We start from the raw sequence: 138725 nt of genomic DNA, 5'->3' as shown, positions 1-138725 counted from the left end.
CAGGAATAAAAAATAAAATTTTGGAAGTTATTAAGAAATGCGATATATGTAAGAAGATAAAAGATAAAAGGCATCAGCCATATAGAATATTATAACTAACCTTAGTTCCAGAAAGAAATTAGAACACAGTTACATTTAACCACATTACTGACTTGCCTAAGTTAAAAGATTTACTAATTAGAAAATAATTTGACAGTATTTTCGTGGTTATGGACAAACTCTTAAAGCAAGTATATTTCTTACTATATAAGAAATTGCATACAGCAGAAAATTTAGCGCATCTCTATATAAGATATATATTTACTAAACACGGAATGCTAAAAGAAATTATATTAGATAAAGGAAGTACCTTTACATCCAAATTCTAGTAAGAACTAATGGCTAAACTTAGAACTTACTATAAGCTAAGCACCGCGTTCCATCCATAAATAGACAGACAGACAGAACAGATGAATTAAGTTATTAAAGCATACTTATAATGCTACATTAACCTCTAGCAAGACAACTGGGTTAAAATGCTATTAATCGCATAAATGTAATACAATAGCTCTACCACGGAAACTACGGGAGTTACACTGTTTTACGCTAACTACAGATTTACACTAGAAGCCTATAGACTACCTCGCGATAGCCTAAATGCGGACAATGCACGCATCCTTGCAGAAGATATGATCCAATTACAGGAAGAACTTAAAGTTTAACTTAAATTCTTTAGGCAGCGCATAAAGGAATATACTAACTAAATAAGGATTAAGGGACTAACCCTTTAGGAGGGAGACATAGTCTACCTACTACGACATTCACGCAATAAAAAATTGCTAAATATTAGAATAAATAGGCTAAGTAATAAATTGAATTTTAGAAAACTTAGACTATTTAAAATTCTGAAGAAAATTGGCGAAGTTAATTACGAATTAGACTTACCCGAAAACATGAGATTAAAAACAGCCGTCTTCCACGTATCACTACTTAAGAAAGCACTAGTGGACGAGGAAATAGGCGAACTAATTATAGACGAAATTATTGTCTAAGACATTAAAGAAGAATATAAAATTGAAAAACTACTTCGCATGCAAATAAACGAAGAAACAGAAGAACGAGAATACCTCGTTAGATGGAAAGGATACGATTCCAATGAAGACTCTTAGGTTCCAGAAAAAGAACTTAAGAGGAGTGCCTAGACAATCCTATGGGAATTTTATCGGTCTTTAGGGGTGGAAATAACAATGGGTCCAGTTCAAAGGCAGACCAATTAACGGCGTTAACGGACTAGGACGGGCCGACGGTAGAATTAGGCGCTAACAGGGTAACCTAATGAGCGGCCTCCGCTTCGCGTTCCTCGCGCTTAACCCGTTCCAATTCCTCTAAATTATCCAGCCCCCGCGCAATTGCACGTTCTATCCTCCTCAACCACTCTTATTTCTGGGTACGAAGACGTTTAACCTTCGCACTAAGCTCTAACTAAGCCTCTTTAGCTTCCTTAAGCTCCTTATTTAGTTTTAAATGATGAGACGCGACTTTTCGCATCTGTTAAGGGGTAAGACTAAAAGCCTTACAATAAGATTTCTGATTTTTCATATAAGATAAACAATAACGGGAATCCTCTTCCAAAGCAACGCATTTATGACCTTAAGACTCACAGTAGGTGCACGACTTTATAATAAGAACGGAATTCTTTAGTATAGTGTTAGTAAGACCTTTACGCTTCTCTTTCTTTTGCGTGGAAGTATTGTTATTATCTCGCTTGCGTTTAACCATAATAAAAATAAAGGAAGAAAACTAAGGAAGGAATAACTCACTTAGGAAGGAAGACAGGTGGGGATACTTATATGATAACGTGACTAGGTCTTGAGGATAAGACCAACAAGGAGGGAGTATTATGTCACAACCCAACACTTATGGTTATCACAACGGGCCTATAGGGTAAGACAGAACGGATTAACTATAATCCGTTAACCAATCAAAAGCCCACGCTCACTAAACAAGGAAAGCCAGGAAAGCTAGCTTTCCTTAACACCAAGGAAAGCTAGGAAAGACAGCTTTCCACTACGATCCAGAAACCTTAACTGGATATATAAGTTTACTTTATTACGCTTATTTAAATAACTTAGATAGCCAGTTGTTAACACAGAATTAAGATTGTAACACGCTCTGCACTGCTTACTATCTGGTAACATTTGTTATTACTATTTACATTGCCCGAAGATCTCCTAATTGCTCCGCCAATATAAACCCAGAACTGAACTCTAGGTTTGTCTCTTGGGAAGCCCTTGTATTACTAACTATCTAGTGTACGGTTCGTCACAATAGCTTAGTTATAGCTCTTAGGTAATATTTATTTCCTAGAGTATTTATTTAATTTTTTAGTTAATTAGTAAGTTACTTTATTTTAACTATAGGTATTTAAGTAAAATATTATAGGTATTAAGAGGTATAATATTAAACTTAATAGTTTTAGTATAATTAATAATTATAATTAAGAGATAATTAGTTTTATAATTAATTATTATTTTAGCATTAGGTATAGTAACACTAAATATATATATAAGTTATTTTTTCTTAGTATATAATAACCTAAGTAAGTTTATTATTTTAAAAGTAATAAGGTTATAATCCGCACTACTGTTTATATATATTTTTACTAGCTATTAGTTAATATACCCTTTAATTAATAATTTCTTATTACTGCGTTTAATTAAATTAATTTAAATGCTGTTTAAATAGTTTTATTCTTATATAATATTTTAGTATTTTATATACTATTAGCATTTAATATTATAGTTTTATTTTTAAATTAGGTAATAATATTTCTTAATAAGTCCTTCTTAGGTATTATAATGTTTTTTTAGGTTATAGCCTTTTATTTTTAGTTTTATTATTATTTATTAGTATTACTATTATTTTACTATATATATATTATAGTATTGCCTTTTATAATTTAAAAAATGTATTTTTTAATATTTAATTAGTTAATAATATACTTATAGGTTATTATATTATTCTTTAATTTTATTATATATATATAATTTATAGTATAGCTTATTATAGTATTTATAGTTTTTATTCTTATATTTTTTATTAAATTTATATTCCTTTATAAGTTTTATTTTTAATAGAGTATAGGATTATAATAATATAATATAATTATAAGCATTAAAGATATTAATTTTAATAAGTATAAGGAGGTTAATTTATATTAAAGGGAATTCCTTTAAGTATTATCTTTATTTTTCTTATCTTTAATATTCCTTAATTAATATATTTAAGACTTTATTATAGTTATATTAAGAGTTTTATAAGCTATAGGTATTATATCCCTAGCATTTATAATTTAAGTTTTTTAACTTATAGAGCTTATATTAGTATATATAGGATATCTTTTATATAAGTTTTTCTTTTTCTTTAAGGTCCTTAAAGTATTCTTTAATTACTTTATTTTATTTTTTAAAGAGTTTATATATTTTATTTATATTTTATTAGTGCTCTCCTTTATAGTTATAGTAATATCCTTTTATAAATTTATAGTTTAAGTATCTTATATATTTATAGTTATAGTTTTATAAGTAGCAGTTATTATATTTATAATTCTCCTTTTATATAGTAATTTATTTTCCTTTATATATGTGGTTAATATTCTATAAGCTATAAGATAAGTATTTATAAAGTGCATAGATAGAATAGGGTTTTATAGAGCTATAGTTTTTATATTTCTTTTTATAAAAGTTAAGGGTATTAATTTATATAGTTTTATAAGACTTCTTAGCTTATAGCCTTTTTAAATAATATTTAAATCTTTCCTTATTACTTTTATATATAAAATATAAATTATTATAGTAAGTTATTTAGCTAAGGTAATTATAAAGTACTTTTATAATTGCGTTTATTTAAACTTTATTTTTAATAGTCTTAGAATATCTTTTATTTTTCTTAGTATAGCAATAGGCTTTATTATAGCCTTTTTTACTATAAAATTTATAAGTTATTTTAAAATAGTAGTTTACTTCCTTATAGCCTTTCTTACTATAGGCATTATATATTTTAATAAACCTTCTTTTATTAATATTATTAATATTTATTTTTCTTAGTTATATGCTATTATCTTTAGCTATATAATTTAAGTGTTTTTTACTTTAGTTAGCTTAAGGTAAGAATTTAGGTATAGTTTTAGTTTTCTTAGCCTTATATTTTTATTTATATTTAAATTATTAATTATTAATTTTAATAGCTTTTTTTATAAATTTAGTAAAGCTTAATTTATCTTTATTAAGTTTAAAGAGCTTATCCTTAACTTTTAGTTTAATACTTATATAATAGTATTTTTTCTTAAATTCCTTAGTTTAATTAACTTTTTAAAGAAGTTAAATAAAGGTTACGGTATATTTAATTAAAGGTCCTTTTTAAATTAAGGATTAAAGCTATTTTTTAGCTTTTTATTATTTATTTATAATTCTAAAGGCCTTAATAAATTTATCCTTATAATTTTAGTATTTCTTAAAGATATATTATATTTCTGCCTTTAAGTCTTTTTAATTTAAGTTTATATTTTAGTCCTTTATATAGGGCCTAAATTATTCTTTAATTACTCCTATAAGGTAATTAGCTATAAAGTAAACTTTATTTTTATTATTTACTAAAGTAATAGTAAAGTATTTAAAGTAAGTTTTTACTTTATTAAAGTATTTCTTTTTATTACTAAGGTTTTTATTATAATTATTTAATTACTTAGGTTAAATAATTTCTCCTTTTTCTTTAGCGCAGCAGGTGTTTAATTATTCTTTTTATTCTTTAATAGTAGCTTTTTATTTAGTTATAAGATATTTTAGGGTCTTAATATATGTAAAGAGAGTGTTAATTACTTATTATTCTAAGGTAAGTACTAGTAGTAGTGCTTATTGTAGTTTAATAGGGGTATCTTAGTTTATTAGGTCCACTAGTAGCTAAATATTAGCTATTATTATAATATTACCTATAGGTTTAGTAACTATTTAAATAAGAGTTATTAATATATAATAACCTAAGTTATTAATATCTTAAATAGTTAATGGCTTATAAGATTCCTAAGGGATAAACTTAATTTATAGTTTATATTAGTAAATTAGTTAAGAGATTTATAAGTAATAGTAAATAGTAAATAATAATATTACTTAAAGAGTAAGCTATAGAGTGTATTATAATTTTAATTCTGTGTTAATAATTAGCTATTTAAGTTATTTAAAGGAGTGTAAAGAAGTAAACTTATATATTTAGTTAATTAAATAGGATTATTTATAAAATTTAATAATCTATTGTGGATTATTTTAAGATTTTAATAATTTATTCCTGGCTTATTAGATTATTAAGATAATTTAATAATCCGTCTGTAATTAGTAGGTTAGTCCTATGTTAATCCGGTTCTGCTTACCCGGTAGGCCTGTTGGTGTAACTATAAGAGATAGGTTATAATATAAGGTATATATTAAGGTAAGTAAAATTAAATAAAATATTATATATAAATTAATTTAATATTACTTTTATATTTAATAAAGTATTAAGTATATTAATTAATACCTTATATTATAATTAATATATTTTTTATAATTTTTCCTTATTTACTTATAATATAAAAATTTACTTAAGTTACTTAAAGTTTATAAGTTAAAAGAAAATTAAAATAATAAATCTAAGCTTTATATTTAAATTATATTACTTAGGCCTAATTAATATATAATTAATATTAAATTAATTTTAAAGTAAATAAAAAATACTTACTTAATTACTTTTTATAATAAAGTAAAAAAATAAAGCTTAATATATAAAGTTTTTAATTATTAAAGTATATCTTTATTAAAGGAGGTATTATTTTACTTAAAAAAAGAAATAAATTTATATATTTTACTACTAATATACTTATATATAATTTATATATATAGTATATTACTAAATAAAGTAATAAAGCTAGGTTTTAGAGGGAATTAATAATAAAGATTATATTAAATTTATTTTAAATTAAATTAAAAATACTTTAAAATTAAATTTAAATTAATTCTTTTTACTTATATTAGTTTAAGGGGTATATATTTCCTCCTTAAATAAAGTATTAATTAAAATAATATAAGTAATTTTAATTTAATTAATACTTAAGTACTTTAATATAAATAAAGAGTAAATAAATGCCTTTATTAATAAAGGTAAGTATAATTTTATAATATTAGTAAAAGTTAATTTTAATATTAAAAATTAATTATTTAAATCCTAAGTTAATTAATATATAATATTAAAATTAATTAAGAATTAATTTAAAGTTAACTTATATTAAGTTCCTCTTATCTTATATTAGGTATTATATTAAGCAGTTTCTTTTATTTTATATTAGGCGTTATATTAAGCGGTTCTTTTTATATTATAATATAAAGATTTATATATTTTACTATTTCTTTATAAAGCTAAAGGTTATTTTTAAAAAATAAGTAAAATTTATTTACCTTATTAAATATAAGTAAGGGACTTAAAAAAAAGAGCTTTTTATTTAACTTTAAAATTAATTCTAGATTGCTTTATAAAGATATTATAAAGTAATTAGTGTATTATAATTAGTGTATTATAGTTAATGCATTATGGTTAGTGCGTTATAGTTAATGTGTTATAGTAAGTATATTACAGTTAGTGCGCTATAGGTATATTACTATTAGTATATTCCCTTAGGTATGCTATAGGTATATTATAAATGCGTTATAATTATAATATAATTTATATTACAGTTAAAATTTAAATTAGTTTTAAATTAATTCTTAAGTAATATTATATATAATAGAAAATCTATTATTTACTACTTAACTAATAATTAGGCTATAATTTAAACTTTATTCCTAGTATATATATAATAGTAAAGGGGGTTAGTATAGTAAGTGTAGTAATTAGCTAACTATTGCATAGGTAATCTTTCCTTAGTGTAAAAGACAAGGTGACTATTACTTATAGTCAGGTTATAGGGGGGGCCGATGGTTAGCTTGTGTGTATACTCCTTCCTAGTTCACAATCATTATACTAATAGCTGAGCGAAACTCAAGTCTCGCTCGCCATTTGCGCAGAACCAGAAGAATACATGTACCCATCGAGTCCAAACTCCTGATGCATCACATATAGCATTGTGTCATGCTTGACTGAAGGTGGATATATTCATACCATATACACAAATATAGCTACATCTGAAGTATCAGGATGTCAACGTAGCCCTGCAAGTTACAGGGTAAGATTTTGCAGCATTTCGTTTAGGCGCGCCACTAGCTGTACTTGAGATCCAAGGAAATGATCGTGGCATCGGGAATAATGACTTTGAAGAAAGCGCTTGAATTATGCAATAACTACCCATTGGGTATAATCGCAGGTTAGGCATTTGCACAAGCCAAATGACAAGTGATTTTGCTGTTTTCGAATCCATGGCCGAGGCTCGAGCCAGGCGATCGGACATGATGCTGTTCAAGGAGGTGACGTACAGAATAGCCCGGCCTTGACACCACGCTTAGTTAGTGTATCCCACCCATTCGTTGACGGGTGGGTGGTGACGATGCGATGCTTCATCTCAAGCTTATGGCCGGTTGCCTAGAGCTAGCGATAGTCCGATAGCGTCTACTGCGTACCTGCTTCTCAGAATTTCCCGTCTGACACATAATACCCGTAATGACGTGTTGATCTGCCATTATACGCTGTAGATCCGTACATACTCGCGACCCATGGTGTAGCAAGAGAGCAGGGCCAAGAAGGCGTCAACGCATACCTACAATCGACGGACTCCGCACATCTCGGCAGACACAACTGGCATTTGCCCTATGGAGCCGGGGATGGCGGGTGACCCATTGCACTTGATCTAGCGCTCCCCGCACTTCTCAGCTCCACAGCCAACAGAGACGAAGCTTGATATGGGAAGAAATAACAGAGAGGGGCAGCAGCTACATACGCAGGCCGCGCAGCAAAACGGCCTCTTAACAAGATCTGCGATCAGGGCAGTCTCCCTCCTTTACGCTGCGCGATGTGACGGCAGTCGGCTACGCATGGCCCGTGAGCCACTGGAAGTTGGGCGCTGAAGACACCGCACGGCGCAACTGGATGCCCCGGTTTCGCGTGGATTCTTCAGCGGCTTCTCAACAACTGAGGTTGCGTTGCTTGACCACACTACCTGTGTAGCCTACAGTATACGAGGTGTGAGTGAGAGTCGTGCCGCGCGGAATGGGGTCGCATGAATGACGATGGCAATTAATACTACCTTGGCCGCACCGCTCAATGGCCGTCTCCACATTCTTTGTATGGCAGACAAGTAGGTAGGACAAGCAGATCAGGAGGACAGCTCGGTTTCGCAAATTGTGTTATGAGTCTTGTAAAAGACAGACAATTAGATGGGAATGGAAACGGGGGGTGAAAAATGAAATCTATGAAGAGATCAAATAAGTACTCAAGACGGAGAAATGGAGATGTAGGTGAAAGCAGAAGTGAAATTAGAATACAGTATACTCTAGATCTAGGATTTCACCTGCGATTGGCCAGCATCAAAGCCATCGTCGCAGCGAGTTGATGCTAAAGCTCCATACACGCATCGAATTAAAGCCATCCCCGCCATCTAGCCTGCGCAAAAACAGCACTCTTCAGCAGGAACATCCCAGCCATCGCTTCAGCTAGTCCGCCAAGGGCAGTAAATCAGGGCTGCATCAGGACTAGTGGCGCGAAGCTCACAAGATGGAGGGCAGCCGGGCGTGCCGCCCCTTCCTTGGACGCCATCACCATGTCTCAAACGGCAGGAGCATAACGATGCTGCTTCCCTTGTCGTCGAGTGGTCCGGTGCAGCTGTTTTTCCTGGCTCGCGAGATCGGGCATTAACAAACCAAGATACGACATACACAAGACATAAATACTGCATGGCAGACTCGTCGGCCGGGCTGGAGAAGGCCCCTCTCGGCATCAGTGCTGAAGAAGCCAAGCCGCCAGCTCGATCTCGATCGTTCAGCATGGCGTCGCTCACCCTCGGCAGGGCTCGATCGGCCCTCTCGGTCCTGAGCGTCTTCACTCTTCTGTCAGTGCTGCTTTTCAGCGCCATCAGTTCAGCCAAGCTGCACAAGTTCAACAAGTTCGCCAATGCGGATCGCCAGCAGTATCTCATCGGCGTTGGCAAGGCCGACATCACCGGCCCCGTCGTCGAAATCAACTTTGCTGGATACGCCAACCTTGACCAGACGGGCTCTGGCCTGCGCCAGCGTCTGTATAGCCGCGCCTTTATCATTGCCGACGCCAACAACCCCAATGACCGCTTCGTCTATCTGGTTCTCGACACCCAGTCCGGAGACACTGCCATGAGAAACGGGCTCTTGGATGGCCTGAAAGCCCTGGGCAGCGAATATAGCGTCTATGGCCAGAACAACATTGCGTTGACAGGAACTCACAGCCACTCTGGCCCCGGTGCCTGGTTCAACTATCTGCTGCCGCAAATCACATCTCTTGGTTGGGACAAGCAGAGTTACCAAGCCATTGTTAACGGTGCCGTTCTTTCAGTCCAGCGTGCTCACGAGAACCTCCAGGAAGGATACCTTGATGTTGGTTCGACTGACATTTCCGATGGTGCCATCAACCGCTCACTCTGGGCCTATCTTAATAACCCGGATGAGGAGCGTGCTCAGTACAACGCAGAAACCGATATCACCATGACTCTCCTCCGCTTCCAGCGTGCTTCGGATGGCAAGAACATTGGTGTTCTGTCGTGGTTCCCCGTCCACGGCACTTCTATGCTTGGGAACAACACTCATGCTTCTGGAGACAACAAGGGCGTTGCTGCGTGGCTCTTAGAGAGTGCCATGGCCGATGACCCCAATGCTGCCGAAGGCTTCGTGGCCGGATTCAGCCAAGCCAACGTTGGCGACACCACTCCGAATGTTCTTGGCGCGTGGTGTGATGATGGATCTGGCCAGCAGTGCAGTCTTGAAAACAGTACTTGCGCAGATGGCAAGTCACAGAGCTGCCATGGCCGAGGACCTGAGTTCCAGGCTTTGGATCTTGGCGTCAAGAGCTGCCACGAGATGGGACGCAGGCAATTCGCTGGAGCTCAGAGCATCTATGTAAGTGCAATATTAGCCATCGTGAACTGTTCTTTCCCCTTGATTATCTTTTCCTGCCTGTGATCTTCGCTACAGCAGTTTCAACTTACACTTTGATAGAATAGTATAGACTCATCGGGTACTCCGGTTACTGGATCTTCAGTCAAATCTTTCCACTTCTTCCAGGATATGCGGTACTTCAACTTCACATTGCCGGATGGTACCAAGGCCCAGACCTGCCCTGCTGCTCTCGGATACTCTTTTGCAGCCGGAACTTCTGACTGGCCTGGCGCTTTCGATTTCACTCAGGGGGAGTCTGGTAACCCAGATAACCCTTTCTGGGGAGTTGTGGGTGGTTTGCTAAAGGCACCGGGCCCTCAGCAGGTCGCATGCCAGCAGCCTAAGCCTATTCTTTTGGATGTTGGTGAAGTAAGCACGCCGTACGCGTGGACCCCTAATATCGTGGATGTTCAGATGCTTCGAGTGGGCCAGCTCGTCATCATTATCAGCCCCAGCGAAGCTACCACCATGTCTGGTCGCCGCTGGAAGGCCGCAGTCGCGAAAGAGGCGGCCACATTCCTCGATGAGAGTCCTATCGTTGTCCTGGGCGGCCCTGCCAACAGCTATGCTCACTACTGTGCCACCCCTGAAGAGTACGATATTCAACGCTATGAGGGAGCCTCCACCCTCTACGGCAGAAATGAGCTCAACGCCTATATCAATCTTACCGTCAGCAACATGCACTACCTCCTCCCTAACTCGACTGCCACTCCCTCTCAAGGTACACTTCCGCCAGACAACCGCAACAGCATGATTTCATTTATTACGGGTGTCGTACAAGATAGCTCACCGTTGGGTAAAAACTTTGGCAGCGTCCTGGTGCAGCCACATCCCACATATAGCATCGGTGATATTGTCAATGTCACCTTCCAGGCCGCTAACCCGCGTAACAATCTCCGTCAAGAACAAACTTTTGCGGCAATTGAACAACAAGGCAGCGACGGATCTTGGACGCAAGTGCGTGATGACTCGGACTGGTTCCTCGTTTACACATGGCGAAGAACCAATTTCATTTTGGGGCAGAGCGAAGTGGACATTACATGGGAGACATACGGCAACGCGCAGCCAGGGACATACCGGGTCAAATACTACGGCGATTCAAAGCCCCTGATTGGAAGCATATCGTCATTTACGGGAACGAGTAATAGTTTTAGGCTTTCCTGATAGCATAGCTGTGTTTAGATAACAATTTGCTGGCGCGTTACGAAGTACTTCTACCAAATGCCTTCATGTCGCGTTCCCCTGTGAAGTCAGTCATAAGTCAAATAAGCAAGCACCGACAGGTCTCGTACCTCACCACCACCGCCCCCGCATTATTGAGAGCAGTCTCCATGTCTCTAGACAAGACAAGACAAGTAACACAGAGCTACTCTACAGTTTCATTTTTTTTTTCTTGGCTTGCTTACTGCGCTCGGACCGGTAAACCTACACCCTTCATCTGTGAAAGTCACAATCATCCGGGTAGAGACTGCACTCCACAACGTTGTACAAGAAAAAAAATCAAGGCTGTACTCATATGCTTAATTACATGATGCTATGACGGGAGCGATAGTAGTAAATATTTCGCGATACAGAGAGGGCTTAGGAGCTTGAATCAGACATCTGGGATGGGGAAGATTTTCAAGTTCTGCCTTAGGTAACAAAAGAGCGGGATCTTAATTCTTGTTCTCTCTGTTCTGTAGTGCAGTTGATACAAACAATACCTATATAGGAACCGTGAATAGGGGCATCCCGTCTGGCTGTTACTTCTTCTCATGATTTTGAAAAAAATGCCAAGATGTTACTCACTGCCTCATCAACTTTCAAGGCTCGTTGGCTAAAAAGCAATAATACCTGTCGTCCAATCACATGAAATCCTGGTATAATCACATCAAGCTGTTATGCAAGCCAACTTTCCATCTCTTCCAGTCCCCCTGACCCTACCAACCCATTGGTTGTCAGAAAAAGCGGCTCAAAACCAAATCACATTGCATAGACGCCACATTCACGCCGTGATAGGGGAGAGTAAGAGACCAGTAAGGCGTGATAGAGAGAGAGAAGTCCAGCTTGACTACCAATTAGACTCACATTGATAGGTCAGATCCTGTATTGTTCGCAACAAGGGAGGAACGGGAACGTACGAGAAGGCAATTTTAACATGACGGCTTCTGGAAGACTCACGCTCCCGTTGGATTATTGATGGACCCCGTTGGACCTCAGCCTGTCCTATAAGATGGGAAAAGCGGCAGGAATACTACAAAGAAAAAAAAAAGGAAGCTTTCATAAGAGATGAACTTTTTCCAGACGGAAATTTCACTCGTTCGTTTCAGGGGCAGCCAAGGGGCGATGCGTGAAGGTCATCAACAGCCAATGGGCTCGAGTAGATAGCGTTGTGACATCGCTTCTCTGAATGTCTCGGCTTGCTGCCTCCTGAGTGCAGCTTGTACTCACTCGTGACATTTTCCTTCACAGCCCCTCAAATATCATCACCGACTCTTGAAGGAGGAGACACCATAGCGTGTCGGTTAATGTAAATGGGACCCGATACTCTGTCCAAGCCACTCTTTCATTCTCTTTTGTTCGCTGCCTGCAAGGAATACCAAGCGGCAGCAAACAGTCAGGCTCCAGCATCCATCCACATGACAGTACCACTTGCCATCGAAGTCGGAGTGAGAAGCCAAAGCAATTACCATGGCGAAGTACGTAGTATGCGTCAAGACGCACTGCCTCATCAAACTGGCTACTGTAAGGAGACAGCAGCCATGTCTATTCCGCTAGAGTATTTGCGCAAGTTGACCATCAATTCTGAATGACGAAGACGGAAAACCACAGCAGAGGGAGATTACATGGTCTCTTTGTAACCACTTTTGTAGCCAACAGAATGGATCCAACCTTAAATGAGAAAAGCAAAAAAGAAATGAAAAAAAGGAGAGCATGTAGCACTGAGGATTGTTAGTGTATAATTTGGCGCCCAACGAATGCCCAAATAGGTACTCAGACCCAAAGATACGCGGATGCTTGGAGAGCGCCGTATCAAGTCTCGAAATGAGAGTCTTGTGGGGGCCTCTGTAGAACGACATGGAAAACAAGAGAATAAGACATGAGAGAGATTAGGAGCGCATGAGTAAGGAAGCAGCTGGGAAAAGGGTCGCCATAAGCGGCCAGCCGCCGTCCGTGTGCTGGGGACCAACCAACTTTGTGCCACACGGTAGTGGTCGCAGGTAATCATCCCTCGGATGAGGCTTCCAATTCAGTCGTGACTTGAGTGTCTTGCATCGGGCGGCACGCAGATGATATAATGCGGATCGACCAATTTCGAGAGAAAATGCCGACTTAGAAGGCTGGATTCATGAAAGCGGCTCGAATTACGGCGATGGGGCGAGCGAGTCTTTTTTTTTTTTTTTTTTGTCAGGGACACCACGGATACGTTCTTCCATGGCTGCAAGGAGTGTATATGGTGCCATGTTCAAATTGAATTCTTATCGAAGGGTCGGGCGAAGCTGAGATTCAAATTCGATGCCGTAATTCCGAATTTAATCCCTGATTGCTTGCATCGACAGGTACCGCCGGATCTACATCTGCTTGGACGACTTTTTCTTGTTAGTGTGAAGCAAGCGAGCCTCAGCAGCAGCGCGCGCGTAGGTACAACATACTCGTTTCCATCATTACCAGACACAGGCACAAGTGGCCAGACTCTTGGGTAATGTCTCAATCTCCTCTTTTCTTCTCCGCTTCAGTCTAGAAGAGGAATCCAAAATGCATGTGCTCCTTGCCCGATTCCAGCACGCTCTTTCCCTGCTACCTACAGAGCTGCAAGGTAGCTGTATATTGAGCATGCACTTCGCCGCCTAGACGGCAAACTCATGTCGTGTGTCGTGCCGTGCCATGTTGTCGTGTGTCGTGTCAGTTCGTCTGGCGCATAAAGGCAGAGGGATGTTGTATGTGTACCATGCCTGCCTATCGACGCACCGATGTGCAAGACATGCTAAAACGTCGCACAGCATATGTGAAATTTTGTGCCTGGGGATGGCGCCAGCCATCATATAACTCCCTGTCCGTTGTCAGGTGTGCACGCTTCACTCGCGCACGTACCCATCTCTATCTTGGGCTACCTTCATGACATACTTGATGCGTGTCCTTGGAGAGTGAATATCCGGGCGCTTTGAGCTAATGAAGAGAAAAGTTGGAAGAGAAGGGGAATCATGGACCCGCTCTGGTGCCCAACTCACACCCCTTCTCAACGCTTTGCCAGCTTTCAGACGTGTGTGCTCGTTGTCATCGCGAGGAATGCCCCGCCGCTATCCCATGCTCATTTGAGCGGTTTGTCCCCCTCTTGGGCAGCTTTAGTATCCGATCCTGCAGTACAAGTCCTGCTTTAGACGTACATGTTCCAAGGACAGGGTTAGAAGCAATGCGTTGGCACTTTTTCTTCTCCCTGATCCTCGACCGGTGAAGGGCCAGAACTCGCGATGTTGCAATAATATGTAGGGCAGTATCCAGAGACTTCAGCCTTAACAGGCCGCTAATGCGGTTGGCATATGCTCTCCACCGACTTGCGCCACGAAAACTGTGGTGCCAGCTACAGCTGATACGGGGCACTTGGAAAAGATTGACCTTTTGAGGAAAAAAAGACCTTCGAACATGAAAGCGGCAAGAGATCGAAGGCGGCTTTTGCTAAAAGTGCAGAGTCCTGTTTAAGAAAATCTCATCAGCGGCAGCTCTCAACCCGAGTGGGAGGACGATCTTACCGTTGGGCATTCTCACACCTCTTGTTGGTATCTGCCGCTCGCATGCTTATGATGCAAGCTGATAGTACAATGTAAGCGGAAATAGTATAAGCCTAATTGTCAGCTGGATCTCTCTCGTCGTCCTCGTTGGTTCGTTGCCCAACATGTCCACACTGAAAGCATGATACGCGCATGCGCATGTATGCACATATTCATATAAGCAGCGATAGATCACAGTCCGCCTTACCACGAATCTTAATATTCCAAGGGGGACACCCTACTGGTCGACCCTCTGTGAAAAGCCATCAGCCCATCCAAGTGTGCTTTTGCAAACAGTCAACCGAAGTTATAGACAGCCTCCATGCCAGAGGCGCGTTAGTACATGCATGCATGCACCCATCATAGCTTGAGAGGTGGCTCCTCCAGGTAGTCTCGCAGGTCGAACAACAGTGCAGTTTCAATCTAAGTTTTTCTGTTTCCCCCAAATGTACGTAGCATCAGGTCGTACTGCTGCTATTCCGTATCCACTCAGCCCTGCTGCTAAGACGGGAGGGGCCATGTAATGTGTTTGCCAGCAACTGGCAAACTGGCGGCAAGGTGTCGAGACAACTCATCGGCAGCTCTCAATATGGTATCGGGGACTGGCATCCGGCGGACACGCCGGCATCATCAACCGTCCGAAACAGTTGAAAGCTGGTATGACTCTGCCTGTATATTCTGGCTTAGCTGACAACGTGGACGGGACCTACTCCGCACATGCATTAGCACCACGCTCTGGAGCAAAGTCAATGGGTAGCAAACTTCTATAAGAGCCGCGTCACACGGTCTGTTGACCGGGGAATCAGTGGTTCATTGCCGCACAGCCAAATTGAAGGCGCGGCACAGCGGTGGCTGGTTGCGCAACGACAGAGGAAACCTGGCTCTGGCGGCCGCATGCGCCCAAGTATCTTCGCCCAACCGCTAGTGCCACGGAGCCACAAACCAGGCATTCGGCCTCTCTCCAGCGCACGATAGCCAATATTCATGTAGTAGTCCGTAGGAAGAGGGAAGCAATGCCCTGTGGTCGTGAGGCCGTGAGAGGAGGAGCCTCTTCATCCGTCAGCTGCCGGCGTGGACGGGCCAATTGCATCAGCTGGGTAAGGGTATTGTCGATGAGGCAGAGCCCCTGCACTCTCCGGTAGACGTATCAAGGCACGGAGACACACAGCTCCCAAGAATGAAGTAATGCGGCTGGCCATGTCTTGCTCTGGTTGGCCTCTGCTGAGCGGCTATCCTGCTCTGAGGCCGAGGAGCAACTGATCACCCTTTGTGACGCCAATTGTGGCCCAAAAAATACTTTTTCCTGGCCATCCACGCATGCATGCAGCGTGTATGTGGGTATGCTTTTGAGGTAGGTGTGGGCGTTTATACATGGGATAGACGTGCATGACAGCAGCATATTCGTGTGTGAAGCTGGAAATATGCCATTCTTTCTTCGCTATGCTCCATGTTCCTAATTGTCAACACCTAAGGCATCTATTTCAGTCTTGATCTTCTTGCCTTACCATCACATCCGTAACTGAGGTCGTGGCGGAAGGCACGTCCGTGGCTGCGGCAAGGGCGAACAACAAGAGGTGCACAGACCTTAAATCTGGTCCGGTGTGGGGCTCACCGGCAGTAGTCCCGCCCGCGTTTGCTCGGTGGCTTGTGGCAACTGCAGTTGGTGCTAGCAGCTTGAGATACGGGGTAAAAGAGCAGCAGACTTGTATGGGGTACCGCGGGCAGCAGCAGCAGCACGGGTACTTTCAGCTTGGTATGTTGCGGCGAGCTCGTCACTGGTACTGCTACTGCGCCAATTCTACCTGTACCTGTCTCCAGGGGCAGGGGCAGGGGCTCTGAATAGCAGCCCAGGCGCTTTCTATTAGAGGCATGGCGGCTGAGATCCGACCTATAGCCGCTAACTACAGGCAGTAAAGACGTACCACCTATCATTATTTGCACCCCAGCTGTGATATCGCTCGGCAGTGCTGTGACGCTTTTTTCTTCCCTTTGCATCCATCAAGTCGTGTGACTCCGTCGCAGCCTCGGATTTTGCTGTACTCGTTCTGAGAATATGGATTCAGCATGTCTTTGCACGGGCCGTCGTCTGCGCGCCTGCGAGGGAGCAATCTGGGAGGCAGACTTCAGACGGCACCGCAGCCAGCTCAGCGCAATGGCGCCTTTCTTCAGGCCATCATCCACACACATGCACTGACAATACACGCCCCACCCTCCCGGATTCTTGACCCAAATCATGTCCAAGTACTCCAATCTATTGGTGTACTTTGTAGGACAAGCTGTTTACGCTAATGCTTCAGTCAAGGAGAGTAAAATCAGACCAGACCATGAAAAAGAAAAAGCAGGCAATCAACATCCACCGCCAGCCCTGGTCAAATTATCCCAGCCCCGTCACACCCTCTCGATGCTGCTACGTCTTGACCCATCCGTTCCATCGCCTTGTGTTCCCCATACTAGCCGTGGGTTTCTTTCTTTTTACAGGCAAAGAGAAGGATCCCCTGGTCTTTAGCCGCATGCCAGGAAAACAAAGAACAATATAATTCCTCGCCTTCAGCCGTTACTCGCCCTCTTACGCTGATCCATCGCCAATTCTTTGCAAGCTCCAAGAATAGCATCTGCTACATGCGGACGGATATTCTATAGAGATACACCACCTTGTACGCCTTGCCGGCCATTGTTGGATTATTCGTGCTCCCTTGTTGCCTCTGCCTCCATTTCGGATGTCTGCTGCCCGGTGTCTGGGCCCTCTTGCATGCAGTCTACCGCTCCGCGTTAAACACGCGCGCCAACACTGAAGCTGCAAGCATTGACAGCTCAACCACCACGTTTCTGCCACCAAGGCTTTCTTGGTATTTTTTTCCCCGGTTCGGCTGCATCTAATTCCTACCCTGACCCCAGTAGCGCTCTCCGAGTGCCACATCACACACGGCTTCTCATTCTGCTGGGGCCCCATCCCCCCCTTGTCCGTCGACCAGGTCGTAATTCTTCTCGTTTGCCTACAGACATCCTCCACCGAGCTCAAGACCCCCGGCAAGTCGAGCCCGCCGTGATATAAGATATCAGGCCTTCGCCGTCTGAATCGCAGACTCCAACTTTCTTTTGCTCTAAAGAGTCACCTCCAGACGAATGCTTCAGTTGTCTTAATCAACACAAAAAAGTGCTCAGATCCCCCCCACACGCCGCCTTTCCTGCTTGGGATACGAATACTACTGCTCCCTTGAGCCTCCATCCCTCGCTCCAGCTTCCTACCCACCGCTCTGTCGAGGGCACTACAGCATACTGCCTATAAATCCGTCACTCTCACCTCTCTTCTCCTCATTTCTATCAGAGCCATCTCGACTTTTGGTGCCGGTATATACACAATCCTCGACCGTCTTTCTCCGTTTCTCTCCAGCCGCGAATCTCTACAACCTAATTATCACCAACAATACCTTATTATCATAATGTCTACTTCTTCATCTTCTTCCTACAGCGGCTCAACATGGCAGGAACGCCTTGAGGGTATGGGATTCTCACACCAATTGCCACTTCTCGTCGTTTACTCAACTAATACCATGCAGAGGCTTGCCGTGACGCCCAGATCATGCCACCCACTTTCCAGATCGTGTCTGATCGACGAGGTATGAACACCATTTTGGGCCTTTGCCTTGATTTCTTCGCTAATACCATGTTCCAGGCGGTCGAACAGCTTGGTCAAGCCAGGTTACAATCCAGGGCCAAACCCTTGCCGCACGATACTGGTACGATGGAAAGAATCTCAACAACGCCAAGGAAGACGCTGCCGAATGTGCTTTGAACTGGCTAAGCACTTCGAGCAACGCCTCCCACGTACGAAACTGGAGCACTTGGTGAAATATAACCGCCACCGCTATTTCTACTGCTTACCGGCATCACTCATTATACTTCTTTTTGCAGCTATCCACTGCTAGCGACATCGAGCAGCGACACTCGTTGTTTGTTTTATTATACCGGTTATTTTTTTCTCTCGTCATTCTCTTGTTATTTTTTTCATTTGTTTGGTTTGTTTGCCATGTTTGGAGTTGAGGTAACGAGAACAAATACTTTTCCAACTTGAGAAAGCTGGAAAAAAAAAGAGGAAAACAGTAGGGGCGGCGCAATTTGCAATTATGTCACGTTCTGGGCAATTCTCTTTTCACTGTACAGAGAGTCTCTGCCCCGGACATCTGCTCTGAGTACGTTCCTAGAATCTTTGGTGGGCGAATTCTTTTCGGCCTCGATCAACAGCACTGCACATGGGAATTTCGAGGACAGGGGCGCATGATTACAATGTATGTGACTCGCTGCGTCCGCATCACTCTTGCAGAGATGGAGTTTGTTGTACTAGGATGATTATTTTGGGTTATTTGTTCTGTTTTGCCTTTGTGGTTCGATTTGATTTTTACTTGCTGGGAAGGTTATTTATTTTACAGTTCGACATTGAGTTCAGGAGCCAGACACACAAAGAAGGGGAACCGTGACGAGTTAAAGGCAGATGAAGATTGGACAGGCGCATAGCCCAATAAGACGTGTTGAAGCTGATACTACTAATTACTGTATAGTCGACTTTTTGTTAGAAAGAAAGAAACGATCAGATGCGAAATTGATAGCGTAGAGAGGCATGTGCATGGCTTTATGACTGGCAGGTCTGGTGATTTCCATGGCGTGAAAGCTCCGACTTGGTCGAGTGCTTCCTACGAGAATGAGGTCATGTGGTCAAGGAGGAAATGAGCGCCCCAACACGGACAGGCAGCTGCCGGCCAATGCTGTGGAACAAATCGTGCAAGGATGGCTCAGATTCATCCGCCAAACGAATCTGAGATGAGCATGCAGGGATATGGACCAGGATTATAGGCAAGATGAGGTTGAATGATGACATAAGCGGTGGTAGAATATGTGTACGAGATAGCTGGGGATAATGATGTTCGGGCCGTCATTTCTCCGATTCGAACGGCGCTTTGCGTAGTGTGGTGGGCGGCTCTAATTTTCGCTTGCTTGATGGAGAGGTGGTGAAATCGATCACGCGAAGAGTCTAGGAGGAAGAATTGCGCCTTGGGAGCACTCTTGGCTATCCGGTGCACCATCATGGCTTCAAGATTAAAGATCTGGGGTGCATGCAGGACTCTGGCGGTCCGACCGCAACCCGCCCGCCTGCCAACTCAGCCGTTCCGAGTTCAGATCTCGCCATCTCGATTCTACGCCGACGATGCGACCAACAAATCTTCCAAGCCTGCTGCCGGCGCAAAGGTAGAAACGCCCGGCTCAGCCACAAGATCAGAATTAGGGAGCGCTGGAGTTGCTCAATCGAACGAATTGGCTCAGAAGACACCCGAAAAGGTGGGATGATATTCCCCCCCTCCCCCTCCACTCGAGTACAATACAATGCTGATTTGCGGTGCGGTTATAGACAGCTTCAACATCACATATCGAAACGCTGGACGATGCGGCGTTAGAACAGATCCTCTATGGCGGCCGGCCAGCGACAAGCCAGCGGGAAGGCGGCTTGACGGAAGCGCAAGAGGACGCCTTATATCGTGAGGGGGTTATCCCCCCGCCAGAAGAAGCGGAAGCCGTTCTCGCCAAAGCAGAAACCGCCGCTGAATCGCGATCAATATTCCCTGTCGGCTCAGAATTGCAAACTACCGGCCACAAATTTGGACTTCCAAAGAAGCCCTACCCGGACGGATTCAACGTCAAGAAGCGATACCACCCGGTGCTGGAGCAGATTACCAGGCTTCTGATGCGCCATGGAGAGCTCAGCGTTGCGCAGAGAGTATGTTGGATACCGAGCCTCTCTTATCTCTATAAAGTTACCCACCATGGCGCAAGAATACTAACGGGGGCTTTGCTAATTAGAATATGGCCATGGTCATGAACTTCTTGCGAACGGCACCCGCCCCTATCTACAGTCCGAAATTCCCCCTATTACCGGGGACTCCTCCCGCCTCGCACCTCCCCCTTAACCCCGTTCTCTACATCACCATCGCCATTGACTCCGTTGCGCCGCTTCTCAAAGTAAGAAACATTGCCGGCGCTGGTGGAGGAGGCCGTGCGCTTGAGCTTCCGGTCCCCCTCGCAGTTCGGCAACGCCGAAGGATGGCCTTCCAATGGATCCTGGATGTCATCAACAAGAAGCCCTCAAAGGGCAGCGGACGAACTCAGTTTGCCCACCGGATAGCCGAGGAGATTATCGCCGTGGTGGAGGGCCGATCGAGCGTGTGGGAGAAGCGGAAGCTGGTGCACAAGCTTGGCACCGCGGCCAGAGCCAACGTGGGCTCCAACAAGCTCAAGACCAAGAAGAAGAAATAAGCAAATAAAGATGGGAAAATTCACGATGTGACGGCGAATATCGAATGTATATTAGATGTGTATTCTACGGCAAGGAACCAAAAAGGGGCAGATGGAAAAACAAAAGCTGTTGATAGGCCTTGGATAAGGCATGTATGTTTTTACATAGAGACGGCCAAGTGTAAATGGAGAGGCGCCAATTTCCGAGCGCGAGCACCTTTTACTCTATCAAATGCTCCCTTTTCAGTCAAAGATCAGCTGACGAGCTGATGAGCGCAAGTAATGTTGTATTGTATTCGAAGACGCCCCCTCCAACTCATTGCTCCGACTTGCTGGCCCCCAGTCTGGGCAGATCAGGGACTCTTTTTAAGGTTAAGCTGACCCAACGCCACAGCTACCACTAACACGAATCCAACAGACATTGACGTTGTACAAGCGGGCAAAAGCACCCAATGAGCGCCAGGATGGTTGGAGCAGTTTAGCGGAGTAGCACAGGGCAGTGCAAACTATCCCTGGGGGCCTTTTGAAGATGAAGAGGGGAGTTTTGGATTATGTATGGAGATTTGCTCCAATGTTCTTTAATGCTCACGGCATGAGTTGCGAATGAAGGAGCGATTTAGCTTACATGTGATCATTTGCTGTGAGATACAACTCGGACGAGGCCGGCTAGCAGACGAATCAAAATAATTACATGTAGCATTCCCGCTGGTGCGTCCAAGGACGCAAAAAAAAAAAAACCGCCTCCCCTTTTTTGGCCAAGGCATGCAGGCGGGCATGCAATGTGACTGTTCATCCCTTGCGTCTGGATTAAACTTAATCGCGATGGCTGCTGCTGTGCTGCCCTGCGAGCAAAAAGCCACAAGGTGCTAGACTGCCGTAGCTCTGGCCTAAGGGCCTAGCACCCGTAGGCGCGCGCCGTCGGGGCCTTGTTGAAGAGCTAATCCGTATAGCTTCAGGGCCACCCCCCTGTAAACCGCTCCGAGCGTCCAAGGCCTCCAGGGCACTGCCGGAGCGTCGCAAGCCGCTGAAATCTCCCGCTTAGTCCCTTGACTCGGGCGGCTCCTCCCCACGACGAGCCTCTCTTGCCCATCAAATCGCTTTAGGCTGCTCCCTAGGGCCTCTCTCCCCCAACTTTGCCCGACTCGGACAGGCTCCGGCATGTGCTCCTCCCGACGTGCGGCCACTGCATAAAACTCCAAACATACATACATACCTGACTCTGGGTACGCTTCCATCGACAATCCCGAACCAGCTTCCCGCTGTCGTCTCTTCGCCCTGCAGCCCTGTGCCCGCCATGATCTGAGAGGCGTCGGGCACAACGTCGCTTAACCGCCCTTCCGGTTCATGCACAATATGCTCCTCTGGTCTCCAACTCGGATCCAATCGACTCGACGTCGACTTCATCGAAAGCTGCCCCGCTAGAGACTGCGGCGGCCTCCCGCGGATCAATCGTCTGCCCAGATATCGAAGCTATAGCAGCGTCAATTATCGAGTGCTGCTGCGCGAGAGCACGTGTCTGCGAGATTGAAAGGATACTGGGACCCTGTGGACGGTTTTTCTCGTTCATCATTACATTGGGTGCTCGGCTCGCCAGACCTAAGCGGCTGGTCTCACAACATATTATACCGCCTACCGACTGTCCAGAGACGATACATTTGTTGCAACCTTTTTATCCCCCTAACTACATAAAAATACAACTTCAACCGTCAACATGGCGAACAACAACAGCAAGTATCGCCCTATGAGCATCGACGCCATGCTTGACATGGAGCGGCAGGAGGTCCTCGCTCTGCTAGAGGGCAACAAGGAAGCCCAATCTGCTAGAGGCGGGCGGTCAGATTCTCCCTACGCGTCGCGTTCTCCTGTTCGCAGTATGGTCGATATTGCAGAGGATGAGATTCCGCTGAGCAACGCCACGTCTTCTTCCAACAGACCTGCGCCGGCCTCTCAGGGCCCTGTGAGGAGCATGCTCGACGTTAAGGCGCCGCCTTCTCCGCAGTTGGTCCGCAGCATGCTCGATGTTAGTGGCTCTGTGCCGGACTCTCCCAGACGAGCTGGGCGCAATTCAACTCCAAGCTCTCCTCTACTGACGTCTAGTGACCCTACCTTGAGGCAGTCGCCAACTTCAGGCTTGACGCCCCGGAGTAGATCTGATGCTGGGCTGCTTTCCGATCCTGGACGGGGCCCACGAAGCAGCCTGATGTCCAACTATCAATTTTCTAGTATACTGTCGCATAGCTCAGGTCCTCAGCCATCAGTGAGGTGGTCGTCTTCGAGAAACAGCAAAGGTAACAAGCGAGATAGTGTAGGATCCCTAGGCCCTGAGGGCGCGCTTCCTACGGATAGGGGCCGGTCTCCGCTTGGAGCCTCTCGATTTTTCGGCGGGTCTAAATCTTCCCAAAATCGCCGCTGGAATAGTAGGTCTCAATCTCCGGCGACGTTTGCTCCATCAGCTCCATCACAACTGCCCCCCGGCAAGGCTCTTACGAAAGATGGCCAAGTGATGGATCTCAACAGTGCCTATAGAAAACTGTCAGATGCGAATCTCATGCATTCCAGCGGAAGCCTGGCGCAACTGCCGATGCGGAAGAAACACGGAGAGGCTGGAGAGGGCAGGCTGGTCAAGGATTATGTCGGACCGGATGGCGAACAACTCGATTCTAGTGAAGAAGAGGAAGAAGAGTCATCCGACGACGAAGACCGAGGGCGTAAGAAGTCACCTCGGTCGTTGATACACGATGCAGGGACCAATGGCGGGGAGACGCCGGCCAGTGGCTCGCAGCCTGGAGGGCGGCAGGCCTTGAGCTTGCTTGCGGCGGCGGAACAAGAACGTAAGCGAATTGAGACTTTGGCCTCGTGTGCGAGCAGCCAGGAAGAGAGAATCAGATGGGGGAAAATGCTGACTTTCTTGATTAGGCTCGCAGGTAGCTTCCCAACAGCCTCAGTATCAGTACCGGTCCCTGATTGCGGAGCCTGAGATCAAAGTAACAAGTGCAGCCGGAGAGACTGCAAAGCCGTCAAAGGCCAATAAGGGCGTCCATCCGGCCACCAGCTATGACCAGGGCCCGATGTCGCGGGCGCCGTCTATGAAGGACTCAGATGACGAAGCTGACATTGACGATATCAAGAGGGCCCAGAATTTATCGTTTACAATGACCAACATACTGGAAACGCCAGAGGCGCATCGTGCAATTCGTATCATCTACCGCGGAGATTACAATAGGATTATCCAAGCAGCTGAAGAAGAGAATCACAGGCTCCGGAAATATCTGGTGGCTACGGACCTCAGTGACGAATCAACTCATGCTCTCGAATGGGCAATCGGTACAGTCCTTCGAGATGGTGATACTCTGGTCGCGATTTATTGCATCGATGAAGAGACAGGCATAACGACGGGTGAGGGATCTGTGGTTCCTGATGAATCAAAGGCGATGAAAGAGCAAGCGGCCGCCATCAACATGATGGCAAATGCAAAAGCAGCACCGGCGCAGATGAACCTGGTATCAGAGTTTAAGCGGAGCTCGGCTTTCTATCTACGAGGCACTGGTTCCAATATAGGTACCCCCAGAGGCACCCCCAGAGGCACGCCAAGGGGCACACCAACCGGGTCGCCAGCGCCGCTGTATCGTGGCGATCGCTTCAAGGCCGAGCAGGAGCGTAACCGCGCTGTGCAGGAGATTACAGATAGGGTTCTCCGTCTCCTCAGGAAAACTAGGCTTCAGGTGAGGGTCATTGTGGAAGTCTTGCACTGCAAGAATCCACGACACCTCGTCACAGAGGTGATTGACCTCGTCAACCCCACACTGGTTGTGATTGGGAGCCGGGGCCGAAGTGCGCTCAAGGGGTATGTGTCCTGCTTGAGCTTTATTTCGAGAAGAGGAGGGTTCGCTAACCATAGACTTAGTGTCATTCTGGGATCATTCTCTAATTATCTGGTTACCAAAAGTTCGGTACCTGTGATGGTGGCACGCAAGAAGCTGCGGAAACAATCCAAGTATAAGCGAACGCCGGTGAAGCAGGTGAACAACATTAGCAACCCAACGGCCAGAAGCTTGGCCAACGCCAAAGTCGACTAGAAGCTAGTCAAGTTTTGAAAGGTTTCTTGGGACGTGCTACACAAACATTTTTTGGCTCCTGGCTATCCGGGCCCTGATGCAAGAGAATGCGGACATCGTGCGCAGCGGTTATCACTGCTTTATTATTATTTTCATTTATCCCACGCCCCCTCCCCCTCCCCTCCTCTTCGATATGTATGTACTGAGGATCTCTGACCAGGGGTGTGAGAGAGCCAACCACAAGTTCCGCTCAGTGACCACGGGGGACAAGCGCAAGCTACTATTGTATTGAACTAGATCAGTTGAAGCGATGATTTCAGCGGTAGCGGAGCCTAGGCGCGAGATGGAGTTGCTAGCTTTTCTTCTTTCGTTTATTTCATTCTTACTCGTTTTGGTCTTGTTTTGGGGGGGGGACGAGGAGAGAAGCTTGAGCTGCTCTTGTATCTTTCTCTTTCTGTACCCCACGGAGTAACGCGTTTCATAGGTATCTATATGTGGAATTGCTGGAAGATGACGAAAACAAGCAATGAAAACTACAAACTGAGAACGGGCGTCTTTTTTTAGTCTTTTGACGCTTCTTCTCTCACCTGGTATGCGTCATTATACGCACGTGTGTTGAATATCCGCTCCATCTCCCAACCAGCCTAGCGAGTATTCCCGTATTACTGCCCTGCTGCCCTTTGCCTCGCCTTGTAGAGCAGACCTTGTGAGCGGATTAGGGAACGGTGAGAGGTGAAGTGTTCGTTCATGTGACTGGATTTTTAGTCCATGAGGGTCCGGCCGTGTGGGGCGAAAAAGCGGCAGGACCAGGACGCTCTCTTCTTCTTGTCATGTCCGGATGGTGGTGCTATGTATGTACAAGTTAAGGTATCTGCGAAAGTATGGAGTACCTGCTAGGTAGATCGATGGAGCATCCCGTCCGACGTACTCCATACTTGTGCTGTATGTATGTACAAGGTTGCGAGAAGCGGGAGGCAATCTATGGCCATACCAGATGGGAAGAGGATTCAAAGGGTCCGCACCCAATTTGGGCTGACGGGACGGGGTGCTGAGGATCGTGGTGTTGGTGTCTTACAACGCCAAAAGCTTAGATTTCGGCACGAAGCCTTACCAGCAGTTTGTTGGTAGTATCAGCACCCAAAATAGATATACCTATGTTTGACCCTTTTCGTGTCTTATTCCGGACCCGTTGGTTTCTTGTTTTCTGAAGCAGAGACTGAATAAGAGGAATGTCATCGAAGGAGGGGGGGTGGCGTGTCTATTTTCTACAAGATAGAAGTGAAAAATAAGAAACGATACAAAAACGGGAGAGAGAGAGAAAACAATGGGGCGATGCGGCAAGCAAAAACCACACAGAATGCAAAGTGCATGCATAAGAAGGAAAAGAAAGGGCCAAAGACGGGTGCAGGGAGGGGTGGCGAAGCTGATGGGAGAGAAAGACAAGAGAGACAAGAGAAAGAGAAGCCCACTAATTGCGGGGTGATAAGATAACGGGAGCAGCCTAGTGGCTGGACGAAAAAAGGTCGCCGGCGGGAAGGGAGACGAGCCGCCACCAGCCGAGGGGCTTTTTTGACAAGATGCCTAGAAGCGATTATTGAGCAAAAGATGTTTACTGACTTCGACTGGCTTTTTCACAGAGTGTAGATAAAGAGAGTATACTGCGAATGCTGCTGCCGGCACTGCCATGCACGTACACAGACAGATACAACAACCTGGATAGACTGCGGGTTGCTGGTCTGGTCGAGGGGCGGATTGACAGCAAGGACAAGCATCCACCGACAGCGCCAAGTGGGGGTTCCACGTCTATCTACCAGCTAGCTGGACGATGAAGGGAGGATGAAGATGGAGGGAGGGGGAGGGGAAAGGGAAACGAGGGCAAGACAGATAGCCACAGGGATCCCCCAGAGATGGTGGCAGACAGCGACGAAGCAGCAGGACGGGACAAGAGGCGGCCAGAGGAGGGAGGGGGGGTGGCCTGTTCGGATGCTCTTTGGCTCTCTCTCGTCTGAAACGGCCGATGGAGATGTGAGCAGCACGTCTGATTGGCCACGAGGGCCGGTCCAGCCTCTCACGATGAAGCTCCCACCGCAGCACGGTCAGCGTCTGGCAAAGTGGGAAAAGAGAAAGTGGCCGCTTGCCGGGGCCGGCGCCAGTCTTCCAGTCACGGCTGCAGCTGGGGGAGAGGGAGGTCCGCAGCGTTGGGAGACAAAGACAGACAGGTCGGGAGTTGGGTATGAAGGTGTTGCAGTGCCGAGCGCTGGCAGATTGACATGAGGAGAGGGGAAAGAGAATGGATGAAGGATTTATAATTTCTTTTTCATTCTTCTATAAAACGACTGGAAGAGGAAGAAACAAAAGAAAACAAAAAGAATCTACAGCAGGATCGAGCAGGAAGCGAGGAACAAGAACCGAGTCCGATCGATACATCATCGCTCCCGCATTGATCGCTGCGCTGCCGCCAGGGTTCATCCTCGCCCGCCGCATTGACGCCTCGCTGTCTTCTCCATTCTCTCGCTCTCCCTGCCGAGCGGGCCTCTAACACTATTTAGCTCGAGCTTGCAAGAGCCCCGTCCGGGTCTTTCTGCTCGAGGTTCTGGGACCGTGGCTCGACCCTTTTTCCGCATCCTCCCTGGAAGTACGACTAGGTGGCAGCTAACCTGACCGACCAGCCAGCCAGGCCGCACCAAAGTACTGCATACTCCCAACATACATCCGTCCATCTGCTCCATACCACCCACTGCCGGGGTCTGGACAAGTTACATACAGGCCAAGGCAGGCCAGGGCCGACTACCGACCGACACACCTCTGCTTAGCCCCATCCCGCTGGACCTTGCCGTCCGCCTCCAAACTCTCCCATGTATTCGCTGGTAACGGTGAATCAGCAGGTCTCCCTGATCAGCGTCACTGTCACTCCCAGCACCTTTTTCGTTGCCCTGATTATTGTCCTCATCTTCGTCAGCCTCTACGTCCCCAAGCTGCCCAACTTGACCCTTCCACGAATTCCCATACCGCGCTTCCTCACCGCAATCTCAGGCGACGACAAGACGCTCCCTCCATTGCCGCCGTCGCCCGTTGCGCCCATCTCGCCCATCTCGCCCGACCGACAGCTTGTATTGCGCGACCAGTCGCTTACGCTCTTCCGCCGCGAAAAGAAGGATTCTCACCGGGACAGAGACAGAGACCACGACCGCCACAGGAAAGAACCAAGAGATCGCTACAGAGACAGAGACTACGCCTACCGAGAGAGGGATCACTACACCAACGACATCGACCATGGACGATCCCCAAGAAAGGCTCGACGCCTCTTTGCGGGATTTCGAGACTCCAGCAAGCCCGACATCTACGACGAGGAACTCATCTATTCTCCCCAGCGAACCGGCGATGGAGGACGATCTCCTGGCGGACCTGGACGTCGCGTCCGTCGGCTCTTATTCCCCTCCAGCGTGGCGGAGACTCGCCAACGGTAGTCGAAGCAACGGCTTCTGGAGGCCGCCGTCGCATGATGCGCTCAGCGCAATGTCGCCGATGCGCCTGGCCATGCGCAACACCCCCTACAGCGAGCGCGACGACGACGACGACACCGACGACGACCTAGACCTCGAGGACAACCAAAACGACATTTTGCAGCGGGCGATTCGCACAAGGCTTCCCACCGGCAGCATGAGCCCGGACAAGGTGAGGAGTCGCAGTCCCGACGGAAATCGCAGCAACACCTTGCGCTTCGAGGCACCAACCCCGCCCGTCCTGGAGAGGATACTGGAGTCGCCGCCACCGACAGATAACTGTGAGTTGCCTTAATTGCTGCCTGCTTCTGCCTGGGCGCGCTGCCATCCTCGTCGCTTCATTGGACATTGGCGACTGACATATCCCCTCTTTTTCCCTTGTTTAGATATCCGTTTCGCTGTGCGCGCCGAGGTTCAGCAGCGTACCGAACCAATTGAAACCGCCATTGCCTTCATCCGCAAACGCTACTCCGCTCTCACCGCATCATGGACGACCACCCTATGCAGCGTTCTGCTCGCCCTCTGTGGTGTCTCACTCTTCAAGACGCTCATCCAAGAGCCTGCGCCGCGGCCCGTCGGCGATCTCGTCAAAGTCGCGGGCATCGCGCGCTCGTTTGAGCCGCTCATATACTATTCGGAGCATGCCATCACGCAGGTGCATGACTTGCAAGCTACAAGCGTGGCTGTCTGGGACCTCGGAGAGACAGTGCGAACCAGCGGTATGCGAGACGCTTCGCTCATCGTCGCCGATCTGGATGCTCTAAGCGGCTCAATGAAGACGCTTGCAACCGAAATGACCAAGTTTTTCGCCGTTGTTGACGGCGACATTGACGGGTAAGTGATGAAATACACATGTTCCATCCAGCCTTCCATTTGTGACATCATCCGTTCTCCCATCTGTTCCATCTCTTGTGTCGATTGAGTCTTCCCTCTCTCCCGTCTTTTGTGTGTCTGTGTGTGTGACCCTGGTGTGTCGAGAGAAGCAAACAGCAAAGTTGACATGGGCGTTTGCGCCTTGTTGTACAACAGCATCCTCAATGTCATGGATTGGGCCAAGATGCATCTCAACCGCCTCCAGAGCGCTCCCTCTCCTTCCTCTCTCTCCTCCGCGTACGATAATATCCACAATATGCTTTCTGAGGCCCATGTCCTCGAAGACGCCTCTGGCGCTCCTACGCCGCTCGGCACGATTACTACGTACGTCTTTGGACTAAGCAACCCGCAGCGCGAGCAACGAATGGTCCAGCTACTGTTCAACGAATTCCTATCGATCCTCGAGGAAAGTGTTCGAGAGGAGCTTCGCTATAGCATGAACCTCTACGGTCTCTTCAACAGCATCGATCAGCACTTTCTCAACCTGGCGCGAACCGTCGCGCGCGAGACGTCCGCCCAAGAAGAACTCCACAGCGACATGCTGGCCAGCCTGTGGGTGCGCATCCTCGGGACGCGCGCCGCCGAGCTGCGCAAGTTTGAGCAGAACCGCATTCTGCTGCGCGACGTGCGGGAGAAGACGGTGCGCAACAAGGGCATCCTAGTTACGCATCACAGCAAGCTGCTGTCCTTGCAGACGTCGCTGGAGGGCTTGCGCACCAAGCTCATCTCCCCGCTCGTGCGTGGCACCAATGCCACCATCTTGACGCTCGAGGACCAGATTGACAGCTTGTCGGGCGTGAGGGACCATCTTGCCGAGATTCGACGCCAGCAGAAGGGCAAGGTTATGGAGACGCTTTACGCCAGCGTGCCAAGTAAGCAATTGCCGCAGAGAAATCTAGCGCTTGACGATGGCAGGAGTGATGTCTTCCGAGAGTCATGATCTTTGCCTTCGTTGCTCTCCATCTCTCTCCATAATTCTTTCTATTAGACAAAGGCGCGCTCCGCAATCTCTTACTCCCTTGTATTCTTTCTTCTCCTTTTTTCTTCCAAGAGGCGTCAAATCATTCTACTCGGGTATAAACAAAAAACTGTTAGTCCCGGTATTATTATCCTTTTCTCCCTGTTTTTTCCTCCTTTCATTATCAAGGCGCAAAACAAATGTCTTTTTTTTTTGTGGCTCACTGCCAAAGAGAAAAAACCAGCATGTGTTATTCAAACCGGATTTCGATTTGATCTTTCAACTTGAATTGCTTTTGTTCTTTTTTTAGTTATTGCTTCTTCTCTATCGGTTTAATGGCACAAATGCATGGTCAAAGGAGAGAAGGGGAAATGTCTTGAACCAAACTTGGAAAGAAGAAAAAAGGGGGCACTTATTCGGCGCTTGCGAAATTCCATCTTTGGAACGGTAAGGTACTGTGCTTCTTATTCTTTTCTATTTTTTCTCGTTGGGAATAAAGAGGGAGTGAGGATGCACGGCAACTAGTGAAAAGGCTTTGAGAAAACAAACACGGATTCCAAGTTTTTCACATGGATATTTTGTTCTCTCTCCCTCTTTTCTCTCCTTTTCTACCTATCTTGCTTTCTTTCATATCTTCAGCATTGTTCTTGCTCTCTTTTTCATACTTGTCCTCATATCTTCAGCATTGTTCTTGCTCTCTTTTTCATACTTGTCTTTCTTGGGCGTTGGATACAACGGGCTTATCTCTTTGGCGTCTTCTCTCTTGCGTTATGGTACTCAGGCCAGCGGACTCGTTACTATTTTTATTTTTTCACAACTCTCCTTTGACTTTCCACTTATATTTTCCTTCCTTTTCAAATCTCCTCTTCTCTCTCACATCTTGTAGTATATTTCTTAAAAATGTACTCGGCATGTGTGGTTATATCCTGTGTATCTTATCAATGTAACTGGGCAGCGTTCGGTCAACGGCGGTCTTTGTTTTTCTCATAAAGGAAAAGGGCGTTTTTGATCATCTTGTTTTGGGTGCAAAGGGAGGTAAACTTTCCTTCAAATGAGAAAGTGACAGCCTTGGTTGGGCGCTGGGCTTCGGTTGGGTATGTAATTACTACCTCCTAGGTTTGGCAGTGTCAATTTATAGCAGCTATTTCATTTACAGTCAGATTTATCTTGTATACTTCACGGTTTCCAATCAAATGTCTCTGTCAGTAAAGAGAAGACACAGTTCACTCACTCACTCATCGCACTATCATGTCACGTATTGTATGCACAAAAAGTTTTAAGAACATGTTATCTATTAGAAAATTCCCTAAAATCCTATCCGATTTCAAGCCTCTGCATCCGTACTTTTTGCCAGTGAAAGTGGACCATGTTCATGGGGGTATAGCCCAGAGGCAGCCTTCATAAAACCTGCAACCCGCAACGCCATCCCAGTGAGCCTGAATTTTTTCCGGTGACGATGTTTCTTTTTCGTCCCAGCCTAGGCGAGGCGACATCTCGCATCCGAAAATACCACCTCCCAAACCACTCAACTTTTGTTCATCCTTGAGAAAAATATAGCAAATAAGTCTATCCTTACATGATGCAATAGACGTAGGCAAACGTGGCATATCATATTGCATCTCACGTATCATCCAGTGTCATGCGAGTCCCATCTCTCGCCGTAGTCAAATATTTTTTAAACGACAAAGGAAAAAGATATTGCGTGTCAAAAAGGGGGGAATTAGGCTTTGTTTAAGCCTTGGTTTCCTCCTCCTTCTTCTCAGGGGCAGGACCCTGAGACTTGACGTACTCATCGTAGACGGCCAGCGCCTCGTCAACCTTGGCCTTCAAAGCAGCCTCGTCCTCAATACTAAGAAGAAGAAAAAAGGTTAGTCGCTATAAATGACAAGCAGGACATTAAGATAACTTAGATAACTTACAGGTTGACAAGCTCAGAGTTGTCCATCTCCAGCAGCATACCGGTGATCTTGCCAGCAAGCTCAGAGTTGATGGCCTGGATCTTGGGGAAGATCAGTTCACCAAGTATCTGCTTCTGCTGGGCAGGCTGAGCCGCAGCAAGCTGAGACTGGAGCATAGAGGGAGCATTGGCGGTGTTGGTGTTGGCAGCGTTGTCGCGAGGAGCTTGGTTGTTGAAGTTGCCGTTGCGGCCAGCGTTGTTGTTGCGTCCCATACCCTGGCGGTTGTTAGGGGGGTAGCCGGGCATTCCACCCTGAACGTTGGGGGGCATGCCGGCGATGTTGCCACGGCCGCCCTGAGGAGCGCCACCACGGCCGCCAGAAAGAGCAGCCTGCTGAGCCTGCTGCATAGCAGCCATGAACTGAGGAGTTCCAGGCTGGCCAAACTGAGGAGGGAACTGACCGGGGAGACCGTACATGTTGGGGGGCATTCCCTGGGGAACGTTACGGCCACCCTGCTGAGGGTATCCAGGGAACTGGCCAGGACGGCCACCCTGAGGAAGAGGCATTCCAGGCTGGGGGAAAGGCATACCACGGCCACCCTGGGGGATGAAGCCTGGCTGCTGGCCAGGAGCATAGAAAACGGGGGGCTGCATGAACTGCTGCGGCATACCAGCTGCCGCGGCGGCCTGCTGCATTCGCAATTGGTTGCGAGCCTGGATGCTAGCCTCAAGCTGGCTCTTGCGAACGTCCTTGCGCTGGGCAAGAGCAACGTAGAGAGGTTTGTTGTTGATCATTCGCTGGTTCATCTCGGCAACGGCCTTGGTGGCATCGTCGGGGTTGCTAAAGCAGACGAAGCCGAAACCCTTGCTCTTACCAAGCTTCTTGTCGCCCTTCTTCTCAGCCTTCTTCTCGGCGTTCTCAGCCGACTCGGCCTCGTTCTCGGGCTCCTTCTTGTTCTCCTTGTCCTTCTCCTGGTCCTTGACCTCCTCCTCGCCCTCCTGAAGACTGTCTCTCATGACCTTGGCAGAGGTGATGGGGCCGAATTCGGAGAACATCTGGCGGAGCTTCTCGTCATCAACATCGTCATCGAGGTTCTTGATGTAGAGGTTGACACCCTGGTACTTGCTGGCCTTCTCAAGGCGCGCAGCCTCATAAGACTTTCGCAGTTCCTCTTCACGCTCATGCTTCTTCTGGGCACGGCCAACGTAGAGCTCCTGGCCACGGAAATCATTTCCGTTCAGCTCGTCAACAGCCTTGTAAGCAGCTTCGTGAGTGGTGAAGTTAACAAATCCAAATCCACGAGATTTGCCCTCCTGGTCACGGGCCAGAGAAGAGGAGGTGACATCACCGTACTTCTCAAACAGCTCACGGAAGTCGTTGTCGGTGACGTCGGGGCTGATGTTCTTCACGTAAACGTTGGTGAAGTTGGCCTTCATTTCTTCGAACTTGCTCTGGCGGTCCTTCTTGGGGATGTGGTAGCCGACGTAAACCTTCTTCTCGTTGAGCAACATGCCGTTGACGTGCTTGATAGCCTGAGCAGCAGCCTCGTCAGTCTCGTAGTGAACGAAACCATAGCCCTTGGAGGCGCCGGTCTCATCCTGGGCAACCTTGCAGCTGAGAATGTTGCCAAAGGCAGCAAAGGTATCGTGGAGAGCCTTGTTATCAATAGCAACGTCCAAGTTCTTGATGAACACGTTGCCCTGGCCGGTCTTGCGCAGAGCAGGGTCACGCTGGGACCACATGATACGGCAAGGACGGCCCTTGATGGGAGTGTAGTTGAGCTCCTCCAGAGCCTTCTCACCATCAGGGGTAGAGTTGTAGTTGACGTAGGCGTAGCCCAGAGAGCGGCGGGTGACAGCGTCACGGCAGACACGGATGGAAGCCACGGCGCCAATCTGAGAGAAGAGCTCGAAGAGCATGGCCTCGGTGACGGAGGGGTCGAGCTCTCCGACGTAGAGCGAGGCAGAGTTCTGAGGGTGGGGGGCGGCAGTGGGGGTAGGAGCAGAGGCATCCTCAGCACCAGCGCTCACACCAGTGTCGACGGCAGGAGCCTTGACATCGCCGCTGCCATTGAGGGATGTGTTGTTGAGGTCGTTGGCGAGCTGGTCAACAGCGCCCGAGGTGGTGTTAGTGGCCATTGCGACGGTTGACTAAATCACGGGTATCGAACAAGACTGCAGAAAAACAACAAGGTCAGCAACCGAAAGACATGAAGGAGACATCATATCCGCGATGGATGGCGGCCATGATACTTGGCGTCGGCAGCACTCACTGATTCAGAAAAGGAGAATGAGAAGATGAGTAGTGCTCGGCGAGTCAGAATGAACAATCTGCAGGCAGAGACTTGGTAATAGAGGCAACTTGGGGTGAGTTGTCTCGGATTTGATTTTTTTGTTTTTTTGCGGTGACCGTTGTCGACGACGTCGCGCGGGACTTGAAGGTGGGTGGGTAGGGTTTTTTGGGGTTTTTCAATTTTTTTTGGTTTTCTTGATTGAAGAAAAGAGCAAGAACAGAGATCAAGTACGAAGACCGTACCTCTGAACTATCTCGGTTTTATGGGTTTTGGGTTGTTTGGATAAGGTTGGACGTTGTGTGGAGGAAGAAAAAAAAGAGAATTTTCAAAGCCGCTTCACATTTTTTTTTCCCTGGGCTGCTAAACCTGTCTAGCGGTGGAGTGACCTTCCGTGCCTCCTTAGCGGCGAGTTGTGACTTCCTACTGGATGTGTTAGGGTATCGCATGGCCGTACAGTGCAGGGCACTGCCAATCAAGGCACTAGAATCCGCTGGAGCAGAGAGAGGTACCTGCCGGTCTGCATGACAAAGTAGCTGATAACAAAATGTGCCGTTTCTTTGTGCCTTCTTTGTTAGCGATGCACTGCAAACCCCGCCTCAGCCAAGTCTTTGGACTAATAGCCAGCCTATCAAACAATGAGGGTGTGATGCAAAGTCTGCCTCTTTTGTTCAAAAATTTTACGGAGGCGCCAAAAGCCTGGTTACTTTACTTTGTGTCTAGTGGGAGTTACGTGCAGCCACCTGGAAGCCGCGTCAAGATTCCAGTAAGGAATTCGCCTTCCTGCGCCACGCAATGCCACCTCAAAGAACAAAAAGTCTATTCAAACAGACGCAAAGGAAACAAGGGTAACAGTGACTGCCCCGCGTCTGTACACTGTGTTGGTGGGATGTTCAAAGGCGGTGACTGACTGCTGAAACTTCTCTTATCTTATCAGCACGCGACACTAGCCCCCGAGCACTTTTGCCCCACCAGCGATGATGCTATCCGAAAGGCAGCCTGTTGATGACTGATGGCCGACGGACAGCTTCGGTGTTGAATCTTCTAGAATCGCCGCAGCAGCCGCAAAATACCACAATATCGTGCGCCGGTGCTGCGTAGCATGTTGGTCGATCCACCCTCTTGATGTCTGCGTGTAGCTACTAGCAAATCCAACGCCGCCGCCATGTTCTCAACCTTCACGGGCAGCTCCCGGCGGCCGAGAAACGTGAATCTGAGCGGGCAGGCCAGCAACCCGTTCTCCAACACATCATGGTCCCCTTCGGCCGCTTCGAATGCCACAAAGACCGTTTCGGATGCGCAGGCCGACCGAGAAAAGCGACAGGTGGAGAGACGGCGTTTGAAGGCTGCGTCACAGATACAGAAGACATGGAGAGGATACAGATCGAGGACTACCCTGAAGGAGCAGCGCAGGAATGACTTTGATCTTGTCTATCAATCTCTCTCCGATGCCGATGCTTTCCAGAGGCTCTACGTTTCTTTTCCTCTTCTATTGTCTTTTTTCTCTGCCGCTCATGCCGGCGATATGCAACGCCTGTTCTTATTCATCAACGACTGTAACAATATCTCTCTGCAGCAACTATGTGACGCCAGCCACCATACGTCTCGACTCGAAAAATTAATGATCGTTCTGGTGCAAGCTTTGGACGTTTTAGTTATTAAAGAGTATGTTTACAGTTGCTCACTCGCGGAGGACCAAGCTCTTGGAAGCTACTCCAAGCTCTTGGCGCCTCATAACGTTACACACAAGCTGACCCGGCTTCTTAGTGATGCGTCATTGGAACTTCAGCACATCCTTACACTTATCAATCATTTGGGCGCCAACTTTCCCCTTATCATATTAGCGTCTGTCAACGAGTACTATGCGGCATTGGCAAAGCTGTGCCAATCACAGCGTAGTCGAGAATGGCTAGAGCCAGTCTTTAGATCCATATCGGCACCATTGAATACAGGCGCGGAAAATGGTATGCAAAGCTGGCTTATAAGTTCATATCTCTTGAGTAAGAATAGTGTGATGCTAACTCGATACCTCTTATAGAGTCAGAAGCATATTCAGCCTTGGCAATACGATTTCTCACCACAGACAACCTTCATTTCTTTGAGCAAAACATTGATCATGTGGGCGAAATCATCAATATGGAGAAGCTTGCGACTGAAATATTGCGATTATACACTTATAATTCCGATAATTTGCCAGACAAGGATCATCTCCTCTGGCTCCTAGCCCATTATATCGACTTGAGCAAGGCACAGAAAACTTCAACCCAGAATTTGATCAATCTGAAAGCTATTTTCACACAGCTATCTGCTTTGTCGTCCGATATTAATATTCGTATAAGCACACAGCAGCCCCCTGAGCAACTCAACGACGCAGCTGCCGAGTCTCTCATCTTCCCGTCAACATCATACACTACTCAACAGCTGCTACGGCTAGTTGACAGCAATGGCATTTCCAGCTTGCTACGTGATTTCTCCATTAGTTTGGCACAGTCTTCGAATCAAGAGCTAGAAGGTAGCGAGCTCCTTGCTGGCTATATTCTCTCTTTACTGCAAAGTTTCCCCACAAGAGCCGACGACACGCGTATGAGGCTGTTCCTCGAAGAAATACCGACCGCAGGGGGCAACATCCCCATTGTCAAATACCTCTGGCAGATGATGACCAAAACCTCGATATTTCAAAAATTAAAGGCTGAGTCCGAGCGTCCAGCGAGAGTGCTCCACAGATACTTTTACGAAACTGCATCTCGGTCTTCTTCAGCTCACACGGAAGAACAAGAGTGGAGAATTATCCTCTTGTTTTTAGAGCTTTATACCTTTATCCTTAGACTCAGCGATGATGAAGATTTCCTGAGCGGCATTTACCCTCAAGTCTTCAGCAGCGATGTGCCACAATCACGAACCCGGTCATGCAGTTTAGCACTCAAAGACATTGAAGCGCTCATTATATTCCTCAAAAACACAGCATTCGCTCTGCATTACAATGTTCAAGAAATCACCCAAACTCGGGCAGCTGTTGAGGCTTCAGCTACAGCCCGACTAAACTCCTACTGGGGAGACTCGTCGACAGTCTCAGATGGGCCCAAAGCCGCTAGCAAAACTCCAGCATCGGAAGTATCTACAAAGCTCGATTTAGAGAGCCTTCGCGCAATCATCACCACTTCGCTAAAAATGCTCTACGAAAGAGACTCGCGGAAGCATTTCTTATCGGCAGATCACTGGCTCATGACGGGCAAACTGGAGAAGGAGGATTTTATCGGAGCTGTTATAGCGGAAGAAGAGAGACAGATCCAGGAACAGGCAGAGGATAGCGACACAGAGGCAGACGACGCTATTTCTCCATTTGATGACGGTTTTGGATCGCATTCAACTTTTGCTGCGCAGCGGCTTTCTCGCCACGTCAGGTTGGAAAGGCTCAAAGCCCGCCAGATTCACGCTCAAAGGGAACGAAGACTTGCGGAAATGGGACCCAAACTGGAAATTCTCAAACATATTCCGTTTGTTGTTCCGTTTGAGACGCGAGTTATGATATTCAGATCATTTATCAATCTCGACAGACTTCGCAGAAGTGGCAATAGCGCGTTCCCGATGCCTCCTTTGGGGAGGCACCATGCGAAAATCCGTCGCGGCCAGCTATTCGAAGATGCATTCGAGCAGTTCTATCAACTAGGAGAGGGTTTAAAAGACCCTATTCAGATTACCTTTGTTGACCAGTTCGATACCCCTGAAGCGGGTATAGATGGTGGTGGCGTTACAAAAGAATTCTTAACCAGCGTCACATCAGAAGCTTTTGGAAACCAGCTTGGAGGCCTGGGCATGTTCACATCCAGTGATAAGGGGCTACTGTATCCCAACCCCATGGCTTTGGATATACTTCGCGAGTCACTGCGACAACAAGGGCTTACCGAATCTGATCACGAGTGGAGGGAAGCAATCTCCGAGTTATTCAAACGTTATGAATTTCTTGGCCGTATTGTAGGAAAGTGTATGTATGAGGGGATCCTCGTCGACCTTGCGTTTGCCGGATTTTTCCTTTTGAAATGGCCGTCACCAAATCGAAAAGAAGAAAACAGCTACAAAGGTAGTGTCAACGATCTCCAAGACATGGATGAGGAATTATACAAGGGTCTCCTTAACCTCAAGAACTACCCGGGAGACGTATCTGCCCTGGGGTTCGACTTTACCATTACGGACCAGGTATCAGCTCCAGGGGAGCCTGTCAAAACTGTTAGCAGAAAGTTAGTGCCCAACGGTGATGAGGTACCAGTTACAAACGACAATCGCCTGCTCTACATATCCTACGCAGCTCGTCATCGATTGGTTGTGCAGCCGGCTCCCCAGACCATGGCTTTCCTGCGCGGGCTTCGCGAAATCATTAGACCTTCATGGCTTTCTATGTTTAACCAATCTGAGCTACAGCGTCTGGTTGGCGGCGACTCTATGGAGATTGATGTCGAGGATTTACGCCGAAATACAGTCTACAGCGGTCTTTACGCTGTGGGTGACGATGGAGAGGACCACCCCACAATCAAAATGTTCTGGAACGTCATGAACGGCTTCACAGACGCTCAAAGGCGCGACGTTCTCAAGTATGTCAGCTCAACGCCGAGAGCACCGCTTCTTGGCTTTGCACAACTGAATCCGAAGTTTGCCATTCGGGATGGTGGCTCGGACCAAGAACGACTGCCGAGCACAAGTACGTGTGTTAATTTGCTAAAGCTACCGGTTTATAAATCAGAATCGACATTACGAACGAAATTACTGTACGCGATATCGTCAGGGGCTGGGTTTGATTTGAGTTAGAGTTTAAAGCGTGGTTTTCAGGATAGACAAGGAATCATACATGTAGGGATGAGTGCAAGGAGTTGGAGCATCATATTAAATTTTAACACACTAATTTTCCTTTGAGACATTCTGTGCGCTCTGCATACAGCCCTGTGAGATGATAATGGATATGTATCCCTTACATATTTCATGTGAATACCAGTATCTAGGGACTTTCACAAGGCTACGTCTTTTGCTAGGGCCCCTACGTCATTTAGACACCATCAACGTGACGCTGACGGTGGCATCTCAGAGTTGATGAGCGTTGAACAAATGTTACTGAGCCCAGAATGGGAGGTCAGCAAATACTCTTATGATGTCATATGATGCTTGCGCTAGGATCCTTGAGTAGCTTGTGCGTTGCGATTTCCAGTGCACCGTCACGATAAGACTACAAATGTGAAAACAGGCTCGAGAAACATTTAGACAAGATAAATCTTCCCACGGCAAAAGTACCTATTGCCCGCAAGTGTTTATAGGTACAGTACAGCCAGATTCCGTCTACCGCCTAAGCTATCCCTACCCTGCAACTCGGTGTAATTGGGTTTGTTTCTACATCTATCAAGCGCACAAAGACTTTCTGGTTTGCTAGACTAGATCAGTATATTGAATTTTCCATATCTCGCATGTTCTCGTGACGATCAGTTCTTTTCGTCTTGGAGAAAACGTTCCGGTAGACATTACTGATGGTCATGTTACGGACCGCGGCTAAGAGGGCGGGCCGCCTTACCGTGGAATAGCCTACTCGGAGAAGCGTCCCCGGTAATGGAAGTCCGTAGTACGGAGCATGACTGGGCGCTATAGACAACCAAACAGCACAGGCAAAGGAATCTCTCGCAAGAGGAATGGCACATGCTCAGGCTGTCTTGTAAGCTTACCGAATTATTGCGTCTGACGCTGCAGTTACATGCCTTGCTGTACCTCAGGCAGCTGCAGGATTACGGGACTTGAGCCGCTTATACATGAAGAATGTCGCCGATATCGAAGCAGGCATCGCCCAAGGCGGCCTTTACTGCACCCGCAAAAGGACCAAGTATCTGCGGCATCGGCGAGCTTGATGGAAAGAATGTTTTAGAGCTCTAAATTTCACTTCGAAATCTGTAGACGGCAAGCAAGCAGAATTGGCATTTCTCTGCTGCGGTTATTTGAGGCTTGGGAGAGGTAGAGAGTGTTTGGAAACTGGAACCTTGAAGCTACTTTATGAGCCGAGCTTAGCCACCGCTCACAGAGCGTGTGGTGTCACGGCACAAGGTACCCTGCAAGTAGAGCGTCTCCCCGGTTGCGATCGGCTATGGAAACCCGGGGGGCCTTGGCAGCCAATCGCCGCGCAGGCAATAATAATGCCCGTAGCTCGGGCCCTTGACGTCGATGCCGCTTTTCTTTTTCGTTCTACTCCAGCCCTTTTACTCTCGCCAATTGCTTCTCCATCTTCTCGGGTCTCTCTCCCTTTTGGAGCTGCGGTTGGAACTCTAGAAAAGAAAGGGTTCAGCACACACAATGCCGGCGCCCGCGCCTGTATCAAGATGCGCCCTGCGCGGCACCCGGGCGATCTCCAGATGTCGGCCAGCAAGGTTCCTCGGCGCCGTGGCAGCGACGCGGAGAGCTCCGCTGATGGTCCGGCCGGCGATGGGCACGTCAATTGCTGCCGTCAGGCCCTTCAGCACGTCTATGCGGCTGCGCATGGCCGCCGAGGAGAGCTCGCCCGACCCGTTGAGCATTGAGCGTGAGTCAGACGAGGTCGACGTCTGCATCATCGGCGCCGGCCCCGCGGGGCTCAGCGCGGCCATCCGCCTGAAGCAGCTGGCCAACGAGGCGGGCAACGAGGACTTCCGCGTGCTGGTGCTGGAAAAAGCCGGCGAGGTGGGCGCCCATATCCTGTCTGGCGCCGTCATCCAGCCTTCTGCCATCAACGAGCTCATCCCCGACTGGCTCGACGAATCGAACCCCAACCGCTTTGAACATGCGACGCCGGCCGGCAAGGACAAGATGCGCTTCCTGACCAAGACGGCTGCGATCCCGATCCCCATGCCGCCTCAGATGAACAACCACGGAAACTACATTGTCAGCTTGAATCAGTTCATCAAGTGGCTCGGCGAGCGGGCGGAGGAGGTTGGCGTGGAGCTGTACCCTGGCTTTGCCGCCTCGGAGGTTCTCTACAATGCCGACGGGTCGGTCAAGGGCGTTGCTACAAACGATTTGGGAATTGGGCGAGATGGAAAGCCAAAGGATTCTTTTGAGCGCGGTATGGAGTTCCACGCGAGAGTCACAATGTTTGGCGAAGGTTGCCACGGCAGCTTGAGCAAGAAGGTCATCAACAAGTTTGACCTACGACGAGACAGCCAGCATCAGACATACGGCCTGGGCGTCAAGGAGGTATGGGAAATTGACCCTGCCAAGTTTGAAAAGGGCCTGGTTGTGCACAGCATGGGCTATCCCCTGCCGAAGGACGTATACGGCGGCTCTTTCATGTATCACTTTGGCGAGAATCTGGTCAGCTTGGGCTTGGTTGTGTCGCTGGACTACGAAAACCCTTGGCTCTCGCCATACCAGGAGTTCCAGAAGATGAAGCAGCACCCTCTCTTCAAGAACGTCCTCGAGGGCGGCAAATGCATTTCATACGGAGCCCGAGCCCTTGTCGAAGGTGGATTCCAGAGCATACCCAAGGTTGCCTTCCCCGGCGGTGCCCTCATCGGAGACACGGCCGGCTTCGTCAACGTCCCCAAGGTCAAGGGCACGCACAATGCCATGAAGTCGGGCATGCTGGCCGCAGAGGCCGCCTGGAACGCCCTGAAGGAGCCCAGCGAGGGCACCGTCTTCCTGTACGACTACGAGGACTCGCTGCGCAAGTCGGCCATCTGGAAGGAGCTCAAGGAGGTGCGCAACATGCGGCCGTCGTGGCACAACCCGCTCGGCGTCTACGGCGGCGTGGCCTACTCGGGCCTCGAGGCGTACGTCTTCAGGGGCAAGGTCCCTTGGACGCTCAAGCACGGCAAGCCGGACTATGCGTCGACCAAGCCCGCCGACCAGTTTCCCAAGATTGAGTACGAGAAACCCGACGGCAAGATCAGCTTTGATATCCTGACGAGCGTTTCGCGGACCGGAACCAACCACGAGGAGGACCAGCCTGTGCACTTGCAGGTCCAGGACTGGGATGCCCACACGGAGAAGGCTTACCCACCGTTCAAGGGCCTGGAGAACCGCTTCTGCCCGGCTGGCGTGTACGAGTATGTCGAGGACGAGTCAAAACCCCACGGCGTGCGGTTCCAGATCAATGCACAAAAGTGAGTAGCACCACCCTCTTCTTTTTCAATCTTTTTTTCATCGATCCGAGTGACTAACATAAGGAAAACAGCTGCATTCACTGCAAGACATGTGATATCAAAGCTCCCCAGCAGGACATCAACTGGCAGGTACCACAAGGAGGTGAAGGCCCCAAGTACTACATGACATAAAAGAGCGGGGGACAAATAAAGCGATGTTGAGTGAATTCACACAAATTTGTATTGATATGTATGTAAATAATATGATTGTATGTTAATGTAAGTAAATCTTATTAGGGAAAGGGAACAAGCAACCGCCTTGTAACATAAAAAAGAACAAACTTTATATAAAACAGGGTGGCTGGGCCTCGATCTAGAACTTCCCCACGCCATCATGTAGGTTTATCTGAGAAGAGATCACAAGGCAAATAAACGACAGATTCGGATTTCGGAACCAAGGAAAAAACCAAGTTTTTATCGCACCAGACCTTAAACAAGAAAGCTTAGCCCGCTCACTTTTAACACCGCTTACGGTACTGGGCTTAACAATAGCGGCGGCCCTACTTCTAGGTTTTTGCATTAGGCTTGGGTCCCCCGGATAGCAAGTACTAGTAGTAGTAGTAGCGCTTATTTTCGGAGTGGGCTGGCGCGCAGTTTTTGCATGTGTCAAGTACCCCAGAGGTTAGCGCTCACCGGGGAGTACCTCAACGAGGAATAGGGCGTTGACTTTGTATCTAGCAGCTGTACGAGGCTGGGAGAGTTGAGCTGATAGGGACATGTACGTGCACCTACGTGCAGCGAGAGGGCAGTGATAGATCTCTCACCGAGTATTCTGGAAGAATGTCATATGTGACAAGTTGGTGATGCTCTGCCGTCTGTCGCGCATTACTACTTATTAAAGGGTGAGTACGGTACTTATTGGTGAAAGGATTTGATTAATAAATGCAAAGGATCAATGCAGACACAGCCCATGCAACAGAGGGTAACACCAAGAAAAAAAATTATCTTGCATTGATGAGAACCAAGAAGCAGCCACTTTGTTTGCTCCCTCTCTGATGCGCTGCTTTCCCAAAGGGATTCACTGAGCATTCTTCCGTTGCATTGCAAGGCTGCACAGAATGCCGTTGGCCGTGAAACATTGAGATTCCTCTTGTTTCTCACTCCGGCGCTGCTGCGGCTGGTTCCCAAACGGGCCACCGGGGCTCGCACTCGGCAAGATGCTTGCTACAGAGACCAGATAGCAACACGGTGCTACTGCTACCGCTACAAGGGACCGTTCAGCTCCCCGGCTGCTGATCATCGCCTGGCCGAGTTGCGCTGATGAACGATACGAGCAGTGCTAGCTGCTGGGCGTAGATAATCAATACTACCCAAGATCGTGGATGGAAAATTTTTTACGTCAGGTTTCCTTCTACGCTCTTTTGCGTGGGCCATCTAGAATTTTTACGCGGTTGATGCGACTACTGGGACAAAAACCAATGGCTACACCAACAACGGCTGGGGCTGGCGAGAACGCAAATTTTTTCTGGATCTAAGGCGGGCAGCGTATCCAGTTTTGGCAGCGATGCGGCGCTAGGGGGCAAAAGTGTAACGTGGAATTTTCAGAGCAAAGGACGCTGCTGGGGGGTCACCGGGATGGAAAATTGTTAGTGAGGTACTTTGTGCGAGCCCGAAGCAAATCTTGGCTCTTGCTCGCCAGGTAGCGGGTACAAGACGATCGCCAGCTCCCAATCTCCCGTGATTGCGCCGGTGCAACCTGCGGGACTCGGCTTATCTGGCATTGATGAGACATGCAGCAGCACTGGCTCTGGGCTTTATCTCGCTTAGCCACAAGATTGTGTGAATCCGTGTTTGTGACCTCTTTCTTTTCGGTCGGCTTTTTCTGCGGTTGCGCTGCGTCAGAAGCCAGATGCCATTACCTGGAGCAGTTGAGTAAGGGTGCAGTGATGCTAATATACTGCGGTGATATACAGCGCCAGCCCAGCGTGTATCCAGTACTTGGCGCCGAGGGCCACTCACAAGGCCGCAAGCAGCAGTGGATGCGGCTCCTGGGATGGTTGGCTCAGAGTCAATGACTCACTGACGCCAGGATGCGCCTTGTGCCATTTTTGCCTCCTCCCAAACCGGACCTTGCCCACACGGCTGTGGCAGAAAATTCTGCTGTGTGCGGCGAAGCGTGCGACGCGACTCGTAATCGGTTCCATCGGCCAGACGCATCCCAGACACACGGCAGCGGCGCGACAGAAGCAACGGTGCGCTCGCAGTGCATCGCATCGCATCGCATAGCGCTTCGCTTGCCGCTGAGACGATGCTGAGACGCAAAAGGCGTGAGCAGCCCGTCTTGGGCTTCGCAGCCAGGGGCAGCAGAGCGCGGCGTGTTTCAAGGCTCGTCTTGCTTTCCATGGGACGGACGACGTGGTTCAGTGGGTGAGGGGGGCGGCGAAGACGCAATTTCAGGGAGTGGTTGGTGGATAAGGCTCATCAAAAGGGGGGAGAGGGGGCGAATGGGCGCGACGCGACCAACCGTGGGCTCCACTGCCAGCCCCGTCCAACCTGCCTGGGGCTGATTTGATGGTCGCTCGCCCCAGCAACCGCCAGCAGGAGAGTCAAGCGAATTTCCCCGTCATCCCGACATTCGCCATCCGCGCAAGTATCGACGCTGCTCCTAGTGGAAGGGCGGCGTTGCGACAGACTGCGCGGCCAGACGCAGCGGACGGGGCCCCGAATGGCTCGCTGTGCTGTCTGTCGCTCTGCCATCAGCAGCTGGCCTCTCCTCTCGTAAACGGGTCGTGCAGCTGCTGCACGCATGGGCGAGCGAGTGGTGGTGAGGCGCCGGCGCAGCCATGGATTGCGTGCATGCGAGCAAATGAAATCAAAACAAGTGAGAAGCCGGCTAGAAAACTGCAGCTGGTTCTGCACGTTGGGATGCAGGCAGAAAGAAGTGGAAGAAAGAAGAAAGGAAAGAAAGTGAAAGCAAAGTGAAAGCGCTCAAAAGGTGTGTTTGCTCAGGAAAAGCCCTGGCGCTGCTGCAGCACCGTGACCGCCAGCTCAGCCCCCCTGCCGCCTGCGCTGTACCCCCCGTTATTCCTGGTGCCACAGCGCTGGTACCGCGAGGTTCTGCATGCTACCGCGATACTTCAGGGGGCCTTGTGAGCCTGTGGTGGGCAAAGGAGATAGCAGCTCAGTGGCGCGCGGCGCTGATTGGCTGCTGTTGCGGCTAGTGTATGCGCTACGCTGAGCTCGGGTCTGCCAAAATCGACGCCACAGGTGGTGTTGTTGCCTGGGAGCCCTGCCTGGGCCTTCCGGAGCGAGAATTATAAGTACCCAGCCCTCCCCCATCCGCTGTGTTTTGTTGTTCTTGCGAGGAAGTCCCGACCGGCGGCCCTGCGTACCTCCCCATATACGTTCGGCGCTCTCATTAATATTTTCTCCCCTCCAACGACGTCACGCCCCACTTTGCAGCCTCCAAGGCCTCGCTTGTCACTTTTTTTTCTTTTCGCTCTACTCTCACGCTCTCTTCCTTCATCGGACGCCTCAGACGCCCGCGCCTCATCGCCCGCATCTGCAAGACCCGTTCTTTGAACAGCCTCTCCCTAATCCTAGCGAGATTTGGAGCAGAAGAAGAAAGAAGCAAGCCTGCTCTATATTTTTTTTTTTACTAGGTCGCTCGGCGTCGACGTCCCTGCGATCAGGCAATAACAGAACTGGAACACGTTCCTTACGCCGTCGCTCCCTCTTTTTATTAATTCACGGGTGCAATCGATCTCACCGACGAAGACTTCTCAAGCGATACAAAGTACTGCCCGTTGTCGTCGCCCATCGAGTCGTTTGCCTCGTTCTGTAGAACGCAATTTAAAAAAGAAATAACCCTCAAAAAATTGCTTTGAAGTGAAGACAAAGACCTTTCGAGTCTTTGCCCCGTTGGACGAACGCTTTTTATAGAGACTCGACCTCCATTCTCTCACCATATTCTACCCATCTTGCGGCTTGCATCCAGCATTCGCAAGAACTCCAATAGCTGCTTGAGCAGTATCCTGTAGGGGAGACATTCACTTGTTCATCTCCCGCATTAGGTAGGTGGCAACTTTTCAGTCTTCCCTCACTCTCCATTCACCGCATTGCGCTGCTGTGGCAAACACACGTGTTGCCAACTGGCAGTGCCGCAGCCACATCATAACAAAAGCCCGATTTCTTTTCTGCCCATTCAACTTCCTCTTTTCATCTCGCATTCTGCCTGTACAGCACAATAATTTGCTATTGTGCCAATCAGCAGTTTCAACACCCTTGCTTTTCACTCTTATTTATCCGTTGGATTACCTCGATGCATCCTCAGCCATCAGGATATGCAAGCGGCTAACCTTAAATTTTTATCTCCGATCAGATCTGCTCAGTGCCAAGGTTGCGACCTCGCCGCAGACTCCGATTATCTGATCTACAGTCCCGATCATGGAGGGCATTCAAACGCATCCGGCCAACGCCGCTCAGGCTAAGGCCTTCACCGCGCCTGGCTCGCTATCGTTTCCCGGCGCATCAAACGAGCTTACGCCTCCCTTAGCAAACGGCGATGGCAGCCAGCGAATGGCTCCCAACGGTCAACAGGCTGCGAATGGGAACGGGGTGACTCCTGCAACTCCTGCCGCGACGCCTGCAGCCTCTCAAGGCCCCAGTGGCATTACGCCCACTCTGCAGTATGTATCTTCTTGAGTACCTTTGGCTGTGCTCTTTGAGACTTATCTCCCAATCAAAGGAACATCGTGGCCACTGTCAACCTCGACTGTCGATTGGACCTGAAGACGATTGCTCTGCACGCAAGAAACGCTGAATACAATCCAAAGGTGAATACTTGAATGGCAACTCAGCGGGGAGGGGATTTGTTACTGGTCATGCATCAGTGCTAACAAACACCGTGCAGCGTTTTGCCGCCGTCATCATGCGTATTCGTGAGCCCAAGACAACTGCCCTCATCTTTGCATCCGGCAAGATGGTTGTTACTGGCGCCAAGTCTGAAGACGATTCCAAGCTGGCCTCTCGCAAATATGCCCGTATCATCCAGAAGCTCGGCTTCAACGCCAAGTTTACGGATTTCAAGATCCAAAACATTGTCGGCTCCTGTGACATCAAGTTCCCTATCCGTCTCGAAGGTCTTGCTTCTCGTCACCACAACTTTAGCTCCTACGAGCCTGAGTTGTTCCCTGGTCTGATTTATCGCATGATCAAGCCCAAGATTGTGCTGCTCATTTTCGTATCTGGCAAGATTGTCTTGACGGGTGCCAAAGTGAGAGAAGAGATTTATCAGGCTTTTGAGATGATCTACCCTGTGCTTCAAGGTTTGTTTGCGCCACAGCACCAATACATTGACATCACGATTGCTAACTCATACAATCAGATTTCCGGAAAGTCTAAATGCACTGACGGGTATGGTCAAGAGATTTTACGTCTCGTGTACCACTACTTTACCTAATTACCTTTGAAAAAAAACAACAACCGACGTATATGACTAGGCCTTTTTACAAGGTCATGATACCACGACTACTACATAGGACGTCGTTTCCCCCTTAGGGCTTGGTAGGACACGGCCAAGTTCCTCAGCGGGGTGCCCGCTTGTACCATTTGATTTCTGCTTGCATTGCAATGGCGTTGGCAAAGGGGTGGAAGGCCAGGAAGAGGTTTTTTTTGCGGTTTTTTTTTTACTGTTCTTTACGATGGATCTGGTTCACGGCAAAAAGAACAAAGACTACCCATCCCGCGACACAAACATAGATTGCTCGTGGCTCGTTTCCAGACTGCTATGTCAGTCTCTTACGGCCTTTTTTAATGCTTTCCAAGGGGAAACAAGTCAAGTTGAAAGTGGATCGAAACAACGTTGTTGGTCAGTTGGAGCAGCCAAAAGATGGTGGTCGATTGGTTGGCTGGCGATGAAATGAACAGTTTTCCATTACTGCGTAGTGGGGACTGAACAAGTTATGAGGACATCTTACGCCCTTTGAGGGACGAGATATGGTTAGCACATGCGCCTTTTGGCCTTATCATAGGGCGTAGCTGTTACAAAAGCCCATGGTCTTTTGCAGTTAGCATTATCAGAAGAATGCCTGATTCTGTCCTCTAATAATGGGCTGTGGCCTGATCTCACCTACATTTGCGTGTCGATGTGATTCCATGTAGTTCTCTCCTTTGGCATTTTTTGTGGGTAATCGACGTGCGTTTTGGTGCAAGCAATTGTTGCATGTACTACTCCGTAGTCAGTTGCTAGTCTTGGTAAGCCCTTCCCGATCGTCGGATGTCTCCACGGTTGAGCCCCTCCTTAGACAAGCAACGACAAGGCAGCCGATTGTATGCGTGACTGTGAATAAATAAGAGGCGGAAGGGCTGAGCTTTCGCAGACAAAAGACACCCATATTCCAACCGCTCGACTTTCAAATGGCAAATATGGAAACCCCTCCTCGATCCATCCTCATCGTCGGTTCTGGTGTGTATGCTCTGTCCACGGCCTGGGCGCTCACCAAGAGGCCGTCCTATGGCAAGACTTCCATTACCATTGTGGACGACGTGCGTGGAGGGACGTTTCCACCGGGAGATGCCGCTAGTGTAGACTCATCGAGAATCATCAGAGCCGATTATGCAGACCAAGACTATGCTGAGTTGGCAGCTCTCGCACAAGAGGAGTGGCGTAAACAGGGCGATGATGAACTCGGCGGCCAGGGACGATATACCGAGTCGGGATTGTTCCTGGCAGCGAATGAGTCGACGGAGCCAAAGATGTCGGGCATGGGATACACCAAGTCCAGCTGGGAAAACGCAATGAATATTGCGAAGAAGAGCGGGCTGGCCCACAAAGTTCGACACATGGAGAGTGCCAAAGCGCTGCAGGACTTCCTGAGCGTTGAAGGGCATCCTGGTGATTGGGGCTATGTGAATGAGCTTTCCGGATGGGCGAATGCAGGCGAAGGAATGAGATGGATGTATGGCCGGGTCAAGGCCACCGGTAGAGTGAGCTTTGTGGATGGACGAGTAGAGGAGCTCGTCACCGAGGGCAAGAGAGTTGTTGGCGCACGACTGAGCGACTCCCAGGTCCTGACGGCGGAAGTTGTCTTTGTTGCTGCTGGTGCGTGGACTGGCAGCCTGATCGACCTGCGAGGACGTGTCGAGGCCACGGCCCAGCCCTTGGGCTACATTGATGTCTCACAGGAGGAATTCGAGGTGTTGGCTAAGCAGCCTGTGGCGCTGAATCTGAGCACCGGCTTCTTCATCATTCCACCGCAGACTCGCGTTTTGAAAGTTGCGAGACATTCGTTTGGATACCTCAATCCGGTGCTAGTCGAGAGGGCGCTACCCCTTTCGCCCTCGGAAGAGCGCAAGCCAATCGTCGTGTCGAGACCACTGACACAGCGTGATGGCGAAAGCAGCAGCAGTAGCACCGCCAATGTGCTGCCACCGGATGCGGATCAGGCGCTGCGCCAGGCCCTAAAAGACCTGTCGCCCATCAAAGGCCTCGAGGACCGGCCGTGGAAGGAAACGAGACTGTGCTGGTACGCGGACACGAGCGACGGCGACTTCCTCGCGGACTGGCATCCGGGCTGGGAAGGGCTGTTCGTGGCGACGGGCGACAGCGGACACGGATACAAGTTTCTGCCCGTGCTGGGCGAGAAGCTGCTGGACTGCATGGCAGGGAATGGCGGCAAGCTTGGCGAGAAGTGGAAGTGGAAGAGGGAGGCAGCAGAGGACGCGGGCAGAGAGATTGACGGGAGGTTCAAGGGGCTGGTGACGATGGACGGGAGCAGGGGCGGGAGTCCAGGGTTGATATTGCGAGAGGAACTGAGTAAGGCGAGATGAGCCGCCGGCCATGTGATGTGACGACATCCGGCATGTCCGGGGCTGTGTTGTTAGTAATGAGGTGGTTTGTGGTAGGAGTAAACATATATAGGGTAGGTAGAGTGTAGAGGAGTGGTTTAGTAAACATGATTGTTGCTGTGCTGAAGACGAAATTATTGTGGTTTTTGTCAATTATGGCGTCTGGGTGTGTAATTCACGAGCCTGCTCTTCCCAGATTGGCCGAGTGTAGATTATGCTAGTACCGGGGCTTAGATTTGAGTGCCATTGGGTGCTTGGACTTATCGATAGCCCGATATGGCACTCGCCCCATAGACCAAGATACGTACCTACCTGCACTGCACGACTTTGATGCTACGCATTAGTAGTAGTAGTTGGTTGCTACCGTTCAGCTGCCTCGCACGGCTGAGCCAGGCTTCTATTCAACCGTGATACCTTCTATCATGGGCCAAGATTCGTCTCCGAAATCCTCGTAATATCGACGCGCGATGTCGTCCTCTAGGAATACCGGCGACGCCCCTCGAATGGAGTCCAAATTCCAAAAAACCACCAAGCCTTCCGTGTTCGAGAAGCAAAAGGCCGAAGCCGAAGCCAAGCGCAAGCGAGAAGCTGCAGAGACCGCGGCCGTCTACGAAGATTTCATCAAGAGCTTTGATCATGATGGCGACGAAGATGCGGAACGCAATGCCGCGTCGCAGCAGAACAACCGCCGACCTGGATTTGGCACTCTTGGTGGTCCGCCGCCGCCGCCCTCTGGGCCCGGAGGAGCTTCGCGACGGCACTTTGGCACATCGTCAGGGATGAAGAGCGGGCCGGGGAGCTTGGGGATGCCACCCATGCCGTTTGCAAAGAAGCGCTCGTTCAAGGATTTCTCCAAAGAGCCGGAGGGCAGGGCGACGCTGAAGTTTGAGGATCAGAGTGACGATGAGGAGATGGTTGACCGCGCGGAGGAGAAGGCCATAGCTAGGCCGACTCTACGGCTGTCGAATCTTCCTCCGGGGATATCCCCTGCAACGATTAAATCACTGCTCCCTACCAAACTGACGGTCGAGAATGTTAAGATACAGCCTCCAGCAGGCCCGGGAGGAACCGAGAGAAAATGCACAGTTGCCATTGTGACGCTGTCCAAAGAGACGCCCGCAACTGATATGGATGCTGCAGTAAGCGCGCTGCAGAATCGGTACATGGGATACGGTTACTATCTGTCCCTCCACCGTCATCTTTCCTCAGCTGTCAGCAACTCTGCATTGTCGGGCTTGGCTTCTTCTACTTCGGCATCTCAGCCTTTTGGAGCCAAGCCGGTGGAACAAGAGTCCGCGGGTGGGCATGGCGATCACTCGCGCCATGGATTCCAAAGAGGATTTGCTCCGCCAACTTCATACTCCCATGGACCTGGATCTGTAAACCGGTCTTCGCTATTACATGTGCCAGTCAAGCCACCTTCAGATATTCGAATGATACGATTGATCAACAAGGTCATTGAAGGTGTCCTTGAGCACGGCCCTGATTTTGAAGCCTTACTTATGTCACGCGCCTCAGTTCAAAGAGAAGAAAAATGGGCCTGGATATGGGACGCGAGGAGTCAAGGCGGTGTTTGGTATCGATGGATGCTTTGGGGAGTGGTTACTGGATCACATTTACAGCAGAAGAAAAAAGGCAGATTCATCCCGCTCTTTGAAGGAGGTCATGCGTGGAAAACCCCTGAAATAGGCCTTCGTTTCGAGTACACCACCAAGCTGGATGAGTTCGTCTCAGAATCGGAGTATGATTCTTCAGAGGATGAAGACTTTGATGGAGATGCGAATCGAGAGGGTGGTCCAACTGGTGACGAGGGCAAGGCGTTTCTTAACCCGTTGGAAAAGGCCAAACTGGTACATCTTCTCTCTCGCCTGCCTACTTCCATTGGCAAAGTGCGCAAGGGGGATATCGCGCGGGTAACGGCCTTTGCCATTACGCACGTTAGTCGTGGTGCTGACGAAGTAGTGGACTTGATAGTCTCCAATGTTGAGCAGCCTCTAGCTTTGACCATGACCAACGCCGAGAAGGGCAAGGATGGTAAGGGAGAGCAACAAGCAACAGGAGCAGAAGAAAGCACGGCAAATGAAAACACAGATGCAAGCGCCGCTACTTTGGTTGGCTTATACGTCATCAGCGATATCTTGTCATCGTCCTCTACGAGCAGCGTCCGACACGCGTGGCGTTACCGGCAACTCCTCGAGACGGCTCTGCGCAGCAGAAAGGTTTTTGAACGCCTAGGACTGATGGCGGAAAAGCAGGGCTGGGGTCGAATGCGTGCAGAAAAGTGGAAGCGAAGCGTTACCCTTGTTCTCAACCTTTGGGAAGGGTGGTGTGTCTTTCCGGTAGAGAGCCATGCAATGTTTGTAAGCGCATTTGAGAACCCACCATCTCTGAAAACACAAGACAAGCTGGATGAATCTGCCAAAAAGGGCAAATGGAAGGCCGTCGAAGTCCACTCTATAACTGCAACGTCCGAGGCTGCTGCTGTTGCTGCTGCTGATACCTCGGTCAAAGAGGACGATGCCGTTGGAGAACCGATACAGGAAGAGGAAGAAGCAACGGGAGAGCCTATAGAAGAAGACGATCTCGACGGCGAGCCCCTCGCAGAGGACGATCTGGATGGAGAGCCAATTGACGATGATGACCATGTAGATGGCGAACCCATGGACGAGGACGAGGATGAAGATGAGATTAAGGGTGGCGATTCTGGGCAACAAGGGACCGACGATGCTAATATTACGAATACAACAAACGACACAGAAACGCATCCAGCGGGCCGTGGCCAGCCTAAGAAACGAATGCGAGCAGCTGATATGTTTGCCGATTCTGACCACTCAGATGGGTATTAGTTTGGGGCTGCCGGGCGGCAGCATTTGCTTTAATTTTTGGGATGGCGTGGAGTCCAAATTCTAGATATACAACCTAATACAATTACATAGTATGGAGTGCTTGCATAAAACAGAGTAATGAAGTAATAAGATATAAAACATTTTTTAAACAAGCTCCAGAAGAGAGCAGGACATGATACGGCATTAGCGGAGTTATGAAGAGCTGCAGCCCCTCACGCCTGTGTTTATCATGACTGATAGCTTCATGTTGTCTTTTTTCCTTTGCCTTGCAGAACGGATAGCCTATTCAGCGCTTCTTTTGTTGATCGATACCCGCTCTCTGCCTTATACTAGAGCTCATTAGGAATGGATGCGTTGAAGCTCTGTCCTGGAACTACGGAGTCAGTAGGCGAATACCCACGGAATAAAGCTGGGATCATGAAAATAGCCGTCGCGATTCAGCATTAGTAATAACGATAAAAGGGCACAGGGCAGAGAACGATCTTGTCCCCGACGGGGAGCGGCGCGCGCGCCTACATGAGCGAGAAGAAAGAAGGCACATGGAGACGTTGAGCAATAAAGTGCCGAGTGGTGGCATTACTAGATATAGATAGTAGACCAAAAGACCGGCCCTTTTGACAGCAGGGCGGGCTGGCCAGACAGCCAATAGAAACTTGCTCATCAAGGTGCGGGACGGGCGAACGTTATGGCATGGCATGGATCAGAAAAGTTGGAAAAAAATAGAAAAGTGTCTGTGTGGTGGTGAGATTGTCGTCCCCCGTCCGAGCTTTACTTTAACTGGGCAATACGGGCTGAGGCAAGATGCGAGCGATTCAGTTCACTGGGACTCTGATCCTGTTTTATAAGGCTGTCCTGCATGCATGTTTGACACCAGACCCCTTCCTTCCGGGCTTTTTAGAGCAAAAACAATTTAGAGTCGCACGGCTCCGAAGTGTTTATTTTCGGGGCTCGGAAGCGGGATTGGATGGGGCTGGTGTCGGCGACGACGGGAGTGTCTTGCGTGGTATTTTGGATTTTTGGGGCCGAGGATGGTAGGCGAGTGGTTCCTTTCTTGTTTCTTTTTGCTTGTTTGGGTACATAGATAGAGAGTGAGTGTTGAGTGAGTGTGTCGAGTGAGTGAGAGAAATTGTTGGCTGCGGGATGTTACCTCGGATGACATGCAATTTGCATGTAGTACAAAGGTACTGCACTGCATTTGCTTTTTTGGTCGTGTTGATTGATTGCGCCATCCGGAAAGGCCTGGGGCCGGTGATGGCATTGACTGATTAATAACATGAAGGGCTGGGCGTACCGCTAATAAGATGCAAAGCTGCAAGCTGCAAAGCTGGACACCTATTTCCTTTTGCTCTTGGCGTTCTGGCATAACTAGTGTGTTGCTCCTAGTTTACTCATTCAATCCATGCCATTATAAGATCAACGGTAAATAGCTGGGGAGGGGGGCTCAAGATTTGTGCCACAATAAGGCGTGGTGCCATTGTCGGCGGTTACGGCGCGTGGCGTGGATGGCGCTGTGTGAGGTGAAGGTGAGGGTGGCTTGACAATGCCCAGGCTCTGCTGTGTCGATGCCGTACTATACGGTGTAGAGTGTTGAGGGCTTCAAGTCAATGCAAGACGCCGGAAGCAGCCTGTCCACGTTCACTTTGAGCTGATCGTCTGTTCAGTTCAAGACCACCTCGTGGCAGAGGAATGGCCAAATTGTTTCGTTTGATGCTGGAATGTTTCAAACTCCCCTTGCTAGCGCACAGGCTTCTATAAATCGCGGTTGCTAGCGGTGGGTGCTCACTAATGCCGTCCGCTATTAGAGCAGTTGCTGGGCTCCCCTGCCCATGGCTGGACTGCCCCCGCACGCGGCAATGCGAAAATGAAACAAAAGTCACAGGCTCCTAAGCAAGGCCTACAGAAGGACCCGCTAAGCCCTCTGCGCAGCTTTGACGCCGCCGTAAGAAGGGTCTGGTCCTTTTTTTCCCTTCCAAGTCAAGGGATCGACTAACGGGGGGTGGTGACTCTTCAACTTTGCTCTCTACATCCTCTTTTCGAAGTTTGAACGATTGGATCTTCTCCCCCGAAGCCGTCAGAGACAACGGGGTTCAGTCTCATAAGATGAATTGTTAGAAGCGACACTCTCTCTGGAACTAGCTTTGTATTACTACCGACCGGCTTTTGCTCGCTCTTTTGGCGTCCCTTAAATCGCCGACAAAGTGCTGCTTATCTTGCTCCTCCAACCAGTCGTTGGTTGAAGTCGAAAAAATAGGATCCTACTCTTCCGCTTCGCCCTGCATCGAATCTTCCCCCCTTTGGCCCCCGCCAATCGCTTGAACCAACCGCTGGAAAGTGTTTGTCGTATTTCAGTTTCAGCCCTCTCTACCGCGACGTCGAGCTGAAACACCCTCTTGGACGGGCGGAGCAATTAGCCTCCCCCCTCTCTCTCTCGATCTACGACTGTTCCTAATCAATTCGAATTTTTCATGCTGCTTCAATTTTGTTTCTGAGTCTGCGACCTACTCACGGTTTCTCCTTACTGCTGCCAATTATTTCGAAATTGCTTGCTGAAGCGCGCTGTTACAACATCTACAAGATTCTATCCGACGCCGGGTGCGATCGGATACGCCGCTTGTGCTGTGCTTGGCAATTGGCTCACGTATACCCTAATCTGACATCCAATCCTGTTCCTAAACACACAACTTCAACAAACCTTTTAACATGCCTCTAATAAACGGCGTGAAGATGGCCTGGTAAGTGCCCTGCTTTGACTCGACGTCCCATTGACCACGCCTGTCCTTCTTTGTTCGCCGCTGACTGTCATTGTAGCGAGCCGTGCATCCGAGGCCATCGCTCTACTAAATGCACTCACGCCAATGAACGGCTCATGGTCCCCGTGCGTAAGCCGGGACGGCCACTGAGCTCGTGTCCGCATCCCGCCTCAAAGTCATGTACATGTGCTGCCCTCATGGCTGCCATACCGAAGAGTCAAAAGTGTCCCTGCGCGACCGCAGAGGAGGCAGCTGGCCGTAAGGCGGCCGCCGAGACGGCAGACCGGGAGCCGTCGAATGGAATGGTGACGCCCCCGAGCCCGGCACCAAAGGGAACCTCAGCTACACCGGCATACCGCGTACAAAAGGCCAATTCGAAGAATGGACCGGCTAAAAAGCAGATCGACCCCGCCAACCTCGAAAGAATGGACGCCAACCAGCTGAACGTACTTTCTTCCTCAGAACTGAAGTCGCCAATCTCGCCCACCAATGGCAACATGCCCACGACGCCCATCACGGCTTTCCCCAGCTATGGAATGATGGGCTTTATCCCCAACGGCAACGCCTTTGGCCCCAACCCAGCCATGTTTCCGCTCTATCAGCAACTGGCATCGGCAAATCCAGCGACGGGTCCCGCCGCGACCAAACCGATGGCACCCAATGGTCATCCCCTCGTGAATGGACACACTGTCGTCGCAGCTAAGAGCTGCTGCGGCCCTGCGAAACCGACATTGGCGCAGCCAAGTGAACAACATGCGCCTAAAGCGAACGGAATCAATGGCGTTGAAAACCAGCCCAAGAGCTGCTGCTCATCCAAGGCAGAGAAATCAGAGACGAAGCCCCAAGAACGCATGCCTACGTCAGCAATAGCTCCTCAGGCCAACGGCATGGTGATGCCGCAGTTTAATAATGTGCCGATGGGTATGCCAAATGGCCTGTATCCTTACTTTGCTCAACCCGCTATATTCGCTTACCCACCACAATACGGCTCCTATATGCAACCACTTCAGCCAGATCAGTGGAGACAGCTGATGACGGCACTGAGCTATGGACAACAGCAACAGCAACCAACAAACGGACAGCAGAATGCTTCGTACAGCGCACCCGCTCCAGTGCCCGCCGTACCCGCCCCATCGCAGCAGTTCCCGCAGACCAGCAGCTCAGAAGCAGATTCTACATGGACGGCTCACCATTGCAGCTGCGGGGATGGTTGTCAGTGTATTGGCTGTGCCACACACCCGTATAACACAGCAACGCAAAATTACGTTCGATCTGCCTGGAACAGCATGGTGGAGGATTCGCCCAAGCGCCACAGACATTCCGATAGCGTCAGTACCCCTAGTATCAACGGCAGCTACGAGATGCCTACACCCTCGGGCCAATCGCCGATTAGCGGCTCGACACCTGCCATGGCAAAGATGGAAGAGACGGCCTCACCCTCGACGGCACACACACCATCAGATGCCACCTCGACCCTCGGAGAAGAAATGGGTTTGTCGGCAAATGACTTTTTCTTTGTAAGCTATCCGTTTGGCGACATTTGCGAAGGAGAGATGGCAAACTGCCCTTGTGGAGATGGTTGCCAGTGTATTGGCTGTGCCATACACGTTACTGTCCAACACGGCCCTTGAATCTCGAAAAGCTCCCTTGGCAAACGTCTATAATTTAGATTCAAAAACCACAACACCAGCGACGATACCATAACAATCGACGGTGCAAAGAGCGACGATATACGAACTGATGGTACAGGGCAACGGAAACGAACGTTACAAGGAACGATACAATATCGAAAGACGACTGGTTAGGGAAATTATATGAATAAAGAGGCCCTGCTAAGAACTGGAAAGTTCCTCAGACGTATTATAATTTTACTTTTTGCTTATATAGATACCCGGCATGGTGGCAATGGTTCATTGAAGGCAGCCTTTAGAAGCACCTTTAGCGATGTGTGGCGGTCATCGCAGATGGTTGCGCAAACATTTAGTTCGAATCTCTCATCTCTACACAAGCGAGATTACTTCTCACAAAAGTTATTTGCACGATGTCTCTGTTCCCAGCGTGATCTTGAGCATTTGTAGAGAGGCAGTCGATGGACTGTCTCATTTTGCAGGCAAAAGAATTAGACGTCGGAATTGCGGGGCGCACTGTGTCTAGTCTCTAGATCATCGCATACCTGGACCTCACTGTAACTTTCACATCGTCTGTTCATATCTTCGCTGTTAGCTGGGATTGGTATTCAAAAACCAAAAGGCTAATAGCCGTCGAGCCATTCCTTTCTTATTCCTTGTTTGAGAGACGCTACAGGCGTAATCAAAATGCCTCAGCTTTCCAGAGATCCCCAGAGTTCAGCACGCGTCGGACATGATTCGCACGCACGCTCATCTCATCAAGAAGGCAGCTCGCGACGCCGTCGTGACGATAGATCCCTATCGCCAGACCGAAGCGGGCGCAGACGCCCAGAGGATCGCAAGAGGAGAGCGTCACCATCTGGACGGAGAGAGAGGGAGCCCAAAAGACAGCGCTCATCCGAGAGGCATCACCATCACCACCATCATGGCTCATCGTCAAGGCGCGTGGAGAAGCGCGTGGCTGCAGAATTGCCTTATGGGGCGAGACACCTTTCAAAGGATGATTTGAAAGGATTTGAGCCGCTATTTGCTGAGTATTTGGATTTGCAGAAGCAAAAGAATATTGAAGAGATGGATGAGCGGGAGGTAAAGGGGCGGTGGAAGAGCTTTGTGGGTAAATGGAATCGGGGCGAGCTGGCGGAAGGATGGTATGACCCTGAGATGTTTCAGCGTATACTTGAGCGCGGTCCGCCGCCCCCGAGGGAACAGCAACAGCAACAGCAGCAGCAGCAGCAGCAGCAGCAGCAGCATCGTCAACAACAATCAGATTCATCAGAGGAAGAGCCACCTGAAGCAAGGTATCTGGACCGCAATGCTAGCGGGGACGAGAACGAGGATGAAGATATGGATTACGGCCCGGTGCTTCCCGGAGCAGCACCCGGTGATCGTCGAGCCGGCGCCACGATTCCAAACAAGCAGGATCTCGTTCTCCGCGACGAACTTGCCGAGGAATCCCGCGAGGCCGACCGGGACGACCTCCGCGCCGCGCGCAAAGCAGACCGCAAGCTCCAAAAGGAGCGTCTCGAAGAGCTGGTCCCCCGCGCCGAGGCGGGCACTCGCGAGCGCAAGCTGGAGAAGCGCCAGGAGGTCAACGAGAAGATGCGGCAGTTCCGGGACAAGAGCCCGGGAGGGGAGGTGCGCGATAGCGAGTTGATGGGAGGCGGCGACAGCTTGGAGGAGTATAAGCAGGCAAAGGAGAAGGAGCAGAGGCGCAAGTCGGAGAGGGAGATTCGGCGGGAGGAAATTGAGAGGGCGAAGAGGGAGGAGATTGAGGAGAAGAGGAGGGCGTGGCAGGAGAGGGAGGATAAGACGGTGAGTATGCTGAGGGAGTTGGCGAGGCAGAGGTTTGGGGCTTGATGCGTCTTGATGCTGTTATATGGGGACTGGTTGCGATGACTTGCTTGAGTTTTGGCATCGTTTTTACCTCTCCTTTTTTGCATTTACTATCTCATCGAACTTGGACACGGCATTGCAAGGGATATAAAGACATTGGTTAATTAACACGAGCCTCTATGATTTCTTATTTGCGACCTTTTCTCTTTTCTATATCATTGATTGTCCCCTGTGTTGGCTTTAGAGTCCTCGAACCGAGATTTCACACTGTGAGGCCCACTAGCACCGCGAAAAAATTGGAATGATGGGCTTGGATGTAGCAAACCTGGAGATTGATGAGCATCATTCTTAAAGCTGTGGCATTTCAAAAATCGCTACCAGATTTATTCTGAATAGGCTATACGAAGAGTTTTATTGAATATTTGTAAGGAGAGGAACATATTTGATTCCTACCATTACAGCGACAGACTTTGACTGTTCCTGAGAGATTCACCCAAACTCGCTCTCAAATCTTATAACTCCCAGCCGGCATCAAGCTTTTCAATTCAAATCACAGCATGGAAGACGACGATTATGGCACCGGTGGCCTGATGGAGGACCCCGAAGATTTCTACCCCTCAACCCCTCCTCCTACGCAGCAAATCTTCACCCTCGGAAGCGGCAAGCAGGTTGTCCTTAACCTGGTCGGCCACAGCCCTACAGAGGCTCACCATTTATGGAACGGCGCAAAAATCATCGCAGACTACTTTGAGGAGGATCCTTCGCGGGTACGGAACAAGACGGTGCTGGAGCTTGGGGCTGCGTCGGGGCTGCCTTCGCTTGTGGCGGGCATCTACGGCGCCAAGAAGGTTGTCATGACAGATTTCCCTGATCCGGATATTGTCATGAATATGCAGAAGAACATTGATGCGTGTGATGAGACTACTGAGCCGAAGGGCCATATTGCGAAGACTGTTGATGCGGTTGGCTTTGTCTGGGGCGGAGATGCTGTGCCTCTTATCGCTCGTCTAGGAAACGACTCACATCAGGAGGAAGCGCGGTTCGACGTTTTGATTCTCGCTGATTTGCTTTTTCGGCACTCGGAGCATGGTGCTCTGGTCAAGACGATTAAGGAGACGATGAGACATTCGCGGGACAGCGCGGCATATGTCTTCTTCACGTCTTACAGGCCTTGGAAACGGGACTTGGACATGAAGTTTTTTGACGTGGCGCGGGAGGCGGGCTTTGAGGTAGAGCAGGTGCTGGAGAAGAAGCTGGAGAAACCGCTGTTTGAGAATGATCCGGGTGATTTGGATGTGCAAAAGACGGTCAATGGGTTCATTGTGCGGTGGCCGGAGAGTGTTTGATGATTTGATGAAGATTGCATTTTATATATTGGAGAGGGGTTTAAAATAGCGGACTTTGGTTTTTGCTTGTTGAAAGTTGAATGGTATTTGGGGGAATATGGAACCTCTTTTGAAGTTTTTTTTGTTCTTCACGGCTGAGCTGTATTCTTTGATACCGACTTGGTATGAAGTGGTGATATGGCGATACTTGTTGAGCTATACCTGGCGGGATCTGGAACCGCAGATAAAGGAGAAATAAATGAATAGAGAAATAGACTTGTGGCCTAGGAAAGAAAGCTCTGCCTTGTTAGCGAGTAATCATTATTTGTGATCAAGTAAGGCTCTTAACAACAGTTCCATTGATTTGCCTCTAATATTCAGTATGAAAACGTTGGCGCCGCTGTAGACACGGGCGCTTAAGCAAATCCTACCCGACGCTATACTTGAGCTTTCGAATCCTCCGCGAGCCTAAGCCCCGTTAAGCCCATCTCTTCTCCGCAAGCCTTCTGCAGCAGGGAACCAAGCTCGGGATAGCTACATGTAGTAAGGCAGCAAATACTAGGATAAAAGCCAACAGATGAAGGAATTGGGACAATGATGTGACCAATCAGGCTGTATATTGTGACTGGCGTGGTTGGTTAAGACGTCAGTCTTCGCATGTGAATGCATCCACGCAACTATTCCTGCTCCTCGTAACGGTACCTTTTCTTTTCACAAACATACACTTAAATTCATTGGTTAATTCATCAACTCAGTAGATCCCAGCTTCATAACATGGCCAAAGAGCGCTCAATCCTCATCACCGGCTGCTCTGCCCACGGCCTCGGCGCCGTCCTCGCCCTGACTCTCGCCAAACAGGGGCACCACGTCTTTGCGACCGCGCGCGATACGTCCAAGATCCCCTCTGAGCTGAGCAGCTTACCAAACGTCTCGGTGCTGCAGCTTGACGTTTCATCTACAGAGTCCGTGGCGGAGGCCTCAAGGGCGGTTGAAGATGCCGGCCACGGCCTCGATGTGCTGGTGAACAATGCGGGCTTCGGATATACGATGCCGATCCTGGACATTGACATTGATAAGGCGCAGGATTTGTATGATGCGAATGTCTGGGGGACGGTGAGGACTGTGCAGGCGTTTGCGGGACTGTTGGTTAAGAGTAAGGGCCGGGTTGTGAATGTGAGCTCTGTGGGGGCGGTTGTTAATACGCCATGGATCGGTAAGTGGCATTTTTTTTTTATATCCACATACTCTATCACTTCTTGAGATAAGGAAGTAACAAGTCATCGCAGGAACATATGCCTCCTCCAAAGCCGCCGTCAACGCCATCTCCGAAACCCTCCGGCTGGAGCTCTCTCCATTCGGCGTGAGCGTCGTGACCATCATGCTGGGCACCGTCGCCACACCTTTCCACGCCAATGAGCCAACTCCCAAACTCCCTGCTACTTCGTACTATTCTGCCATTCTCGACACCATCACCAAGTGGGCCAAAGGCCAGGCAGGCCCCAAAGGCGGACCAGTGCAAGAGGTTGTCGATGCTATGATCCCGGATATTGTAGCAGAAGGTCGTAATGGTGTGGTATGGAGGGGTGCAAATAGCACTGCTGTCTGGTTTGGATCGCGATGGCTACCGGGGAGGATGCTGGTGAGTTGTACCCTTGACTTTCTAATCGAATAACTGTAGAAGCTAAACATCATTCTTTAGGATGGCGCAATGTCTATGGGCCAAGGATTAGCTGAACTGGCACAGAACTACGCCAAGCCTTGAAGCAGAAACGAAGATATATGATGATATTAAGGAGGTAAGCAGAGCGTAGTCTTGATATGTGTTTAAGCAAACAAGGGCGGGCCATATACAGTTTCCTTTCGCCGTTCATTTGAGAAGATTTCTATTTTGTTATTCATTAATCATATAGCTTACTATGGCCACTATGGCAGCATATTCATACTTTGCTAATACATCTCAATTTTATCGTCAAGCCGGAAGCTTGAAGGCTCCTGTGACACGATGTGTAAACACCCCCTTTGGATCCACCCTCTCACGGACTTTCTTTAACCTCTCTATGCTTTCTTTTCCGTAACTAGCAATCGGATCCTGCCACGGTGCTGCGTAGTTTACATACACAAACGGATCATACTCCCCAAGCTCTTTGGCTTTTGTTTCAATGTCCACAAGCATCTTGCGTGCTGTCTTCTCTACCTTGGTGTCATCCGCCTCGTCTGTCCACATAGCCGTTAATAGAGTAATGACCAGGGGCTTATTCCTATCTGAGAGACCCAGGCTGTTGGTTGTGCCGGATCTCTTATAGAATATTGTTGGTAGAGGCTCGAGGGAGATGGACCATACGATGTTGGCCACATCTTCAACAAGGGAGATGCTTTTCTTCCAGCAAGAGAAGACGGTTTTGAGCACCTCCAGGTTGGAGCCGTGAGTGGTCTGAAGACTGAATTGGCTTTTGATTATAACATATGTCAGTAAGTAGAACTCGACTTATGTAGAGATTTTAATACACAGAGACTGAATATAATCAAAAGCAAATGCTTACCGCAGGCCATATGGACAGTAGACCGCTTGCTCCCTGGAAATCTCTCCCATGCCAGCCAGTCGCATTGTACTCATCACATTGGGGATCTGAAGGAACGGCTCGAAGACGGGCAAACTCTCCGCAGGCTTGGTGTACTCAACGCTATGGACAATACCGGCGCCTCGTCCAGCCGCATAGCCGAAGCTGGTGATGAGACTGGCGTATTCATCATAGTCTTCTGCCGAAGCGAAATCTTGGAATGCCTTGAGGTTTTCATCAATGGTGTCGAGAGTGTGGAAGAGAGACCCGCCCCAGATCTGGCCCTGCTCGAAAGCAGAAAAGTCAAAGCGTGTCACCACGCCAAAGTTGTTACTTCCACCTCTCAGCGCAATGAGAAGGTCTTCGTTCTCTTTCTCGTTGGCATTCACGATGGATCCGTCCGCCAAAACAACTTGGAAGTTGGTGACGGTGTCGCAGGTCCAGCCGAATCGAGGTGAGAAGTAGGATATGCCTCCTCCGAGAGTCAAGCCGCCCACACCTACCGGAGCGGACCGGCAGCCGGCGACGGAGAGGCCGATTGCGTCTAGCTTATCGTAGACTTGTCCCCATTTTGCGCCGGGGCCGATTGATACTGTCTTTCGGTCTTCGCTCACTTCGATGGAGTTCAGGCGGCTCAGATCGATGGTTACGCCGCCGTCAACGTTTGCGGCCCCGGCGTCGACAGCGTGGCCGCCGGAGCGAATAGCGAGCCCGACAGGGTTGCCATCTTGATCTTCAGCTGTGGCCAGAAGGCGGACTGTCTCAGCAACGTCTTCTGCACATGTGGGGGAGATGACGGCTACAGGCCGAAGCTGAGACTGCTGCTGTGCAAAGTACGAAGCATTGGAAGAGGAATAGCCGTCGGATCCTGGATAAAAGACCTTTTCGGGCCCGAGCGTTGACAGCAGCGTCGACAGCAGCGTTTGAATCTGTCGATTATATTCATGCGTTAGGTGTTCTGGTTGCAGTGGACAGTGGGGAAGGGGACATGGTTGCTATAAGGCGCCCACTTACATGTCGAAACTCTGCCATGTTAAGCCTGGTTATTTTACTAAGAGCTTAAAGAAGCAAAGAAAATCTATCAAGTGACGACTTGCAAATCGGGAGTTAGTGGCAACTTCCTAGACTCGTGACGATAGGCCATCCAGCGAAGAAGGATGCGGGCCTGCTACAGTAATAAAGAGAGCCATTCTTGAAACAGGCTACCTGCCGGAAGTTCGGGTGTGGGGAGAAGGAAATATAATTATGTTGGGCGTCTGATACATGCACAAACTGGCTAAAATTTGGAACGATAAGACAATAGCCCATGTTAAGCGAGGTGACGGTGACACATGGGTCGAGGGATGTGGGAACACTCTCAATGAGATGGAACTACCTAGAAGGAACACTTTCCCTGTCTTCGTCTCCTCCGTCTGCGGAGCTTGATATCCGCATCGTAACTATCAGCATTATTTTCTACGGAGAGAGAGGCTCTCTGTTGGCATATATATCTACATGAGATATCTACATGAGAAAGAAAAGAAATCCTGTACTTAGCAAGCTAACAAGTCTAGGAGTTGCGCGCATTTGTTGACGATTTTGCCCCTAGCAAAAGGCGGCCCGATCCATCGTCCCCATTTGCGATCCCCACAATGAGAGAGCTCAAGACCTTTGCGGAATAGTATCGCGCCAGTTCCCGGAAAGGAAAAAAAAAGAATAGACCCAGCAGGTAAACTCCAGTCTATATGTTGCCACAGTAGAGAGATATAAGTAAAAGATTGAAACGTTAATAGAACAAAAAGTAAGAAACAAGAAACAAGAAACAAAGAAAAAGAAAAAAAAAAAACCTCGTTTGTTCGGGTCCCGATCATCAGCCGCCTTGTTGCAATCAAGATTTCCTATCATCCGCATCAATGAAAAGAACTCGGCAACGACGATGACTCAAGTAGCGCATCGACATATGCCTGCATCCGATCTCCCTTTCTTCCCTCTCCCAAGATTTCCACCACGGTCTTCCATAGTAATTCATATCGCTTGACCCCCCTTGGAAGGTCATAATCGCTTAGTAAACGGTCTCCAAAGCATTTTCCGATACGGTCACATATGCTCTGTAGCGCTCTCACTATATCTTGCAAGTCAAGCCATTCCGAGGCACTGTTGCAGCTCACCCAGTCATCCCAGGATGGCGGCGTGTATCCTGCAAGATGTTGGATACATTCCCAGACTTCGTTGTTAAACTGTAGAGTCCGGATTGATTCGATGTGAAGAGACTCGCTCATGGCGGTGAGCTTTACCCAGTGTTCATTCTCGTCGCGGATAGCCGGTTGGAGCAAATTGACCAGCGCTCTGGCAGTCCTTTTGCTGGAAGGCATTGCATTCAATGTATGAAATGCATGATTCCATACGGTGCATTTTAAAGGTGGTCCGGCAGCCAAATCTTCCATGATAAGTTTCGCCAAAGGAGATTCCTTTGCTTCTGGTTCCTCTTCCGTGTCAGCTTTGCACGCCACCGATGCTGCCGCTGAGGAAGATTCATCTGCTTGTGGCTCATCTGCTTGTGGCTCATCTTCCCTGTCAGCTTCGCAAGCTGGCCACATTGCCGCGGAGTGTTCCGATGCAGCGTAACTCCATGCGGAGTTGGCGAGCTCTTCAAGAGACTCTTCGGAAGGAGACCGATCGCTCATTTTGTCTAGAGAGGGAAAGATGTCAATAAAAGTAGAGGAAAAGCAGAAAGAAGCAGAGCCAGGGATTCTTCTTTCAATACCTTCACTGATAGAGTATGTCTTCGGGTTGTGATGAAATCGGCGGAACATTAGCGTTGAAGAACTTTATGATATCAAAACGGGAGCAGCTGGGAGATTGGAAGAAAGCAGAGGAAGAGACGGAGGAGGAAGAAGAAGAAGAAAAGGAGAAAGTAAGTATGAGTTCACGATCAGTGGTGACGTGTACAATCATGGGTTTTGCTCGAGATAGAATTTGCCATGTCAGAGATACAAGCAGCACCTCATAATTTTCTACATCGTTTTGGCCACTATTCGAGGCCCGCAATGGCCTCTCTCTCGTATTTTGCGCCACTGTTCAATTTTCCAAACTATGTTAGAGTGAGTGATTTTCCCAGTGGCTGAATCTAAATACTTGGAAATCGTGATGTTTTTTGCTGCCTCTACTATGGCCTGGTATCCTCTTGAGTCTTGACCTCTAAACTTCTTTTTCATATTATGCCGATAACAAAATACATTACTCTTCACACGTAGGTCTGTAGCAGGACAGTAATTTCTTGCGAGAAGCACTCGCCATAACAGCTCAAAATATCCTGCGCCGCCATCCAAATGGACTATTTGTAGCTTTGCATCGTCGTATTGTGTGGTCATCATCTCTCGCCTACAATATAGCATGAACTCAGTCTATAGTGACTTAACGTATAATTTCGACTTCTTCTTCTCTAGATATAGGTACATGTACATGTACACGCCATCACCTCTACTGGACCACAATTGCACCGTTCCACTCCTTCACAGGAATCCTCCTTAGTAACTCCCGATTCGTGAAACACCTATCCAGGTCTATCTCCGGAATAATCAGCTGCAGGCTTCCAACCCTCTCCCACCGTGCTTCAAACGAATCAGACTCAACCCTCTGCAGCGTTAGGAATCTTGCCCTTCCATGCTCTGCGCGAGGTCTCTGAGCCGTGAAGATGAGCACGCTGACAAGTTCACCGGAGTAATGCTTCTGCGTCCACTCCTCCTCGGTGAGGGAGATGGACATGCTGACAAACGCCAGCCTGCCGGCGATGCGATACCATTTCTTGTCCCACTCCTGTCGTTCGGCTTGGTACCGGCGCTTCTCGCCTGCTCGGCCTGCTAAGCGCCTCCATTCCCAGCTCCCCTTGATTTCGTGTCGGACCGAATACCTCAAAACTAATGGCTTGCGTATCTCCAGCAGCGTAGGTACCTTTTCTTCCAATACATCTGCCGAATAGAGATTGAGTAGTCGCAGACAAACCGGCTCACAAGCGGATCTCAGATATAGATCTGCTGCCCACACCAGATGAACTTGAAGCGGCTCGGCTGTTATCAAATCTCCCATAAAGACGCTGTGCTCGTCTGACGGCGGTGCCCTCCACGACACGGTGCCCTGCCACCCTGCCCACGTCCAGGATGGTAGATGCGTCCTGCGCTCGCAAGGCTCTGCGATAAACATCTGGTGTTCATCGCCGCTGCGGTGATACCATGAGCAGACTGAGAGGGCGAATGTGATGTAAGCACCCGTTAGGTCAACCAGTATATCGTCCATCCACATGGGGATGCCGAGGTATATGTGCAGCCTTTTGTCTCTGAACATGCCGATGATGCCCAGAAAGGCCTTTAGCGAATCTCCGCCATGACTTAGTTTTCGCGCTGAAAAGGCTCGAATGTGGTCGTCCAAAGCTCGCAGTTGGGAATTCATAGATCCTTCATCTTGGGCGGGAAAGCCATACTCTAACCTGTGCTCATCGGTTTGTATAACATCTCTGTAATACTTTTCTGAAAATTCACCACCAGATGACTCGCTTTTGAAGATGCCACCTAGTATGTAGTCCTCCATATGCTGCCCTTGTAGTGTCGGAGGGGAGACTTCTCTCCTGCGCAAGCTGGCAGCATTGTTATTCTCAACAGGATTGTGGTTCTTATGGACCAATTCTAAGGGCATCTGAAGAGACTCTTGTGCTGCCATACATCGGCACTCCCAGTAGGCTTGGTTTTCGGTAAACACCAGGCGCCTGTTTGACAAGACTCCTTCTTGGTATGTCCACCCCCTTGTCCAATACTCGGATGCCAGGATCTCTTGGCGGGGATCTCGAAGCGCAGAAACTAACAAACTGCCGTTCTCTAACAATATCTTTGGCTGTTTCTTTCGAGGCGTTGATCGAACGCCTGGAAGGCCATCACTAGCTCCCGACCCAAACGCCGAAACAATGGTGAGCTCAGCATATTCGTATATCGTAGTCATTCGAGAGATGAGATAGTCTTTCTCTTCCGGATCAGATTGGTTGATGCACAGTCGATCAACCCACAAGTATCGCAACCCTAACCTACGTGACACATCAACGGCGTCAAGGACAGTAGCTGGCCAATCCACCAAATCCTCCTGTCGCTGGCCCCAAACATAACTAAGCGCGGCGTATTCGACTCCCCAAGGTATCGGAACCACGGTCGGAGGGTCTTGTTCACAATCAATCACACGAAATCCCTGTGTGATGGCATCGCCCTTGGTTGGTCGACAGCACGATCTCAAGTGCCACTTTTGGCAGAATGAGAACCATTCCTGTACAACGGCGAAATTGATTTTGTTATCGAGTTGTCTTGCTTCTAGCAGTGGCGGGTTCTCTTCGTGTGCCTTGTCAGGCTGTAAGAGATAGATGGGTCCAACAGCTGGAATATCTTTGTCCAGCCAATGTTCATCATGGCCCGACTGCGGTATTGACGGTATATCCGGCACCACGCTCATCCATACCGTATCCCGGGTATGATGCCAAGCAGGGCTCTTCTTCAGTCCTGATAGGCCAAACATCCAGCTTTCGCTGCTACAAAAGGCAAGGAGTTTGTAATCCTCATGGCGTTTATCCGGTTGTATCCTCATCGACCAGAAGAAGCGGCAAAGAGGGCATGTCGCATCGCTCGATAAGCGCTTTCCGAACGAGTGCGAAAAAAAGGCATCTCCGTAGAATAGAGGACCGCCGGTGCGGCCATGGAATAATTTGGAAGGGCGCTTGACGATGCCTTTCCTGGCTCGTTTGAAGGCATCGGAAGCTTTGACGAAGCTGTTCTTGATGTCGAGAAGCTTGCACTCTTGGCAAAGCGCATTTGCATGTCGACCATTGGCTTTCTGGCGCTTATTTCCGTTTACTGGCTCGGGGCCTTTATCGTCTTCGCGCAGCCTTTTATAGTCCATATTTTATTCTCACTTGTGAATATCTCGTTGGATGCGCTGCAGAAAAAGGAAAAGAGGAAACAGTAGCATTATACATCTATAGCATGAAATCACTGATGGATGCACGAGCATTATATTCCTGCGTTTCTTGTACAGCCTCAGCTGAGATGCCATTGCGATAGTGGTGTGGGAGGCCCGCGACTCGAGAATGGCCTGTGAGGCTTACAAGGCGTTCTTGAGGAAGTGTTGCAGGGGTGTTGGGTCCAGGCAGCGGCCACTATAAAGGCCATTTTGGTTCGCAAAGCTCGAATCAACTCGCAGCAATATTTTCATCATTCAGATAAGAGTTGTTGTTTCTTGTCATCAAGGGGTGGAGCGAGATTGACATTTCCGCCTAGTCTTTGTCTCTATCATGCATCATCATCTTGTATTTTGTAATAGCTTCAGACCCTAACTCAAAGTCCGGGAGATTGCCTCGTACAAATGGAAAATCGCGGGGTAGCTGCGCATATGAGCCATTGTCTTATTAACATACTTGTACTGCTTGATCATGCAGTAACTTGGAGAACAAAGTCATCTTTAACATATTACCATCGGCACCTGGCCTGTTAATATCAGTCCCAATAAATGGCCTTAATCTATCTCTCCAGAGGACCCTGACTCCCAGATTCTATCTAGCGGGCTTTCATCCATCTAGATCTACCAAGCCGGCACTGATTAACCTAAATCACTTTTGGGTTTCAACAAATAAGCAGCTTGTTTTCTTCTCCCCTGGGATATCATCTATCTCCACGCCGTTATATCAACGCCCAAAAAGCCGGTGATTGGCGCGAGTGCTGCCGACGGATAAAGTTGTCCATCGTGGAATAACTGCCTCGCCAATCCTACCCGCTCCAATGACGACATTTGCAGCGGAGCAATTCTATGGAGAAATCCATCGTGCGGAAACATCGCGCCGCGGGGCAGTTGATCTTTGGTGGGGGATTTTTCTGGACATATATTCGGCCTGGGTAAAAGCGCTGCCTAATCTCGAGTTATTGACATGCATGTATTTTAACCTCTCATAAGCATCTTCTCTTGATTGTTTCTTTTGAATAGACAGATACAGATCTAGTTTATTGTATTTATCACCATGGCTCGACCCTATGAAGGCAAACTCGCAATCGTTACCGGTGCTTCACGAGGTTCGTATTTAGCCGCCACTAACATCAGTCACTTTACTAACACGCAACAAAAAGGCATTGGAGCTGGAGTGGCCAAAAGACTTGCTGCCAAGGGCAGCAACGTCCTCGTCACCTTTACTTCAGAATCATCCAAGGATCTGGCGCAAGAGATTGTTGAAGAACTCAAATCAAAGCACAAGGTCCACAGCCAGTCTATCCAGACGGACCTCACCCAAGCAACCAACGCAGCAACCGTCATTCTCGAGGCCGCGAAAAGCCTCTTCCACAGCTACAACCCACAAGGGAAATTCCAAGTCGACATTCTTATCAATAATGCCGGCGTCTCGTCAAACCAGCTCATCAACGACCCGAAAAAGGGCGCCATTACAGAAGCCGAGTTCACGCGAGTCTACGCCGTCAATGTGCTGGCACCGCTCCTCTTGACTCAGACCCTGGCGCCATATCTGCCTACAGACCGCTCAGGCCGCATCGTCAACGTCTCCAGTGTCTCATCTTCTATTGGCTACCTCGGCCAGTCCGTTTACGCCGGCAGCAAAGGCGCTCTCGAAGTCATGACCCGAACATGGGCCCGCGAGCTCTCAGAACGAGCAACGGTCAACTCAGTCAATCCGGGACCTGTTTGGGGCGACATGTACGCTGAGGCAGGCCCGGCATTCTGGTCTACCAACCAGCCATTCGTGGATGTGGCACCGCTGACAGCCTACAATGGCGAGGCCAACGTGCTGGCAAAGGTGGGAGAAGACGCTGACAAATTCGATAAGCTGGTGCGAGGAGGCATGGGTGGACGACGGCCCGGTTTTGTTGATGAGGTTGCTGGGACGATTGACATGCTGTGCACGGAGGAGAGTGGATGGACGACAGGGAGCGTGGTTTGCGCCAATGGTGGAATGAGGATGACCTTGGCGTAGATCAAAACCAAGCTGAATCTATATAAATGCCGATGCTAATTCATTACTCGCTGTACATATTTAACACTCTATTTCGCCTTGGTCGGCTATGTATTGTCCCCAATGTTTTATTGTGAGCACTCATTCTTCTCATTGCCGTGTATGAACTCTGGTGGAGGTTGCGGATGAGGTGAGCCTTTCAACATACAAGTAAAGGTTGAGCAGCATGCAGGAAGCACTGTACTTGAACCTCATTACCTGCCGCGAACGTTGTAGCCATCTGGTCATCGTTTGGATTATATAGGCTGGCGTAAATGTTCGAAACCCATGATAGTATCATAGTAATGTCTCTTACTTCCGTCACCCACGTCTATCCCCTCAATATCCCCTGAGCTCGGTGCGTCCAAGGTGATTCTAGTCACCAAGTCCGCGTCAGGCCTGCCCAGAAATGGCAAGGAGTAATATTTTTGAGGTGTTTGTTTTCATTACTACATAGGTAGCTAAGCATCTCTGGGTACAGTTATGTACTGATTTTGTATAACAAAAGCCCTGATTTTCCATTTCCCTCCTCTCAGCTCTCAACATCTTGATAAGTCAAATAGTCTGCACAAATAATTCCACCCCCTCTGCTCACCGATGTGTTAAGAAACAACTTTCTGCAAGACTCCCTTCAAAATTCCAAATCATATCTTAAAATCCTGCTCGAATCCTTGTTCAGCACCAGACATGGCAGCGTAAACCTCTCTGCCCAAAGCCACGAGCGCAGAAGCAGCGCCTTCATTTCGAACTTCTCTTAAGCATTCAGCAGCGTACATTGCCGCGTGAATCACGCAGTCATGCTGAATTGCTGACTTCCGATCGATCGTCACCTTTCTACCTCGAATGTTGACAAAGTAGCCCATATCGCGAAGAATATCCAGGGAACTGGCGAGTAGTTTCTGAGGGTTCAAGGGCGCAGTTTGGATGCTCCAAAGGTTAATATCCCAGCAGTCAAACCGGGGAAGACGCTCATAGTACGCCTTGGGATACGTCTCTCGGATTTCTTCTAGAAGCTTCTTGGCTCTGGCCCTCTTTACAGCAGAAAACCTATAATTGTTCAAATTCTTTATACCATTCTCGGACAGGAACGAGTCGATTTCCTTGCGAAGTCGAGCGCGCTTGACGATGGTGGCCTTGGGAACCTTTGCTTCTGCGTGACAGAGATCGCAATCGCACTTGAAGCCATAATGATTCTTTACAATGTCCTGCCGCTCCTCAAAGGGCTTATCTTGGGGAACATATTGCATGAGGATTTCTCCTCCGACTGGAATATCTCGCAGGGCGCGGACGATCATCATGTCGCCGATGAAAGCGCGAGTCGCATTGGGGAGACACGAATGGTTCGCGTACGAAGCCTGAAGCCAAATGCCCGTGCTTTCCCCAAAGCCTAAATTCCCCGCCTTGAGCTGTTTCTTGTCCCTGGATTTGACTCTAGGGCAGCCAAAGCCATTGAGCTCTGCAATAGCTTGAACTCGGAACGTGTCCACGGCAACCCTTCCATCGACCATCTTGAGTTCCTTTTCGTTGCCAAACTTGCCTCCGTCGAAAAGGTCAATATACTGATTTGCAAGTGTTGGGTTCCATATCATCTTGTCAACAGTCCCTTGAAGGCGTAGGCTATCCGTTCCGATAGAAACGCGATTGGTGTTGATGTTGAGAAGAACCAACATGCATTCGCCGTCATCGTGTGCTATGTAGAAAGCTTTCTCTACAAAGACGATGTCACCTGGCTTCAGCATCTCCGTAGCAAAGAGTCCGCGACCACGGCTCCCTGCTTGAGCAACTTTGACGCGTCTAAGAAACGATGCGTGGTCGAGTAAATGATGCTGCTTGGTAACAGATCTAGCCATCAGAGAGAAATCGAATTTTCCATTCTCCTGTTCTGAGATACGCTTCAGCGTCCGAAAAAGTTCATTTCGAGATTCTTTGTTGCTCCCATCGAGTTCAAGTGCTTGGCCAAAGAGTTGTTTTGCTTGGGCAAAGTCTTGCATCTCATAGGCAGCCTTACCTGCTCGATAAAGGGCTTTGATATTTAGACTTTTAGCAGCTTCCGATATATCTTCAGCCGAGTTTATAGAAGCCATTGCGTCTTTGATGGCCAGCTCGTAGCGACCAAGGCGTAAGTTTGCCGCAGCACGATTCCGGCACAGATCTCGCCGAAGATCACCGTCATCTCCATCCAAGCCACAAGCGTCCAGGGCATCAGAATAGATCTCAACCGCCTCTCGGAAATCGCCTCTCATGAACTTTGAATTGGCCTCTTCCTTCAGGCCAATTGCTGACTGACCTATCTGCTTTATGCGGACGTCGAAAACGCGAGGAATGATGCTATTGCCGGGCCTGAGCAGCACAAAGTCGGTGGGATGATCGACTCGTACAATGACGCCACCATCAGCAGTACATTTGTAGTATGGCTCTTTAATTGCCACTACAGCACCCTGAGGAAGCACTGCGCTGGGCTCAGTAGTCGGAAGCAGGTTGTAGATGGCAAGGCGATTGACATCTCCGAGCTCATCCTCGACCGCGTTCTGGATGGATGCCAGATAGTGTGGCTCACAAAAAGCTCTGACGATGAGGACACGACCGCGATGCTGCGTTTCAAGCGTGAGATCGCGAAGGTGTATCGGTGCGAGGCTGGAGAGAGGCAAAGTACAGGGCGGGTACGCTGCGCCTATGAAGCAACTGCGAATGTTGTGTCGGTCAAGCAACATCAAGTCACGCATGCCATCTTGCAATGCCTAAAAAAAGATCAGCATATGCGTGTCCATTTTTTGCCAACAAAGGGTGGACTAAAGGGACGCCATACCAACATATAAAACTCTTGCTGAAGAGTACTCCGAGAGCGCTTCATTGAAGCTGGAGGCTTCTGTCCTTTATAGGCCTGAGCTCTATTGAGCTGTGCCTTTTGTTGCTCTAAGAGAGCAAAATATTTGTCCGTACTCATATCGTCTGTTTCCATGGCAAAGTCAGATGCCGAGAGATGGTGGCGGTTATCAAGGACACAAAGAGCGTGGTAATATGGTGAGTTGGCGAGGAATTTGATGATTGATTTGTGTTGGTTTGTTTGGATGGAAAAAGAGAATTGAGCGCAATAATACAAGATACACTAGAGGTTTTAAACTGGCGAAGTGAATGGATAGGGGCGAGCATGTGATCTTTGGCTGAGGGAAAAGCGAGGCTGCATGCTGCGGTTTCGTGTGTGTCACTGCAAGTTGGTTGTAGGCCTCCCTCATGTGCTAGATGCTTATTGGCTTGATGCACTCCAAGTGAGTTAGCCGACCACCTGGCATTCACTCATTCGTGGGTTCAGGAAGTTAGAAATCCTTGCGCTGGCACTTGGAATCCTCTGTATTAATTTCTGCTCTTCACGGTTGTTGGCAGCTGACATTGCAAAGCTGCTCTTTGTCTCCTGGCGCCTTTCTGGATGCTGGACAAAGAGATGCTAATCTGCCACTGCCCACCATTACTGCACATGAGGGCTTTGTTCTTCGATCCAGTACTTGGAAAGAATGACAGGCGAGCAGCAAATAGCGAGAGTAGGCAGAAAACTGTTATCCAATGAACCATTTTGTTTAGGCAGCGGCCCAGTCGTGGCCGATGTCGTAAAATTCCAGCCATTTTACCCTTCTTCTGTTTCTGCTCGCAGCTCAAAGCACAAAGAGACGAGAAGAGTCCTTTTGTTTTTCTATTTGTAGGAACTGCAATCCATGAACCCTTTTACAGAAACCCAAAGCCACTCTCATACGTATTATTTAGCTCGCTGTCCTTTGTGTGATATATTCTTGGGTTCATTGTCATGATGTCCGTTGCCCATCAAACAAACAGACCGACCACGTCATGTCTATGTAGCCTTACTTTGCGAGCATCAGGCTACTTAACTCAGTACTTTCTCTCACTTCTTACATTGTAGAATCCATGACTTTCTTTTCTTCTCGGTATATCATACCTACATAAACTCACAAACCATCCTTTCCTAGTCTCCATGGAACAAGCCCGAGCCGCGAGAGCCGCTCAAGAGGTGCACGACTGTCCCGAGAACCCAGGTCAAAAGCGAACAATTCAAGATACAGGCACTAAAAACCCCAATTCTGGATCTATTGCGAAGCGAAAGCGAGAGCCCGAACTCTCTGATGGAAACGCCCTTGCTGAAAGCCCAGTCGCCTTTTGGGCGAGAGAAGGGTTATGGCCTCCCAAATACAAGAGGCGTGACAGACAACATATACTGGCACGAGAATACCCAACAGAGCCCATGGTGTTGAACAGCCACGGGGAAGACATGTCAAATGCACAAGACTCGAACGAAACAGGAAATGCAGGAAATGCGGAAGGTGCGGGAATTGCAGAAGGCTTGGAAGATGCGGAAGATGTGGAAGATGAGGAAGATGCAGAGAGTGATTGTTGGGCACATGAGGAAAAAATCACTCTGTACGAGAAGCTTGAATGGAAGCTCGATAAAGAGCGCAGCTTTATCTGCGATTCATTCCTAGGCGCCGACCCCAAAATCACGGAGCTTTGTCAAAAGTGGCTTGAGGAACCTCAGGAACATCCCGATGGACTGGAACCTGGCGTTGACTTTTTCGAGTCTCTCGAACAGGACAAGACTGAGCTCGAGGCCGCCGAAATGTTCAGCTCGCACATGAAGCCCTATGAAGGGGTCCAAATCCTGAGCACAAGCTTTTACAGAGGCTGGAATAATTCGGTTCCCCTGACTGAAATGCGGCCACAGCCCGACTTGACGGTTGGATTTGCCCTATGCGAGTTTACCCAGGATCAGCTCAAGCGACTTCTTCCGTTCATTGGCAGAGATGCCACCAATTATCTTTCTTTCTTCATGGCCACAGACAAGATATGCTTCCCATTTCTGACGTACGAATTGGACGACATCTCCCTCGACAACGCAGAACTTTTGAATGCTCACAACATGACTCTGGCCGTGCGTGGCGTCGTCGAGCTGTTTCGCCTCGTGAACCGCCAGCACGAACTTCATCGGCAGATTCTTGCCTTTTCTCTCTCTCACGACTGCACATCCGTGCAGATTTATGGCCATTATGCGGAAATCAAGGGGAAATTAACCACGTACTATCACCATCCGATCCACAGCTATAGATTTGAGCATGAGGAGGAAGAGGGGAAATGGGCGGCGCACCGGTTTGTGAAGAATGTATATGATAAATGGGTGCCTGATCACTACGAGAGGATTTGCTCGGCTATCAATCAGCTGCCGATGTTGGGATCTGATCCAGAGGCGATTTTCAATCATAAATGGGATCCTATGTCGCAATTACCTGATGCACTGGCTCATCTTGAGACAGAGTAGTATACACGCCTTGGGAATTGTGCATATGTGTATTCTCTGTATTCACGCGCATACTTTACATGTGTATATCTCTGCATTTCACAAACGCTGTGTTAGGATAGGATAGCTTGTCTAGATATTAATGTTTTCATAAAGTTGGTTGTTCGCATTCAATGTCCATATCGATTATAAGGTGTCCACAACACGTTTAAAAGCAAAACACTTAGCGCGGGTATTTAGATCGTATTGTTTGCTGTGGTTTTTGTCTTGTTTTTCTGCGTTTAATGCGAGCATCGCAGCGACGCTGTGAAGAGTGACGATAACTGCTTTTACCTGCTTGAAGTTATTTCCAAGGGTCGAATCACCCAGGGCTATATACACCCTGTCAATGGCCTCAAATCAAGGCGTCATAACGACTTTGCAGCTTGTTGGAATACAGCCCTTTCAACCGTTTTGCTGTACCGAGCTTTGCAGGCACAGGGCACCGGCTCCTAGGCTTATTATAGGCTAGCTGGAATGCTTTGTGTATCTATTAGTCAGCTATCTTAGCTATTTATTATAGGCCTGTGCGGCATTCCCTTTATACTAATATAAGGCTCTTTTATAACCTTTACTATATACTTAATTTATGTAACTAATCTAAGCTTTTTAATAGTTATAAGCCCGGGTGGTATACTTTATTAAGACACTAAGTCAGACCACCCACTTCTCGGCCACCCCTATATCTCTGTCACAACCCATCTCTTATAGTCGCACCAACAGGCCTACCGGGTAGGTAGAACCGGATTAATGTAGGACCGACCTACTAATCACAGACGGATTATTGGATTATCTTAATAATCCAATGAGCTAGGAACGGATTATTAGAATCTTAAGATAATTTATAATAGATTATTAGATTTCACTAATGATCCTATTTAGTTAACTGGATATATAAGTTTACTTCTCTACGCTTACTTAAATAACTTAAATAGCTAGTTATTAACATAGAATTAAAATTGCAATATACTTTATACTGCTTACTATTTAATGATATTTATTATTACTATTTATATTGCATAAAGATCTCTTAATTGCTCCGCTAATATAAACCTAGAATTAAACTTTAGGTTTATCCCTTAGGAATCCCTTATATTACTAACTAATTAGTATATAGTTTATTACACATTAATAACTCTTATTTAAATAGTTATAAGACTTATGTATAATATTAAAATAATAGCTATTAATAAACAGAACCCTAATCTTGTCACGACCTAACTCTTAAGGTCGCAATAACGGGCCTACCGGGTAGGCCTCGCCGGATTAACTACGGGCCGGCGGACTAATAAAGAGCGACTTATCGCTCTTATTAAATAAGTCCAGCGAGTTAACTTATTAAACTTACTAAATAAGTCTCATAAGTCTATTAACTTAACTGGATATATAAGTTTACTTCTTTACGCTTATTTAAATAACTTAAATAGCTAGTTATTAATATAAAATTAAGATTATAACACACTCTGCACTGCTTACTATTTAGTAATATTTATTATTACTGTTTATATTACATAAAGATCTCCTAATTACTCTGCTAATATAAACCTAGAACTAAACTCTAGGTTTATCCCTTAGGAATCCCTTATATTACTAACTAATTAGTGTATAGTTTATTATATATTAATAACTCTTATTTAAATGGTTATAAGACTTACATACAATATTAAAATAATAGCTATTAATAAATAAAACCCTAATCTAATGTAAGACATTCCTGCTAAATAGCAGCAAGTGCCGCCTTAGCTTACCCCTAAGTAAAGGGCAATTAATGCACTTCTCGCTTGCATTAAGACCCTAGAATAAACTATTATAGAATAATAAGAATAATTAAACACCCATTACACTAAGGAAAAAAGGGAAATTATATAACCTAAGTGTCCTAATAACTATAATAGAAACCCCGTTAATTAAGAAAAATACTTTAATAAGGTAAAAACTTACTTTAAGTACTTTATTATTACCTTAGCAGACAATAAGGATAAAGTTTATTTCACAGGAAGCTGCCTTATAAGAGCAGCTAAAGAATAGTTTAAACTTTATATAAAGGATTAAAATGCTAAATTAAATTAAATAGAATTAAAGGAAGAAACCTAATATATTTTTAAAAAATACTAAAACTTTAAGGATAAACTTATTAAGGCCTTTAAAACCACTAATAAATAATAAGAAGTAAAAAAACAGCTTTAATCTCTAATCTAAAAAAGACCCTTATTTAAACATATAGCTACCTTTATCTAACTCCTTTAGAAAGTTAATTAAACTAAAGAATCTAAGAAAGAACGCTACTATATAAGCGTTAAATTAAAAGTTAAGGATAAACTTTATAAACTTAACTAAGATAAAATAAGCTTTACTAAATTTACAGAAAAAGCTATTAAGATTAATAACCGCTAATATAAGCAAAAGCAGGAATATAAGGCAGAGAAATTTAAAACTTAACTAAGATTTTAACCTTAGGCTAACTAAGGTAAGAAATAATCTAACTATATCGCAAAGGATAACAGTACTTAACCTAGAAGAATGGACATTAATACTATTAACTATAAGAAATTTCCAGAAACCTATAACACTTATAGCAAGAAGGGCTATAAGGAAGCAGACTGCTATTTTAAAATAACCTATAGGTTTTATAGTAAAAGGGGTTATAATAAAGCCTATTACTACACTAAGAAGAATATAAGAAAATTTAAGAACCCTAAGGATAAAGCTTAAATAAATGCAATTATAAAAGTACTATATAATTACCTTAGCTAAATAGTATACTATAATAATTTATATCTTATATACTAAAGCAGTAAAGAAGGATTAGGATACTACTTAAAGAAACCATAAGCTAAAAAATCTTATAAGACTATAATAATTAACACCCTTAACTTTTATAAAAAACTAAGATACAAAGACTGCAGCTTAATAGAACCTTATTTTACTTATACACTTTATAAATACTTATCTTATAGCTTATAGAATATTAATTATATATGCAAAAATAATAAATTAAAGGATAAGAAGGAATAGGAACTCTTAGATAAAGAATCTAGTAAAGATAAAATTACCTATAATAAAAATAAAAGAATCCACAAATATAGCTTTTAAAAAATAAATAGAAAATATTAACAGTAGATTAACACCCTCCTAGATACACACCCTTTTATAAAATATAAGGAGGAATTAAAGGACTTTAAAAATGAACTCTTATACCACCTATGTAATCTAAAGAACCTTAAATATAGAAAAACTACACTCTTATATAACTAAGGATATAATAAATATAAGCTATACTTAAAAGGAAAATATATCTTAAATCCTTATATTTATAAGTGTAAACTCTATAGAATAATAAACCTTAATTATAATTATAAGGAATATTTTATATATAGCTTATAAGACCTTAACCATAGCTGTAAAGAAGCCTTAGATACATTAATTAAGGAATATAAATAATAAGAAGAAAGGCGATAATATTTAAAGGAACACCCCCCAGTATAAATCAATTTACCTATAATTAATATTACCGGAGCCTATAACTATATCTTACTACTACACTTATACCCCCTATTAAAAATAGGACTTATAAAAGAATATAAGTTTAATAAAGAATGCATAGAAAGAAATTATAAATACTGCGATAACCTATATTACAGATAATATATATATAATAAAGTTAAAGATTAGCATAAATATTAACTAAAATAAGTTAAGTATAAGAAATACATAATAAATTACTTCCTAAATTATATAATTATATATTGCAGTATATATAGAAAAGAGAAAAGCCAATTCTATTAGATTACCTAAAAACTAGCACAAAAAGGCTATAATTTTAAAAACTATCTAAAGCAAAGACAAGGAAATAAAGCCCTAATTAAAAGATATTACTGTTTAATTAAAGACTAAAATAAAGAATTAAAGTGCTAATAGTGTGTAAAATACTAAAGTGTTATATAGGATTAAACCCATTTAAATAGCATTTAAATTAACTTAATTAGATATAATAATAAGAAACTATAAATTAAAGGGTACATTAACTAATAATTAGTTATAATATATATAGATAGTAGTGTGGATTATAACCTTATTACTCCTTAAATAGTAAACCTGCTTAAATTACTATACGCTAAGAAAAAATAACCTATATATATATTTAATATTACTACACCTAATACTAAGGTAATAATTAACTATAAGACTAATTATCTTTTAATTATAATTGCTAGTTATACTAAGACTATTAAGTTTAATATTATGCCTCTTAGTAACTGCGATATTTTACTTAGACACCTATAGTTAAAATAAGGCAATTTACTAATTAACTAGAAAACTAAATAAATACTCTAGGAAATAGACATTACCTAGGAGCTATAATTAAGCTATAGAGAGGGCAAGGAAGGCGAAGACGCGCCTATAGACCCAAAAATAAAATCTTATGTATAATAAAATTAAGAAAATATAGAAAAAATAGGAACAGAACCTAAGAAAAAGGTTAGATTTAATATAGAAAAATCACTAGTACTACTATAATATAACTATAAAAGAGTTAAAGGAGAGTGAGTGCGCATTAATAGAATTATTATATAAGTTAAAATAAAATTATAAGCCTTAAATAAAGTATTGCTAGAAGCTAAGAAAAAAGAAAAACTTAGAGAACTTAAAGAAATTCTCTAGAAAGCACCTTAATAATACTAAAGGAAATATAAAAAACTATTTAGTTTAATATTAGAAATAGTACAGCTACTTTACTTATAATAGGATTATTATATAGATCTTATAGATAGTAAAATAATAAAGTTCTTTTTAATTTATAATCTTAGTGAAGTAAAACTTAAAATACTTTAAGAATAAATATAAAAATAATTAGAAAAAGGATATATTAGGCTATTTATATCACTAGCTAAATACCCTATTATATTTATACTAAAGAAAAATAGGAAACTTAAACTAGTTATTAACTACTAATAGCTAAATGAAATTACAATTAAGGATTAAACCTTATTACCGCTTATTATAGAAATTTAAGACTAACTAACTAGTGTAAATTAGTTTACTGCCTTAGACTTTAAGGGAGTGTATAACTTAATTTACATCCGCGAAGGGGATAAATGGAAAATAGCGTTTAAAATACACTATAGATTATTTAAATGCTTAGTAATACTATTTAGGCTAACTAACGCACCCGCAATATTTTAATAAATAATTAACTATATACTATAAGTATATATTAATAACTTTATAATTATATACTTTAATAATATTCTTATTTTCTTAAAAACCCTTAAAGAGCATAAGAAATATATCTATTAGGTATTATAAATATTATAAGACACTAACCTTTTAGTAGAATTAGAAAAATATTATTTCTACGTTTAAGAAGTTAAGTTCCTAGGATACCTAATCTTACTAGGGTAAGTTTAAATAAATTTAAATAAGCTTAAGGCAATATAAGAATAAAAGCTACTTAATATAAGAAAGGGAATGCAAAGCTTTCTAGGCCTAGTGAATTACTATTAGAGATTCATTAGGAACTACAGTAAAATCGCTAAACTATTAATAAACGCTACTTAACTTAAAGAAGATGAAAAAGGTAAGAAAAAATAAAAAGATAGGTAACTTATATATAAACTAGAAATGGAAGAAGCGTTTAAACAACTTAAAAACACACTTCTTAGCAAACCTATGCTTATTATATATAATCTTAATAAACTATTAGAAATTAAAACCAATTCATTAGATTTCGCCATTAAAGAAGTACTAATATAAAAAGATAAAAATAGGAAAAACCATTTAGTAGCATTTTTCTTATAAAAGCTACATAAACTAGAACTAAAATATCCTATCTATAATAAGGAATTTATAGTAATTCTTAAAGCATTTAAGGAATAGTAATATTATTACTTAGGAAGTAAGTATAAGGTTAAGGTCTACACTAACTACTATAATATTATATACTTTACTAAAACTTAAAAGCTCTTTGCATACTAGACCCGCTACTTTAAGACACTCTTAGACTTTAATTATAAACTTACTTACTGTAAAGGCACTGCTAATAGATAAGCAGATGCCCTAAGTTAAAAAGAGGAATATTTTAAAGAAATTTTAGAAATTAAAGCCTAAATTTTAAGAAAGAATTATAAAGGTAACTATAAATAAATATAAATTAACACTCTATTTGTTATAAAAGAATATAACCCTATTCTTAATAAAATAAGGGAATATATATTAAATATAGAACTAGATAAATTACTAGAAGAAGCAATTATTAAAGAAAGCTTACTAAAATAGGAAAGAAAAATTTAAGTACTACTAAAATTATAACTAAAAGTAATCTAAGACTTATACTGTAGTATAATTATAATAGCATACTGTGGTATTAAAATAATATAGAACTATATAGTATGCTATTATAAGTTTTTAAGGATAAAGAATAAAATCTCAGAAGTTATTAAAAAATGCAATATATATAAGAAAATAAAAGATAAAAGGCATTAGCTATATAGGATATTATAACTAATCCCAGTTCCGGAAAGGAACTAGCACACTATTACATTTAACTATATTACTAACTTACTTAAGTTAAAAGACCTATTAACAGGGAAACACTTTAACAGCATTTTTATTATTATAAATAAACTCTTAAAGTAAGTATATTTCTTACTATATAAGAAGGTATATAATACAGAAAACCTAGTGTATCTCTATATAAGATATATATTTACTAAATATAAAATACTAAAAGAAATTATATTAAATAAAGAAAGTACCTTTACGTCTAAATTCTAGCAGGAATTAATAGCTAAACTTAGAATTTATTATAAGTTAAGTATTACATTCTATCCACAAATAGATAAACAAATAGAATAAATAAATCAAGTTATTAAAGCATACTTATAATATTACATTAACCTTTAGTAAGATAACTAGGTTAAGATATTACTAATTGCTTAAATGTAATATAATAGCTCCATAATGGAAACTATAGGAGTTATACTATTCTACGCCAATTATAGGTTTACACCAGAAGCCTATAAACCACCTCACAATAGTCTAAATGCAAATAATATATATATTCTTATAGAAAATATAATCCAATTACAGAAAGAACTTAAAGTTTAACTTAAATTCTTTAGGCAGCGTATAAAGGAATACACTAACTAAATAAGGATTAAGAGACTAACCCTTTAAGAGGGAGATATAATTTACTTACTATAATATTTATATAATAAAAAATTACTAAATATTAGAATAAATAGGCTAAGTAATAAATTAAATTTTAGAAAACTTAAACTATTTAAAATTTTAAAGAAAATTAGCGAAGTTAACTATAAATTAGACTTATTTAAGAATATAAGATTAAAAATAGCTGTCTTTTATATATTACTACTTAAGAAAGCACTAGTGGATAAAGAAATAGGTAAATTAATTATAAATAAAATTATTATTTAAGATATTAAAAAAAAATATAAAATTAAGAAATTACTTTATATATAAATTAATAAAGAAATAAAGGAATAGGAATATCTTATAAGATAAAAAGGATATAATTTTAGCGAAGACTCTTAGGTCCTAGAAAAAGAACTTAAGAGGAATGCTTAAATAACTCTGCGGGAATTTTACTAGTCTCTAGGGGTGGAAATAACAATGGGTCCAGTTTAAAGGCAGACTAATTAATAGCGTTAATAGACTGGGACGGACCGGCAGCGGCAGAACTAAGCGCTAATAAAGCAGCCTAATAAGCAGCCTCCGCCTCCTTACACTTAACCCAATTTAACTCCTTTAAATTAGTAATTTCCTGCGCAATAGCACGCTTTGTTCTTTTATACTAAACCCGCTTCTGCTTGCAAAGACAGGCTACCTTAGCAGCCGCTTTAGTAAGAATATCTTCCGCTTCCTCTAACTCTTCCTTTAAATAAAAATAATAAGAAAAAATATAATTAAATTAATTAAGCATTAAGTCTTAAATATTGTAATATAATTTATTTAAATAAATACACTTATAATAATGTAATAAATTTAAAAATAAGATAATACAGTTAGTGTAATTCTTTAAAATATAGTTTAAATAATGGGTGTTAGATTTAGCTATACTAGATATTATAGCTCTTAATAAAGAATTGCGTTAATAAGTTCTCTTATAAAGAGATTTCTTAATAATTTTATCTAGTATTATAAGGTTAGTAGAATAAATAAGAAATACATTAGAAAAGAAAATAGGTTAAACACTTACTAAGTGGGGGTGCCGCTACTTATATTAAAATCTACTAGGTCTTAGGGATAAGACTAATAGAGAGAGAGTATTATGTCATAACCTAACTCTTAAGGTCGTAATAATAGGCCTACCGGGTAGGCCTCGCCGGATTAATTACAGGCCGGCGGACTAATAAAGAGTGACTTATCGCTCTTATTAAATAAGTCCAGTGAGTTAACTTATTAAACTTACTAAATAAGTCTCACAAGTCCATTAACTTAACTAAATATATAAGTTTACTTCTTTACGCTTATTTAAATAACTTAAATAGCTAGTTATTAACATAAAATTAAGATTATAACACACTCTGCACTGCTTACTATTTAGTAACATTTATTACTACTATTTACATTACATAAAGATCTCTTAATTGCTCCGCTAATATAAACCCAGAACTAAACTCTAGGTTTATCCCTTGGGAATCCCTTGTATTACTAACCAACTAGTGTACGGTTTGTCATAAATCTAATGTAAGACATTCCTGCTAAATAGTAGTAAGTGCTACCTTAGCTTATCCCTAAGTAAAGAGCGATTAATGCACTTCTCGCTTATATTAAGACCTTAAAATAAACTATTATAGAATAATAAGAATAATTAAATACCTATTGCACTAAGGAAAAAGAAAAAATTATTTAACCTAAGAGGCTAAATAATTATAATAGTAATTATATTAATAAAGAGAAATATTTTAATAAGGTAGAAACTTATTTTAGTTACTTTAATATTACTTTATTAAATAATAAGGATAAGGTTTATTTTATAAGAAGCTATTTTATAAGGGCAGCTAAAGAATAGTTTAGACTTTATATAAAGGATTAAAATATTAAATTAAATTAAATAAAATTAAAGGAAAAAACCTAATATATTTTTAAGAAATATTAAAACTTTAAGGATAAATTTATTAAGGCCTTTAAAACTATTAATAAATAATAAGAAGTAAAAAAATAGCTTTAATCTTTAATTTAAAAAGGACCCTTATTTAAATATATAGTAACCTTTATTTAATTTCTTTAGAAAGTTAATTAAATTAAAGAATTTAAGAAGGAATATTATTATATAAGTATTAAGCTAAAAGTTAAGGATAAACTCTATAGGCTTAATAGGGATAAGATAAGCTTTATAAAATTTATTAAAGAAGCTATTAAAATTAATAATTACTAATATAAGCGAAAGTAAGAATATAAGGCAGAGAAATCTAAAACTTAATTAAAATTTTAGCCTTAGGTTAACTAAGGTAAGAAATAATTTAATTATATTATAAAAGATAATAGCACTTAACTTAGAAAAATAGATATTAATACTATTAACTATAAGAAGTTTTTAGAAACCTATAATGCTTATAGTAAAAAGGGCTATAAGGAAGTAGACTATTATTTTAAGATAACCTGCGAATTCTATAGCAAGAAAGGCTATAATAAAGCCTACTGCTACACTAAGAAAAATAAAAGATATTCTAAGACTATTAAAGATAAGGTTTAAATAAACGCAATTATAGAAATACCCTACAATTACCTTAGCTAAATAGCTTACTATAATAATTTATATCTTATATATAAAAGCAGTAAGGAGGGATCTGGATATTACTTAAAAAGGCCATGGGCTAGGAAGTCTTATAAGACTATATAAATTAATACCCTTAATTTTTATAAAAAATATAAAGACTATAGCCTTATAAAACCCTATTTTATTTATATACTTTATAAATGCTTATCTTATAGCTTATAGAATATTAACTATATATATAAAGAAAAATAAATCACTACTTAAAAAGAAAATTATAAATATAATAACTACTACTTATAAAACTATAACTATAAATATATAAAATGCCTAGACTATAGATTTATAAAAGAATATTACTATAGCTATAAAGGAGAGCATTAATAAAATATAAATAAAATATATAAACTCTTTAAAGAATAAAATAAAGTAGCTAAAGAATACTTTAAAGACTTTAAAGAAAAAAAAAAACTTATATAAAAAATATTTTATATATACTAATATAAGCTTTATAAGTTAAAAGACTTAGACTATAAGTACTAGGGATATAATACCTATAGCTTATAAAACCCTTAATATAACTATAATAAAGTTTTAAATACATTAGTTAGGGAATATTAAAGATAAGAAAAATAGAGATAGTACTTAAAGGAATTCCCTTTAATGTAAATTAACCTCCCTATGCTTATTAAAATTAATATCTTTAACGCTTATAATTATATTATATTACTATAATTTTATACTTTATTAAGAATAAGACTTATAGAAGAATATAGATTTAATAAAGAATATAAGAATAAAAATTATAAATACTATAATAAGTTATACTATAAACTATATATATATAATAAAATTAAAAAATAATATAATAACTTATAAATATATTACTAATTAATTAAATATTAAAAAATGCATTTTTTAAATTATAAAAGATAATATTATAATATATATATAGTAGAATAATAGTAATATTAATAAGTAATAATAAAACTAAGAATAAAAGGCTATAACTTAAAGAAATATTATAATACTTAGGAAAAAAGTAAAGGACTTATTAAAAAATATTATTATTTAATTTAAAAATAAAATTATAATATTAAATACTAATAGTATATAAAATATTAAGATATTATATAAGAATAAAACTATTTAAATAGTATTTAAATTAATTTAATTAAATGTAATAATAAGAAATTATTAATTAAAGGGTATATTAATTAATAGTTAGTAAAGATATATATAAATAGTAGTATAGATTATAACTTTATTACTCTTAAAATAGTAAACTTACTTAAGTTACTATATATTAAGAAAAAATAACTTATATATATATTTAGTATTACTATACTTAATACTAAGGTAATAATTAATTATAAGACTAATTATTTTTTAATTATAATTATTAGTTATACTAAGACTATTAAGTTTAATATTATACCTCTTAGTAACTATAATATTTTACTTAAATACCTATAGTTAAAATAAGATAATTTATTAATTAATTAAAAAATTAAATAAATACTTTAGGAAAAAGATATTACCTAGGAGCTATAATTAAGCTATAGAGAGGGTAAGGAAGGCAAAGATATGCCTATAGACTTAAAAATAAAATCTTATGTGTAATAAAATTAAGAAAAATTAGAAAAAATAAAAATAGAACTTAAGAAAAAGGTTAAATTTAATATAGAAAAATTACTAATATTACTATAATATAATTATAAAAGAGCTAAAGGAGAATAAGTGTATATTAATAAAATTATTATATAAGTTAAAATAAAATTATAAGCCTTAGATAAAGTATTATTAAAAGCTAAGAAAAAAGAAAAACTTAAAGAACTTAAAGAAATTCTTTAAAAAGCACTTTAATAATATTAAAGAAAATATAGAAAACTATTTAATCTAATATTAAAAATAGTATAATTACTTTATTTATAATAGGATTATTATATAAATCTTATAAATAGTAAAATAATAAAGTTCTTTTTAATTTATAACTTTAGTAAAATAAAACTTAAAATACTTTAAAAATAAATATAAAAATAGTTAAAAAAAGAATATATTAAGCTATTTATATTACTAGCTAAATACTCTATTATATTTATACCTAAGAAAAATAGGAAACTTAAATTAGTTATTAATTACTAATAGCTAAATAAGATTACTATTAAAGATTAAACCCTATTACCGCTTATTATAGAAATTTAAAACTGCCTAACTAATGCTAATTAATTTATTACCTTAGACCTTAAGGGAGTGTATAACCTAATCTACATCCACAAAGGGGATAAATAGAAAATAATATTTAAAATATACTATAAATTATTTAAATACTTAGTAATACTATTTAAGCTAACTAATATACCTGTAATATTTTAATAAATAATTAACTATATACTATAAGTATATATTAATAACTTTATAATTATTTACCTTAATAATATTTTTATTTTTTTAAAAACCCTTAAAGAATATAAGGAATATATTTATAAGGTATTATAAATATTATAAGACACTAACCTATTAATAAAACTTAAGAAATATAGTTTCTATATATAAGAAGTTAAGTTCTTAGGATACTTAATTTTACTAGAATAAGTTTAAATAGACTTTAATAAGCTTAAACTAATTTAAAACTAAGAATTCTTAAAAATAAAAAAAGGAATATAAAGCTTCTTAGGCTTAGTAAATTACTATTAAAGATTTATTAAGAACTATAGTAAAATTACTAAGCTACTTATTAATGCCACTTAACTTAAAGAAAATAAGAAAGGTAAAAAGAAATTAAAAAATAAGAAACTTATATATAAATTAAAAATAAAAGAAGTATTTAAATAACTTAAAAATACACTCCTTAATGAACCTATACTTATTATATATAATCCTAATAAACCCTTAGAGATTAAAATTAATTTATTAAACTTTACTATTAGTAAAGTATTAATATAAAAAAATAAAAATAAGAAAAACTATTTAATAGCCTTTTTCTTATAAAAACTATATAAACTAAAGTTAAGATATTTTATTTATAATAAAGAATTTATAATAATTTTTAAAGTATTTAAAGAATAAAGATATTACTATTTAGGAAGTAAGTATAAGGTTAAGGTTTATATTAATTATTATAATATTATATACTTTACTAAGACTTAAAAACTCTTTATATAATAAACTTATTACTTTAAGATACTATTAAACTTTAATTATAAACTTATTTATTATAATAGTATTACTAATAGATAAGTAAATACTTTAAGTAGAAAAGAAGAATACTTTAAAGAAATTCCGGAATTTAAAGCTTAAATTCTTAAGAAAAATTACTAAGGAAATTATAAATAAATATAAGTTAATACTTTATTTATTATAGAAGAATATAACCCTATTTTTAATAAAATAAGGGAATATATAGTAAATATAGAATTAAAAGAACTCTTAGAAGAAGTAATTATTAAAGAAAGATTGCTAAAATAGGAAGAGAAAATCTAAGTATTATTAGAATTATAAATTAAAGTAATTTAAGACTTATATTAAAGTATAATTATAGCTATATATTATAGTATTTATATAATATAAAATTACACAGTATAATATTATAAATTTCTAAGGATAAAAAATAAAATCTTAGAAGTTATTAAGAAATATAATATATATAAGAAAATAAAGGATAAAAGGCATTAGCTATATAAAATATTATAACTAATCCTAGTTTTAAAAAGGAATTAATATATTATTATATTTAACTATATTACTAACTTGCCTAAGTTAAGAGATTTATTAATTGGAAAATAATTTAATAGTATTTTTATTATTATAGATAAACTCTTAAAGTAAGTATATTTCTTACTATATAAGAAAGTATATAATATAAAAAACTTAGTATATTTTTATATAAGATATATATTTATTAAATATAAAATGCTAAAAGAAATTATATTAAATAAAGGTAGTACTTTTATATTTAAATTTTAGTAAGAATTAATAGCTAAACTTAAAATTTATTATAAGTTAAGCATTATATTTTATTTATAAATAAATAAATAAATAAAATAAATAAATTAAGTTATTAAAGTATACTTATAATATTATATTAACCTTTAGTAAGATAACTAGGTTAAGATATTATTAATTACTTAAATATAATATAATAGCTTTATAATAGAAACTATAGGAGTTATACTATTTTATATTAATTATAGGTTTACACTAAAAGCCTATAGATTACCTTGCAATAGCCTAAATGCGGATAATATATATATATTTATAGAAGATATAATTTAATTATAGGAAAAACTTAAAGTTTAACTTAAATTCTTTAGGTAATGTATAAAGGAATATATTAATTAAATAAGGATTAAGGGACTAACCCTTTAGGAGGGAAATATAGTTTACTTACTATAATATTTATGTAATAAAAAATTATTAAATATTAAAATAAATAAGCTAAGTAATAAATTAAATTTTAAAAAGCTTAAACTATTTAAAATTTTAAAGAAAATTAATAAAGTTAATTATAAATTAAACTTACTTAAGAATATAAGATTAAAAATAGCTATTTTTTATATATTACTATTTAAAAAAGTATTAATAAATAAAGAGATAGGTAAATTAATTATAAATAAAATTATTATTTAAAATATTAAGGAATAATATAAAATTAAAAAACTAACTTATATATAAATAAATAAAATAATAAGAAAAAGGGAATACTTTACTAAGTAAAAAGGATATAATAATAATAAAAACTCTTAGGTTTTAGAATAAGAACTTAAGAGGAATGCCTAAATAATCCTATAGGAATTTTATTAATCTTTAAGGGTAAAAATAATAATAGGTTTAGCTTAAAGGTAGATTAATTAATAGTGCTAATAGACTAGGATAGGCTAATAGAGATAGAACTAAGCGCTAATAAAGCGGCCTAATAAGCAGCCTTTGCCTTCTTACGTTTAACCTAATTTAGCTCCTTTAAATTTATTATACCTTACGCAACTACTTGCCTTATTTTTATATACTATATTTTCTTTTACTTATAAAAACACTTAACCTTAGTATTAACATAGTAATACTCTTCCTTAGCCTCTTTAAGTTTATCCTTTAAATAAAAGTAATAAATAGTAATTTACTTTAACTATTTAAAAGATAAACCCTAAATATTATAATATAATTAATTAAGGTAAATATACTTTAAATAATATAAGGAATTATTAGGTAATAATAAATATTTAAAATAGTTTTTTAAAATATAAAATAAATAATACTTATTTATTTTATTAGCACTAGTAATAATAAAATAAAATAATAACTTATAGCTAATAGTCTTTAAATAAACTAACTTAGAAATCTTATTTAGTATAATAAAGGTTAATATAAAGAAACTAAGAAAATACTAGTAAAGGAAATTAAAAATTAACCGCACTTATTAAGTAAAGGATATATTATTTATATTAAAATTAACTAGGTCTTAAGGATAAGACTAATAGGAAGGGAGTATTATATTATAACCTATCTCTTATAGTTACACTAATAGGCCTATTAAGTAAGCAGAATTAAATTAATATAGGACTAATTTACTAATTATAAATAAATTATTAAATTATTTTAATAATTTAATAAGCTAGGAATAGATTATTAAAATCTTAAGATAATCTATAATAGATTATTAAATTTTACTAATAATCTTATTTAGTTAATTAAATATATAAGTTTACTTTTTTACACTTACTTAAATAACTTAAATAGCCAGTTATTAATATAAAATTAAAATTACAATACGCTCTGCACTACTTACTATTTAGTAATATTTATTATTATTATTTATATTATATAAAGATCTCTTAATTACTCCGCTAATATAAACCTAGAACTAAACTCTAGGTTTATCCCTTAGGAATCCCTTATATTACTAACTAACTAGTGTACGGTTCGTCACAATCTCGGCCACTGCCTTTTCCCTTTAACACTAATAATATAAAATATCTTAGTTATAATTTCTTATTTAATTTTAAGTTAAAATTAATATAATTATATTTTCTTAAAGGCAATAACTAACTTTATTAAGAATACTATTTCTTATATATTAAAAGATATTAAAAATAGTATATTATAATAAAAAGCTATATAATAATAAGGAATTCCTTATATAACCTTATAATTATATTTAAATAGCCGCTAGGTAAGATTTAATATATATAAATCTTATTAATGCCTTTTTAAAAATTAAAAATATTATTTTATTTAATAAATTTTAGTTTAAATTAACTTAAGTCTCCCTTTAATATATTATTAAGTTAAAGAATTTACTATAAGGATTATTAAAGCTAAGGGCAATAACTAACCCCTAGGAAAATATTAAATTAAAGGATTTTTAAAATAAAATCTTAAAGTTTAGATTATTAAAGGTAAATTAATTAATTCCTGCTATTTAAATAAAGCTATAATTAATATAATTAAGGATTTTTTTTAATTTTAAAATTTTTTTAATATTAAGAATATCCTAGGGTAATATTATTATAATATAAATAAAACTAAAATCCTAGAAGGCTATAGTAATAATAAGCTAATACTTAGCTATATTAAAAAAAGTAATTATAAAGAAATAATTTAAATTATAATTTTAAACTATAATTCTTAAGTATATTATAGCTATAAGTTAAATTCTTTTATTATTAATTATCTTAAGGGCTTAATAGGTTAATAATAATAATTTCTTTATTAAATTAAATTTCTAGCTAGCTAGGTATTTAAGGTAATTAAAAAAGGCTAGATTAATAATAATATTACTTTATAATAGCCCCTAAGAGATTTTTATTCTTTAAACTTGTTATAGAGTTAGGCTTTGCCTGCCTATAGGCCTTATATAGCTAGTTAAATAGGTTAGTTGGCGACCTATTTAATGCGTATTCTTTTGCATATAACGCAATTAAATAGGGCCCTATTAGGCCCTGAAGGCTATTACGCTGGCTATTGTTTAGCCCTTATAGGGTTAGCCCTTTACAAAACTTAACTTAACTTACTATTAAAATAATTACTTATTATAAATAGCTATAATAGCTATTATATTAATAATTTTATATATAAATACTTTAAAAATAATATTTAATTATTATTCCTATTATTATATATCTCTTATATTCTTTAGCTTTTTAATATTTTAATTTTTTTACTTATTATATTATATTACTATTAAGCTTTATTTAAATTTAAAAATTATAATAATATAATACCCACTAGTAAGAGAATATTTCTTAAATATTATTATAAAGTTAAAATAAAAGGCTTAATAAATTAAAATATAAAAGCAGGCTAGTAAAAATCCAGTTTATAGTCTCTTAATATAGCTAAGCTATTAATAAATTAATTAATTATTCTAAAGCCCTTAAAAATTATAATAATATTAAAAATATGAAAATTAATAGCTAAAAAAAGAAAAAAATTAATTTTATTAAGTTAAATACCCCCTAGCAGTTATAAAATATTAAAAAAGTTATAAATTTAATTAATATTAAGTTATTAAAAACTTAGTTACTATTATAAAAGGTTAAAAAGCAATTAAATTATAAAAATATTATAAAAGTAATAGTAAAGGTTAAGATTTATAATTTATAGTATTAAGTTAATAGTTTTTAATTAAAAAAAAAGTAAAAAATTAAAGAAAATTTAAATAATTGATTTATTAAAATTAAGGAGATTATAAATATAAAAAAGAAAATAAAAAAAGAAAAATAATACACTAAGGCCGCTTATAAGATTAAAGTTATTAAATCTAAAGACCTTTACTATATATTTTAGCTAAAATAAAAGAACATAATAATAAAATTAATTATAATATTATTAAGTTATTATTTTTCCTATCCCTATAATCCTAATTAATTACACTAAGTGGCCGAGAAGTGAGTGTAGCCGAGAAGTGGGTGGTCTAACTTAGTAAGTTTTACTACTATTAAGTATATAATCCATATTCATATAATAGATTAAGATTTTAAGATAAGGCTACTTTGTTCTAATTGCTGGACAGCAGCTAAGTCTCATCAAGTGACGCACTGTGTTTATTTCTGCCCCTGAGCAAATTGCTGGGGACCTTTGTTCTTTTATGTACTCTTTTCTTGAAGGTCAGATACACCACTCTTACAGACGTATACCACCCTAATCAGCACCTCCATGAAGAGGATTGGCAGCTTCACAATGCGCAAGATGTGGTGCCTCCAGAACAGCCTCGTGGAATGCGAATGGTCCTTTCTTCAAAATGTCCCTTAAAACGTTAGAATTATAACTAGTATCGCCAAGGAGACTAGCATACCTATGCGTTGCTAAGCAGGCGATGTATATAAGCAAGAAGGTAATAGAGACACTGCAAAAGCAGGGCTAAATAGCTAAACTTTAGGCTTATCCTTTAGAAATACTAACTATCTGGTGTATGGTTTATTATAGTGCGCCTTTAATAAATTATTATACCGATAGAAATATTACATAAATACTAACACCTATTATAAAATACTGGCTAATTTACTTCCTGGATGTCAGTTTAAATCCTTCCCCATACCTCTCACTAAACCCCGAATATTGATTATCTCTTTGTATTTCGCCTGGCGCTGCCGGGGTTGCTTGTCGCGGCTGCAGTTCTTCGTTGGCGATATTCCGAATGGTAACGGATACCATGTCCCGCGATATCGCCCGCACTGTCTCATTGTCCATGCGCCCACCAATCTGTCTCGACCTCCATCCGAGTCCTCGATTCGTCCCGTGCAGAGTCTTCTCATCGGTGGCAACCATCACCTGCATTGCGTCACCCGTTGCGTGGTTCTCGATAACGCTTGCCTCGTTGTCAAAATAAGTATTTGCTTTGGATAAGATATTAATCGACTCAAAGGTTGCCTCCCATTCATCCCTCAATCTTGCAATATCTGCAGCTTCGTCAGGGGATGTCGTTGAAGCCTTCATCTTTTCCGTCAATCGGCTGAAGAGCAGCTTCTCGTGTGCTCTCAACTTTGTAGCCATACGAGAAAGGCTAGTTTTGCACTCTTCCAGTCCTTCATGTGTGATTTTTTCAGGGATAGAGCCCGTATTGGCACTGCCGCCTGCATTTGGGTTGGGAGTTGTCGCAAACTGGAGCTGGCTAATGTGCATGGACAATTGAGCGCAAATTGCGAGACTCTTTTCCGTGCTTGCTTTCTCTTCCTTGATCTGCATCAGCTCAGATGTGTTTGGCGTAGAGCCCGCAACGCTCTTGTCTAGCATAGCGTCCATTTTCTCATTTATTGTATCGAGACGGTCCTCCAAGTTTTCCCTGGCACTGTCGAGGAGCTCTTTGTAACCCTCTATGGCTTCAGATGTGGCAGCGGATCTGCGGCTGCTCAGGGTCATAAAGTCAGAACTGTCTTATCTGTGGCACATCTAAAAGCACTTACAGGTTGGCGTCGGTGAGGGCAACGCTTATGGTCAGTTTGTAGCTGGCCAGCAGTCTTCTAAATCCATCAATGTCGTCGCCCATATATTTTAGCCTCGCCCAGTCGCGAACGCTCGCTCGAGAGCCTGTAGACCGGGACGAGCATTTCTGTATCTGTTGCTCAAACACTTGGCAAGCTTTGCCGCACTGTCGCAAAGGTAGCTCAAGGGAAGAAAGGTCGATATCAGTAGTATTCTGGACTGTTTCAACCAGCGAAGCCAGTACGCCACTAAGTGCGCTTGCCTCCTCTGCGAGATCTCGCACTCGTTGCTGGTGAGACTGGTAGCTACTGATTGTCTGGTAAAGCGCGATACTGGACTGGAAGGCGAATTGGCCTAGGGCCAGTAGCCCGGAGGCTACTCCGATAGCTTCTGCCATTAAGCCGGCTTACTTTAACACTGTAATGCTTTGCAAAGCATGCGGGGAAACGAGACTCATGTTTTCATCCAGCTCATGGAACTCAGAGGGAATATAAGAACTCGGTAAGAGGGCCTTAGGCAACTGCGCCTCTCTTGCTAAACGCCAGGAATAAGGTTCTCATGTCTTACTGGCAGAGAAAGCGCCCAGCTTAAGCGCCCAAGTTGGGGTGGGTTAGGGTCTTTTAACCCCACAGTACTTGTACTCTAAAGAAATACCTATACTAAACAACAAGCCATAAAGAAACATTAGTAATCGCTAGACTTCGTCCATCTTTGGCTATTAACATTTACCGCATGTAGAGACTTATACCTACGCTTTGCGAGCAGTTCATTTTTTAGCGACGGCATACTGAAGTATATACTACGTTAGGTAGGTAGCTAATTTTGGCTTTGCCAATCAGGACCTCCATGAAGGGGCGTCTTGCACTGGGTTCCAACACGTCTCTCTTGATATTCCACTCTAGCCGTCCTCTGGAAAAGACTGGTGCTGCTGTTGCGTAGGCGAGTATAGACGTTTTTACCATCTGATGGAAAAAGCTGGGCTTCAATGTAGAAAACCTCCTCATCAATGTCATCCGGGATCATTTCATTCGATTCGTCTTCGGATAGCTGAAGTTGGCAAGAGGGATCATCCATGTCGCCTAACAAAGGCATCGAGAAGAAATGCAGAGCTTAATGCGAGTGAACAGAATAGACCGCAGTCTACAGGGAATAGCCTTATAAATAAATACTAATCCTATCCCAAAGTGTGTATATGCGTTTGCTATGTGGCACAATGACTCTGAATGTATCCATCTTGTATCTGTAACCGACCATTCATCATATCTCTACACCAACGTATGCACCCATAAACGCACCATCTGGGTATCTGCAAGAAGAGAGATAGAGGGCAGGTGGGGATAAGGCGCCGTTATTACTAGATAGCAGCTAGGTCTCATCAAAGGACTTGACTCTGGATATCTCTCCCTATCCACAAATAGTTGGAGGCCTTTGTTCCTTTATATATCTTCCCTTTGTAGCAAATCCCCAGGCTCTAACGATTTGCGGCCCCGATTCGCATTATTCGTCATCCAACGCATGCATAAGTTCCGGTGCCTTCTCATTTCCCCAAATGGGCAAAAGAGCTCTCAACAACTCATCGCTCTTATTTCGTATCGAACTCTTACCTCGACAAACCAAAATAGCCGTTTGCGCTTTGCCTCCTAAATAAGTAGCGGCTTAATGGCATCAGCAGCTTGCTGCGGCGTTATAGTTAGAGTATAATAGCCCATATACGAGTACTCTGGTGCACCGGGCGAGTTAACTAAGCGAACGGTATTAGCACGTCGCTTGCAAAAGCCATTATTAAGATTTATCCAAAGTTGCTGCCTAGTCTAAATATAATATAATTAAAAGCGCCCTAGATTTATATAAACTATAAGGGCAAGTATCTAAAATTAAAGATAACATTTTTAAAACTAGTAGCGCAGTTAAGTGTGCAATTATTAGATATGTTATTAACCTCGGACGAAATAGCAATCGCAATTTGCACATGGAGAAAAAGTTAAGAGCTTTTTAGTAAACACAATAGTTGCTGTTATAAGCCAGACACTTAAGGCTGGGTCTTCAAGTGGCTAGGAGTTAAGAGTATCTTAAGTGTATAGAGTTACACTAAGTTTAATATTTTTAAAATGGATAAAGTTTAGTGCTAAGTAATAGAGACATGAAGCTAAGTTTTTAAAATGTTGAGTAATAATGCGATTCTGCAAGTCAGTAGTAATATAACATAGGCCTAATGGGTGGCCATTTAAATACATCTAAAGTCCCTGCTAACTTCCCATCCACCCCTTAAAGGTTATACTATATAACTTAAGCCTAGATGGGTTATAAAGGCTACGCTGGTTTCTAGTTGTGGTTAGCTCTCATAGGTCTATATGCCTTACAGTCTAATACCGTAAAAAAGCATTTAAATATTTTCTCAAAGGATTTATACTCAGCCTTCTTAGATGTAAGTGCGGTTGGAAATAATTAGATTATACTCTAGCCTTTGCGCTTTAGGCTCTAACGGCCTGCCCTTAATTTACTTAATTGCGTTCTATTATAAATTAAAGCCCTCTGCCAAGCAGCTACTATACTTTGATCTTCTATAGAGAATAACTTGTGGCAGTCTTTATAAAGCGTCCTTAATATCGCTAAGATTTTACTTATTTATTAAGCCTTAATAAATAGAAGCACTTTTAAATATTAATAAAAAACATAAGCCCTTATAGCCCTGCCCCCTAAGATATAAATTAATATAATACTAATATAAATTAATATAATACTAATATAAATTAATATAGTACCTTTCTTTTATCTTATATAATATATAGTAAACACAGACTCTAAACCTATAGCTCCTAATATTTTATTACTTAAAAGGGATTTATATAACCAGCTTACTTAGTAAACGCTAATAATAAAATAAAATAAAATAAATAAATAATTCAGCAAAGCGCGTGGTAAGGTGCTGTAATAGAGCAGCTCCCAAGCATACAACATAGTATTATCTATTAAGGGTAAAATGAGTGTCCCTCATTTATCAAGTAAGGAGAATAATGCGTAGCTCATTTTGGACAGAACTATAGCTAGTTATGTGCTCATGATATTCTCACAGATTGATGAGAGCCATTTCTGGACGTTACAATATTACACATCTGTCCACGGACGTTGGGGCGCTACCATCACATGCACATACAGACTGAAGACAGTGAGCGGCCTAATGTTCCTAAAGGCGCGGAACACTTCACACGACATGTACTGCACCTGAGCAATGACACCCATTTAACCTACCTATACATTCATGCATGGCATGTACAGCCAAACCCAGATTCAGCGTCTAGATCACTAATATTAATCATTTCTAAGTTAGGCAAGTGGGGATACTGCACAGTGTGGTACTGTCCAATAGAAAGTCTCGTATTTAACAACAGTTATAATCGGCCGACTTACATAAATTTGCTTGTGTTCAAGGAAGCATGGCCGAGGCAGCCAGGAACATACTGCGGAATTGACTAGAGATGCGGAAGGATTGGGAGGGGCTGCGCACAGCACCCGCAGGGCATACAGCGGCATCTGCATCATATTCTCTCCCCTCACACAAGCGAGACCGAGTTTATGCCAGGCTGCAGTTTAACACGTGGATGTAACGCCAGAGATTCGTCTTTTCGCTACTCTTTTAGGTAGGTAGTTCAGTAGCCAAGTAAGACCTAATTCGCACCTCTAAGAATGAGGGTCGATTCCATGACCAAGTTGCATGCAAGCTCTAGACGAGACGTCACAGCGCTTTGACGGTCAGTCTCACCCCACTTACACCGTCGCTTGTCCTGCTTCGTCCTTTTCTTGCTTGCTCTCTCATTCATCCGTCGTTCACTCCAATAAATTCATTTTTGCAAACATGTCTGAATCTTTGATTGATTTCCGCTCCCTCATCGACTCGTACGACTTTGCTCCTGACGGCAGAGAAAAGTTCAACACCTTGTTCGGCCTCCTGGACAAAGCTATAGGCAACTCCGCCAGCCACACGTCTGACGCCAATGAGGCCGTCGCCAATGGCATCGACGAGATAAGCAACCATGACGAGCCTGAGGGCTTTCTCTGGACATTATGGACGCTGTTTATTGAAATCTCCAAGCGCATCCCGTTGGACGACCCGCGGGTGCAGAGCTTGGTTGAGATTACTCAGAAGCTCAAGGTCAAGAAAAGCGCAACGGTTGAGGTATGGGGATCGAAGTACAGCTTGTGGACCGACATGCCGCTTTTTGGAGCCGTCATGAGAGAGGCGTGGAATGGTGAGCTCAGGCCCAATTCTTTATCTTTTTCTTTTCTCCCAAGAAAAAGAAAAGAAACATTGCTATTCAAAGTAAAAGTAATAATAGTTTCTAGGCACTCCTAATTACGACAACTCCCCTGAAGATGCCACTACAATCGCCCAATGGAAGTCACTCAACTCATTCGCCGCCCGCCTCCTCGGCTCTTCAGTGGAGTCTTGGACGAATTTCGCTCTGTGGGAACTTCGCGACGGGCTGGAAGAGCCGCTGGAGTCTCAGCAGGCCAAGGACACGCACTTGATAGCCGCCTCGGAATGGATCACTCACGCCGGCAAGGTGTTGTACGACGAAGGGCGCAAAGGTGTACCAGTAGACAAAGATGATGAACAATCTCTCAGTACTGGTTCACTATTGGAAGGGGAAGCTTCGGGATTTACTGAAGCGAGATGGAACTTTTGGAAGAAGAAGATTCAAGAGCTGAGTGCTGGAGCGGGCGACGAGGCGAAGAAGAGGGCGGGAAAGGCCTTGGAGGTGGTTAAGAGCCTCGAGGCTTGAAGCCATCTCAAATCGAACAACAAATGTACAACAAGAGATGGGGTAAATTCTTCATTTCGCTTTCTAGATCTTACGCAGCCATAGCATGATAAATCTCCACTTTGCCATCTTTCATACAGCGTGGCCTCCCAAATGAACCCAAAGACTCCTATACGCCAAACCCATCTTACACTGCATCTCGCCCCTCATCACGCATACATCATATCGCCATCCTCCTCTTCGTCGTCTTCCACAATTGGAATCTCCTTCCTCTTGCCCATCTCATCACGACACATGGGACACGTCCCCTTGCTCCTCAACCACGGACCGACGCACTCCAGATCGAAACGGTGCTTTCCCTGACACGGCAGCTCCACGACGAGGCAGTACTCGTCCTCCAAGTACGGGATCTTGCAGATAGCGCAGTCATCCTCCTTGTCGAGCTTCTTCCGGTTCACTCGATCCAGCGAATCGACAAACTCCTGACTCGCGCCCTGTAGCCTCGTCGGCGGGTCGTGAATGTCGTCCTCCAGGGAGGCTATCAGCTGCTCTAGGAAATCGCGATTGCCTTCTGTCGGCGCGGTCGTCTGCAGCGTCTGGAGCTGGCTCTGCAGGAGGCGGAAGAGCGCGGCTGTGTCGACGGGCGTGGGCGTGGCGTGCGGGTTGTGATGCGGGTTTTCGGTGCTGCTTGGCTCGTCGAGCTGGTTGAGGAGAGAGAAGAAGGAGGCCATGTCGACGCGGCGGCCTTGGCGACGGGGCTCGGCGAGTTTTACATTGTGTTCGACTGCGAGTGGGAAGATTATAAGCATCGTGGGAGATGGTGATGGTGTAAAATACTTACGTTCGTACTGAGTGGCCATGATGGGCAGCGGGGGATTAGAGCGCAGAGTATTGATAAACAGCTATTTACAAACAAATCTGCGAGCTCAATTGGTTACAAGATGCTCCTATCAAGAGGCGGATGGGTGTTCCGCAGCATAAAGAGAAACTGAACCAGCGCAGGCAGAGATGCTGTCGCAAGCGCGCAACCGGGATGGAGGGGCACAGCTTTAGCAGTTGGAGGGGCACCAGACCTAGCAGCTGCAACTAATCTCACATGCTAGCAGCGCTTTTATCCGCTATAAATCGAAAGCTGCTTTGCCTATTCCAGGTAGCAATCAGGTCAGCGCCTGGCCATAGCTGCTGCGGACTTGACTTGAGCTCCACCTTTTCGCAGTGCATTCAGACTCAAATCACGTCACCACAGATGCGAGAACTAATAGAGCTACAAACGTCTCCCGGATAAAGTATATAGCAACGCATATGTAAAAGAGTCCGAGCCGGATTACTTTTCTCGGCTCGATGACAGTTGCTACCTGCATTGATTGCAATCACTGCACAAACCTCGGGCGTTTCGGGCCGCAACGGCGTTATTAACTCCATTCCATCTACCTAATCCAACCACCCGAGGTGGACAGTGTCATATAACACCACTCCGCTTCCCTCTTCCGTCGAGCTCACACTTCCTCTTCTCATCCTCTCTTCCAGCTATACTGTCCATCTAGCAGCTTCCATCTTTTCCATCTCGCCTTCTCTTCATCTGTCTGCTCTTATCAATTGCCACCGCAACACCAGGCCACCCATATCTCCAAAGCAAAAGCCAGCTTCAAAACCTCCAATGGCCTCCAACTCCGCCGCCGTCTTTGGCTCGACCGGCCTCGTCGGCTCCTTCATCCTGTCCAACCTCCTCGCCACCGGCCCCTTCAAGCCCGTCACCACCATCGCCCGCCGCGCACCGAAAGCCGAGTCGCCCAACCTCAACTCCATCGTCGACGCCGACTCCAACAAGTGGCCCGCCACGCTCATCGGCCTCCAGCCCGCGCCGCACGTCACCTTCTCCGCCATCGGCACCACGCGCGCGGCCGCCGGCGGCATCGAGAACCAGTGGAAGATTGACCACGACCTCAACGTCGAGGTGGCCCGCGCCGCGAAGCAGGCCGGCGTCAAGACCTTTGTCTTCATCTCCAGCGCCGGCTCCGACGGCCTGCTGGCGTCCACCTCGCCCTACAGCAAGATGAAGAAGGGCGTCGAGACGACCATCAAGGAGCTCGAGTTTGACCAGGGCATCATTGTGCGACCGGGCCTCATCCTGGGCGAGCGCGAGCAGGGCCGCTTCCTGGAGGGTATTGCTACTACGGTGGTTCGTGGCCTAGGATTCATCGGGTTGAAGGACAGCGTTGCGCAAGATGCCGAAGTGATTGCGCGAGCGGCCATCCGGGCTACGCAGCTAGCTGATGAGGGCAAGGCTCCCAGCAAGTTCTGGGTGCTTGGTCAGAGCGACATTATCAAGCTTGGCCGGACGGAGTGGCCGGGCGAGGAGAAGAAGTAGACGTCTTCAGACGTGATGATTGTATGTCTGTCGCATAGGTGACATATATACGGAAATGTTCAATACCCTCTCTGCTCTTTTTTTTTTAATCTTTTATTATCTTTCATACCAATCACCCTTCTCTTTCAATACCCAAGGTCGTGGACCATTGGTGGGGTCATTTCTTCGGTTTCGGAATTGCCAAGCGCCAGCGGATTACGACCACGAACAAGGAGAGCAAGGGAAAACAGAATACTGAATCAGACATGTATAAAGGGAGAGCGCAGTTCAATAATTTGCAAGGAAGCTGAAAATCTCTCCTTCGGTGTAGCTAGTTCATGGCTAAAGTTGTTATATTGGTAAGCAAAAGGCTGGCTTACACGTAGCTTTGAAATTCAAATGATACCTCTTGTTTCCATCTTTTGAAAATCTGTCAACTATGTTAAATCCATCCCGTAGTGAAGAAAAAAGCAACAAACAATCAACAATAAAAGATAAAAAGGGATTGCCATCCAATCTCCATAACAACAGCAAAACATCCGCACATTGAAAAGATTCAGCCCTGCCGGCACAAAGTCCGCCGACCCGCTCCCGGACTTGCCCCGCGACCGAACCCCGAGTGCACCGAGACGCCGCAAGACCTGTAACCACTGCGCAGCTACTAATATAGGCAGTGAAGAAAGCTCGGTGTTGGAGACGAAGAGATCGAAGAACGAAGCGCCTTAGTTTGGTTCTTTTGGCTTCTACAGCACCTGGTGCCCCGCCAATCCCCCGCCGCACGCGATCTTGTTTGGTTGCTCCCGCGCGGCTGATAAGGCACGAAAAACCCAACTAAGGAGCTAGCTCGAGTGGCCTATTTCATGCTAGGTTGCAATTTAACAGTCATACCGAGCTTCAGCTTCATAACGGCGCCTTTTTTCTTTCTTCTCTCTCTTTTCTCTGGCTTTTTTCACTCTTCATTTCATCATTCAGCACATAGACGGGGAACGGGAAAATAGTAATACAAGATTATCAAGAAGGAGGGATCAATCCTTAGACTGGACTTTTCACTTTACGAAAATTACCTCTCATAAACTTGAATTCAACTCACTCAACCTCAAACCTCAACCTCAACTCCAACACTCACCACAATGGCCTCTCGCCCTGAAATCATCGGCCCTGAAGCCGGCCCCGAAAAGCCCTACCCTTACAAGATGGAAGGCAAAGTCATTTCAGGCTTCGGCCGCGGCTCCAAAGAGGTACGTATCCACCAACAAAAATACATTTCATTAATAGCTCTTATGCACACATGTCATGCACACATGAATTCTCACAACATCTCCAGCTTGGCATCCCAACCGCCAACCTCCCCGTCGATGACGCCCTCACCCCCTGGATCGCCAACATCCCCTCCGGCGTCTACTTCGGCTACGCCTCCCTCGCCCTGCCCCCCTCCCACCCAGACAAGCCCTCCTCTGCAGCAGCCGGCGCATTCACAGTCTTCCCCATGGTAATGTCCATCGGCTACAACCCCTTCTACAAAAACACCGTCCGCAGCGCAGAGGTGCACATCCTGCACAAGTTTAGCCGCGACTTTTACGACGCCCACATGCGTCTCCTCATCCTGGGCTTCATCCGCGAGGAAAAGGACTACAAGAGCCTGGAGGCGCTGATTGACGATATCAACTTTGATTGCGAGGTGGCGAAGAAGAGTGTTGCGAGGGAGGCGTGGGGGTGGGATAAGGGCAGTGGGGAGGACGCGGAGTGGTTTGTTAAGCCTTTATAGATTTATTGATGTGCTGAAGCACTGTTTATGATTTGTTTCTTTTTATTTTAAATAACCATTTCTTTGTTCAAAACTATGAAAGAATTACGAGGGTACGGATTTACCAAGGTGTGGAGCGAGATAAGGCTGGGATGGCACAACATAGACAAAATAAGTCAAGAATAAGAGAGAAAAAGCGCCGAAAATATTCTTGGATGAGATAAAATATTCAATAAAAAGCCATAAAGCATTGCACCACTAGCCATGAGAAAAATAAGATAAACAATTCCTCCTCTTTGGCCAGCCGTCATCACACTTATATACTAGACAGATATACGTATGTCCGAGTAGGTATGTTCGTGCATGCATAGTTTGAATGTAAGTTCAAGTTTTTTGAGTGTGTTGTTTTTTGTGTGCATGTTCGCACCCCTGCGGGTATCATCCAAGTTAATTCCCTCTGGTCATTAAGCTCATGTCATGTCAAACCCAAAAAAAAAAGAGAAAAGTAAAACAGCCAGACGAAAAAAAAGAGAGAGAGAAGGCACAACATGCCACGAGACGTCTCGTGCTCCCCTTAAGAATAGAAAGAATCAAAAGCAATATCCTATTTCTAACCCAAAGTCCACCAGTTTTCTTGATAAAAAAAATCAGTATCAGATATGATAGGCATCACACCCAATCCGTCCATGTCCATAGTAAACGTTCAGAACCAAAAAGAATATGAAATGAAAAGCCAAACACCTTTCATGCATAAAGTAACGTATAGTGTGTGCCGATTGAAAGTGAAGCCCAAAGAGGCTTCACACAGCAAGCTGATGAGGTTCCTGGTTAATGTGATAACGGGGTAAAAACTGCAGAGTTATTAGCACGCGGGTAATGTCAAATCCATAAAGGTTCAAAAGGGCAAACTCACGTTGATGATAATCATCATGGGAATATCAAATACATCTCGCTTAATCGTCCAGCAATACGTGCAGTCGATTTTGCCATCCTTCTCGATCCTTGAAATGCCGTGCTCGCTATCAATCATGGTAACCCGGCTGCTCAGAATACCTGTTCTGGGGTGTTTCTGGGGCCCCAGCATCTCCTTTGCTTCCAGCATCTCCTGCGTACGGTATTGAATCAGCCGACCGCTTCGCTGGACCTTGCCTCTGCTATCTTCAAAAGCGAGTTGAGCAAAGTCGCGGTAGAACTCGACCAGACTGTCATCATCCAGCAACTCGCCTAGGAATACAGGCTGAGGGCGCGAGTTGTTATTTTGCTGCATTTGCTGATTCTTAGGGGCAGGTGTGAGTGTGCCAGACGAGCCTAGGCTTTCGCCATCATCGGTACCATCTTCCGAAGATCGCGTATATATGTTGCGGTTGGGCGCTTTGCCTAGCAGAACATCCTTAGGCCATCCAGTCAAAGCTGCAAACTCCTTATTCACGGCCGCTACTTCGCCGGAGCGCCGACATACAATGGTCGGGGCGCAGCAGTGCTGTAAAAAGTCGTCAAACTCAACAAGCGTCCGCTGGAAGCATTTTTCCATGAAGATGAGATCTTCACGGGTCAAGTCCTTGGTACACGAGATGAACGAGGGTCGAATTTCCCCCAACGACTGAGCAATCTTCAACAGCTTACCCAAGGGCAGCCGGTTGCGGATGACGGATATCATGTTGTGGAATCCAGCAACATATGGGTAAGGTTCTTTGACGCTTGCATATATAGACGCCGAGTCCCGTTGTCTTTTCCCGAGAATAGATTGAAGCATCTTGTCTTGCTTCTGTTTGTGACGCTGAGGCCCAGGCATATTAGGCAAACCTGGGAATGCCGTTGGGTTAGGAGAACCGTCCATGATGGCCTGTGGGCTCGCAGTCGTGTCGGTACTTGGGCTGGCCAGGCTGTTTGGCCCTGCCGCGATGGCAAATGCGTGAGGCAGGCCATGCTGGAGATTGCCCTGGGTGTACATGTTGGATCCCACATCGACGCCGCCATAATCACCGCCCATCATGGCAGTATCATACGACCCGTTGCCATTGCCAAACATGGCAGCGTAGTTTGCTTCCGTCTTGGGGGTATGTGAGATGGAATTTTCCCGCGGCGGCGTTTCTGCGCCAAGGGTCATCTTATTAAGAATTCCAAATTCCCATCCAGCATATTGACTGCCAAAATTGAGACCTTCGAGATCAAAATTATATAGTGCGGGGTTGCTAGGATCAAACAGCGCGTTGAAATCCATAGCAGGAGCTCCTGGGAGCATGCCGCTCATGTGTGCTTGCGCTGCGGCGGAAGCACTATGAAATGAGGGCGAGATGGGAGAGGCCTGAGGGTTGAGATGGATGTTTTCGGGAATGGCCACCTGAGGCTGGCTAACGTTTGGATAGACAGAAAATGAGGGGGTTCTCTGTGGTAGATAGCCATCACTTGGGGCCGGCGCAATGACGGTCTCAGAGTGGCCGTTGGTCTTTGTAGACAAGGGAGGGCTGAAGTTTGGACCCAAGACAGGTCGAAGAGCCTCTGGAGGAGCATCGTGAAGGTACTTTGCCTTTTTCCTAACGCCATCCTGGCATGCATCGGCAAGGCCTCTCTTTATGCATCTCTTGCACGGCCGTTCGTCTCCTGTGAAGGATAAAGTCAGCAAAAGGGACCCAAGCTGTTAAGGTTTCAATGGATACCGAATCCAAAAGAGGAAATGAAAAGAGAGAGAACCATGAAATGTCAACGAAACAAGGGATAGGCACGTAATAAACCAGCGCCAATCGTCTAATAGAAGGGGCAGCGCGAGTGAAGGGGTATAAGCAGAAAGACTGTTTCTTCTTAATCATGGAAACAAACGCAAACGCACCGCAAGTTAAATGCGCTCTCTGGCAAGCAAAACACGCTCTCCTGGCCTTCTTCCGCCTGGGCCTCGAAGGGTCCTTGGGGTCGTACTTCTTCTTGTCGTGAGAGGAGCCATTGGCTCCCGCGGGATCGGCCATGCTATCGTCGTCGTCCTTGAGAAAAGTCTCCGAATCTTCTTCGTTCTCGGACACGGGGTCTGAGACGTCTGCTCCGTTGTCCTCCATGTCTTCGGGCATTATGGCTACGGGTCTTTTTATATATAATGACAAGCCCCCTCTTGGCGCTTGCACAGCAGAAAGTGACTATTTGAGTCGGCGCACCTGCAGGCCAATTGCTCTCGCAAATCAGGGCAGCGATCCCAATCCATCCAAACCTATGCGCTGATGAACCACACCACAGAGCGCACGGCTTTCGTAGCACGGGCGAGCAGGGATCAGGATAGTTACACGGCTGTGTCTTTTACGCAGAGAGGCGCAAAAGCAGAATACAAGAAGCGATCCACAGTGGCTTGAAGCTGGTCAGGGTTGCAATTGGGCAAGAGTCCCCTGCCTTGAAGTTATTGGCGCTCGCGCAGCGAATGGAAGCAAGGCAGCGAGCAGAGAGCCCTTGTCGGTAGTATCTGAGTGTAGGTATATGCGCTCGTCTGCGCAGTATCAGGTTTTGTAAGACTGCACTAGCTGGTATCTATGCGCTGACCGGTCGCGGGAGGGAAGATCCGGGGCTGATCGCGTGGGAAGCCGGCAAGGGCCAGCGACGTTCGAGGGGAGCGGCCAGTTCGTATTCTCAAAAGGCGTGGATACAGTCGACAAGGCCAATCGGCGTCGTCAGAGGCTCAGGCGCACAAGAGGCGTCGGTCGTGTGACAGGACGGCAGGTTTCAATAGAGCTGCGGCGCCGGTGGCATGGAGGCCAGTGATTTCTAGCGCGGAAGACCAGCCGGGCAGGATCTCTCTTGTCCTCTTCGGATGCTGGGGGGGTGTGATCGATCGGCCCAGGATTTCGCGGGGGCAGAAGGCGAGGGCCAGCAGAGGTGACGCCGCGTCTGAGGATAGAGACGGGCCAGGCGCAAAGGGAGAGGCGGTTGATTCGCTGCAGCCACTCCAGCCGTCACCCATATATCATGTACACCGTCCGGCGGGTGGACGATCGATGCGCAGGCCAGACGGCAGCCGTGAGGATCGGGACCGAGCACCGGAAGCTGCAATCGAGGTCGAGCAGAGTTGGAGGTCGCAAGGTGAGGTCGCGCAGCAACGAGGCATGCGAGCAGCGCAGCGCAAAGCAGAGCAGTGCAGTGCAGCGGCGGGCTTGGCGGACGTTGGAGCCAGCGACTCCGGCGGCGGCGGCAAAAACTTTTTGAGACGGGGCTCGGCGTGGAGACCCGACGAGCTCGAGCCGGGCTATGCGACCCCTTTCCGCGGCAGGGGAGAGCGAGGCAAGATGCGGCTGCTGCACGGCAGACCGGTGAGAGAAGAAGAGAAGATCAGAAGGCGAGAGCAGCAAAAAGGCGCAAGGGGTGGAGGAGTCAGAGGTTCCGTCAGCCAGATGCTGGGAACGGTGCCTTACCTAGTCGTCGACTTAAGCTCAGCCAGGGCGGCGATGCTCGTGGGATCGATTTCGTAATTGCCAGCACAGTTGAGCGGCAGCGCTGTCTGCTCTGGGCCTTGAGCGCTGAAGGCTGGCTGGAGCCCGCTGGAGCCCGCTGGGGTTGCCGCGCTGGGTGCTAATGGGCTGGACCGCTGGGATCCCCCGTATTGACGCCAGCCATTGCGGGGTTTTCCCCCAAGCCTTGGCCCGAGCTAGGCCGGTGGCGGCGCTTCTGGGGGCTGGGGCTGGGATTTTGGGCAATCAGGGCGACGCTGACTGGCCACGGCCCAAAGGCGACAGATCTGGGTACTTGTACGCGGCACAGCGCTGGCGCCCACATGGCAGCATCAAGTACTCACGGTACTGCAAAGGACGAGACGAACAAGACGCAGAAACAGACAGAATCTCATCAATGCCTCGTTTCTGTTTCAAGTCACTTCCGACGGAGCCTTGGCTGGAACTCGCAACAATAAACCATGCAGCCATCGCGCCGTGTACCAATACTTGCGCTTTAAGTGCCTGCAGACCGAGGACGAATGAGATTCGAGCGACTGCGTGTGTCGCGTGTGCGGCCGTCGAGAGCGTCCATCTCATGGCGGAGGCGATCATGGGTTGCCAAGAGGCCAATTCCAATTCACATCCATGTTCCCTGATCTTTGTTTCTCTTCTGCATCTTTACGATATATTTTGTGCAACTCGTCTGTACCTCTTCACTCCCCGATTAGATTCTCAGCCTCCAGCAACAGCCCCAACAAGAAAATCATCAAGTTCAGTACAATTGGAAAAGCAACTGCTCAGAGTCGCATTGCTACCACCTCTTAGTCCAAATCTAGCGCCAACCACCGCCGGCGTTCGGTAGTGGATGCGGCTAATGAACCCAGGCCAAGCTAGGGGTGTGATTATTTGCAGGGTTTCTGCATGTGTCAATAGGCACTGGAAAACTCTGCCCAACAGAATGCAGGTGAAGATGGCGGAACAAAGGGGGTTTCTGACGTTTGGCTGCTTGAAATATTGGCTCTTACAAGAAGCAAAACTACCTAACCCAAACACAAGCAACCACATGTACCTAGGTTTACATATGAAACGAATTCTCTAGACACAGAGAGAAAAGATTGACATCAACTCCTCCAGCTACTGAGACGCCAAAATTATGACGAAAATTCTCGGAAACGTTCCTCCCCAGTCGATCAGCGATAGCCGAGCTTCCGACTCTAGCCCGCCCCGAGGTCTAGATACATGTACGTAAACTGCTCCAGAATGCTGCCCCATGTTAACGAAACTGTAGAGACTGAGACTGAGAAGGAAGCAAGCAAGCAAGCAAACAATGGCATTATTTCATGCATGCCGAGAAAATCATTTGCATTTCCATTATTAATTGTAAACACCGATGTTAATACGAGTGCTCGAAAGCATGTCCCTACTAGAGGCTGCTTGTGCCTGTCCAGTCCCACTCTTGAGCTCACTTACAAGCAGACCATCACACACTCTCACCCCAACTCATTCATGCTCACACAAACACAAGATCCCCTCCCGCAGGGCAGTCCATGCTCTTTTGACACGCTTGTCTCACATGGCCACCGCATGGCCGCCCACTGGCTCAATCGAGAACGAGCTGCTGCTGCTGCTGCTGCTGCTGCTGCCTTGTATCACACGCATCCAAACAAGTGCTGCTTGTAACACCAAACCCCTCACAAAAATAAACCTCACTGCATATGGTTGGTCCCCTGCCCTGCGTAACTCACACAGAACCCAATGTCTCTATTGGTTCTTTGATTTCAGCTCGCATCCTGCCGTGCCTTGGGCTGTCAAATCAGGGCCCGGCGCGGGAAGCCCAGTGGCCAAACGCCGAATATACTCGTAAAATTGTACCGGTGAGCACTTTCATACAAGGACTCCCTTGGCTGTTTTGTAGGCATCTCATCCTTGTATTTTGTTTCCAACTTGGACGGCTGAGCCGCAAATGCTCCGCGAAGGACCAAAAGGCTGGTGCTCTTCTAAACCAGGGCCTTCCCAGCTTTCCAGCTCTGCGTCTCAGCCGCATCCATCCCTTCTTCTCCATCAACCACGCAAAAACCGGTGACAGAGGTGCATATCTTGGCAAGCCTCGTCCGTCTCTGCATATGCTAGTTTTCTACTGCTGCTACATACCCCTCTCTTCTCTTCCAAATAGATATGTCGGCGTTAACCCGAATGCGCCAGTCTCCTGCGTTTACTCTGCCTGCAGAGACGGCTTCCTGCAGACGCCCGTTGACTCGCATCCCTGCCTCAACAAGTTCGGTGTGATGCATGTTGTAAATCCTTCCATTTTTGGCCTTTCTATTGCATATGCTAGGATATATGTACTTGGATTAATTATCTACCTCATTACAGTCGTATCCGTCACTCTCGCTCATCCCATGCTATCTCCAGCCGAAAGCCTGGTGTATTATCCGACAGTCTATAGTCCCGAAAAGGCATTCCATCATCTTGTCTCTTCTCTCTTGTCTCCTTTATCGCTCTTTCTAATCCCATGCGCCAGCAGAAATTTCCAAAAGATCAATCCCAAGTTACTACTATTAGATATCCTCCAATAAGATTAGGGTGTATCATTCTTGTACACCTCTCACACCTTTTTATCCAAATCCACTCTGAATAGCAATAATGTTGTTTCCCCTCATGACCTTGCATATCGGCTGTTGCTCCTAATCTTCTTGCCGTATTTGAAAAAGATGTACGGGAACGGTATCATGGCCACGGTCAGAAACGCCAGCAGAGACGACGCCCACTGGTCTCCGAGCCTATGGTACATTTGTGCTCCGAAAAGAGGGAACACAGCTGCAGGTCTGAGAGTTAGTCCATGACGCTACAGCCTTGATTTACAAGCACATGGGGTGACAGCTCATCCAATCTTGGCTTACCTGCAAATGAACAGCGCACAAATGTGTTGGCGGCGAGGGCGCTGGCGGCATACGCAGGATACGCGTCGACCTGAAGACATGGCCTGTTAGCAAACTCCTGAATTGGAAAAGTAGTACTACTTCTCAAGCGGAGAAAGACTTACCAAGAACGTGAAAATACCGGAGAAGACAAGCATGTTTCTGTAAATCATCCACAGTCAGCCGCCACAATACGTGCCAATGGAAGCAAAACACAATACTGCTCCAAACAGGAAACGAAACAAAGAAAGCACTCCCGCCAAGGACGGCGTGAGGCAAGGGGGTGTTATATAAAACAACAAAAATGCCACTATTCACACGCCGTGTCACAGTGGCTTTTTAGAAAAACAGAAAGAAAAGCATGCAGCCACCACAGCATGTTACTCACCCTACTCCAAAGATGGCCGACCCAATAATGGGCACAATCCAGTGCACAGAAGGGTACGACGTCCACGCAAACACAAAGATGCCAATCGACACCAAGACAGACCCCAAGATGGCCGGCGGCAGCCGAAACTCGGGCTCGCTGCTGTCCGGCACGCCAGTCTCCTGCGACAGCTTCGCAATCAGCCCGCTGCGGATGCGGTGCCACACCGGGTCCGTCAGCATGCCGATGATCATGCCCAGCCCGAGGCCCAGGAAGGTCAGGCCGACCTGGTACGGCTCGAGGCCGTGGTGGGTGCCAAAGACGATGCCAAAGGCGCCGAAGAAGACATACAGGATGCCCAGCAGGATGGCGCAGAAGATGTCGAGGAAGAGGCACATGGGCTCGAACATGAGCAGCTGGAAGGGCCGCTGCAGGGAGATGAGCACGGCCTTGAAGACGGACTTTTGCACCTTTTCGGTGGGCGCGAGCCAGCGGTTATCGCCCGTCTCCTTGCGGATCTTGCGAGCCTTGTCTCTGAGCAGTATCGTGTCTATAAGTCGTTTCAACAGCTCTCACGTTAACACTGTTCATAATGTGTGATATTCGCCTCTTTGCGATTATCATCTTACAAGCAAAGCAGGGAGAATGAAAGAAGTTGAGGGGGGGCCAGCTTACGGAATGTCTCAGGCACAAGCAACACGATGGCTACCCACATGACGCCCGCCCAGATAATCAGCACATAGTACGTCCACCGCCACGTCGTAAACTGGTTGATGAAGCCGCCCACGATGGGGCCCACGCTGGGCCCGATGAACGGCGCAATGGTGAAGGCCGCCATGGGCAGCTGCAGCTCGTCCTTGGCAAACATGTCGCCCACCGTGCCCCCCGACACGGTCAGAAAGGCGCTGCCCGCCAGGCCGTCGAAGAAGCGTGACACAATCATGGTTGCCACGTTCTTGGCGACCGTCTGGGGAATCAGCCAGATCACGTACATGGTCCAGGAGACCAGGTAGATGGGGCGGCGGCCGAAGAACTCGCTGAGGGGGCCGAGGAACATGGGGCCCAGGGCGATGCCGAGAATAAAGGACGAGAGGCCGAGGATGGATACCTCGCGCGAGTTGTGGAATTCAGCCTCCATCTGCACGTACGTCGACGTGTATATTGAGCTGGCGCATGTTCTGTACAAAGACGCATATGTTAGCCACTCATATCTTACCGCTGGTAAGACAGCCATGCCAGCAGCCAGCGCCACATTTGTGTTCCACCTCAGCTTTTGTCTCTCCTTTGCTCTTCTTCCATCGTTTTTTTCTTTTTTGTCTCTTTATAAGAAAAAGTCATCACTTACACTGTAAGACTTCCCGCCGCAACGATAAATACAATCAGCCACTTGCGCGCCTTGTTGAAGCTCCTTGGATGCCACGGGTCCGCGTCGCCACCGTCCCAGCCAACTTCGTACGGATCCTTCTCCGGCTGCCCTGCCTCCAGGGCCTTTTCGTCGTGATTCTGCTCATGCGACACGCCATAGCCGTTCTGCGATACCGTCCGGCCCACGTGCTTCATCGACTCTCTGTTTGAATGAGTCTGTTGCAGATCCAATCCGGCGTCGTCGTCTCCTTCTGGGGCGGGTGCCTCGCAGGCCTTTTCGCGGTCCGCCATATTGGACCCGAGGGTCGATGCCGTGTCTACGTCTAGTTCCGTCATCGAAGTCTCGAATTGCTGGCGTTGAATTGGGTCGAGAGGAGGGCTGGTTGTGTGAGTTCGGTGAAGTGAAGCAGAGCTCTGTGTTGTTTGTGGGGATTTTTTGGTGAGTCAATGATTGTCAATGCCTAAAGCAAAAAGAGAGAAATTGAGGATTTGCAGTGGATCAAGCAAGCATGATATATAATAAGCTTATAAAAAGGCAAGGTGACGCTGGTGATGGGGATACGCAGGCATTATCAATCAGGAGCTGACGTGACGGTGAAGCAATTATTATCAATTACAGCAAACGGTCCACGATAAGCCTGGCTCCTTACGAGCAGTAGTAGACTTATGACTCGTTAATTGGGATAAAGTCTCGCCCGACGCTCGGTCGGAGAAAAGAAAGAGGAAGAATGACATCTCCTCAACTGCGCATACGGCGTTTTCACAGATCGCTTCCATAGTTTTTTTCTTTTTTTTTTACCAATCACCTCCCGCATATGGCAACCCGGCCAATAATCTTTTTAATCAGCTCCTCTCATCGGTCGGAGAAAAACAAAGGCGAAGGAGCGAGCAGAAAAAAGCAAACGTTAGCAAATACGCCTCTATCAGGCACTCCTGGTTAATTCCCGTAAGCAGACTTATAAAATCCGGGCGGCGCTAAACTCCTTTCCCTGCGACGGCTCGGCGGGAAAAGATACTCTAAACAGTATTAATCTCTCTCTGCCGTATTTTTCTTGCGGGATCAGGGCAATGGTGCTTTTGTTTGTCATCGATACGATACATCCCGTCATATCTCAGCAAAGGAAGTGGACCGTTTATCGGCGGTGCCAGGAACAAGCGTCACTCACTCTTTGGTTCTGCAGTAGTGAACTTGGTGAACTTGAGTTTTCTATTCTCTTCGTTTGCTTGTTTCTCATCTTGTTTCGCTTTCGCTTTCGCCTTCTTTTACTCTAGCGCAAATGCAGAGTTCTGTATGGCCATTAGTAATAGGAGAAGCCAAGCCGCATAGGGCGTGCTATACACTTATAAAAAAAAAAAGAAGCCTTTGACCTCTTATTCTCCAACGGACAATAGTTGCTATATACAGTCGGCGACAGTTCAACGGCGCGAAAGGCCGAGCATCTAAACGTCGCTGGAAGACGGCAGGGCGAGGCAACGGGCACTGCGGGTATTGCGGCCCATCCTCGACTTCGCGCGTATACAGCCAAGAGGATAAGCTCCGTCCCCATTTAATGTTGACGCCGGCAGTGCTTAACGCCTATACACGGGCGGACATAGGCAGGGCTGAGTCAGTTACAGCAGTTCTAGAACTTGGAATATCAACTGCTTGTTAATTTAGCAAATCGGCTACATCAACATAATGATGTTTCTATGTTCCATCAAGAGCTTATATACATAAAAAGCAAATATCATATTCCAGCATCATCAAGTCCTTCCCATCTGCATCATCAGTATCGTCACTCCGATATCGCTATACAAACTCTAACAATCAAAGCCCCATCAACGCCAGCCAACCCTAGGATATCGACAAACAGTTCTATAAGCCAAAACTAACAACAGGGTATACTTCCAAAACCTATTCACAGCTCCATGTCCCCATCCTCCAAAACTCCCCATTCAATAATACTCTGGCAACCCGCTCTTTGAAAAATCAGGCACATCCGTATCACAATTAAAGCTCCTATCCCACGCCTTCTGCGGCAGCACGCCGGCCTGCATTCCGGCCTTGTAGCTCCACTGCGGCGATGTCTCCGTCTGCCACGTCCAGTACCACCAGCCCAGCCCCTTCTCGAAGCTGTACATTTGCGCCTCCGCAAACATCGTAAGAAACTGCTTATACTCGGAGCTCCATTTGCTCGGGTCTGCGTTGGCCTGGTCGCACGAGCACTTGCTGTCCTTGGTCGGACAGTCTGGCGTCAGAATCGCCGTGCTTGCGTTGCCGGTGTTGAGCGTGCCCTCCCAGCGGTTGCCCTGCCCAACGTTTGTGACATACTGCGCGCAGTCCGTGTCTGCCTGCGACCATTCGGCAAACTGCGTAGGCCCGTAGCCTGTGCTCGTGTCCTGGCTCTGCTCGGCTTGCTGCGTCCATCCCTGGCATGCGTACTGGACCTTCTTCTGGTGCGTAAAGTCGATCTGGTTCTGGTTGAAGATCACGTATTGGTGGACATCGAGGACCAGGCCATCGTAGCCCTGCATCTTCCCTTGCCAGTTGTCGAGACCCATGAAGCCGTCACCAAAGATGACCAGCCCGTTGTAACCGTTCTTGCGGACCATTTTGTAGGCTGTCTCCGTCCAGTTGACAACGGTACTAGCCTTGAGAAAGGTCATGCGCGGCTCGTTGGCCAGGCCATAGTGCGTGATGATGTTCTTATATCTGTCTTGAGCGAAGAACTGGGAGAGGCTGTTGTGGATATCAAGCGACCGCTGTGCGTTTAGGTCGCCGTTCGTGCCATTGAGCCAGCCGATCGCGCCCTGCCTGCCGCTGTGGTTCCATCCGTTTTGGCTCCCGGGCAAGCCATGCATGTCCAGATTGACCCGGAGACCATACTTTCTGGCCCATTCGATACCGCGTAGAAGATATCGCCACGAGGTTCGGTAGATGTACTGGTCGCCATCATAGACCTTGACGGCCCAATAAGAAAACGGAATCCGGACGTGGTCCAAGCCAGCATTGGCAATGTCTTGGAACGTGCTCTCAGTGACAAACGTGTTGTAGTGGTTTTCTATTGTGCTCGCAGCCTGGGATCCAAGATGAATGCAGAGCGTCCACTCGTCAACCACCCCAGCGCTTAAAGGGTAGTTGAAGAGGGACGGTGTGATGAAAGGCTCAATGGATAGCCATCCTCCCAAATTCACACCCCTGGCGGGAGTCTTTGAGTAGTTTCCCCACGGCTTGTTCAGAGCGGGCACCTTGTCGTTTGCCTGTGCAGAATCATCCCAGTCTGAGTTGAGGCCCATGATGGGAAGATCTCCAACCATGACATCCGTAAATGTAGTGTTGAAGTCCTCTGTGCTCGCCCAAGTAGTAGGGTCTAGATAGGTGTTTATCCATTTGGCCGGTACGTCGCTGTTGCTTGCTTTAGGACCGGACGAGTCGCTGCTACTTCCAGACTTGTGCTTTGAGCCGACAACCGCTGCCACAATGATGATGATCAGAAGAATAACGGCACAGATGCCGCCGACGATCCCTATAACACGCTGTTAGCGAGCGCTCGATGATGATAAGAATCAAGAGCCGCGCCGGCTTGCCACTTACACTTCTTTCTCTTGGACCATGTCGTCTTTTTCTTCTTCTCTGGTTGGCTGTATAACTCCTCCTTTCTTAGGCTGTCATAACTTCCGTCTCGAGAATGGTTTCCCCAACCTCCAAAGCCAAATCCCCATCCTTTTGACCTCCCCTCCTCCATTACCGCTCCGCTTACAACTCTGGACTTTTTCTTTTGCCGGCCGGGTTTCTGGTATTTCTTTGGTATTATCACGGGCTCGGTCTCTGGATCTGGGCTCGGCGACCTGTCTCTTCCTCTTGTCCGCCGCTGCTCTCGTTCCCGTTCCCGTTGTCTTTCTCGTTCCCATTCCATCTCCCGTTCCCTGTCCCGGTCTCTTTCAGCCTCTCTTTCTCGCCGCCGCTCTCGCTCCCGCCGCTGCTGTCTCTCCAAGCGCTCTCGGGCTCTCTCATCATGCCCTTCCCCGCGCTCTCGGTCCCGTTTTCTCCGCTCTCGGTCGGCATGTTTTTGTTGTCTCACATTGTCCTGGTTTAGTTGCGCCAGCGCATTCGCCGAGAGCGACTGCGATCTGCTGCGTCTGTCGGCTCTTCCTTCATCAGCGCTGCTCGCCCCTCTCCTTGTGCGCGACTCTTTTTTCCGCGGTCGGTCTCTTCTGGACGATTCGCCGCGTGCGCTGCGGTTGCGACTGCGATGCGCACGTGGTATGTCAGTGTCGCTCATCGTGATGTTTTGATCGAGCTACGGCTCGCGAGTTTGCAGGATATGAGAAACATGAATCGTTATGGATTAAGCGCTCTAGGAGAATTAGATAAATAACCAGAAAAACATTTAAACGCTCTACAAGCCACAAAACACCGCCATCTTGACCCGTGTTAACCGATATCCACGTCACTGATTTCTGGTTCGCGGTCAGCTCGCCAAGTTTAGCGGTTTGTTGGCAGGGCAACGGTCCACAAGACGGAGACTCGGCCGGGAGGGCGGCACCAGCCACGGAAGCGGCGCGCCGGAGCGAGGAGCTGCAAAGTTTATAAATAAACATCTGCAGCGTTAATTGAGTGCAGTGGCTGCTTCTAACTCTGAAGAGTAATTCAAAAACGCCATGCGATGACCTTTACGCGTGTGCGCAATACTGGAAGCTAATAATAGCCTTCTGGTGCTGCGATGAATACTGTTGACTGTGTTGACGATGGAGAAGCCCACTATTGCCTTGGCTTTGCAAGGAACAGTCTTGGCAAACCAGAGATACGAGTATCCGCCAAAATAAACAAAACAATCATGCGCTGGCATAGCCACCCAAAGCAAGATAGACTCCCTAACCACAGGCAAGGTTTTTAAGAGACTTTGTTCTCTATCTCTTACGACAAGAATGGACCTACTACTTACCGGGTAGTAGGTACCTAGTATATCAGAACCAACGTTAGGAAGATTTAGTATTGGTCTCGCTTAAGGGTCTTTCTTTAGAGAGGCAGTGGGCATGATATCGCATCTCCTACCATCCGTGAACAGAGGGTAATACTGGAATGGTTAGAGATGAGTCGAAATGTACAAGGATCTTTCAGACAATATATATCTATATCTATGTGCCTAGTCATCTCTGTTCTATACTCTGTATAGAGCGCGTGAAACTTCTACAAGAAACTTCTACTCATAACTCCTCTCACGACGAGAGAATACTGTAGATACTCTCGTCCCTGGAACCACCAGAGAGCAAGTTGTCACTAGAAAACGAGGTTGCGAAATGGTAAGCATGCTTCTTGTAACAAACAACGGGTTCATCTCAGGTATTACTCTCATAATAATTGACCGCCAATATCTGATTTTCCTTCTCTTGCACTGTCGCTCTTCTTTTTTTTGTTCTTCTTTTATCGCTCGTCTGCATCCATGATAGAAAAGTGGACGTATTGTTGCATTCTTAGAAAAGAAGTGACTTTTGGGGGGATCAAAAATGTCCTAGTGTGTGGTCAGGCCACCACTAACTGGCCGCCCCCGCGAAGTGGCCAGCACCTTTGCCTTTCAACACCAAAAACCTTGATATTGCAACTGCGATTCCGCATCCAAAATCTCAGTAATACTTTTTTGTTTAATTTCGATGACTAAATCTTCTGAGAAATCAATTTCTTCTGCGTTAGAAGCCATTCAAAATGGCGTATCGCAACGAAAAGCGGCAAAACTGTGGGGAATTCCCCGATCAACGCTGCAGAAGCGGTTGAACGGTAGCCAGTCAAGGTCCAATGCATATGAGTATCTCCAGCGTCTTTCTAGGCAGCAGGAATCTCATCTAGCTGAATGGATTCTGGTTCAGAGTAACCTAGGGCTCCCTCTAACGCGTCAACAAATCACTGAATTTGCATCAAGGATCGTCAAGGCAGGCGGGAATGACCAACCGCTTGGGAAACGATGGATTGAGGGGTTTTTGCGACGAAATCCTGACATTAGGACCGTCAGAGGGCGCCCTGCTGTTTAAACGGAGCCATGTTTATTACAGTGAAAGATATCTATTAGTTCTAGCATCTACCGTCTGCCAAGGACGTCCACAGGCACTATGTGAAAAGAGAGACGAGACTGGGATACTGAGAATGGCCCAGAAGCAATGGGCTTATGCCCAGGCACGGTACGGAGAAATGCATAAACAAGCAGCCTCGATTGCCATGTTGAACTGCAATTGTCGAATCTGGAGTGTATTGCAGTCACGGGCCGGATCCTTTGAACCAACTCAGTCTTGAGGGCCTGGCGGTCTAGCAGCTGTGGCTTCTTGAAGACATTGAATTACTAGCTGGCTAGGCGTTGAAGGCGCCTGGGAGAGGCTGGACTAACGATTAGATCGCGTTTTGGCGGCTGAGAAAGATGGCGGCGTTGTGTTGCTATTTTCCCCTTCATTTGAATTGCGGCTGGTGTGGCCTCTTTATAGGTCGCCACTTAATTTGCGGTCTGGTCTGAAAATTTGAGAACGCAGCTCATGTTGAAATAGAATGAAGCTCTAAAGAGACGAAAAACGCTGTGAAAAAACTATTTCATGGGTTGCCGCACGTAACTTATGTTGGATAAGAAGTGGTGAAGAGGCGCCATGATGACCAGTTAATCTTGTCTTGCCGCTTATTTAAAACTAGAGGTGGGTTTTCGGGGAATTAAAAATGCTATAAAATGAAACGGATGAGAGAAAAAGTAAGCTTCGGGGGAGATTAAAAGTGCTGTGAACGCCGCCAATTTGATTTGCATAGACGCATGGTTAATTACATGTACGCTGGCTTAGACGGAAGCCTCTGAGGAGACCAAAAATGCTGTGAAGAGGCGTAAGAACAACCTGTCGCGCTAGACAGCCCTCTTGCGCTTTACTGTATTAGATTAGAAGTGAGCCTCTAGAAACGCTGTGCAAACGTCGCGCTTGGCGACACGTAGCTCATTAGTCTGGAGCCTCGGGGAAGAAAAAAAATGCTGTGAAAAAAAATGCGAAGGTAGCCAGCTGCCTGCAGCTGGCTACCTTCGCACTTTTCCACTTCACAGCTAGATTATGTAATACAACTACTCCATACTTTCCCCGTACTCGCCCTGGACCTCGCCGCGACTAGTACTAAGTCACTCTGCCGGCTGCAACCCCGCGACAGGCCGCAGCAAACCGAGCGCCTTTCCATTGTCCGTCTAAACCGACGACGACCGATGATAACTGCTTGGTCCCGGGGCAGCGCAATGCCTTCTGTCCCATATCCCTTCACTCTTCTCTAATTGCCGTGTAGAGCAGCAGAAAGTTCAATGTCCAGGCCGGCCATGAAGCACCAGGCCGTTCGTCACTTGAAGGGAGCGCTGGCGTATCCCCGAGCTCTGCGATCAATGCCTTTGAACCTCGCAAGATGCTATTCTACACACCCGCCGAATGCGAAGCTGAACCTTCCAGTTGACTACGCGACAACTCCCTTGCTGGCTCACACATCCGAGGCCGCGAAGAGGAACAAGGAGATTCCGTCCGATGTCCTCCATGGCGCGACCAAGAAGATGAACCTCTTCCAAGCAATCAACGACGCGTTGAATACCGCCTTAATAGAGGACGATACAGTTTCCGTATTTGGCGAGGATGTTGCCTTTGGCGGTGTCTTTCGATGTACCATGAAGCTGGCAGAAACACACGGAGCCGACAGAGTATTCAACACGCCGTTGACAGAGCAGGGCATCCTGGGCTTTGCCGTTGGCATGGCCGTTGAAGGAATGCGGCCTGTTGCCGAGATCCAATTCGCCGACTACGTCTTCCCTGCCTTTGACCAGATTGTCAATGAGGCGGCGAAGAAGCGATACTACGAGGGTACCAATGGACGAAGCGCTGGAGGTATGACAGTGCGCATGCCCTGCGGAACTGTCGGCCACGGTGGATTGTACCACTCTCAGTCTCCAGAGGCCTTGTTTACTCATGTTCCAGGATTCAGAGTAATCATGCCTCGATCACCTTTACAGGCCAAGGGACTATTATTAGCTGCCATCCGAAGCAACGACCCTTGCATCTTCATGGAACCCAAGATCTTGTACCGAGCAGCAGTAGAAGAGGTCCCCGTAGCGGCCTACGAACTGCCTCTATCGAAAGCAGAAATCCTGAAAGAGGGCAAGGATGTCACAATAATCTCATACGGCCAACCGCTATACAACTGCATGTCAGCAATCAAGCAGATTGAGCAGGATCTAGGTGTCTCAGTCGAGCTGATTGACCTGCGGACCATCTACCCCTGGGACAAGAAGACTGTCTTTGAGAGTGTGCAAAAGACTGGAAGAGTGTTGGTGGTCCACGAGTCCATGGTGAATGCCGGTGTTGGTGCTGAGGTGGCTGCGGCCATCCAGGAGAACCCCGATACCTTTAACAGGCTGGAAGCTCCCGTGGCCCGCGTTGCTGGATGGAGTATCCACAATCCATTGATGTTTGAGAAGTTTCACGTTCCAGATATTGCAAGTGAGTGCTATTCTGAGTATTATTCTTCCTTTATTGAGAGAAAGTCGATTACTAATTGGTTGTTTTCTAGGAATTTATGACAGCATTAAAAAGACCGTGCAGTATTAAAGGAGAGAGGAGCGAGTAGCGTATATTTATGTATGAATTGCCTAGAGATTTCCTTCTAGCATAGTGTGAATAATAGAAATAAAGCCCTAAACGAGTAAATCATTCAAGCACGTTGCGAGTAGATTAAGTTGATTAAACTGCTGTGAGCCATTCCTTGAGCCTTGTGTGTTCCCAGAGACTAACACCTCTTCTCGATGCCCACTATTCCCACGAGGCAGATAGAGCTTTTGCACAGCTTACAAATATCAACATTTGTTCAATTATATCTCCTACACTCGGTTTATTTGTTTCGTTTGCTCACCTACGACTAGAAAAGCAATATTGATAAGATGGTACGTTTCATCCAGTAAACGACTCCGGCGGCGGCCACGTACCCCGCTAGCGACTTGATATGGAGACAGAACTGCCCCTCTGCTTTGGCGCCCCGCCCAAAGCTGCCTCAACTCCTAATAGACCTCCCCTGTATGCGGTGTACGTCAACGCTCCCTGAAGAAAGCGCTGGTTGTTTCCCGAGATCGCTTCAGACCAGATACGAGAGCCCAAAAACACAGCATGTCACACATCGAGACTGTTTCTGCCTTTGTGGAGGGAGCCCCTCCTGGAGAGGTAAAGCTGCGCCTTATCCCCGTCTTTCCACGCGTCATAGCTAACTTCTGATGCTGTTCCACAGCTCGCAGATGTCATTGCTGGTACGAAGCACGCCGATTCTAATTGAGAGAGGCCGATTCCATCGTTAACGCGCGAACCTACAGACATCAAGGCCCTGACCTCCGAGCCCAACATTGTTGCGGAGCTGACGCCGGCGTTTGAGAAGTACAACGAAGAGCAATTTATCACACTGAAGCTGCCGGGAAGCAGCGAGCCGGTACGACCGAGATAAATGGCAAGATATACGTCAAATGGATATAAATGGCTGACTTGCTGGAAAAGGTCTTGATCAGCTCACACAATTCTCTGGGCGGCGGACGATACTACGATGTTGAGAGTTCCTCTAGCTTTGAGGTTGACCATGTGTCCCAGGCATGTTGAAAGACGAACAGCGACATAGAAAGAGGGGCATGGGCTAATTGGGGTTATAGAAAGCCAGTGCGGTGCAGAGCCATGTCCTGGAAGGGCCACAAGCAGACTTGGCGTGAGTTCTCGATGACGAATCGACAGAGCCATGTTTCGAAGTCAGCTAACTGTATCGCAGCAAGTCGACGCTGAAAAGCTTAGGAGCCTATGTCAAGGAGCATTTCCCCAACGCTTCTCTCGGCGTATATCCCATTGAATCCGACTCCAAGCTTGCCATTATCGTTGTTGCAAACAAGTACAGCCCTAACAACTTCTGGTACGAGGACAGCTTCAATGAAATTACAGTTTCTACGCGAAAAAGGTACGGATACTGACAAGTCTCTCGCAGGAATGGCCGATGGAGATCACTATACATCTTCGACCCGAGCTCCGGAAGCCTCGAGGGCTCGATCAAAGTCGACGTGCACTACTACGAAGACGGCAACGTTCGACTGCTCAGCAACAAGCCCACACACGCATCCATCAGCTCTGGTACCGGGGCGGGCATTGCCAAGGAAATTGCATCGACGGAGAAGAAGTACCAAGAAGATCTCAACAAAAGCTTCGTGAGCCTGAGCGAAGGCGCATTCAAGGGCCTGCGACGACAGCTGCCCGTGACGAGACAAAAAATTGAGTGGGACCGCGTGACTGGTTACCGCTTGGGACAGGATATTGGAGGCGGCAGCTCAAAGCGATGATATAGCAGTTTTTTCTAGTGTTTTTTCCAGCCATTTTCCAGGCCATTTAAGAAGACGAGGCTCCAAGATAAAGATGTAGCATTGATTGATTAATAGAGATGCAGGAACGATATGAGCAATGAACTGAGAGTGTCCTTTGCTGGCTGTGTCTGTTTATCGTACCATGCACATGCTGCCATTTGCCCCCTGTGCGTTAACTATGCTAAAAGTGGTGTCACGAGAGGTTGTTCCTTTGCCTTCCGTCTGACTGCATGGAGTGTCCATGGAGTGCGTGTCCTTTGTCATCCATATGGAAATGGAAACTGTTACAGATCTTCCCTGATTGGTAAGGACAAGGCAATGTTAAACCCAGAGTATCATCTTAGACAAAACACTGCGTATTTGGGGGAATGCGGGAGGCAGATTTCTGGGGTAGATGGCGGCTCCATTTCCGAGGTTATCGGAATCAGGAATCGGCATATATAAAACAACTAGATGAAGAATAACTGCAGATCTCTTATCAAAAAATACAGAGGCAATTGCCAAGAACACAGCACCAAAAAAAAAAAAAACACGGCTTGAAAGGAGAGTCGCTAGCCGTGAACAAGTCCCGGAGGCGGGAGAGGGGGAAGTGGGAAAGGCCGGACGCTAAGATGAGCCCACTTGCGACTTTTGGGGTTATGTCTGGGATGGGTGTGAATGGATCAGATTAGACTGGCGAGGCGTTTCTGATTATGTATAGTATTGTTGTCTTATCATGTGCCTCTCTGTGACAATACATAGTAGACCCGAGGTTGAAAATAAGGTTGCAGTGCTTGGACGCCGGAGAGGTCCTTGCTGTAGGGCGGAAGACATGTTAAATTGGAACAGACTTGTCTTGAATGAAGTCATTTCTCGGTATACGTCTGTCTCAGAGAGAGGTCTTTACACTTGTACATTGGCTTGGATAATAGGTTTTGTACCATGTTAATAGATGACATGGTAATAGGGTCGTGTAAGTGAAATTGCACAGAGCACATGCATCCACTGCCAACAGACCCCGTAGTCCTAGCTGCACCCGAATTTTCCAGGACTTGATATCTAAAGGCTGTGGTGTGCCCTCCCACTCACACACACCTCACAGAGAGTCTGATTTTGGTCATAAAAGTGCCGTGTGTGGCTTGTCAAGAGGCTTCGCAGCAATACGCTGATCAATAAAGGAAGCTGGAGTCGCCAGAACTGGTCGCAACGACAATGGAAGTTGACCCGCGCTGAACCGTTGGGCTAGCAGCGAGGAAATCAGTCGACGGCCTCGCACGAGGCGAATCAGAGCAGCCCAGGCGGTAATTTTGGTGCCGCTGATTGGCGACGCCAGACCCCTGCGGACCCAACGGATTTGCTGCTTCCGATGGCGCCAGGCTAGCAGGACCAGAAGGCTAGAGGCTAGCTGGCATTTTGGGAGCGACGCCATGCAAGGCCAATTTGTCGTGGTACCTTTTTCGTACTCGCATCGGCGCTTTTCTTCCTCTTTCTTTTCCCACCGTCCCTTTTTCCATTGACCGACTTTGCTGATTCAAGACTCCTTTGAGGTGCTTTTTTTTCCTTTCCTTCCTTTTCCCTCTTGCACATCAGTTCTTGTTGCACGCGCATTCTTTACTCTTTATCTCTCTCCTAATACCAGAAACCAGAAAAAAAAAGCATTTGCTTCCAATTCGCCCATCATGTCCACCAAGGAGTACACCTACCAGGATGTTGCCGAGCACAACACCAAGAAGGACATCTTCGTCGTGATCCACGACAAGGTCTACAACTGCAGCAAGTTCATCGACGAGCACCCGTACGTTCTGCCTGCCTTTCCCGCCAAAGCATCGACTGCTATACCCCTCCTTTTTTTTTCTTGGACCCCTCAGACAGGAGGGGGGAGATAGGGATGTGAATACTTGAGAAACAACCAATTGCTGACTTTGTGTTTCTTCTTTCTAGTGGTGGCGAGGAGGTTCTACTCGATGTCGCCGGCCAGGATGCCACTGAGGCTTTCGAGGATGTCGGCCACAGCGACGAGGCCCGCGAGACTCTTGAGCAGCTGCTCGTTGGCGAATTGAAGCGCCAGGTACGCGCCACCCAATACTACTCCTATTCGCGACACATGTGACAAAAAAAAATCGCCCACTAACAATTTGCTCTCCAGCCCGGCGACCCTGTCCCCAAAGCCCACACCAACACCTACTCTGCCAACAACGGCTCCACCACCACTGGCGGCGGATTCGGCATCTACAGTGTTGTCGCCATTGGTGGTCTTCTCGGCTATCTCGCCTTCCAGTACTTCCAGGCTCAGTCTGAGGCCCAGGGACAGTCCGCCTAATCGCATTACAACCCTACATATGATATGAATTCAACCCACGTTTACGAGATATAGATTAAGCGGAGGGGAGGTACCAAAAATTGACGATAAATGTACGGGAGCTAGCGCTTCAGTGCATATGCTAAAAGGGGGGACAAGAAATGATACCGCTGGGGAACGAGGAGATAATTTGTGTCATCTTGGTGTTTATTTTCAACCACGCAAATGTCTTACGGAGAAAGGATCTGGGATTTTTTAATAAGCGTGGCAAGTATAGATGGCGCGGTGTCTACTATTTTCAGGCACTAGACAATCAGGAGTCATTGTTACGGGAAATAGATGATGCCTTTTACGGGAAATATACGGGGCTAGATATCTATGATAATCAATTTTCGATTGCCAATGCGCGCACCTTTACCATCGCAGTCACATGGAGATCCTTTAGGCAGATTGGCGAAATGCGGGGGGGAGAGATACCAAGATGAGGCACGTCGACATGCCTCGGGATTGGCATTGGCGTTGGAAATGTACGTCATATGAAGGCGTTGATACTGTAGTGACAAGCCTGCCTTATGCCGAGTACGAGCATCGGACGAAACCCCCTGGTCTCGAGAGTCTGTGCTTGCGTGGCATTTCTCAACACTTTTAGAGGGAAAAACGCCAGGCCGTTTGCGATCTTACTCATACTTTCCAGAAGCACTAGCCACAATGCGCCACACTATGCCGGCTTTCCCTTCAGCCTCGTACCGGAACAACCTTTGCTTTCCAAACCTTGTCCATCAACCATCACACTCCCTCTGTTCTCTTTCTCTCTTCTCTACGATACTGCAGTCGCTGCTTGGGCTCATTTCTGCCACAACACAATGTCGTCGTATCTAGAGAAGCAGTCCTCCGTCTTCAGAGGCAGCCTCGCCTCGGCCGCGTCCAAGATCTCCAACCCGTCCAGCATCAAGGCCGCGACCGCCGCATCGCTCGCTCCGCCATCGCCATCGCCCTCGGCCGCCTCAGACAGCAACACGCCGACGTCAAAGCGGAAACGAGATGTCGCGCCGGACGTGCCGTTTTCGCAGCCGCAGCTGACGGGCTACGGCGCCGAGGTCAAGACGCAGATGACGTTTGCGGTGGACTACCTGAAGAAGAAGGGCGATGCAAAGACCATTACGGACATCATCGACCATCTGAGTCTGAGGAACTACACGGAGGAGCACAAGAAGGAGCTGATGGAAGGGCTGAGGGGACATCCGCGGGTGGAATGGAAGCCCGATCCCAGCCTGAGCGAGCAGACGTGGAAGACGGGCACGTACAAGCACCGGCCCATCATCCCGGGCGTAAGGGACGGCACGTCGCTGCTGGCGCATCTGCAGCGCAAGACGGACGCCTCGGGTGTATCTGTGAAAGATCTCAAGGACGGCTGGCCCGACTGCGAGGATACGCTGGCAAAGCTGGAGCGGGAGCACAGGGTGCTGGTGGTGCGCACCAAAAAGGACAATTTCCCGCGCTACGTCTGGGCCGACGACGCCTCGCTGCACAACTCGGTCGAGCCCGAGTTCCAGGCCATGTGGCGCCGCGTGCAGCTGCCCAGCCTGGACGACATGCACCGCAAGCTGGTGAGCGTGGGACAGAAGCCGACGAGCGACGATCCGCGCAAGGCCGCAGTGACGACGAAGCCGAAGCAGCAGAAGAAGAGGGCCGGCAAGCGTATTGGCAAGGCGACGAACACGCACATGACGCATTTGCTCAACGATTACAGCGGAATGAGGCGGTGATTTCACTTTCGACTTGGCACTGAAAACTGTGGGATGCGGACAGTAGGTGTACATCATGTGTATGGGGGGAAATCAACGAAAAGAACATAATTACGGGGCACACGGCGAAATGCTTTTCTTTCTTTCCCTCATATTCTCTTTGATTTTTGGCCATTTGATTCGCCCGATTACTTTGGAACTGAAAAGGGGGGAAAGGGGGGGACACAAAAAAAGAAGAAGACTGCAGACAATTTGGCTTTTTATATTTGCAAAACGGCTGGCTGGACTGCCGGGCATGGGAGATCATTAGACGACGGAGTTTTTATGGAGTTTTGATTGCGCTGGGCTTCTTTGGTGTTTTCCTGCCTTTTTTTTTTTTAATGTGTCTGCTGTTTTTGCTAATTTTTTAAACGAATAACAAAAGACAAAAGAAACAAACCCGAGTTGGACTCGAAAAACGCCTTTTGAGAATGCATGAGAAGGCGCTGGGAATAATACATACATACAGATTATATACATACCTTTTTTCTTTTGGCTGTTTTACGATAGAGCAATGAATTACAGATTATTCTCTTTTACAAATTCGTTTCACATGTGTATTGGTGTGTTCAACTGAGAGTCTCGATGTTATTGCTACTAGTATATTGAAAACTGCATTCATTTTACTATGGAAACATAGATAATCAAGATAAACGAAAACCCGGACCGCTGCCACCCCATGAAATAGAATACTCCCTGGAACTCCATCCTGCATGTGAATACCTAGCTGTATATATCGCCCTTGAAAATCTCAAAAGCCACCCAAAACCATAGCACCTTGTACAGAAAAGAAAAGGATATCAAGCGGGACATATGTACCAGAAAATACCAGAAAATGCAAGGGAAACAGAAAGAACAAGATTCACAGACCCTCGCCCGCCAGCCGTATCTTCTCAAACAAGCTCTCAAAGACATGGCTCTCCTGATACCCTCCCACCTTGTACCGGTCCTGCACCATGACGCAGGGCACGGCCTCGACGCCAATGACATCCCTCGCCGCCTGGGCCACGGCATCGAGCCTCGTGCCGGCCTCGTCGTCGTCCAGCCCGGCTCGCACCGCCGCCTCGGAAATGCCCGCGGCCACGCCCACGGACACCAGGAAAGCGGCGTCGCTGAGGTCGCGGCCGTCCTCAAAGTGGCCCTGGAACAGCTGCTCGACGACGGCGGACTGGCCCGCGGGACCGAGCTCGCGCAGGGCGACGGCGCTGAGGCGGTGGGCGAGGCGGGTGTTGCCGGTGACGCCGCGGATGGAGAAGGCGATGTCGTGCTTTGCGCCGGCGACTTGGATGCGGGAGAGGAAGTTTGGGTTAAGGGACTCGAGGCGGTCGTAGATGCCGCGCTTTTCGACGCCGTCTGCGAATGGTTAGCATATACTTGAAACTTTTGGTTGTCGCTGTGTCTTATTGGAGGAATGTGGTATTGGGCTAAATGAAATGCATATGCGGGTGTGTGCTGCATTGCATGTGATAGTTGATGTGGCGGAGTTGCGGGATGAGGTCATGATGCCTCATGTTGAATGTGATGTGCATGAGTATGAGTGATACACTGATGCGCATTCGCTCATCTTCAAAAGACAAGATCTGAGTGTAAAAGAGAGAGATCAACATACGCTTGGCCATGGTCGGTGCTATGTAATACGGCCTAAACACGGCCTCGAAGCGCACCTCGGGATGCTCGTCGCGGTAGCGCTGCATCAGCGCCTCCAGGTTGTGCTTCTCGATAAAGCACCACGGGCACAGCAGATCCATGTAAATCTCCAGCCGGATCAGCCCTCCGGCACCGCGGCTCGTGGCCAGGCCCGCCGCCATCTTCTCGCGTCGCAGCGCCGCGGCGGTTGGTTTCCTGCTGGTGGGCGGCAGCGGCTGTCGCTCGTGGTGGTGGTGATGGCGGTGGTTATAGCGGTGTTGGTGATGGTGCCGAGAGTCGTCGGTGATGTGCAGGTGGTGCGTTTGCGGGCGTTGCTGCTGCTGCGGTGGAGGGAGGCCAATGAGTGGTGATGCTGCAGCACTCATTGTAGGACTGACAAGAGAATGAATGACAATTCGTCCAGGAGGAAAATAAGTTTTTTTTTTTGTGTTCGTTGGTTTGAGGTCCCCGGATTTTAGTTCCTCTTTCCGAATCGCTTCCTCGGTAGTGATGCTGCTTGTCAAGCTCGGTAGCGGTAAAACTAATAAGCAATAAAAGACGCCTTCTCTCGCTCTTTTTGGGTATAATAGGTACGCTGTAAAAGGGAAGTAAAAGTAAAAAGAGGAAAAAAGGAGCCAAAAGTACAAAGGAGCGCTGACAAGTAGAAGCGAAAAGAAAAGGAGTGAATTAGAAATCCAACAACTCCTTCGTTCCTTTGGTCCCGCCACTCCTAACAAGTAACGTTATGGGCTTGACGGGTTGATTCTTATACTATTTCCCTCTTTTTGTATGTGTATGCGACACGCTGACACGGCCCGCAAGCCTCGGCTCACCCGCTGAATTCTCGTGGGCAAATCTTTCTTCTTCTTTGGAATTGTGTGAATGCGTATTCCAGAGTCGAAAAATAATAAAAAAGCGAATAACAGAGCAACGGACACAATCCGTCACAAGATTTCAAATAGCCCCAAACTGTGGAAGCGAGGCTCCCTGGCGGGTGGTCCAAAGGATTGGATTCCTAACTAGGATTCCCTAAACAAGGAAATGAGACCAAGCCTAAACAGTAGTACCGGGAGGACGGTGCATTCACTGCTTATACGTTTTTTTGTCCCCCTCGTATAAGGTAGGGCGCGGAGAATATTCCTGGCGTATTCTTTATTTCGGCGAAATAGCCGAAGCGACGCTGTAAACAGGTAGCTTTTCGGCAAATGATGTAAATGGCAGGAGAAAGACAAAAAGGGAGTTCAGAGACAAATTAAACAAAAAGGATGGAAGAGCAGAAAAGAGGAAATGTAAATTAAAAAGAAGAGAGGACGAGGAAAGCGCAACTCGGGCCCCCAGGCCGGGAGGGATTTGGCCGAGCTTTGGGCTCTATTCCAGCTGAATCGCGGCACTAGCCTTGATTTGATTAATTGATTAGAATCTCTCCGCCCAAACAGACGCCTGCGGTGACTGTTTGACAGTACGACTAGGTAGTGTGCGTATTCCTACAAAACAACTACTAGCAGCCCGTCGCAATTTTGTATTTGTACAAGGGCTCCATCTATTTTATTTCAACCTTTGCTTCATCGGCCCTCTCGAATGCCCAGGATAAGCCGGGAAAAGGGGACCAGATTGCCGAATGTCACCTCGGGGCTCGGCGTCACTTTGCTCTAGGCAGCCGTGTAATGCTGATATCCGCGCCAATAAACTAACACGATAGTATAAAGCCTACTTCACCTGTATCGAAGCGACGACGAGAGCAACAGACAGAGAGACGAGAAATGAAAAGGGACGTGAATGTTGCGGAGTTTGGACAGCAGCAAAAGCAAACTACGCTTTCTGAATAGTAATCCTGGATTACTGATCGGATCGCCGCCGTTTTCTGCTTCAGTGCTAGCAATTCCTATTCGCACGAATCAGTGTGTGATACGGCCGAAACGGGCACTAGATGGTCTAGTGGAATCTTTTTGCTTTCTCTGGGCTCGAGTCGTCCTTGATTCGAAAAGTATCTACCTATCTTATGTTGCACTGATAATTGCAATGTTACAGATCGACTTTATAGGTTCCCCGGCCCCGGTGTTTTGACGGGAGGTTCCGCACCCTAGGCATTTCCGTATATTGTAATCATGGTAATCAGAATTACCACAATGGGATACCTGTTTTCAATCTCTTCAGCCAGTATAGAAAAGGTTTGTTACTATTTGATAAGCTTACATAATTTCGGACACTACCTAGGCCTAGTATCGAGTCTACTTCTGCTTACCGTTCTCATCTATTCTTGATCTAAACCTTTTCCCCCCCCTTGCTCAGCTGTTATCGGCCAATGCATGCAGCTAGGCGATGCTACCTGGGCAATGCACATAGTTTGCCAGGGACAGACAAATCAAAATGAAAAAAAAAAAAAAAATTTAAGAATAACAATAGAGAAGGCCGACTGTGGCCCTAGCCTTTAGTATGATCTGGGGGCGGACCTGATAGATGCTCACTCTCATCTTTGTCCAAGGATAGACTGTCACATCGTTTTGATTGCAGATACCTACTTACCACGCAGATATCAGAAGAAATAAGGAACGTAAGTTGATCAAGACGTTGGGCCATTCGCAGTATCTGTGTGCACGCGTTCATAGATTCCTGCGTACCTACCTAGGTATGCAAATTCTCCCAGTTCATAAAAGAAATGCCCAGCATCTTCAACCCGGACTTTTGACGTAACATGGTAGTCTTCCGATTTACGGAAAAATTACCAAACCCTTTCGCTGTTATTGAAAAGGCGCTCTCTCACCAGTAATTCACCCGCGACACTCCCCGATCTCCGCCACTAGCAGAATGGAGTGCACACGAAGTAGTAATCACAATACTTGCCCAAAATGGTTCTTCGGAAGTCGGTACCGAGACTGTCATCTTATCTCACGGACCTAGGTATGTAGGTAGTATTGCGACAGTAAATGATGCCAGTGCCGTTCATGTATGTCATGGAAAAGAAACCTCACGTCTGTGTGCCTTACATGTCCATCTAGGAAAAGTGGCATCATCTGCCTCCATAGAATCGGGGCCCAGGCCGGATGATATTGCCCCTTGAGGAAAATGAAAAAGACCGGATAAAACATACATCACCTTGCAGCAAATAGTACAATGATTACAAAATACCTAGTCCTCGAGATAAATACACTCGAGACAGGATTCTGTATCGATTAGGAAAGCTTCTTATCCACAATGGCGCCCAAATAGTCCCGTCATGGGAAAGCATCTTCTTCTCTTCTCAGTACTACTACTTCTTTGCCCACAATTCTTTTGCCCGGTCGTATTAGATTAAGTTCCTCTGTAACGACTACTAATCAAAAAAAAAAGTCTTAACGGCAAAAGGACGTTTTCATGATCCGTTCACGTTTCCTTCCCTTTCCTTTCCTTTTCTTTTCTTTTCATCTTCTCTGTTCGCCTCCTCTTCTTTTTCGCCCCTTGGTTTATTAATCCATATTCGTTCGGGTCATTCATTCTTCCAAACCCACTCAGGCCTGCGCAGTGTTTGGCTGTTGCATGTCACCACGACAAACTCAAACGTCTAAGGAGCACTTGATCACAAAATATAAAACAGCAAAGTGGCACACACGTCGTCACAATGAATCAATTGCGTATTCGTAAATGTATATCCGTACAATTTCTCGCGAAAGGGTGCGCCTGTGTTATGCGTCCTGGTCTAAATAATGTGCCAACAGCCAAGGAAAAAAAATGCGTGTCATCGAGGAGTGGTTCAGAGCCCTCCCACCGTCTATAGGTTATTCCGTTTCCCAGCCCAGTGCTGAAATGCCGTCCCAAAAAACAGGGGTGGGCGAGCGAGTCGGTGTCCTTTCCTACCCCCCTTTATATAAACTCCAGCCATTCTTCCCTTAACCTCCCTTTGCGTCATGTTAATGAAAACGCTCGGTCCATAATCATCAAGTTTCCGGTCCGCCAGTCTATCGCCCAAGGTCTATATGAGAGAACAAAGAAAAAGGGAAACAAAAAAAAAAAAACCAGAAAGAAGGAAAAAACGAGAAATGCAAAGTGTGACGGAAAATATGGCAAGAGGGTTATGTAGAGCAGACCCATGGCGTAACGCAAAGCTGGCGTCTGCTCTAAAAGGTCAAGGGAAGATAACGAGTCGTACGTGTGTTTGATATCGAGATTAGGGAAGTGAATCTGGGCGATGTGCAAGGGATATGCACCATATTTTCTCGATGGCGATCGAGCTTCGAGATGAATCTTCTTCTGCCCTGGAGCTGACCAAGGACAGCAATAAAAGGACAAAAGATATGACTGTGTCAATGGTCATGAGCGCGAACAACGCCAGACCAAAGGTCATCGTGTCTTCAGTGGTAACGCTGCAACTACATGTGTACCATGCCAGGCTCGGCACTTTGTGGTCGTCGCATCTGTTGCGGTGCACCGTAGTACATCTGGCTCATTGAGGGATTGGGAGGGTAGCCATCAGGGTCGGGATAGACGTAGCTTCCACCGTTATGAGATGGGGAAGACGAATGAGGAGATTGCCAGCCAAGTTGCGACGCCATGTGAGGACTGCCAACCGCGCTTCCAGTGGCACCCGTGTGTTGCTCCAAGCTGGGTTCCAGGGTGGGAGGAGGGCCGTAGCCGGTAGGGTGCGAGGTCGGTCGGATACCGCTGTTGTAGCTGGCGGCCGAGTTGGTCGAAGTCGGGCTGCCCACGCGCAAATGAGGTGGAAGAGTGCCGCCCTGTGTCATGTACTGAGTAAAGTCCGCCTGGTGTCGGCCGAGGCCGTTAGCTCCAGAGAGGTCCATGGCAGGAGACATCATGGCGTGCTGGTTAGGCGATGGTGTCGTCAAGGGAGAGCCTTGATTGGACATGTGGTCGCCGTCGGAGCGAGCCTGACTTCCGTTCTTAACCCTGGAAGCTGCAAGTGCTGCCGCGGTAGCCGCCGCAGCCTCTTCGATAGTCCCGGTGTGCTGGTTCTGATGACGTGTGAGGGTGGTACGCCTCGTAAAGGTCTTTTGACAATCGGCGTAGGGGCACTTGTAAGGACGAGTTCCCGAATGAGTTCTTCGGTGTCGAGCCAGGGAGCTGCTGTCACTGAATAGCTACAATTGCAAATTAGTTTTCTCGCTCCTTAGACACAGTTCATCAGCTGGATAGCTTACCTTGGCGCAAGTCTCACAACGATGCGGCTTCTCGCCAGTGTGCACTCTTTGGTGAACAGTAAGAGCAGATCTTTGGATGAATCCCTTGTGACATTTGGGATAGTCGCAAACGTGAGGTCTGACTCCGGTGTGAATACGCTCTATGAACATGCTTTTGTTAGAAAAAAATAGGCTCCGTACGCTCTCATTGCAATCCTGGCTAGACTTACCATGGCGCGCCAGGTCGCTTCTTCTGGCAAACCCTTTACCGCAGGTACTACAGGGATATGCTTTGACAGGTGCTGTGGGAGCCTGCTGATGCTGGGGCTGCTGAGGCATGTGGTGCATAGCCATACTTGGTACACTTCCCATTCCGGACATGTCTGTGAAGCCTCCCATCTGCATGGCATTATGCATGTGGCTTTGCATCTGCATGGGAGTTTGCATGGCGGTTGGCGAAGGATAGGCGCGGGGCATGCTGTGCGCGGAATAAGAAGAATGCTCAGACATGTGCGGTGATCCTGACCGGTCCAGCGCAGACTCATGTTTGACGAGGCCGAGGTGATGATGCTGTTGGTGGTGATCGGGCATGCTTCCACCAAGTCCATGTGTCATGGCACCTCCTTTGTTGTTCAGCATGTTTGTGATATCCATAACCTCGGGCGATGCCGAAGACATGACTGTGTTCGGCCTTCCGGACGAAGTGAGCGTATGGGGTAACATCGTGTAGAGTGCCAACGGGCGCTGTGTTAGAGCCAGCTTGAAGAACTATAATGTTTTCAGTTAGTGACGGGCGCAGCGGAGTGACAAATGTAGCTATAGATGCGGATGCATGGTATCGTCGTCGACCTGCCATGTGAAGCCATCGCGGAGACTTTATCCGCCACCAGATCAACTTGGGCAGGAGTTGCAGGTTTCCCAAAGCTTGGGCCACCCACCAAGACTCCTGGGCGACGTTTAATCTGTTCGGCAATGATGACCCGGAGAGGAAAAAGCAAAGAAGAAAAAAAGCAACGTTAACCACATACCTTTTAAGGTGTGTTGTTAAGATATGGGAATGAATCGGTTTCCCGGAAAAAGGAGAGAAAAGGCTTTCTTTCCTTGTCTTTCGTTGTTGCACTCGGGTCGTCGCTTCCAGTTTGGGGTGGCTAAAATGGGGGCCGTTTCTGATATGACTTGCGAACCGTTCTGTCACGTTTTCTGCACGGTTATGCGAGTCGATGCCGGAAGCCAGACTTGATCGCGGAAGGCTTTGCAATGACTTTGAGTGAGTTGCCAGCGCGGGGCAGAGTTGCAGGATATATGTAGCAAAGACCCGCTAGATAGCGAACAATAGGACTCGGTAAACCAAGGCGCAAGAGATGCCAGGTAGTATCTGGACAGGGGAGAAACGAGATCCGGCAGGTTTCTTCAAATCGTAAGACGTGTTCGCAGGCGAGACGGGTAGACCGATGAGCTTGCAGGTGAAGAGTCGCTAAACTTGATACACGGGATTCGAAGGGAGGAAAAGGAGCCTGTCGGCGGATGAGTTGAGAGTCGAGTCGGGTTGCGAATCGGGGGAGGGCAATGACCAGTTAGCGAGCGAGAGTGATCATAAGCCAGACCAGGGCGTGTCAATGCAAACGGGCGCTTCGTCGAGGGTGTTTGTCCTGCTGGGCGGTCGTCAAGGCTGCGGTTGTCTATTCGGTCAGCCGCGTCGTGGGATGGTGGAGAGATGGCTCAAGGCGCAGAGTGAGGGCCGTGGCAGATGCAAGATGGAGGAAAAAGAAAAGAAGGGGAAAGGAAGGGACAAAGAAAGGCGAGCCGAAGCAGAGATCCAGCCGCGGTGCAACCACGCGAGGCTTTGCAGGATGAAGTGCGGAAAGGGTGGGAAAATCGATTGAATGTCGGTGCCAAAATGTGGTCCTCTAAAAAGCAAGTGGCTTCTGGAACTGGTGAACGACGTAACTTTTTTAGGGGCCCAGGCCTTTATGACAGGCTCTGGCGGCGTGCAGGGCAGCGACTGCAAGGGGGGGTGGCTTGTGGCGGGGCAGGGCCTGTATAGAAAGATGGAACAAAAAATCTCCTGGACCGGCTCACCCTTGCGCCGCGCCAGCGACTAGCTAGGGCCAAGGAAAAAGCAAACAGGGGGGTGTGCGCAGGAGGATCGTATACTTGGATGGGCGTCGGAATAGACAGGCAGGTATACGAGTATGTAGGGCAGCAGAGGAGAAATGAAAAGAGATTGGAGTAGTTTTTTTCTCACCTACTTTGTGTTTGTTCGGTGGTGGCAGACACCTGTTTCGGCCCTGAAGTATAGTGTGCAGGTATGCCTCTGTGCTCGAGCCTCCCACAAGCAGTTGCAGTTTGCCAGGTCGTATCAGTATAAAGGCACCTGAAATTGCGCCGCGTTGTGCTCTGTGCGTGTTTGAAAGCAGCTGTTTAGCTGTGTTTCATCTGCAAGTTTTGCGTGTAGGAGTGGTATATCTCGTTGAAGCCTCGCGCAGGCTGGAACGTGGACAAATTGGCGATGAAATGAGTTGAATAGCAAATCCGATGCTGTGGTCACAAAGAGGCCCTGAGAAACAAAGCAGTGCAGCGCACTCTATTATAGCCAAGCAGCAGCACGCCAAAGAGGAGAAAAGTGTGTTTAAAAAAAGACATGAATGTATTTGCTGGCACGATTGGCAAACGATGTCTATCTTTTGTTGCGAAACTGAGTTGGTTGGAACACCTGCAGCATCTCGATCACGTCGTTCGCCTCGAGAAACGAGCAGCGGCAGGTTGGTTTGCCAGTGGAAAACACCTCCTCCAGACAGGTAGCCGGTACCTGCACTGGCTTTGCGTCCGGGCTGTCTGCTCCGTACAGAGTACTCTGGCACTGGTGCCGGGACTTGGGCCAGAGCCAAAAAGTCTCACTCCACAGTGCTCCGATACACCAGAAAAGATCAAATTCATTGCGGTGGGGAGCCGCCAGGCCCTGTTAGCGCAGCCTAGCCCAGCGCTAGGGCCACTGCGCAGCAAGGATCGACTGGCAGAGACCAATTGATGCCTCTTTGGGCACTGCGGCGAGCGAGGACTGGGAGCTGCGGCTACATGCGGTGTGCACAAGAGCTCCGGGAGGCATTGCGTGAATCAATCGATGCATTCTTGCATGCGTGCGTTGTGTGTGCCTGTTATGGCGCATCGTCGTTGGGAACCGTGGGCGTGTGCACCTTCGCGTGCGTCTGCTTGGGAACTCGGCGTGTTAGTGTGTTAGTGCCTCATGTTTGGTTCCAGTCCCGATATTAATAGCAGCAGCATCTGGAGATCTTCTGCCACGCAAAGTTGTTTGGCAGAGCCGCTTGAGGGCCCTGGCTCAGGCCGGGCCATGTCAGGTATGCCTGCCTGCCATGCCAGATTGATACCCAGACCGCTGCTGCGTCAATATGTATGTTTGCCGTGAAACAGCAGGCCATGTATGTATCAACTACACCACCTTGCTGCAATCAATATTGATGCGAGTGAATGCAATGTAGAGCCTCAGCTCGTATGATTTCTCTCAGTCTCTCTCTCCCTTGAAATTAAACAGCAAAACAGCCAATCCGCGCCGCTGTCCACGGTTATTTTCAGGAGTCGT

The 138725-nt window shown here is 45.8% G+C and overlaps 35 protein-coding genes across 35 annotated transcripts; 22 read left to right on the top strand and 13 right to left on the bottom strand.

The window, feature by feature from the left end:
* Positions 1–8885: 8885 nt before the first annotated feature.
* Positions 8886–11279, top strand: TGAM01_v202520 (neutral/alkaline non-lysosomal ceramidase; the record flags this gene model as incomplete). Its single annotated transcript, XM_018810458.1, has 2 exons — positions 8886–10076; positions 10176–11279. 2 exons carry the CDS (start codon positions 8886–8888, stop codon positions 11277–11279), a joined length of 2295 nt encoding a protein of 764 aa, XP_018656310.1.
* A 7021-nt stretch (positions 11280–18300) lies between these two features.
* Positions 18301–18709, top strand: TGAM01_v202519 (hypothetical protein; the record flags this gene model as incomplete). The annotated part of the gene is made up of 3 exons (XM_018810459.1): positions 18301–18358; positions 18418–18477; positions 18534–18709. 3 exons carry the CDS (start codon positions 18301–18303, stop codon positions 18707–18709), a joined length of 294 nt encoding a protein of 97 aa, XP_018656311.1.
* Positions 18710–19939: 1230 nt separating this feature from the next.
* Positions 19940–21163, top strand: TGAM01_v202518 (hypothetical protein; the record flags this gene model as incomplete). The annotated part of the gene is made up of 3 exons (XM_018810460.1): positions 19940–20191; positions 20262–20627; positions 20711–21163. The coding sequence occupies 3 exons, from the start codon at positions 19940–19942 to the stop codon at positions 21161–21163; spliced, it is 1071 nt and encodes a 356-aa protein (XP_018656312.1).
* Positions 21164–22853: 1690 nt separating this feature from the next.
* TGAM01_v202517 (hypothetical protein) lies at positions 22854–25218 on the top strand (the record flags this gene model as incomplete). The annotated part of the gene is made up of 3 exons (XM_018810461.1): positions 22854–23973; positions 24059–24986; positions 25047–25218. 3 exons carry the CDS (start codon positions 22854–22856, stop codon positions 25216–25218), a joined length of 2220 nt encoding a protein of 739 aa, XP_018656313.1.
* A 2052-nt stretch (positions 25219–27270) lies between these two features.
* TGAM01_v202516 (hypothetical protein) lies at positions 27271–30513 on the top strand (the record flags this gene model as incomplete). The annotated part of the gene is made up of 6 exons (XM_018810462.1): positions 27271–27428; positions 27867–28032; positions 28083–28660; positions 28710–28981; positions 29087–29534; positions 29730–30513. The coding sequence occupies 6 exons, from the start codon at positions 27271–27273 to the stop codon at positions 30511–30513; spliced, it is 2406 nt and encodes an 801-aa protein (XP_018656314.1).
* Positions 30514–32262: 1749 nt separating this feature from the next.
* TGAM01_v202515 (hypothetical protein) lies at positions 32263–34567 on the bottom strand (the record flags this gene model as incomplete). Its single annotated transcript, XM_018810463.1, has 2 exons — positions 32263–32380; positions 32451–34567. The coding sequence occupies 2 exons, from the start codon at positions 34565–34567 to the stop codon at positions 32263–32265; spliced, it is 2235 nt and encodes a 744-aa protein (XP_018656315.1).
* Positions 34568–35884: 1317 nt separating this feature from the next.
* On the top strand, positions 35885–39867 carry TGAM01_v202514 (ubiquitin-protein ligase E3 C; the record flags this gene model as incomplete). Its single annotated transcript, XM_018810464.1, has 4 exons — positions 35885–36683; positions 36758–39412; positions 39626–39653; positions 39711–39867. 4 exons carry the CDS (start codon positions 35885–35887, stop codon positions 39865–39867), a joined length of 3639 nt encoding a protein of 1212 aa, XP_018656316.1.
* Positions 39868–41037: 1170 nt separating this feature from the next.
* Positions 41038–42992, top strand: TGAM01_v202513 (electron-transferring-flavoprotein dehydrogenase; the record flags this gene model as incomplete). Its single annotated transcript, XM_018810465.1, has 2 exons — positions 41038–42821; positions 42893–42992. The coding sequence occupies 2 exons, from the start codon at positions 41038–41040 to the stop codon at positions 42990–42992; spliced, it is 1884 nt and encodes a 627-aa protein (XP_018656317.1).
* A 4254-nt stretch (positions 42993–47246) lies between these two features.
* Positions 47247–48203, top strand: TGAM01_v202512 (TATA-box-binding protein; the record flags this gene model as incomplete). Its single annotated transcript, XM_018810466.1, has 4 exons — positions 47247–47488; positions 47548–47635; positions 47713–48127; positions 48187–48203. 4 exons carry the CDS (start codon positions 47247–47249, stop codon positions 48201–48203), a joined length of 762 nt encoding a protein of 253 aa, XP_018656318.1.
* A 2912-nt stretch (positions 48204–51115) lies between these two features.
* Positions 51116–53494, top strand: TGAM01_v202511 (hypothetical protein; the record flags this gene model as incomplete). Its single annotated transcript, XM_018810468.1, has 1 exon — positions 51116–53494. The coding sequence occupies one exon, from the start codon at positions 51116–51118 to the stop codon at positions 53492–53494; it is 2379 nt and encodes a 792-aa protein (XP_018656320.1).
* Positions 53495–56441: 2947 nt separating this feature from the next.
* Positions 56442–57875, top strand: TGAM01_v202510 (hypothetical protein; the record flags this gene model as incomplete). Its single annotated transcript, XM_018810469.2, has 1 exon — positions 56442–57875. The coding sequence occupies one exon, from the start codon at positions 56442–56444 to the stop codon at positions 57873–57875; it is 1434 nt and encodes a 477-aa protein (XP_018656321.2).
* A 684-nt stretch (positions 57876–58559) lies between these two features.
* Positions 58560–61051, top strand: TGAM01_v202509 (hypothetical protein; the record flags this gene model as incomplete). Its single annotated transcript, XM_024549009.1, has 2 exons — positions 58560–59688; positions 60231–61051. 2 exons carry the CDS (start codon positions 58560–58562, stop codon positions 61049–61051), a joined length of 1950 nt encoding a protein of 649 aa, XP_024406248.1.
* Positions 61052–61804: 753 nt separating this feature from the next.
* Positions 61805–62792, top strand: TGAM01_v202508 (NADPH-dependent 1-acyldihydroxyacetone phosphate reductase; the record flags this gene model as incomplete). Its single annotated transcript, XM_018810471.1, has 3 exons — positions 61805–62243; positions 62317–62669; positions 62730–62792. The coding sequence occupies 3 exons, from the start codon at positions 61805–61807 to the stop codon at positions 62790–62792; spliced, it is 855 nt and encodes a 284-aa protein (XP_018656323.1).
* A 207-nt stretch (positions 62793–62999) lies between these two features.
* TGAM01_v202507 (oxidoreductase) lies at positions 63000–64620 on the bottom strand (the record flags this gene model as incomplete). The annotated part of the gene is made up of 3 exons (XM_018810472.1): positions 63000–63477; positions 63571–64517; positions 64603–64620. 3 exons carry the CDS (start codon positions 64618–64620, stop codon positions 63000–63002), a joined length of 1443 nt encoding a protein of 480 aa, XP_018656324.1.
* An 857-nt stretch (positions 64621–65477) lies between these two features.
* TGAM01_v202506 (hypothetical protein) lies at positions 65478–66251 on the bottom strand (the record flags this gene model as incomplete). Its single annotated transcript, XM_018810473.1, has 1 exon — positions 65478–66251. The coding sequence occupies one exon, from the start codon at positions 66249–66251 to the stop codon at positions 65478–65480; it is 774 nt and encodes a 257-aa protein (XP_018656325.1).
* Positions 66252–67047: 796 nt separating this feature from the next.
* On the bottom strand, positions 67048–69498 carry TGAM01_v202505 (hypothetical protein; the record flags this gene model as incomplete). The annotated part of the gene is made up of 1 exon (XM_018810474.2): positions 67048–69498. The coding sequence occupies one exon, from the start codon at positions 69496–69498 to the stop codon at positions 67048–67050; it is 2451 nt and encodes an 816-aa protein (XP_018656326.2).
* Positions 69499–70609: 1111 nt separating this feature from the next.
* Positions 70610–71569, top strand: TGAM01_v202504 (hypothetical protein; the record flags this gene model as incomplete). The annotated part of the gene is made up of 2 exons (XM_018810475.1): positions 70610–70661; positions 70716–71569. 2 exons carry the CDS (start codon positions 70610–70612, stop codon positions 71567–71569), a joined length of 906 nt encoding a protein of 301 aa, XP_018656327.1.
* A 662-nt stretch (positions 71570–72231) lies between these two features.
* TGAM01_v202503 (TPR domain-containing protein) lies at positions 72232–74546 on the bottom strand (the record flags this gene model as incomplete). The annotated part of the gene is made up of 2 exons (XM_018810476.1): positions 72232–74325; positions 74394–74546. 2 exons carry the CDS (start codon positions 74544–74546, stop codon positions 72232–72234), a joined length of 2247 nt encoding a protein of 748 aa, XP_018656328.1.
* Positions 74547–75569: 1023 nt separating this feature from the next.
* TGAM01_v202501 (hypothetical protein) lies at positions 75570–76904 on the top strand (the record flags this gene model as incomplete). Its single annotated transcript, XM_018810477.1, has 1 exon — positions 75570–76904. The coding sequence occupies one exon, from the start codon at positions 75570–75572 to the stop codon at positions 76902–76904; it is 1335 nt and encodes a 444-aa protein (XP_018656329.1).
* TGAM01_v202502 (hypothetical protein) lies at positions 76071–76847 on the bottom strand (the record flags this gene model as incomplete). Its single annotated transcript, XM_024549008.1, has 2 exons — positions 76071–76337; positions 76668–76847. 2 exons carry the CDS (start codon positions 76845–76847, stop codon positions 76071–76073), a joined length of 447 nt encoding a protein of 148 aa, XP_024406247.1.
* Positions 76905–85626: 8722 nt separating the features above from the next.
* TGAM01_v202500 (hypothetical protein) lies at positions 85627–96475 on the bottom strand (the record flags this gene model as incomplete). The annotated part of the gene is made up of 3 exons (XM_024549007.1): positions 85627–85642; positions 95195–96001; positions 96060–96475. 3 exons carry the CDS (start codon positions 96473–96475, stop codon positions 85627–85629), a joined length of 1239 nt encoding a protein of 412 aa, XP_024406246.1.
* A 3315-nt stretch (positions 96476–99790) lies between these two features.
* TGAM01_v202498 (hypothetical protein) lies at positions 99791–100859 on the top strand (the record flags this gene model as incomplete). Its single annotated transcript, XM_018804101.2, has 2 exons — positions 99791–100325; positions 100420–100859. 2 exons carry the CDS (start codon positions 99791–99793, stop codon positions 100857–100859), a joined length of 975 nt encoding a protein of 324 aa, XP_018662839.2.
* Positions 100860–101047: 188 nt separating this feature from the next.
* TGAM01_v202499 (hypothetical protein) lies at positions 101048–101698 on the bottom strand (the record flags this gene model as incomplete). Its single annotated transcript, XM_018804100.1, has 2 exons — positions 101048–101622; positions 101680–101698. The coding sequence occupies 2 exons, from the start codon at positions 101696–101698 to the stop codon at positions 101048–101050; spliced, it is 594 nt and encodes a 197-aa protein (XP_018662838.1).
* Positions 101699–102495: 797 nt separating this feature from the next.
* Positions 102496–103206, top strand: TGAM01_v202497 (hypothetical protein; the record flags this gene model as incomplete). Its single annotated transcript, XM_018804099.1, has 1 exon — positions 102496–103206. One exon carries the CDS (start codon positions 102496–102498, stop codon positions 103204–103206), a length of 711 nt encoding a protein of 236 aa, XP_018662837.1.
* A 1109-nt stretch (positions 103207–104315) lies between these two features.
* Positions 104316–104950, top strand: TGAM01_v202496 (riboflavin kinase; the record flags this gene model as incomplete). Its single annotated transcript, XM_018804098.1, has 2 exons — positions 104316–104423; positions 104510–104950. The coding sequence occupies 2 exons, from the start codon at positions 104316–104318 to the stop codon at positions 104948–104950; spliced, it is 549 nt and encodes a 182-aa protein (XP_018662836.1).
* A 779-nt stretch (positions 104951–105729) lies between these two features.
* TGAM01_v202495 (hypothetical protein) lies at positions 105730–107988 on the bottom strand (the record flags this gene model as incomplete). Its single annotated transcript, XM_018804097.1, has 3 exons — positions 105730–105780; positions 105843–107530; positions 107757–107988. 3 exons carry the CDS (start codon positions 107986–107988, stop codon positions 105730–105732), a joined length of 1971 nt encoding a protein of 656 aa, XP_018662835.1.
* Positions 107989–108900: 912 nt separating this feature from the next.
* Positions 108901–109371, top strand: TGAM01_v202494 (hypothetical protein; the record flags this gene model as incomplete). Its single annotated transcript, XM_018804096.1, has 1 exon — positions 108901–109371. The coding sequence occupies one exon, from the start codon at positions 108901–108903 to the stop codon at positions 109369–109371; it is 471 nt and encodes a 156-aa protein (XP_018662834.1).
* A 103-nt stretch (positions 109372–109474) lies between these two features.
* Positions 109475–110194, top strand: TGAM01_v202493 (hypothetical protein; the record flags this gene model as incomplete). Its single annotated transcript, XM_024549006.1, has 1 exon — positions 109475–110194. The coding sequence occupies one exon, from the start codon at positions 109475–109477 to the stop codon at positions 110192–110194; it is 720 nt and encodes a 239-aa protein (XP_024406245.1).
* A 1794-nt stretch (positions 110195–111988) lies between these two features.
* On the bottom strand, positions 111989–114318 carry TGAM01_v202492 (hypothetical protein; the record flags this gene model as incomplete). Its single annotated transcript, XM_024549005.1, has 6 exons — positions 111989–112149; positions 112233–112329; positions 112376–112412; positions 112639–113167; positions 113293–113795; positions 113963–114318. The coding sequence occupies 6 exons, from the start codon at positions 114316–114318 to the stop codon at positions 111989–111991; spliced, it is 1683 nt and encodes a 560-aa protein (XP_024406244.1).
* A 1599-nt stretch (positions 114319–115917) lies between these two features.
* On the bottom strand, positions 115918–118244 carry TGAM01_v202491 (hypothetical protein; the record flags this gene model as incomplete). The annotated part of the gene is made up of 2 exons (XM_018804094.1): positions 115918–117488; positions 117557–118244. The coding sequence occupies 2 exons, from the start codon at positions 118242–118244 to the stop codon at positions 115918–115920; spliced, it is 2259 nt and encodes a 752-aa protein (XP_018662832.1).
* Positions 118245–121271: 3027 nt separating this feature from the next.
* TGAM01_v202490 (transketolase) lies at positions 121272–124310 on the top strand (the record flags this gene model as incomplete). The annotated part of the gene is made up of 8 exons (XM_018804092.2): positions 121272–122451; positions 122961–123030; positions 123111–123165; positions 123230–123248; positions 123312–123424; positions 123639–123691; positions 123752–123889; positions 123962–124310. 8 exons carry the CDS (start codon positions 121272–121274, stop codon positions 124308–124310), a joined length of 1977 nt encoding a protein of 658 aa, XP_018662830.2.
* Positions 124311–125989: 1679 nt separating this feature from the next.
* TGAM01_v202489 (microsomal cytochrome b5) lies at positions 125990–126630 on the top strand (the record flags this gene model as incomplete). Its single annotated transcript, XM_018804091.1, has 3 exons — positions 125990–126105; positions 126252–126378; positions 126457–126630. 3 exons carry the CDS (start codon positions 125990–125992, stop codon positions 126628–126630), a joined length of 417 nt encoding a protein of 138 aa, XP_018662829.1.
* Positions 126631–127472: 842 nt separating this feature from the next.
* TGAM01_v202488 (transcription initiation factor TFIIE subunit beta) lies at positions 127473–128375 on the top strand (the record flags this gene model as incomplete). Its single annotated transcript, XM_018804090.1, has 1 exon — positions 127473–128375. The coding sequence occupies one exon, from the start codon at positions 127473–127475 to the stop codon at positions 128373–128375; it is 903 nt and encodes a 300-aa protein (XP_018662828.1).
* An 880-nt stretch (positions 128376–129255) lies between these two features.
* Positions 129256–130405, bottom strand: TGAM01_v202487 (hypothetical protein; the record flags this gene model as incomplete). Its single annotated transcript, XM_018804089.1, has 2 exons — positions 129256–129746; positions 130003–130405. 2 exons carry the CDS (start codon positions 130403–130405, stop codon positions 129256–129258), a joined length of 894 nt encoding a protein of 297 aa, XP_018662827.1.
* Positions 130406–134362: 3957 nt separating this feature from the next.
* Positions 134363–135850, bottom strand: TGAM01_v202486 (hypothetical protein; the record flags this gene model as incomplete). Its single annotated transcript, XM_018804088.1, has 3 exons — positions 134363–135088; positions 135149–135288; positions 135358–135850. 3 exons carry the CDS (start codon positions 135848–135850, stop codon positions 134363–134365), a joined length of 1359 nt encoding a protein of 452 aa, XP_018662826.1.
* Between the last annotated feature and the right edge of the window lie 2875 nt (positions 135851–138725).

The sequence above is a fragment of the Trichoderma gamsii genome, assembly GCF_001481775.2.
Source record: "Trichoderma gamsii strain T6085 chromosome Unknown Scaffold_6.2, whole genome shotgun sequence".
Taxonomy (NCBI): domain Eukaryota; kingdom Fungi; phylum Ascomycota; class Sordariomycetes; order Hypocreales; family Hypocreaceae; genus Trichoderma; species Trichoderma gamsii.
The sequence above is the reverse complement of the archived record's forward strand: the minus strand, read 5'-3'. Positions and strand labels throughout refer to the sequence as shown.